This window comes from Polypterus senegalus, chromosome 3 (assembly GCF_016835505.1).
Source record: "Polypterus senegalus isolate Bchr_013 chromosome 3, ASM1683550v1, whole genome shotgun sequence".
Classification (NCBI taxonomy): Eukaryota; Metazoa; Chordata; class Cladistia; order Polypteriformes; family Polypteridae; genus Polypterus; species Polypterus senegalus.
Window position 1 is genome coordinate 304,540,462 of NC_053156.1, and position 119,794 is coordinate 304,660,255.

The 119,794-nt window shown below is 45.3% G+C and overlaps 2 protein-coding genes across 3 annotated transcripts; one reads left to right on the forward strand and one right to left on the reverse strand.

Moving 5' to 3' along the window:
- Nucleotides 1-28,745: 28,745 nt before the first annotated feature.
- Nucleotides 28,746-88,258, forward strand: rbks (ribokinase). Its single transcript, XM_039749879.1, has 8 exons — nt 28,746-28,834; nt 32,595-32,727; nt 34,314-34,377; nt 35,859-35,921; nt 39,125-39,289; nt 63,444-63,535; nt 75,825-76,013; nt 88,054-88,258. Exons 1-8 carry the CDS (start codon nt 28,746-28,748, stop codon nt 88,240-88,242), a joined length of 984 nt encoding a protein of 327 aa, XP_039605813.1. The 3' UTR covers nt 88,243-88,258.
- A 3,461-nt stretch (nt 88,259-91,719) lies between these two features.
- On the reverse strand, nt 91,720-111,264 carry mrpl33 (mitochondrial ribosomal protein L33). Of its 2 annotated transcripts, XM_039749539.1 has the most exons (4): nt 111,149-111,264; nt 95,509-95,527; nt 92,710-92,816; nt 91,720-91,937 (listed from the first exon to the last, which is right to left on the reverse strand). In XM_039749539.1, exons 1-4 carry the CDS (start codon nt 111,168-111,170, stop codon nt 91,888-91,890), a joined length of 198 nt encoding a protein of 65 aa, XP_039605473.1. In that variant the 5' UTR covers nt 111,171-111,264; the 3' UTR covers nt 91,720-91,887. The 2 variants fall into 2 exon arrangements, with proteins under 2 accessions (XP_039605473.1, XP_039605474.1); XM_039749540.1 differs by lacking the exon at nt 111,149-111,264 and having other exon boundaries at nt 95,446-95,527.
- Nucleotides 111,265-119,794: the final 8,530 nt, after the last annotated feature.

Consider the following 119,794-nt stretch of genomic DNA (forward strand, 5'->3'; position numbering starts at 1 on the left):
TAACAAAGAATTTTCTCCCTGTCAGGTAGGATTCAAACCAATTTAAGACCCTGCCAGAGAGGCCCACCCATTGACTAAGGCGATTTCTAAGAATGTTGTGATCAATGGTGTCAAATGCAGCACTCAGATCTAAGAGGATGAGAACAGATAAATGGCCTCTATCTACATTTACCCGCAAGTCATTTCCTACTTTAACGAGTGCCGTTTCTGTGCTGTGATCTGTTCTGAAACCCGACTGAGTCAATAAGCTGGGCTATTTTATTCATGCCTTGTGCCTTTTTCTAACAGGCTTCTGGGATGTCTTGCTAACTAATCTGGGATTTCAGAAGTCAAGGAATCTGATTTAAACTTATTTTTTGAACTGTTGCCATTTTTACCATCTTTTCACGTGGCCTTTTTTGAATGTTGATGGTGTTTTGTCGTGTGAGATGCTGTGGTGACCTTGTTTACTCCTTTATATTCTTTACTGCGTAGGCTTTTAATAAAATACCTCCAATCCCACATACTTAGCATTCTGTGGTCAGGTAGACTACTTCGGTTCAGCACTTCCTTCCCCTTCCCTTCTTTATCTTAATATCAGGCAATTTGATAGATGGAAAGAATAAGCAGAAGAAAGCTTTTAATTAATTATGTATTATGGACTAGATGTCCCCCGCGGATCAGTCCACATAGTAGTGAAACAGGACAAACTTTAAAAATCAATTTAAAAATTTTAATTCTGGCCAAGCAGAAGCATTAAAAAAATGTAATAATTTGTTGAGAATTTATATTGATAGCTTTTGTATCTGTGGGCCTCTTGATATCCAATATTTTTGGTTTTGCTATCAGGGACGAGAATGTAGCTATGAACTCTTTGCCAGAAATGTAAAAAGTTGGCAAGGTATCTCTGGCCAAGCGAAAGGTGGGTACGCTGTAACGTCAAACGCTGGCACTGTAACTGATGGTATTCAGCTCTGACAAGAGAGCGTGGGGAGAAAACCACATGACGCAATATCTCTGGCAAGCAACAGGTACACTCTAAAACACATGTAGCTCTGATCTCTCTCTCAAAAACGTCAAACGTTACTCCTCTCTAGATGATAATGTCTGCTGAACAAACAGGTATCACTAGCTACGAATAGGCAAGATCCACTCCAACATGTGGTGAGTGGTACAGTGACTCAAACACAGGCTGGCACGTGAGAGAAGAGGGCACTGCCACCCTCCCCTCAGCACGCAACCTCTCCGTCAGATTCACACAAATAAATCAGTAATGCAAGGGAACTCTGATACTTAGCGCAATGACAGAAATTGCTAAATCAACCAGAATGTTCAAGCAAATTATAGAAAACAATCCGATCTAAATCCAGTAAGTAGTTCTTTTATGAAACACGGACAGACAGACATTGAATTTTATATATCTATATATATATATATATATATATATATATATATATATATATATATATACAGCATATACAGTCATATGAAAATGTTTGGCAACCGCTCTCATCCTGTATAATAATTGACTCTCCTTTCAACAATAAAGATAACAGTGGTATGTCTTTCATTTCCTAGGAAAATCGGAGTACTGCGGTGTTTTCCGAATGAAGATTTTTAGTGACGCAGTATTTAGTTGTATGAAATTAAATCAAATGTGGAAAACTGGCTGTGCACAAATGTGGCTCCCCTTGTCATTGTGCTGATTTGAATGCCTGTCACTGCTCAATGCTGATTACTTGGTTGGATGAGCTCATTAAGCCTTGAACTTCATAGACAGGAGTGTCCAATCATGAGTGGTCAAAGGTATTTAAGGTGGTCAATTACAAGTTGTGCTTCCTTCCTTTGACTCTCCTCTGAAGAGTGACAGACAGCATGGGATCCTCAAAGAAACTCTCCAAAGATCAGAAAACAAAGATTGTTGAGTCTCCTGGTTTAGGTGAAGGCTACAAAAAGCCATCTCAGCAGTTTAAACTGTCAGTTTCAACTGTAAGGAATGGGATCAGGAAAAGGAAGGCCACAGGCACAGTTACTGTTAAACCAAAGCAGCAGGTCTGGCAGGCCAAGAAAAATACAGGAGGCATATGAGCAGGATTGTGAGAACGGTTACAGACAACCACAGATCACCTCCAAAGACCTCAAGAACATCTCGCTGCAGATGGTGTATCTGTACATCATTCTACAAGTCAGCACATCTGTATAGCAGGGTGATGAGAAAGAAGCCCTTTCTGCACTCACAGCACAAACAGAGTCGCTTGTTGGATCAAATGCTCATTTAGACAAGTCAGATTAATTTTGGAACAAAGTGCTTTCAACTGATGAGACAAAAATTGAGTTATTTGGTCAGAACAAAAAGCTCTTTGCATGGCAGAAGAAGAACACCACATTCCAAGAAAATCACCTGCTGCCTACTGTCAAATGTGGTGGAGGTCCCATCATGCTGCGGGGCTGTGTGGCCAGTTCAGGGACTGGGGCCCTTGATAAAGTCAAGGGTTTGATTAATTCAACTCAATATTAACAAATTCTTCAGAATAATGTTCAAGCATCAGTCACAAAGTTGAAGTTACTCAGGGGTTGGATATTCCAACAAGACAATGACCCAAACACAAAGGCATTCATGCAGAGGGAGAAGTCCAATGTTCTGGAATGGCCGTCACAGTCCCCTGACTTGAATATCATCGAAAATCTATGGGATGATTTGAAGCAGGCTGTCCATCAAATTGAACTGAACTGGAGAGATTTTATATGAAGAATGGTGAGAAATACCTCCATCCAGAATCCAGAGACTCATCAGAGGCTATAGGAGGACAGCATCGAGAGGCTCAAAGGAGCAAAAGGAGGCTCAACTAAGTGTTGATGTCATATCTCTGTTGTGGTGCCCACATTTATGCACCTGTCTAGTTTTGTTATGATGCATATTACATATTTTCTGTTAATCCAATAAACTTAATGTCATAGCTGAAATCCTACTGTTTCCATAAGGCATGTCAGATATTAAAAGGAAGTTGCTACTTTGAAAGCTCAGCCAATGAGAAACAAAAATCCAAAGACTTAAGAGGGGTTCACAAACTTTTTCATATGACTGTATATACTAGCTGTGTAAGCCCGTGCTGTAAAAAGCCCGGGGTCCTAGAAACTATTGAAATCGTCAGAAAAAAAGCTGAAATGTAGAGATGTCATGTAATTGAGAGGAACTACTCTGAGCGTCTCTCTGCTAGGAGGTTTCATTTTGCCGACCTGCTCGCCTCGCATGTGTAATAGCGGCGGGAGGAAAACTAAAAGGGATACCGTTTTGCTCGCCTTGTGTATCCTTGGAGGTGGAGCCCTCACCCCGACTCCACTTCTCACTTCCGGGCCAGACAGACAGACACACACTTCCATGCATAGACATTTTTATTCATATATACAGTATATATATAATATGCCCATTGATTTGATTGATTTTTTGCTACCATGTGGCCTTTGAATGGAGTATTATAACAGGCCTGCATGTCTGTCTCAACATGGCTGTCAAGTTGTCTTCTCTTTGTGGAGGAATGGCCAGAGTGAGAGATGTGGTCTTCTCTTGATGGCAAAATGGTGAGAGAGAAGAGAGTAAGCCTTTGCAGGTCTCCTGGCAGCAGGCTGACCCCTTAACACTTCCCGATGCCATTCACCAATGAAACAGCTCAGGCACGGCCCCCTTCCCACTTCAGCTACTTTACAGTATGGAGGGGTAACGTTCACTGGTGAAACATCTCATACAAGCTCAAAGTGTCCCCCTAGCCCCAGTCTAGTTATTTCTGTAATGCCAAACAAACAGGCAAGAAAGGAAATAATCAAACCGTAAAGCTGGCCCAGATGCTACTTTCCTCCATCAGTAAAACTCTGGGGGTAGTAAAGCTTCCTTACTCTTTCCCATTCCAAATCAAGACGTACCAAATATCTGTTAACTCATCAATCCACCTCAGATGGGCAGCATCAGCTGTAGCCAAGGTAACTTCCAGAGTTTTCTGAAAACATGCATTGAGGTCTTCAGATCGACCCTTAAGTGGTTGTATTATGAACCATTTCGGCATCCCTGTTTGGATGAACAAAAGACTACGCGTGTTTCTCTGTGCCTTTTGATCTCAGTTGTCTGACTTTTTTTTTTTTATGGCTCTGATTCTCGTCTGCGTTTCTGGCTTGACGAAGGATTGCATCGACCCCAGTGTGTAATTATTGTTGATCATGTTACACATCTCGATTGTTTTATTGCAGAACACTAATTGGTCGTTTATTCCCTATGGTTCTATGGATGAAAAAAATTGTGAGAATTCTGACCTTAACTTTCCAGCTGTTCACCCTTGTTCTTGTGGCAGAATTTATTTTAAAGTAACAGCTGAGATCTACTCTAAGTGCCTTTGATAATTTCAAACACTTTGATGAATGTCCCCTCTGTGGACCACCAAAGGGTGCAATGCCACCCAAACCCGACACAAGTTCAGGGCACACCTTTTTATTTTTTATTTTTTTTTTCTCCCGTTTCCAACGTGTACAGCACAGTCACAGCACAAGTCCAACACTAAACCAAACACTGTCTTTTCTTTCCTTCTCTGTCTGCCTCCACTCCTCCTGGTAAGCTTCGTCCTCTTCTACCTGACTCTGGTTCCCAGAGTAGTAGCTGCTGGCTCCTTTTATAAGGCACCCAGAAGTTCTCCAGGTGCTTGTTGGTCTACTTCCAGGTGTGGAGGAAGTGCTGCAAAGAAGGGCTCAGTGGCAACTGGCGGCACCCAACTCCAGCTCCCATGGAGTTCTATGGGAGTCTGAGGCACCTCTGTAACCCAGGGGTGCTGCCACCTAGCGCTCTGGGTGGAGGTAAAAGCCCTGGATACGCTCCCGCCTCTGGTCCTTCCAGCATAGAGGCACCCCGGCCTTATGCCACACCTCTTAATCTCTGTTTGCTTAAACTGAAATGTCTGATCTTCTTCACTCCCTCCTCATAACTCTGACCTCTTAGTCCTGATTCAGCCAGGTTGCTCTTCCCTGGACTAACATGGAGTCCAAAACTGAACGCAGTAGTCCAGGTGAGACCTGACGGATACATTACGAGTATATAACCTCTCTTGACGTTTACTGCACACATTGTGATTTGCCACCTAACATCCTGCTGGCCTTCCTGATAGCCTCTGTCCACAGTCTTAATGTGCGGAGGAGCACCCAGTCCACCGTGACTCCCATTCTTCTCATAAGCTGTACTTTTCGGTTTCAGACCTCCCATTGTGTATTCAGGCCTCACATTTTTACTTCCTGCATGCAGTGAGAAGTCAAGCAAAATGACTCCTCTTACTGGCAAACTGAACCGATTACAATAGGCAACTGAGTTGCCCCGACCTCTTCAGGCAGATGAAGAGGCCTCAGTTGCCCCAAAAGTTTGCATGTTGTAATCGGTTCAGCTCACCAATAAAAGGTCTCATTTCGCTTGACTTCTCACTTCATCCGTAATGGCTAACACCCTACAACACCCTCTTACTACTTCCTACGTGTAACACTTGTCAGAAGAATGGACGACACGGCACACAAAGGTTTGGGGTAGCCACTCCATACAATGAAAGTTTGGTGAGGATGACCAATGAAATTGTTTTCAGCACTGAATTCAAGACATAACTGATTTATATGAAACATAATGGTGGTTTTAAAGTCGGGCAGAGGAAGTGAGGTCATCTGGGCCAGAACCGGGAGTCACGTCATCGGGGCCGGGCGGGATATCCTGTAACTGGTCTGCAGGGGAAAGACAAAAAGGGTTAGTGTACTCCGCCACCCCCTGGTCTGGCATGGAATTGCTCTCATTTAGCTGCCTCCCTTTACATTTACTTACATGCAATTTCATCAGCCACAAATCTGCCCAGGCCTGTCTGCAGTCCAAGTCCCTCTCTGATGATTCAGTAGATTCTCAATCATCTGCACTTCCTCCAAGTTTGGAGTGATCTACAGACTTGAGCAGCTTGCTAATGATGTTCTTGGCAGATCCTTTATGGGTATTAAATAGAGAGGCGGATGCTGCACTGATCTCCGAGGGTCATCTCTTCTAACATCACCTAATTCTGACAAAGTTCCCCTCACCATTACCCTTGGCTTCCTGTGTTTAAATTTGCCTGTCTTGCTTCTGTCCCACATGTTGGGCCATCCTCTTAGAATTGTGCAGGCGAGCGTTGCTGACAAGGAGGAAGAAGATGCCCCCAAGGAGCAGATGATTTACGTAAATCCATGTCACAGAGGGACTTGACTTCCTTTAATTCAGTCAGCTGATTGCTCTTACTGCGGCTGTCGCTATTTATATGGCACTCTGTGTTCTTCTTCTTCGGACATGGAGTTTATTGGTTAATAGGGTCCTCTTATTTGGATGTGTCAATCAACGTGTAACTCGTCAGTGCTACGATTAGTGAGTTCCTTACCTCAGAACTTCTGTGTTCTTGTCCTAAAATATCTCATAACATACTTCATATGCCATTGCAGACACAATATGAGAATTGTGTATTCTCTCTGACACTTTAATATGGTGCAACTGTGCGTAAATGTTGGAGATGTGTTGTAGGTTATAGCAAAAAGCACAAAGTTGTTGTTTTAATCTCCATCAATGACCAACCAGAGCTAACAACTCCCATTGTGACTAAACGCTTTGAGAGGCTGTTGCTGGGACACATTAGACAGAATGTTCCAGATTGTTTGGACCACCTAACATTTGTTTACCACCACAACTGGTCCACAGAGGATGCCTTATTCCTTGCAATTCATCCCATCTTAGCACACCTGAGTACCAAGAACAGCTGTGCCCGAGTCCTGCATATGGACTGCAGCGCCACATCCTCCACGCTAGTCCTGTGCTGAGCCTCCCTGCCATAATTGCACTTCCAGACACGTCTCCGACTCTTATTAGGTAATCAGTTCATTTGTGTTCAGTTGCAGGTTGGGACTGACAGTCACTTCTGAATAAGGGAGCAGGAGATGAAGTGTGAGTTAAAATATGTAGTAGGGCTCAAACCCGGGAAGTCGAAACTATCAGATACCGAGTCTGTAATCATAATAAAAATTATAAGCTTTCAAATTTGTAAACCAAGAAAATCACTAATAACTCAGCAACAACAACAACGATATTTATTTCTATAGCACATTTTCATACAAATGATGGAGCTCAAAGTGCTTTAAGATAGATAGATAGATAGATACTTTATAAATTCTCATACTCCAGCAGCAGCATACTGATAAAGAACAATATTAAATTAAAGAGTGATAACAATGAAGGTATAACAGACAATAACTTTAATGTATAATGTTAACGTTTACCCCCCCGAGTCGCATAGTGTGGGGTCTCCTCAGTCTGTCAGTGGAGCAGGACGGTGACAGCAGTCTGTCTCTGAAGCTGCTCCTCTGTCTGTCTGGAGATGATCCTGTTCAGTGGATTCTCCATGATTGACAGGAGTCTGCTCAGCGCCCGTCACTCTGCCACGGATGTCAAACTGTCCAACTGCGTGCCTAAAATAGAGCCTGCCCTCCTCACCAGTTTATCCCTATTCTTTATGCTGCCTCCCCACTACACCACCGTGTAGAAGAGGGCGCTCACCACAACCGTCTGATAGAACATCTGCAGCATCTTATTACAGATGTTGAAGGACGCCAGTCTTCTAATGAAGTATAGTCGGCTCTGTCCTCTCTTGCACAGATCATCAGTATTGGCAGTCCAGTCCAGTTTATCATCCAGCTGCACTCCCAGGTAATTATAGGTCTGTACCCTCTGCACACAGTCACCTCTGATGATCACGGGGTCCATGAGGGGCCTGGTCCTCCTAAAATCCGCCACCAGCTCCTTGGTTTTGCTGGTGTTCAGGTGTAGGTGGTTTGAGTCGCACCATTTAACAAAGTCCTTGATTAGGTTCCTATACTCCTCCTCCTGCCCACTCCTGATGCAGCCCACCATAGCAGTGTCGTCAGTGAACTTTTGCACGTGGCAGGACTCCGAGTTGTATTGGAAGTCTGATGTATGTTGGCTGAACAGGACCAGAGAAAGTCCAGTCTTGTGGCGCTCCTGTGCTGCTGACCACAATGTCAGACCTGCAGTTCCTGAGACGCACATACTGAGGTCTGTCTGTAAGATAGTCCATGATCCACTGATGCCACCAGGTGTGAATCTACTCCCATCTCTGTCAGCTTGTCTCTAAGGAGCAGAGGTTGGATGGTGTTGAAGGCGCTAGAGAAGTCCAGAAACAGAATTCTTACAGCACCACTGCCTCTGTCCAAGTGGGATAGGGATAGGTGTAGCAGGTAGATGATGAGATGAAGAAAGAGAAAAAAAAGATAAAATATATAAAAAATAAAGTTAGTCAATACTAATTAACATAGAATAAAAGTAAGGTCCGACGGCCAAGGAGGACAAAAAAGCAAACAAAAAAACTCCAGACAAGAATTCATTCACACCGAGGGTCATTGACACTGTGAATGGAGACTGAATGTGATCAGTAAAGACACGAAAAACCCGATGGTTTGTGTTTTACTACTTTAGTTGGATTGGGTCTGTCTACAATTGTGACTTAGATGAAGATCACAACATATTTTTTATTATTTCTTATTATTTGGCTGGTGCATATCTGTTTCGATAGCTTGATAGGTTTCATCTCCCTGGCACTTAATCCTCACTTCGGATCTGTGCCCTTAACGTCCTTTGGCGTGTTGTTCCTCCAATACGGTTTAAGATGGCTCCTTTAGGGGTTGTGATTGTATGGCTACCCGCCAAGCACATTAGTAGGTAAGACACGATTGGTTACATTTCTATTGCTTTTCTCCAGTTGCAGCACAGGCAGGTGAAGTGACTTGCTCACGGTCACCCAGTGTCAGTAACGGGATACGAATACACGACCTCAGGGCATGAAGTTCAAAGCTTTGACCACATAGTCCACACTTAATCAATGCAGAATTCCAAGTAATTCCAAAGGGTAAATAGATGTGCAGACTTCTTAAGTAAATTTAAACCAAATGCGGCACGCCATCACTTCTAATTTGCACCTTTGTTGGAAATTTTCCACTGCCACCCTGACCTGACTGCCCTCCCTCAAGGCTGCCAGTATGTTTTCAAGTTGCAGTCACCACCCCAGGGTGACAAGATGACAACTGTCTGGTGGTGGCAGCCACTCCTTTGGCTTATTCTTCCAGTTTGTCTTCTTATCTTCTAGGCTTTCATTTCAACCAGGAAACGTTTAGCTCTCTTTTTCCATATAAGGAATCGTTTCCCTGTTTCTATTCTTCCTCCCACTGACTGTCGTCATCATCAGCATATGCTGCTTTGAACTGTGAACCCGTTTTTAGCAATCTGTGTGCCAAACTAATTAAAGTCAGCACATTTTTCTAGCAGCAACTGTCAGTCTTCATGTTACAAAGACAGCGGGGCCCACCAGTGCCTTCGATTATTTTGGGAATTCCCCTTTCACCAGGTACCTGGCGGAGAATGTGAGAAGTTTGACTTCCTTGTTTATTCATCCTGAACTCTGCAGTCTAAGAGCTGAATTTCAAGGAAGAAGCTGACAAATTCTTCCAGAAAAGAAAATTGAAAAAAGAGAACAAGGTATGAAACGTACCTCAAGACGTGTCCTCATGTCACAGGTGCATATCCATAGGTTGGTGCCAGAGAACAGCACCCGGCTTTCACCATCTAGTAACCGTACGCTATGAGCAGACTCCATCTTCAGTCCTGCTTAGGTTGTCTAGGCTGCCATCTATCAGCCCATCCGTTTTCTAAAACACTTTCGGTTCAGTTCAGGGTTTTCTGCGTAGTCCCACAGGCCTCGGTGCTCCCAGTAGATGGTAGTGCCATTACCATGGACCTGGAGAGACAAGACATTCAGTAACGTAAATCTGTGTGAGGCTGTCTGTGTTAATGAAGTCTGAAATGAGCAGATGTGTGGGGAAGAGCATTACGGTAACCAGAAGGTCACCACTGAACCGACATAGCATCACTAGAGGAAGACAGCGGAGAAGAGCAGCCGGGCTGATTGGGGGCCGACAAGTCTGAGCTATGAGAAGAGCAAGCAAACAGAGACATGACATTAGGGTTTAAAATCATGAAGGGAATTAGTCCAGTGGATCGAGGCTGTGACTTGAAAATGAATTCATGATGGACAAAGGGAACAACATTGGAAACTTAAGAGCAGATTTTAATAAACTTGAGCACATTTTTCACACAGAGGAGCACAGACACATTGAATAAATAAGCAGCATGGCAGAGAGTGGGGCTTTAGTGACCTTCAGATAATACAATTTTTTTTTTTTTATAGTCGCACAAGAAGTGCCACAATGGGCTTTAACAGGCCCTGCCTTTTGACAGCCCCCCAGTCTTGACTCTCTAAGAAAACTCCCAAAAAAATGGAAGAAACCTCAGAAAGGCAGTTCAAAGAGAGACCCCTTTCCAGGTAGGCTGGGCGTGCAGTGGGTGTCAAAAAGAAAAAGGGGGTCAATACAACACAACACAATACACAGAACAGAACAAACCCTCATTACAGTATAAAAATAAAACTTTTACAAGTACAGAGCAGAATTTAACAGTAGATGATATCCCATAATATGATTTGGATTTGTTCAGAGTCCTGGAGACCTCGGCCATCAAGCTGCCTCCCCCTATTGGCCATTCCATAACTGAGTCAGCACTGGGCCAGCCAATCTGATGAAAGGATCCCTCTACCTGATGATTCCTATGATCCTTCATCAGAGATGACTTTACCTTAGGCAGGCAAAGCAAGTTGGCAGGTGGGAAGTGGGCACCAAGTGCCACATTTGAGTACCAAGAAGAGAAAAAGAATAGGTGAGGATGAGTAACAAATTATAACTATCATGTTACTTATGTTTTAATGCTAATGACTAACAACAGAGATGAAGTCTGTACAGTGTGACACACAGGGGGCGCTGTCGTCCCCTTTAACCCTCAGATCAGACACCAGATGAAAGTCCAATTCTTGACTTTATTCGTACAATAATATGCACAGAGCACCCTCCACTCCACAATACTCTTATAAATCACAATAATCAATCAATACACAATAATCCTCCACTCCCAGACATGTTGTTCCCTTCCTCCCAACTCAGCTCCCCCATCTGGGATCTCCCATAGTCCTTTATAGTCCTTGACCCGGAAGTGCTTCTGATCCCTCAGTCCATGTGATTATCCAGCACTTCTGGGTCAGGTGAAAACTCCTTTTCTTCAACCCAGAAGTACATTGTTTCTTATGTCCCCGTGAGTGTGACGTACTTCTGAGCTGTATTGAAAATATAAGTCTCTGGGCCTCCCTGCAGCGTCCCCTGGCGGTCCAGACATCATCCAGCAGGGCTGTGCATTAAAACACCACATACCATGATGCCTTGCTGGAATTCGGGGCATCTTCACGTCGCAGGGAGGGCTCCATCTGGTGGCTTGGGGGTATTGGCCCGGGATGGACTGCCGGCCATATATCACAACACTTAATCAACAGCTCTAGTCAGGGTGTGCTAAACTGAAGTTCTGAGTCTTCAGCCAGTATTTACAAGCTGAGACCAAAGACTGTTATTTTATTAATCCTTGGAATCCTAAGCAGACCGACATCTTGAGATCTTAAGTCTGGGTTGTCAGTGCAGTCTGGTTTGTAAGTCATGATAAGTTCAGACAAGTAAGCTGGACCTCGGCCATTTAATGCTTTATATGTTAAAAGGAGGATTTTGAAATCTGCCCTAAACTTAACCAGGAGCCAGTGTAAGGATTTAAGAACTGAAGTTACGTGTTCGTATTTTTTTGTTCTTGTAACAATTCTTGCAGCAGCTTTTTGGATTAACTGGAGGCTGAATAAAGAACAGTTTGAACATCCAGTGAAAGCCACATTGCAGTAGTCAATCCTACTAGAAATAAATGCATGAATTAATCTCTCAGAATCCTGCTTATTTAGAAAGATCCCTAATTTCCCAACATTTTTAATTATGGAAGAAACCTGATTTGGACAACTTTGTAATATGCTCTTTAAATTACATGCTAGAGTAAAAGATAACTCCGAGATTGCGGGCTGATTCAGTAAAATTAATGGTGACTCCAGCTGAGTTAAACGATGATCAGTGTCACTCCCTCCAATAATTAACATCTCTGTTTTATCGTTGTGTTTAAAGACAAGTCGTTCTCATCCTTCCACTCCTTTAATTCACTAACACAACTAATTAAAGACAACATCAGAGAAACTTCATTTGTTCTAAAAGAAAAGAATAACTGGGTGTCATCTGCATACAAATGAAAATTAACATTAAGTTTCCTAATGAGAGATCCCAGTGGAACTTTGTAAAGTGAAAACAGTGAAGGTCCGAGTACTGAGCCCTGAGGGACATCATATCTCACTTCTGTGTATAATGATGGAGTCCTGTCAGTATATTTTTGTACGTATTGGAATCGATTTGATAAATAAGAACTAAACCAAGCGAGCACAGTCACTGCCTGTGAGCCCAACGTCATTTTCTAGCCTGCGCAGCAAAACAGAGTGGTCAATGGTGTCAAATGCTGCACTTAAGTCTAACAACGTAATTACAGTGGAGTTTCCTTCATCAGAGGATATCAAAATGTCGTTTATCACACGCATTAGTGCCGTTTCTGTACTATGACCAGTGCTGAAACCAGACTGGAATTCAAGAAGATTGTGATGCGTAAGGTGTGACTGAATCTGATTTTAGAGAGAAAGGGTAAATTTGAAATGGGTCTATAGTTATTAAGAATGTGTGGGTCTAGGTCTGACTTTTTAAGTAATGGTTTGACTGACAGCTTCCATGGCGCAGCGGTTACAGCTGTCGACTTATAATCCAAAGTTCGTGAATTTGAAATCACCTCCCCTGCAAATTTACTGTTTTGTGGCAGCATGGTGGCGCAGTGGGTAGCGCTGCAACCTCACAGTTGGGAGACCCATATTTGCTTCCCGGGTCCTCCCTGCATGGAGTCTGCATGTTCTCCCCGTATCTGCGTAAGTTTCCTCCCACAGTCCAAAGACATGCAGGTTAGGTGCATTGGTGGTCCTAAATTGTCCCTAGTGTGTGTGTGTGCCCTGCGGTGGGCTGGCGCCCTGCCTGGGATTTCTTTCTTGCCTTGTGCCCTGTGTTGGCTGGGATTGGGTCCAGCAGACCCCTGCAACCCTGTAGTTAGGATATAGCGGGTTGGATAATGGATGGTTTGATGACTGACACTTTTAGTGCATCAGGTATTGTGCCATGCAATAATGAACTATTAATTATGCTAAGAATAGGTGCTGCAAGAACATCCATTGCACTTTTTGCTAGATTTTTTGGCACTGAGTCTAGGGAACAAGAGATCAAGATCTCAACTTAATGCTATGATGGACCATCTTTGTGAAGAGGAAGAACAAGCTGCTTGGGCTGAGAGTCCTGTTCTTGTCACAATTGTTCTAAAGGTAAATTAATGGAGATCTGATGATAGTGAAATAGGATTTGTGTTATAGAAACAAGGAGGCTGTGCCCCCTGCTTACTTCGCTCGCCAACCCCCTGGGCCTGCGCTACACGCTAGCCTCTTTGCAGTTCTGCCGCTCACGTGTGGGGATGTGGATGTACAATTTTTATTTTGATGGGAATTGCTACATATGCATCAACGTAACGTATAACCGCCCTTAATTGAATTTAGCTTCTTTCTCTCTATTAAATAAAACGACTTTTTCGAATGGTTTTCCCTGTGATTTGTTTATTGTCCTTGCAAAAGCTATTCTCACGGGGAACTTAATGTTTTAATATGAATGGCATATCAAGACGTGGAAGATGTACTACATTACCTTTCTCCAGTAATTTGTGTGTTGGAAGACCAGACGTTGTTAACGGTTGTAGATATTCTTTGTGATATTGTAAGTTGTTGTTTTCATCTTCCACACCATCACCACCAACTGTTTCAGAAGAGTCTACTGATACGCATTTAACCAATTAGCTGTGTAAACGATTGACATTTTTGCCGTTAATTTGTTTGACTTCCTTGTTTCTCGGTGCTAGAGGACCGTGGTCTTGTTTGAAAATGTTTGAGAGGAGGACGTGACTTGAAAAAATCTCAAGGTAAAAGTCTAGTCTCACGGGACATGAAAAAATCTCTGTTCCAAAAAGTCTCGTCGCGTCAAAGGATTTTTTTATATAATAGAGAGATGTCTAAGTATTGAAACTACCAGGTATGGGCCATTGGGAACTGATGACCAATAGTGACAGATTCTGTTTAGCAAAAAGGTATTCCTGTGTGCCGATTGCTTTGGTGGACACATAGAGTGCCCTCCATAATGTTTGGAATAAAGACACATTTTTCTACTTCAGAGTCTAAAATTGCAAATCATACAATCCCGACGTGATTAAAGTGCATACTGCAGGCTGTCATTGAAGGGGATTTGCATACACTTTCTCTTTACGCCTCCCCCATTTCAGGGCTCCATGGTGTTTGGACACAGCAGTGTGTCCATCCAAGTTGGCACAAATCCTTGGGGTGGTGATCAATGACCAGCTGACCTTCAGGGTCCATATGGTCTCTAAGTCTTGCAGATGCACTGTATACAACATCATCAGGATCAGACCGTATGTAACAGAGGGTGCCACACAACTCCTGGCCCAGTCTTTGGTCCTGTCACATTTTGACTACTACAACCTTCCGCTGGCACACGTCACCAAGCCATCGAGGATGATTCCAAATGCAGTGGCACATGTCTGGTGTTCACTCAGACGAGGTGGGCACATGTCACTCCTTTATTCAGATTGCTACATTATAACAACAAGTATTCAAATTCTGGAAGTTCTGGAGACACTTGTGAGGTCCTGTGGTTCTTCTCAAACACTCAGGTCTGGTATCAAATCTCAATCCATACTCTCAATCCATACTCTCTTCACGTGTGGCTCCTAGCTGGTGAAATGAGTTGCCCACCTCCATTTGGAATTCTGACTCCCTTGGTGTGTTTGAGGACTCTCTGGGTATGGTGAATGACGTTAGATGTTAGTTTTTCTAACCCACAGATTGTAACAAGCTGTCATTTTGATCTCAGCTCTTCACGTGCGGTGATCAGTTTTGTCCTGTCACACTTGTTCCCAAACAGTCCCCAGACCGGTGTGTGCTCGATTATGTTGATCTCTTTTGTAAGTCGCATTGGATAAACGTGTCTGCTAAGCAAATACATGGAAATGTAAGTGAGAGACACAAGGAGAATTCACTGAATGTAAGCAGCCATGGTGACAACAGAAGAAACGCTTCACCTGTCAGTTTGTAAAAGAGGTGGACTGACATGAGCAGAAGTCGAAACTCAGCAGTGGCGTATTTCAAATCAGTCAGTGGATTATTGTACTTCAGCCTCTGGGTGTGTTGCAGTCTAACAAAAGCCCCCCCAACCCAATGGGCTTTTACAAATAGTAAGGGAAGAAGTGAAAGGAGTTAGTTCTAAACCTTTATTGCGGCAGTCACTTCACATGATGACTGACGCTCGCCAGGGTAACTCCAATTGGCAAGAAAACATGGAAATTATAATCAAAAATAAATGACAAGGCCACTTCAATGACAGTAATAACACTAAATGGCAGGCAGCGCCAGTCTAGAAGAGGAAGGTCTTACCAGAGCAATCCGTTAAAAGAAGTAAATGGAGTGGCAAACAACGCAGTTTAGTGTGGCAGCAATCTAACAGAGTTTCGTTTTGAAACAAGAAGACAATGGCGGGACATAAGGTGCTATTTTTAGTTTGGTGTCCTGTAGAACAGGTTTGGGACATCACTTTGTTTGATGAGATTATTATTATAGTCAAGCCATAGTTGCTGCCCTCACTCACTTTTTTCATTCTCTTTCATTGTTTTCCTTTGTTCTGCTCATTTGTTCTTTGTCTAATTTTGTATTATCTGTTATTTTTATTCCAAGTGCTTATTAAGTAGTGTCTATGGGTGTCCTGCCATTCTCTTAAGGCGCTTTTCCACTGCATAGTACGGCACAGCACAGTTCAGTACAGCTCACCTTGGTTCGGCTCAGTTTATCTCGGTTTGCGTTTCGACTGCAGTTTAGTACCGCTTTAGAGTGGGCGGATTATTCACGTGTCGTTATAGTTGCGCCGCCTCTACTGCCGTGACACCATGGAACTTTTACAACAACACGCAGACAACGACAACACTTTAGCTCGACGACGCGCAAGGGTAAGCATCTAAAAAAAGCACATCACTAGCTAACTTTTATCACTGTTGCAAAGCATAAAATGAACTTAACTGCCAGTGTAACATTAAAATGCTGATTCTGTATATTACAGATCTTCAACATTTTGCAAAAAAGTCGCCGCAACAGACCATCTGTTTGGACATTTAACCGTGCCTCAGAGTGGTGGGATGTGATTGTTCCCGGTTTTACAAACACTCACTGGCTGGAGAACTTTCGAATGTCTGAGGAAACATTCATCCACTTATGCAACAAACTGCGTCCAGCGATGGAGAGACGGGACACAAACTTCTGCGTGTGTGTACCTTTAAAGAAAAGAATAGCCAGTGACACAGTAATGACGATTTTCTCCGGCCAATCAGTGACCAGCAGAGTTTACACGTCACGTTTTGGTAACGGTTCGGCACGCTTGGAACCTCGGCTGAGGTGGTACTAAAAAAATGACCAGGTACTGTTCCCAGTGGAAAACCCCCCAAAAGTGAGCTGAACTGAACCGTGTCGTGCCGTACTATGCAGTGGAAAAGCGCCATTATGTTCCTTGTGTTTTGTGGGTGGATCCTCAAGAGGTGGAGCCACCCACCCATCCATCACTCTTAAGGACCCGCCCCCAGCTCCACAAAGGCAGGCTGGGAGTTGAAGTTCTTGGTGGTTGGTTCTGCATGCGCTCTGCTGGATGTTGCTGGTTCTCGTGAAGTCTTGTGGTCCTCTTTGATTTTTGCTGCAGTTTCTTCGACTTTTCTGGAGGATTTCAATTTGAATCTCGTTTGCCTTGGATTGCTTTTTAGGCGCATCCTTTTAGATTATTTTTTTTCTCCAGTGTTGTTCTTGTTGTATATTCCTATTTCTGTCAGTAAATCCTGCTTTTTAAAGATTTTCCTTGGCTTCACTCTGTATCTTCATAGCTCAGAGATATGCAGGTGGGTGAGTATGTGATGTCCTGATGATGGACTATCTTGTCAGGCAGACCACAGCTTGTGAGATTCAAGGACTGTGTGAGCAACACTGGAGTACCACAAGGAACAGGCCTGTCTGCTTTTCTCTTCGCTCTGTATGCCTCCGACTCTACATATAACAGCAGGTCATGTCATCTCTCAGAGGATTCTGCACTTATGGGGGGTGCATTGATAAGGGGGATGAGTCAGAGGCGAGGAGTCGGGGGAGAACTTTGAGAATTGTCTGCAACTGAACTTCAGCAACACCAAAGAACTGCCTATGGACTTTCACCGCACCAAAGGGCCTCCATGTCCGGTCACTAATATGACATGGATGTAGAGGTGGTCCACTCCTACAAGTATTTGGGCGTCCACATTAATGACAGGTTAGACTGGTCTTGGAACACGGAGCCACTGCAGAAGAAAGGGCAGAGCAGCCTCTTCTTCCCCAGGAGACTGCATTCCTTTAATGTGAGCAGTGACATCCTTCACATCTTCTACAACTCAGTGATGGTCAGTGTGGGGGGCTGGGCTGGTAACATCACTTCAAAAGAGGACCACCGAATCAGCAGGCTAATTGAAAGTGCAGGCTCAGTTATGGAACATACTCGGGACCCCCTGTAGGTAGCAGAGGAAGAGAAAATGAAAACAAAACTGAGTGTCATTATGAACAAAGCTGCACATCCTCTCTGTGACACAACAACACTGAGCACTCTCAGACAGAAGAAGTGCGTCAGGAAATGTATATATATATATATATATTCTTCCTTTTTAGTCATTTTGGTGCACTGTATGTTCAGATTATAGTGTGAGTATCTACCTATTCATTTATCTATTTATGTATTTAATTATTTAAAGAGCTTCTTTAAAAAGCCAAAATTCTATCTATCCTTCTAGAAGCCAGAGGTTGATGGTGATCCCCTTCCTTGCTGGGCATTTTGAGAGTGTTCTTGGACTTTACAGAGTGTACAGAATTAAAAACTGAATGTGTGATCCCGACATTGAAATGTGGAGTGACGTTCCTGCCTAGTGAGACTCATCCTGGCTGACTTGGCAACAGAAGCGATTCACTCTGCTACCAGTATGTCAATGATGGATCATTCTGATTGTAGACTGCTGATGACTTCAACCAGGGCACCACAGTTCTATCAGCACGTTCGCTCACGGACATAACATGGTGGGCCTGCTTTATCCAAGTGTCAACCTGTGGCACAAGTGGGCAGATCTGACTTTATCTCACTGCCACCTGTTGAGAGCAGCAGCAGAAGTTCTTCGGTGTGTTTGGGGGTTGTTGTTGTGTCTGTTGTAATATTTGTATTTTTCTTCCTCTAGGGCACAAATAAAGTGCCATCAATTTGACCTCACTTGCCATAGATATATAAATCAAATGCATGTGCGTTGCTTCAGAACCGTTAGTCTATTAATGTAAAACATTGTGCACAAGCTTTTATGCTATTATCTTATATAAATGCTGTTTACAAACCATTTAGGAGAAAATTCATAATTCTGGGAATATCTCTGTCTCTCTCTCTCTCCCTCTCTCCCTCTCTCCTCTCTCTCTCTCTCTCTCTCTATATATATATATATATATATATATATTAAAAAATACAACATCTTTCTGTCTGTCCGCTTTTCACGAGAGAACTACTTCACAGATTTAGATTGGGTTTTTTCCTATAATTTGCTTGAACTTTCCAGTCTCATCGCGCTAAGTGTCATAGTTCACTTATGGTACAGATTTATTTGTGCAAATCTGAGAGAGAGAGATGCAGCAGTGAGGGGGACAGGACCCTCCTCACTCATGCGCCAGCCTCGGGGCGTACCTTACCTCCACTAAACTAGCAAACAAGAGAACTACTTCATGGATTTAGATTTTTTTTTCTATAATTTGCTGGAACATTACAGTTGATTTTGTGATTTCTCTCATCGCGCTAAGAATCAGAGTTGGCTTGCAGGAGTGATGCATTCACACTAATCTGAGGCGGAGGCTGCAGGCATCTCTGTGGTTCACAGCAGGGTGTGACGTGATCTGCTTGAAAAATATCACCATCAGGTCTGAGGTCAATGTCCTCGCCTGGAAGACACTTGCTTATTCTCTTCAGGAAAGGGTTGAGAGCTATCCCAGCTTTAGAAGTTTAAGTACCTTGAGGCCTTGCTCTTAAAGTAGTTGTGGTCATGAGATTGACCGATGGATCTGAGCCCGTCTGTGGTAGTGAAGAAGGAACAAAATCCTTTGATTTTTCTTTGATTTGTGAAAGTGTTTTTTGCCATAATGTATTCAGAGGTTTTTGACTTATTCTTAATTGTACATTTACAATTACATTTTTTTGCTTGGCAGATGCTTTTCTCCATGGCAACTTACAAAAGTGGTCAAAATAATCAAATAAATGTCAGTCAGGGAGACTGTTTGGGAGCAAGAGTTACAGGACAAGGTTACCAGATTGATTATCACAAAATACAGGAGAGTTACAATTAGTAGGTTACAAAATCTAACGGCTAATGTCAGTTCAGCAGATATTCAATAAACAAGAAACGCTTCCTAAACACATTGAGGGAGTCAGAGTTTCAAATGGAGGTGGGCAGCTTGGTCCTCCAGCTAGGAGCTACACGTATATACAGAGTCTGGATTGAGATTTAATGCTGTGCAGATTTACTGGTTGGTTTACATCCACATCCTCACCAGTGGTCTTACATTCTGGGTAGTGATTGAAAAGAATAAAAATCAGGAGTGGTCTCCCCTCGACTTTCTCATGTGCTCAGATATGTGGATGGATATTTGAGGAGTCCATGGCAAGACAATGATTACATTTTTATATTATGTACATTAAAGAACCATCAGCAACAAATCAAATCTCTCTATATATACTGTATATATATAAAATCCAACGTCTGTCTGTATGTCTACGCTTTTCACGAGAGAACTACTTCACAGATTTAGATCGGGTTTTTTCCTATAATTTGCTTGAACATTCTGGTTGATTTTACGACTTCTGTCAATGCACTAAGCATCATAGTTCACTTGTGGTACCGATTTATTCGCGTTCATCCTAGAGACAGGGGCTGCGGGCCGAGGGGAGGAGGAAGTGTGACGTCAGGAGTGGGGAGCCGGGCAGGACCCTCCTCACTGTCCTGTTTCACTAATTAGTGGGCGAGGCGGCCGGAGATGGTTATCATAAACTACTTTAGAGTCCTTGTGCTTCCTGTTCTGTGAGACATGGACGCTACCCAGTGACCTGAGATGAAGACTGGACTCCTATGGTACTGTGTCTTTTTGGAGAATCACTGGGTACTGCTGGTTTGACTTTGTGTTGCTCACGGAGTCCCGAATGAGGCACATGACAGCACTACGCCCATGTGGCGTGTTTCCCTTATGGTGATCCTCATTGTTTAGGACCCGAGCAGCTGGAACAGGCCAAGGGGATGCCCACGTAACACCTGGCTGCGGCAGATGGATGGTCATTTCCAGTATGTGGGACTGGATCGTGTGTCTGCCTGGGATCCCGAGCTGTTTCGTCAGGTGGTGGGGTCATCAACATGCTGTACCTGTGCCTGCTCCCTGTCCTGACCTGACTCTGCCTCATTGCTGATTATGAAGTCTGATCAAAGGTCGCATTCAAGGAAAGTTTCCTAAGAACAAAAGAAATTTGACAAACAAGCAAAGACCATTCAGCCCATCAGGCTCATTTGTTTGCTCATCCAGTGAGTAGACATAAAATAATTAAACGGCCTTTAACATATTTAAGTTGAATTAACAGCCCACCAGAAATTCCCAGTATGCTGAAAATAACTCGTTTTTGGACAGACTCTCATTATTCCCTTCTAAAGTTTGTTTGTATTAGAAAACCTTTGATCTTCTGCCAGACGCTGTCGTAGATGAAGAACGTTTTTAGCACTTTAATAAAGACCTCTTATCCCTCCGCATGCACAATGGCACAATTCTTCCTCAGGGATGCCTGACGCGGATTCTTCAGATTTATTTTCTGACTTGGTGTCGTGGTTTTTCTATGGGTGTCGACCGAGGAGTTTGTTTCATATTTCTTTTGTTTTATGTGCCTTTTCTTTCAGTTAATTTCCATTCCTTTTGTGGTTTCTTTGTGTTTTCTTAATCCCTTTTGTTGTTGTAAATATTTCTCCCCAGTTTCTGTTAATAACCTCACCCAGTGTCTTTAATGGTGGTGGGCAGGGCCCTTCATTAAACTACAAACCCCAGGTGCTGTGATTAGGCCTCTCAGCGATCGTCAGGAATCTCAATAGGTGGGTAGGTAGGTTGGTGGGCTTTATTATTCCAGAGGAAGACTTGTTTGCAGTAGTAGGACAGGTCAAGTCAGGTTGGGGAGCCTGAACTGGTGCAGCGAATTGCTGTCCCCACCACACGATAAAACAGCTTGGGATCCTGGTTGGCAACCCCCACAGGCAAACACACGGTCCAATCCCACCCCCTGGAAATGACCCTCTATCTGCCACAGCCAGGTGTTATGTGGGCGACTCCTTTGCCTGGTCCAGCCATTTGGGTCCTCAGAGTCGGATCACCCTCGGGTATTCGGGCCACATGGCTGTAGTGCCGTAACTGATGCTCCCTCAAATTTAACGTCATGTGCCTCATTTGGGACTCCATGAACAACACAAAATCAAACCAGCAGTGCCCAAGGACCCTCTGAAGAGACACAGGAGTCCAGTCTTCATCTCAGGTCACCGGATAGTGTCCATGTCTCACAACAGGAAGCGCCAGGACTCTAAAGGCTTGGACCTTCGTCCTTTTGCAGAGATATCGGGAGCGCCACACACCCCTATCCAGCGACCTCATGACCCCCTCATGCTCTCCCAATCCATCTTCTGACTTCATAGGAAGAGTCACATGAATGTCACTGACGAGGTAAGTAAACCTCTCGATGAGGTCGACACTCTCCGCAGACAGACACATTGCTGATTGCCGTGCCCAAGAGGTCATTAAAGGCCTGGATGTTGGTTTTTATCAGGACCCTCGCAGACACTCAGACCCCTCGATTAATCTCTGGAGAGCCCCAATCAGAACCTCCAATGACTCCACGAAGATCACAGCATCGTTAGCAAAGTCAAGATCAGTGAATCTGTCTTCACCAACAGATGCCCACAGACGGTGGACCCCACAACTCTGCCCAACACCCAGTCCATACAAGCACTGAATGGAGTAGGAGCAGAACACACACCCCTGAGGAACCCCAGAATCAACTGGGAAAAATACACAGGGTCTGCCTCCACTCTGCGCAGCACTCACAGTACCAGTGTACCGGCCGGCCATGACATCCAGCAACCTTTGGGGGATCCTTCAAAGTCTCAGGATGTCTCACAGGGCAGCACATTCAATTGATTCAAATGCTTTATGAAAATCGACAAAAGGCTGCAAAGAATCTCTGCTGATTTTCACGCTTATGCTCCATGAGAACCCTCAATGCCAGGATGTGGTCGATGGTCGACTTCTTAGGCGTAAAACCCGACTGTTCCGGTCACTGGTAATGGGAGAAATTGATCACGGATCCTATTGAGGATAACCCTAGCAAGTAGTAGTGCAAAAATATAAGACATTGGGTGCGTTCCATGTGCTTCGATAACCTGACAATTCACAGAAAATGGGTTTCTAAATTGCCACGTAAACCTTTAGTCCGAATAGAGAAACTGGGCTATTGGCCTCCGAGAAAGCCAATTAACTGAGGGTTTAATTTCTGAATGAGTAACCCGATTATGTGGCCATGTTAACCCTTAACCAGGTTACTCTCAAGGATCTTGTAGTCTGCACAAGTCCATCAGTCCATGCATGTGTTTGCTTTCAGCAGCCACGGGTCCTCAAAATAAATTATCAGAGGCAGATGTTCAGGTGGTCACATTGTTCCTTCTGCTGGCTAAAATAATCTGTCTCAATATTTCAGAAATCGCTATATTTATGTTGATGAGCTGAACATACAGAGCTAAACTCAGCAACACTATTCATTATATTAAACGTAGGAAGTGAAAATGTGAGGTTTGATTACACAATGGGAGGTCTGAAAATTGAAAGGATTTAGGAGTCACAGTGAACTCTATGCTATAAACTGCCAGACAGTGTTCAGAAGCCATTAAGAAGGCTAACAGAATGTCAGGTTATATAGCGCCTTGACGTGTGGAGTACAAGTCACAGGAGGTTCTGCTCCTCAAGCTTTATAACACACTGGTGAGGCCTCATCTGGAGTCCTGGGTGCAGTTTGGGTCTCCAGGCTACAAAAAGGACATAACAGCACAAGAAAAAGGACCAGAGAAGAGCGATCAGGCTAGGGGTCTCCAACATGTCGCTCGCTAGCTACCAGTAGCTCTCAACCCCTTACCAAGTAGCTCACCTAAGGGTTAATGAATCCTACATAAAGTTGAAAACTTGATTAGTCAGGTTAAGGGTGGGTGATCTTTCCAAAAAATAATATCACGATCCACAATCTGAATTGCAATTTATCTTTTCGATGTGGCATACACTTAAGAGAATATCCGGACTGAAACTCATCAAGACCTAACTAACACTTTATTTTAAATATCAAACAAAGTTGAATTCAGTTGTTCTCTCATTTGCTAGCTAAGCGGAGTTAAGGCACACGCCCCGAAGCTGATGAGTGAGTGAGGAAGGCCCCTCCCCTCGGCCCCCTCATCCCGATCTCAGATTCGCACAAATAAATCGGTACGGCAAGTGAACTGTGATACTTAGCGAAGTGAGAGACGTCGCAAAATCAACCGGAATGTTCAAGCAAATTATAGAAAAAAAAAAATCTAAATCCGTGAAGTAGTTCTTACGTGAAAAGCAGACAGACAGACAGACAGGCATTGGATTTTCTATCTATATATATAATTCAATAAGGCAAGACAACCATGGAAAGTACGCCGGAAGGGGCGTGGATTCACTAAGCTGCCGACAAGTGAGACACCTATGGCGCACGCAGGAAAGAGCCACGCCCACCAACTCCAAGACCATTGGATACGACGACAACTCGCAGGGCCACGCCCACCAACTCGGACGCAACGACACAGAACAAATGGCGTCATTTATGTTCGTCTGTCGTAGAGGCCACATGCAGTGCAGGTCAGGTTAATGTCATGTGCATGTCATGCACCTCCGAGCTACGTTGACTGTTCATAGAGGCGTGTTTCTAATGGAGGTGAAACGCCATATGCAGCGTGTGAAACGGTTTGCGAGGGGTATCCCATGGGATCCTTAAAACAATCCTTTACAACTGAGGTTGAAGCACAATGAAGTAAGCAGTCTTTAAAAACCGACTTTTCGGTTACGACGCACGACGCGGGCACCATAGCAAACTGTTTTACACGCTACATACAGCTATTCGCTTCCGCGACAAACATGCGTCTTCTTAGATGCTCCTGCAGGAACATGGAAGACGCTTTTCCTGCCCACCAACGCTCCTTTTTCACGGCCGGCGTCTACCCTCGCGCTCTAGGCATTCACACTGCCTGCCCATTTGCCCGGACGCAAAAACTCACCGACCACGCAGTTAGTTCCTTTCGTCTGTGGTAAGAGTCCACATGCACGTCTGAGCCACGCCGCGGGTTGACTATTGTGTTGTATTTTGCTCTCTCCAGAGTTCCATCTTTTCATTCACTTACTGTTGTATTCTCACACCAACCCGTTTTAGACATCCGTGTCTTTCCAGAAGTGTTTAGCATTCAATAAATAATTATGCATGACAATGACTGTGTGTCTACTCAGTGCAGAGAGGCGTGGGTAAGCCGTTGAACCCCATTCGGGCTGCAAGCCGTAGAATTCCCACTAAGTGTGACTCATACGCTCCCACTCATTACGTCCCTACACTTTGTGCACACCCCCCTCCTACCGTGGTCGGGTATCTTGGTGGATTATATATAGAAAAGCAGCCAAAACTGAGGGGTATCCCATGGGGTCCTTAAAACATTCCTTTACAACTGAGGTTAAAACACAATGAAGTAGGCAGTCTTTAAAAAAAAAAAGAGTTTTCGTTTACGACGCACGACCGCGTGCACCATAGCAAACTGTTTTACACGCTACATACAGCAATTCGCATCCGCGACAAACCTGCGTCTTCTTAGATGCTCCTGCACTTTGTACACACCGCCCTCCCACCTCGCTACCTCCGTGGTCGGGTGTCTTGGTGAATTATATATAGAAAGGCAGCCAAAACCGCACAGAGCAATGAAAAGTCTAGAGTTCCATCTTTTCATTCACTTTCTGTTGTATCCTCAAATCCTCCCTTTTTAGACAACTCTGTCTTTCCAGAAGTGTTCAACCATCAATAAATAATTATGCGGCGTTTCTTATGCCGCGGGTTCGCTATTGTGTTGTATTTTGCTCTCTCCAGAATTCCATCTTTTCATTTTCTTACTGTTGTATTCTCACACCAAGCCGTTTTAGACAACCGTGTCTTTCCAGAAGTGTTTAGCATTCAATAAATAGTTAGTTATGCATGACGTTGAGCGTGTGTCGACCCGGCGCAATGAAAAGTCTACGTCAGTCACAGTTACATCTGGACTGTGTAAAGACGGTGACTCAAGTGACGAGTTGGAGGTGGGCACATGAGCGGGCAGTGCATACTGAACGAGAAATCAGCAGACTAGCATGACGGACGGAGCTGAGTGGACGTCCTTCTCTTTTCCTGCAGTTCCACACTCCGCTCCGTGCACCCCCATCCCTCCGTCTGGCAGGAGAAGGCGCGAGGACGATGCGCCAGTTTTCAGTCACTTCAGACGATTGTGTGTTGGTTCGTTCCGTGCATTGTTACAATGTTGCTTTTCTTGCTGATTTATTACATTACCGATTTTTCAAATGTTAATTTTCTCCCTCTGCTTAAAAATCATTAAAAAACCAGCCTGATTATGCGGCGTATGGTACACCGCGGGTTGGCTAGTATTCTATATTAGTAAACCTTCAAAATAATGTGCAGTTAAAGCCTCAACAGCATTGTAGCATTTCTGGAGCTTAGTAGAGCGAGATAACTAGAAGAATCGTCACTAAGCAGCTCTGAAAATGTCTGCTGTGTTTGGGTCTCCATACCTCTGTGAGTCTGACATGAATGTCATGAAATCAAAGTTCAGAGCAAGACTGACAGCCGAACATTTCAATGACTCCATAAGAGTGAACCTAAGGAGGCTCCACTCCACCGTACACCTCAGTGCCAGTCATGTGACAAAATGGCAAATGAATAAGGAATATCTGTGGATTTGAAATTGCATTATTCTGTTCTGACAGCATTCATGTTTTAATCCAATAGTGTGAGATACGCGAGAAAATGCAGACAGACGTACAGAATGCACTTGCAGGTGATGTTTTAATCAATCAATCAACATTTATTTATATAGCACATATTCATACAAAAAAATGTAGCTCAAAGTGCTTTACAAAATGAATAGAAAAATAGAAGACACAATAAAAAATAAACATAAGTCAACATTAATTAACATAGAATAAGAGTAAGGTGGTCCGATGGCCAGGGTGGACAGAAAAAACATGCAAAATGTGAGTTGTGGACACCAACATTTTGTAAATGTTCAGGCAAAACAAGCGTATTCAGTTGGTTTGGGTTGAAATATGCGATGAGAATAAACGTGAGGAGCTCTCGGCCATTTTCATTTTGTAACAGGAGCTCTCAGGGGGGAAAAGGGTTGGAGACCCCTGGACTAGGCTGATTCCGGGGTTACAGGGGCTGAGTTATGAGGAAGGATTTGAAGAGCTGAGCCTTTAGAGTGATGAAGAGGAGACCTGACTGAAGTGTTTAAAATGATGAAGTGAATCAGTCCAGTGGATCGAGACGGTGACTTTAAAATGAGTTCATCGAGAACACAGCGACACAGTCGGAAACTTGTTAAGGGGAAATTTCACACAAAAATATTAGGAGATTTTTCTTTACACAGAGAACCACAGACACTTGGAATAGGCGACCAAGTGGTGTGGTAGACAGGAGGTCTTTAGGGACCTTCAAATCACAACTTGATGTTATTTTAGAGGAGTTATGTGGAGAGGACTGGCGAACTTTGGTGGGCTGGATGGCCTGCTCTCGTCCAGGTTGTGAATTACGACCAGTTGTAACTCAAATGTTGTAAGGCACCTTGGATTAAGATGTCAGCCAAGTAAGAATAATCAGAGCTTTGTTGAACTGAATGACCTGTGCTCATCCCTATCGTTCTGTTGAGACTCTCGACGGCAGTAGCATAACCTGGTAAAAGTGACGTGCGTTACATAATCTGATTACTTTTTAAAGTAACGAGTCACCTAACTCAACACATCCTCGTTGAAGTAAAAACCAGCACTTGGGCGTAAGGCAAGATGCACACGTGACGCCCTGTCGCTCCTTACTAGTGTGCAATCTGGTAAAAGAGACCAATTTGACTAAACGTATTTGTAAAAACACAAGAGACCGATCACATTCATCAAGTTTATTGTTAGATTCACGTTGGCTGAGGATGACTTTTTTTTTTTTTGCACCGTTTAATGATGTTGGGGCGTTTTTTTCAAAGGAAAACTCCAGACGATTACTTGCATGACAGAAGGACAACTGGAGTCCCAAAGAAAAGTTGGGGTGCCAACCTGGACACCCCATTTAATGCAATTGTCCCAATAAACTGACCAGAAATAAGCAACAGGTTTCCAATATGCTGTTGTAGCCAACTGGGCTCTGTAGATTAAGGGCCTCTTTTGAGCTTCCTGAAGTGAGGCGACCTCCCCTGAGAACGTTTTACTTTTATGGTGTCCCAGTCCACGAGGACGGGACCTCTGGGATGCTGTGGGTGGAGTTCAGAAAGAAAAAAGAGATGACATGGTCAGCGTCCGTGTGCCCCTCTGATCCCAGGGTGGTATCACGTACCTCAGGAGAGTCCGGAAGGTGATCCTCAGATGCCCATGTGTGACAGCAGACAAGCAGGTTTCTGCCTTTGCCAGGTTACTCACCTGAATCTGGTCAGGAGTGTGTGCGTGTAAACAGGGCTGACGTCAGATCAGACTACTTCAGCAGTTCCGGTTCAGGCATCGAGGCCTGATAGTGTAAATGCTGCGTTTCTCCTTAATTAAGTTCTCTGGTTTGAAAAAAGCACATTTGTGCCCACTAAATGCATACCAAGCTTATGAGAATAAAAAAAGAAGAAAATGTTTACCTAGTGTGTGCTTGGTGTGTGTGTGTGCGCACCCTGTGGTGGGCTGGCGCCCTGCCCGGGGTTTGTTTCCTGCCTTGTGCTCTGTGTTGGCTGGGATTGGCTCCAGCGGACCCCCGTGACCCTGTAGTTAGGATACAGCGGGTTGGATAATGGATGGATGGATGGATGAATGTTTACCAGAACCTGTGATCGTAAATGTTTCTATTCAGCGGCACCAGGTAAAAAGTGAACTTTGGACCACTGTTATGCCAACGATGAAGTGAGCTGCAGATAAGACACTTTATATCAACTGAATTAGCATTACAAAAGTAAAACTGATTTGGTTGAAGTAGAATTCCTCCTAATGGCTCAGGTTCAAAACGTTTAGATCACCCCGTGTGTGTTGTGTAACACGGTCTACAAGAAAAAAGTACAAAATAAAAACCAAACAGCACGGCCTCGGGGAAGGAGCTGTGAGAACTTCATTAACTGGAAAGGCACATGCGGGTGTAAATCTAGAAAGATGCCGCCGGCCTGATTCCTGGCGCCTGTCAAGCGGTGCCAACGAATGCAGGTGTGCATGTGCCGACACCTGCTTGGGACGGCGTCGAAAGCAGAAAGTCAGCTTCATTTACCGAAAGGCAAGCCACAGAAAAGGTGAGGAGCTTAGTACGTGTCAAGCACATCGCCCAAAAAATGTCAATAATAACAATAAAACCTTCATTCTAGGCTGTCATTCCAGATGAATCATAAGCAGCACTGTGAGGTCTTCAGTCCTCGGCCGCTGGGCGGGGGGGTGTGACGAAACCTCCAAGCTGACTGATCATCGGAAGTAGTAGGGGGTCTCGTCCCTGGCTCCTTTGTCCTCTTTTTATTTATTCTCTTGTTTCTCTTTTAGTTTGTTTGGTTGGGATTTCTTTCTGCTTATACAGTAAAAGTATTAATATTAACAGCATTAATATTAAGAGTACAGTATTATGATGTTTAGATATTGCCTTTTATCACTTCAGTGCAGCCATGTGACGATAAGGCCATTGGTACTTACAGCCGAGGGTCAGAGGAAGACAGTAAGATAAGGTAATGTTCTAGAAGCATGTATAATATACGGTGGCGTGCAAAAGTATTCAACCCCTTTAGAAATGATCCTCATTTCCTGCATGACCAAAGATTTGTCCAGATATTTCTCCATTCAGTATTTGGAACTCTTACACTGTAACGTTACGTTTATATTTTCTGTAGATATTTAACTGAAGAAGAAGAAGAACTCCAAGGTTCAGGTCCGTGCTTGAAAGCCATTGGATTTGTGAAGGCTGGAGGAATGGGTTGGGATTCCTCATGGGACACCTGCCAGCTTTGGTAGAAAGTCCAATCGGAGGTCGCTGTCAGTTGTGAGTCAAAAAGGGGACGCCAGTGATTGTTCCTTGTTAGAGGGCTAATTGTTTTGGCCCGGCCATTTTTTTTTGTTTTCCTCAATCTGTTCCAACTCTGCTTTATAGAGAGATGAGGGATTTTTAAGTAATCCGCAGAAGTTGGGACACCCATACAAATTGTATGCTTCAACTTGCAAGGCTTCAATTACTTTCATTGCTGCAGAACATCTGTAGGTTGTAACCTATAAATGTTCCCTGAAGAAGGCCCATTTGAAATATTCTGAAATTTCCTTAAGTTTCAGTTTTTGCTAACCTAAACTTTACATTTAAACCTCTGGTAGTTTACTGCTTGCGTTTTCCCCATTTTAGGTCATTTGTTGCATTTGAATAAAACTGGAAATACTGAGGTGTTCTAAAAGTTGTGAAGCTTTGGTAGAGTATACTGTATGTTTCCTAAATGTGTAGTAGCACTATGTAAATGGACTACAAATCCCAGCAGTCTCAGTAGTATTACACCATTGGGGCAGCTTCACAGTGACATGGGGGTTGCTGGGAAGAAAAATGATTAGACACCATCTTTTAAAGGACCTAACAGACGCTGAAAGGGCATCGTGTTCATCTGTGTCTGTTTGTTCCTATGCTTCACACTCTTGTGATTACAAATACAACAACCGTGGATTGCAGTTTCTTTCTGGAGTTATGTGCTTGTCCTGTGTCTGCTTGTCCATGTGATTTCATCCTGGTTAGATACATCTGCAGCTGGAGTTGCTCTGAAACACGGCAAATCCTCATGCAACATCTGAAATGCGGTAGGACAAAACTCCACATTTCATTTAAAGGGGGTTTCATTTTACTCAGCATCGTCACCCACGCCTGCCGTACCCGAGTGTGTCAGAAATGTTCAATGTTTATCGCGTGGTGCCCAATGATGCGTTCGGTTTTGCTTCTTCAATGTTTATTAAATAATTTTTGCCACCAGGGGAATTTGGGTGGAATATTGCGTGTGTAAGTTTTTGTTTGTTTTCTTCATTTAGTTAATATATCCTTTATCTATTCATTTGGATCCTCTTTATTATGTGTGTCTGTTTGTGAGTGAGTGTGCAAACCACATCAAGGCTGGGTGGATTCCTGGTGTTCCCAATATAAAATAAATAAATCCAGTGAGAATCTGAGCAGCTAATCCCAACCGCCACAAATGTAATAAGTAAGTATTCATGGTGCTGCAACATCATTTTATTTTACAATCGGGCGCCGCCACCAGCACATGGCTCCCACTTGTCATGGAAGTTACGTAGAATGACACCGCCCCTGCTTTGCAATCCTACCATTTCCCTTAAATGCCTTACCTTAAAGCAAGCACTTCACACACTAGAGGAGGCCCCCTTGTGCGTCGCTCGTTTGCTCTTGTAATGTCTAAGATGTGCCAATAGCTCCTCCAGATCCTTATTTTGTTGGTGGATCTGAGTGAAGTACTTGCTGCCTGACCGACCGTCCAATTTAAACACCTTGGCTGGGTTTTCTTCAAATTTGGTATTTCTTCAAGGAGAGAGTTCCATCTTTGATGAGATAACTTGAGGAGGATGGCTGTGATCGCCCGCCACTGAAATGCTGTGAGCGGAAAATTTCTCTTTGTGAAGAACTGCAGGGAGCGTTTGAGAGGCTGCAGTGAAGGTTGAGATATTTTCATTTTTTTAAACACTCTGCTGTAATCCTTTCAAGTAAGCCTCATATTTGGCACAAAGGCTGCAGATACTTTAAGGACTCGTAATGTGCTGTGGTCACTAGGGGGGGCGTCGCTGAGCCCCATACCCTTGACACAATCAGTCCATAGCGGTCCAGGACATGCAAGTGCTCAGTTTAATTTCACACCAGCACCTTCTCACAGGTTCTTCCCAATTTCACGTTCCATAATTCTGTTCTTTTTGTTTTCTTCACGCTCCTCCGCTCTTTCCCAGGTGAGCCTTGTCTTCATCCTCCTCTCTTAACAACTCCCTCTGAAGGTGGAGCAGCTTCTTTAGAACCCGGACCTTGGAGTACAAGATGGCTGCCTGAAAGCACTTCCGGGTCAGACAGGCCTTCTCTCATAGGACATCTCTCTCTAGTGGCAGCCCCACCAGAACTACAATTCCCATGTAGCTCTGCTGGTGTCCAGATGGGAGCTATACCAGAGGGACACTGCCATCTGGCATATTGGGGGGGGGGACATGGCCCTGGGTGGCAGTCTCCCTCAGTCCTTTACCCAGCTAACTTTATTTATATTGTGACCACAGACACAACAATGTAGATACAAGTCCCAGGGTCAAAAGACCAGAATTCCTTGAACCGACCTCAGTCTTCAACTTTACAATTGGCACCATTACAGTCTTCTTCCTCCACTCCATCCCAGTGGCAAGCCTTGTCCACGACCTCCCGACTCCGACTGCCTTTCCTAGGAGGAGCGGCTTCTTTTATAAAGGACCCAGGGTTACTTCCGGTGTCATAGTTTTGGATGGGGGAGGCACTTCTGGGTCAGGCAGAACTCCCCCAGTACTGCACCCTGGTGGCACCCAAGGACCCTGACGGGGATTCCCTTCCAAACGATAAGTCCCAGGTAACCCTGCCAGCGTCCAAACTGGGACCACACCAGACAAATACTGCCACTTCTCAAGTCAGGGGAGACGTCCAGATTCCCTGAGTCCTTCCATTAATGACCTCACCCCAACTGGGATTAAAGCTGGCAACAATCCCGGCTTGGCTGCACCACCATCCATGTGCTCCACCCATTATGGCCTCCCGGCTGGGTAAAGCATTGCACTTCATCCCAGTTGGGACGGCCGTCTGTCCACTGTGCCATTTGCAATGTGGACTGTGTATACTGTGTACACCGTGTTCATGCTGTACGGCCAGAACAGAGAGGACCCACCCGATGAGCTGCCCTTCTGTCATTGAAATGGCAGTGTCTAAAAGTGCACAGCAGAATAAGGACAGAGGAGAAAGGCAGTTGTGCATTCGCTTCAGTAATATTTGCACTCCAGGTTAACAGTCATCTCCTCTTTTCATTTGTGCAGCCAGGCGCCTCGCCTCCCGAAAGCCGGAGAGACCGTCCACGGGCACAAGTTCTTCATTGGCTTTGGTGGAAAAGGAGCCAACCAGTGTGTCCAGGCCAGTCGACTGGGAGCTAAAACAGCAATGGTGTGTAAGGTAAGGTTCAGGCATCTGTAGGCCCATTGCTTCTTTTTTGTCCTGTCAGCCTTCTGATGGTTTCTTCTGAAGCAGTGGGGTAAAGGGTCATCGTCGTTTTGGATCTTTTGTATTTATACAAATTCTCTGTTGATCCGTTATCTTGAGTACAAACTTAAAAAATAGAAAAACATTTGGAAACGTCCTTCACATAGATAGATAGAAGTAACCAAGCCAATCTCATGAGTGCTGATGTCAATACACCCTACTAACACCGCAGAATCCTTTCAGTTTGTTATCCAGAATGTTGAACAAGCAGCAAGTGTGTAGTGCAGACCTTTATGCAACGGTGATGGCGCATGTTGTGACTTCTAGTTTCCCTGTGGTAGCCACGTTACTAAGAGCAGCAGAATGCAAAGAGTTAAAAAGAAAAAAATGGAGTACCAATAAAACAACATGACGGGGCACCAAAATGTGAAAAATTTTAAAATTCCTTAAGACGATCCCAAAACTGAAAACTGGTAAAAGAATGAGATTCCCCACTTCTTCTTCTTCATCATCATCATCTTCTTCTTCTTCTTCTTTCGGCTGCTCATGTTAGGGGTTGCCACAGCGGATCATCTTCTTCCATATCTTGCTGTCCTCGTCATCTTGTTCTGTCACCCCCATCACCTGCATGTCCTCTCTCACCACATCCATAATCCTCCTCTTAGGTCTTCCTCTTTGCCTCTTCCCTGGCAGCTCTATCTTTACCATCCTTTTCCCAATATACCCGTCATCTCTCCTCTGCACATTTCCAAACCAACGCAATCTCACCTCTCTGACTGTGTCTTCCAACCATCCAACTTGAGCTGACCCTCTAATGTCCTCATTTCTAATCCTGTCCATCCTCATCACACCCAATGCAAATCTTAGCATCTTTAACTCTGCCACCTCCAGCTCTGTCTCCTGTGCCACCGTCTCCTGCCCATATAACACAGCTGGTCTCACTACCGTCCTGTAGACCTTCCCTGTCACTCTTGCTGATACCCGTCTGTCACGAATCACTCCTGGCACTCTTCTCCACCCACTCCACCCTGCCTGCACTCTCTTCTTCACTTCTCTTCCACAATCCCCATTACTCTGTACTGTTAATCCCAAATATTTAAACTCATCCACCTTCGCCAACTCTACTCCTTCATCCTCACCATTCCACTGACCTCCATCTCATTCACACACATGTATTCTGTCTTGGTGGTCCTACTGACTTTCATTCCTCTCCTCTTTAGAGCAGATCTCAATGAAAATATATCAGATAACACCGGCGAAAACTTAGCAAATATCCAAAATTGTGACAATAAGAGAGCATCACATGGTTTCCTAGGTAGATGTGGACAAGAACCTCGCTGTGCTGGGTAACCACTTTGTCACCAGGAGTTTTTCGTTGGGGTCTTTTGTGATCCAAAGTCAGCTGACCTGCTGTCTTGTCACATTTTGTGTCAGCCTTTGAACAACAAGGTGAGCAGCTGACTGGGTGGTGCTTCCTAACCTCCACCTCATGGTGGCTTGTCTCTTTAAACTGAACAGTGCGTTCTGCTAAATTAATTCTGCTTGTCTGTCCTCTACAGCTCGGCCAAGATGTCTTTGGAAACAACTACCTCCAGAACTTTAAGGACCAAGGAGTGACCACAGGTGATTATTTAGACCATATTCTTTCTTTTTTTTTTAAATGGACAGCATTTCCATTACCTTTATTGTGTTCGCATCCCACAATAAGAGCTTCAGAGCTGTCAGCTTTACCGAATGACACCCAAGCTTTGCTGCTGGTCCTCAGCTTTTCATTTATATGGATGATGATTCCTGCAATGCAGTACAACGGAGGACCACAACAGAGCAGGCCGTTGTGATGGAGACGTGAAATGACCCTTATCATCCCTAACCAGGGGGTAGGTGACACAAGCACAGACATGTCAACAGCGTGCCAGCCTGTCTTCACTGACAAAACACACGGTCACCATTCATAGCAAAGTAGGTCCCAGCTCTGAGGACTGCAAGGCTAAAGGCGCTGGTCATAATCAACAATAAAAGGCAGACGGATTATGCATGTGTTTGATTACCCAGAATCCAAACCTGCTCATTTTATGATCCCATTACTTTTATTCTTTATTTTTCCAAGACGTTTCCAGTGTGTGTCACGTTTTTGACTCCGTTATGAAGAATTCAGTTCTTTTAGTGACTCTTAACTTCTAGAATGGTTTTCTTAATGTCCATCTGATCAGAACACCATTATTGGGCAGCGCCATGTTTGTGTATGCAGGAATGGACGAGGATGTGCAGCACGTGATGTCGCCATCATGCCTGTTTGTAAGCAGGCTCCATGCAGTTCCTGTTAATCTGAGATTGAAAGAAACAATTCACAATGGCTGGAGTGCGTATTTTCCTTGATTTGTTTTTCTCCATACTGACTTTGCAGTATTTGACTGCGTTTTTGGGTTCAGTGCTGTTTACAGAGGAAAGAGCAGACGCTGATTTGTGCAGCGGGCTTCTAGCTTCAAAGCATCCTGACAAATCTTAAATGCCCGCACGTGTGGCATTTTCAGTGAGCTGTTTGTGACAAATCCCAAGTATGGAACTGAGCTATTTGGATATGCTGTGTATGGACTGTGCTCGGCTAAGACCCCGAACCTGCACACTGCTTCGACTGTTTGTGAACAGGACGTCTGTTGTAATGTGTTGACGTCCCCGCCGGAGTGAATTGTCCTTACTTCAGCTCTGCTAATTAATAATTAGGCTTTCAAATCGCAAACGTCAAATAGTTGTCTTTCATTTCTGGTTGTGGTGAAAGGGAGCTGTCTGGAGGTGGATGTCACAAAAAGTCAATATCGGGCAGGAAGCCAGTGCAGCTCAGCCATCATTGCAGTCATGTGGTTGTGGTTACTGATAGAAGCAGAAAGGAGAAAAGCCGTCAGCATGCGCAGTTGTGATGGCTGCTAGCTTTAAAAGCTCTTTGGCTCCTGTCTTAATACAAAGAGTCTCAGCAACAGAATCCACCATTTATTGGCTCTGTCTGATCGGTGGTGGCTGACTCACCCAGCAAGCTCTAAGCTGTCCAAGCAGACATTTTATCACAAGAACAGTATTTCTGACTTTCTTTCATCTTTGTTTTACTGCAGATTTCGTGAGTCAGACTGGAGAAGCAGCTACTGGCGCAGCCTCCATTATTGTGAATGACCAAGGTAAAGAGCACCCAGCTGTGACCAGGCGTGACTCACTCATGGGCCTCACTTTCATTTGCTCTCTTCCCAGTGTCTCATGCGTAATGGCCCTGTACCGTGTAGATCCTTTAACCAAGTGAAACTGCACTCAGCAATGCCTGTGATGTCATTCGTGTCACTCCTACAAATGTCACTCATGACACACCCACTCAGTCGTGTCATCGTTGACACACCCACACCAAGGCACCACTCGAATACTCTATTCCAACAGATGGCTCAACCAACACTATACTTAATAACCAAAAATTCACATCAAAAAAATATTGTAAATAAAATATACTGGCAGAGGGTGCCAATCCCATTCAAGTCAGACGGAAGTACAGTAGCTGATGATATGATGTCCATTAAGTGGGGATCTCATACTTGGATCCTGGGAGTCCAGCGTGTTAATGGAATTTGTCATTTATTTACCCAGTTTTTCCCTGTTCTCATTTTACCGAGTTAATAAAGGCAGATCACCAAAATGTTTAATGGCCTCAAATGAAATTTGTACTCCCACTATCACTCCTTTTTCTATTTAATTTTAGTTGCAACCATTTTGGCAGCAATGGGTTAGGAACCTCCAGAGCAGGGGTCTCCAACCTTTTTTGTCCGGACAGCTACTTTTACAAAATGAAAATGTCAGAGAGCTCCTCATGTTTTCTAACGTTTATTCTCATCGCTTATTTCAATCCAAACAAACTGAATACACTCGTTTTGCTTGAACATTTACAGAATGTCGGTGTCCACAACTCACATTTTGCATTAAAACATCGGAAAAAAACATTTAGTTCACCTGCAAGTGCATTTTGTAGGTCTGTGTGCATTTTCTCGTGTATCTCACACTATTGGATTAAAATATGAATGCTGTCAGAACAGAACAATGCAATTCCAAATACACAGATGTGACTTATTCATTTGTCATTGTGTTCCACGTCACTGTGTCACTTTATTCACAGGTCCAGTTGCATGTGTGATGTGTTTTTTAGTTAGTCAGGTGACTGGCACTGAGGTGTACGGTGGAGTGGAGCCCCCTTAGGTTCACTCTTATGGAGTCATTTCAATGTTCGTCTGTCAGTCTTGTTCTGAACTTTGACTTCATGGCATTCACGTCAGACTCACAGAGGTATGGAGACCCAAACACAACAGACACTTTCAGAGCTGCTTGGTGAAGATTCTTATAGTCATCTCGCTCTACTAAGCTCCAGAAATGCTGAGAATGCTATTAGGACTTTAACTGCACGTTATTTTGAAGGTTTACTAATATAGAATATAGAAAATCCAATGTCTGTCTGTCTGTCTGCTTTTCACAAGAGAAAGACTTCGCCGATTTAGATCGGGTTTCTTTCTATAATTTGTTTGAACATTCCGGTTGATTTTGGGACGTCTCTCATTTCGCTATGTTTCATAGTTCGACTGCGGTTTTGATTTATTTGCGCAAATCCAAGAAACACGCAGCGGACCGAGGGGAGGGGCCTTCCTCACTCACTTGTCAGCTCCGGGGTGTGTTCCTTAACTCCGCTTAGCTAGCGAATGAGAGAACAATTGAATTAAACTTTGTTTGATATTTAAAATGAAGTGTTACTCAGGTCTTGATGAGTTTCAGTCCGGATATTCTCTTAAGTGTACGTATGCCACATCGAAAAGATAAATTTCAATTCAGATTGTGGATCGTGATTTTGTGTTAAAAGGATCGGGATATGATTTTTTGTAAAGATCGCCCACCCCTAATTGGACTGATTAAGTTTTCAAATTTATGTAGGATCCATTAACACTTTGGTGTGCTACTTGGAAAGGGATTGTGAGATACCGGTAGCTCACAAATGACGTGTTACAAACCCCTGCTCTAGAGCAATGCTATTGTTTGTGATGCACCTTCTGTTGGAATGAAAACTATGTGTTTCACAAAACACATTCCAACAGATGGCTCATAGGAGATGTTAGCACTGAATATGCCTGATTTTGTTCGACCTTGAAAGTTAAATTCTAACTCTTAATAAATCCCTAACTCCATAATGTTCATCATTCTTCTTTACTGAGTAAAAAAGACTTCCATTAATTCTACCGCTGATATTGATCAGCTAATTTCCATTCTGGATTTAGAGTCACCTTGGTGATTTATTTAATTGTTGACCTTCATCTTTCTTCTATGTTTAGCTGTGTTCTTTATATTCCGAGGTTTGTGAAAACATTACAATGCACAGACACTGCACTCCCAACAATGTATGCAAAAGCAAGAACAAACAGCATCTGTCGTAATACCGAGTGTGTGATTCAGAACACGCAAGTGTGTGTATGTAATTCAGTACGTGCACCAACTTTTCAACATAGCTGCACTCAAATGATATTTTGTTTTAGAGGAAAACCAGCGAATCGAGCAGCAGTTGGTCCAGAATGCACTGCTCCCTGGTGGCTTTCTTAATCCAGATTTAAACAATCAGGGCAGAGTACAACTGACTACCGCCCTCCAGTGCTGGTGTTTTACACGTATAGTTTTGCCTAGTTTGATGAGTTATGTCTGGATCATTCCAACAGGTGGCACATCATAAACATTTGTAGTAAAAAATGCATTGCATATGATATGATAAATACTTTATTAATCCCCAAGGGGAAATTCACATAATCCAGCAGCAGCATACTGATACTAAAAACAATATTAAATTAAAGAGTAATAAAAATGCTGGTAAAAACAGACTTCCTTTTAAAAAAATACATCCTTTTACCAATCCTGTTCCAACAAATGGTGCATCCTGGGCCGGCGCCACCATTAAGGCAAATTAGGTGTTCCCCTAGGGTGCAAATCATAAAGGGGGGAGCCCATCTACACTGGTTAGCTACTAAACAATCAGTTGGCGCAGTAATAAGCTTGGCCTAAGGTGCAAAATATCCCAGCACTGGCACTGGGTGCATTACAAACATTAACACTGTTTTTTATGAATTCCATACAATATGGCATATAACAGAGATATATGCATTGAATGGTGTGCTGCAAACATTAAAGCTAAGGTCTTTGTTGATTATTTTGATTTTGAGCCATCTTAGCACAGCTAGTTTTATTTAATATTACAGTGGCATCACAGAATTCTTGATTGGCATCGACCTTTTGTAAAGATATCTACAGTAGTTTCTGTTGTTTTGATGTCCAGCACTGGTAGGACTTACATGTCTTTATTTGTGTCATGCAGGAGAAAATGCTATTGTGATTGTGGCTGGTGCCAACCTGCTGCTAGACATGGAGGATCTGAAGAAGGCGTCACTGGCCATCTCCACAGCACGGGTGCTGGTGTGCCAGCTTGAAATCAGCCCTGCTGTGTCTCTGCAAGCTCTGAAGATGGCACGGAACTCGGGAGGTATGAATTTCACTCATCAGTATTGAGATAAGTAGGCCCGCTGTTTGGCCAGCTGTTTACCACAGAATGTCATGTCACTTAGGGTCACTAATATGCGTTCAATGCATGTAATAAAAAAGACCATACGCTGATGTAAAAGCCATCGGTGCTCCAGTTATTTCAGTTAGCAAAAAGAAGTCAATATTCTCACCTGAACGTGCTTGCAGTTTTTTCGTCCACTTTACTACTGGTGTCAGTCTGACATGAGGAAAAGAGAACATGCGAGGTGGCACATTATAGATGGATATGGAAGGACCTGAGGAATATTGTACTCGGCCACAAACAAGCTGCCTTTTTGAGTACAGCAATCCTAAATTGTCCCTAGTGTGTGCTTGGTGTGTGTGCGTCCTGCGGTAGGCTGGCACCCTGCCTGGGATTTGTTCCTGCCTTGCGCCCTGTGTTGGCTGGGATTGGCTCCAGCAGACCCCCGGGACCCTGTAGTTAGGATATAGCAGGCTGGAAAATGACTGACTGGCATAACTGGCTATATTAAAATAAAGGTGCACGTATTGAATCACATACAGATAGTTTTACTTCACAAGCAAAGTAAGCCAACTGTTTTTTCTTGCTTTTGCATACATTGTCGGGCCTGCGGTGTCTGCACATTGTCATATGAGTACCTAGTACGCAGCCAGCCTCAACGTGACATCGCTCTGTGCACAGTGTGCCATCTCGCATGTTCTCCTAACCCCACATCGGTCAGGTGCTGGCCGTGTACTCCGCATATTGACGGCTTTGCAGCTCTCAGAGACTTGGCAGACTTTGATGCTGGCTCCGTACTTTGTATTCCAACTCGTGAGAAGGCACTACGCACAAGATGGCACATTGTTGCAGAGAAGGACAGGTTTCATTCAAAAACAGAATTTATTATTTGGTGTTTTTGTTCTCTGCTTGAGTTGTTGCTCTTTACATGGCTGTTCAAACGCAATAAAAATAAATCCTGTTTAAAATATGCAGTATTCTCGGGTGGGGGTCGAATTCTGTTTTGTAAAGTTTGACTTGAGTGTTTGTAATGTTATCTTCTTCATTGTATAAGTTAGACTTGATAGTATGGAAGGTTATGTTCTTCAGATAAAATAAAAAACAAAACATTTGGTGCCTCTCCTTCCTCTGCTTTGCCAGTTTATCCTCTTCACTCCTTCTCTCGCTCTTTCTCCCCCAGTCTTCATCCTGCATACTGTATTGTGTGACTCCACTTATCATCCTCACCCCTTAATTTGAACCTCTCCTCCCTCTACCCCTCCTGCCTGGGTGGCTCAGTACCCCATAATGTAAAATGCTATTCTTAAAATCATAATTGTTAACAAACACATAGACTTTACACAAACCTCCAGTAGGTGCTACCTGATGGGTCTTGAACCCGGACACCTTCTTCGATCTTGATAGCCATTAAGTCCCTATCTCGTGTTAAAGCAAGTAGGGGGTCCCGTGTCCCTTTGAAGTTCCCATCATGTCAAACCAATAAAGAGGAGGGGGATTTGTGATGTTCAACTCACATTGAAGCAGAATGTCGAGGGAAGTTTGGGGAGGGTGGGAAATTGGGAGAAAAGCTGGCATTTACTTGTGGTACCAAAAATCCTGAAATGCTGCTTCCGTATAATTTTCAAATTCGGGAATTTCGTAACTTTTTCAGTACCAGTATACATCACAACCCTACATGATGGCCTTGCAAAGCATCATGGGGTTCTGGGGGGAAAAAAAAAGTTTGCCCGAATCGGTTGTGCTGCAGATTTCCAGGGAATATTTTGCCAAACAAGGTTGCCGGTGAACCCAGCAAATGTGCTGCGAATGTCAGCGATCAGCTGTAGTTGTGACTTTAGAAACCAGTAATGCAGGTGAGGAGTGAAATGGAGAAGTCAAAAGCTGGGCCCAGACGGGTCGCTTTTCTGTCACATAATGCTAATAAATCGTAATCTAAATCCTGTTCTGTCCCGTCCCGAAGGTTCAAATCAGTTTACTGCAGGCACTTCTAAGTGACTTTCAACTGCCATCTTCAGCTGAACTTGTGCTTTAACTACACATCCTGCTGACCTTGTTCTGCACTTGCTAAGTCATGTAAAATGAAATAAATAAGGAGCCCGTCAGCGCAGCAGCACATGTGAAACGTTTACAAGGCGATCTGTAAGCGTGACGGAGTTGGAGGAGTCCTCCTGGACTCTTATGTGTTTAAGGCCTTTTATTGGTTTCCCAGTTTCCTTTGTCACATGCGTTGCACAGGTGATTGGTGTGATTAGGGTTAGGGTCTCGGTCGATCAGCAAGTTATGTTGTGAAGCATCTTTGACGTTACTACCAACCCTTAAGGACAGACTGCTTCATCCTAATCAGCTGGTCTTCGACAGGCGCCATTCCACCGAGACTCGTTAAAGCTGCCTGGAGCTACCAACATGTCATCTGTCCTCATTTCTCAAGATCTCTTCACTGCCTTTGATGTGGTCAACCACCAAATCATCCATGCCTCCCTCTCTGACTGGTTTGAGTGATACCTCTTGGGCAGATCCTACTGTGTGTCCTGGCGAGGAGAGATGTCAAGAGTACACTATGAAAGCACAGGGGTGCCACTCAGATTTGTGCTGGACATTCTCCTCTTCTCTCGAAACACCTCCTCGCTAGGCCCTATCATCTGGTCCCATGGCTACTCTTATCAGTGCTATGCCGATGATATGCAGATGTACCTGTCATTCTCTCCAGTGGACCACACGGCATTGGCTACAACCTCTGTAATATCCAATGAAGGAACACCATCTCCATCTCAACCTGGCAAAGATGGACCTTCTCGTTATCTATTTAGCATCCTGGTGTTGCTTAGCTCAGCTCCTTATCACAAAATTACATGCCAGGTCCAGACACAACCTCGAGGTGGTGATTGCTGACTGATTTAGACCTGTCCGCTGCCTTTGACACCATTGATCGTGAAATATTGCTGATGCGGCTCGAACATCTTGTTGGGATTAAAGGGGCTGCTCTTAACCGGTTCAGGTCATATTTAACTGGTAGACATTTTTCAGTGACTTTAAATTCCTCTTTTTCATCTACTGTTCCTCATAAATATGGTGTTCCTCAGGGATCCATTTTAGGTCCTATTTTATTCTCTATATACCTTCACCCTATTGGAGCGATTTTTAGGAAATTTAACATTTCTTTTCACTGCTATGCTGATGATACTCAGGTTTATATTCCTGTCTGCAACTCTGCAATGAATCAACTCCACAACTGTCTGTCTGAACTAAGATCCTGGATGGCCAATAATTTTCTTGATCTGAATCAAAATAAAACGGAGGTGCTTATAGTGGGTCCACCAGCTAAAGCCCAAATTGGTCTTGGACTTCTCGGCTCTTTCTCTGCCTTTTCCAAACCTCAAGTCCGTAATCTTGGTGTTACCTTTGATAGTAACCTCTCTTTTGAGAAACAAGTAAATTCTGTAGTCAAGAGTTGCTTTTTCCAACTTCGTCTATTAGGTAAGATAAAGCCTTTTTTATCTTCTAAAGATCTTGAGAAAGCTACTCATGCTTTTATTTTTTCTCGCCTCGATTATTGCAATTCGCTGTATTCTGGCATTAACAAATCTCTGATACACAGGTTACAGCTGGTCCAAAATGCTGCTGCTCGCTTTCTGGTTGGGGCAAGGACGTCTGACTCTGTTTCTCCTATTTTAGCTTCTTTACACTGACTGCTGCCTGTCAGTTTTCAAATTGATTTTAAAATCTTGCTGCTAGTTTTTAAATCTTTACATGGGCTTGCTCCTGCCTATTTATCTGAACTGTGTGTTTTACACCAGCCATCCAGAGTGCTTAGATCTTCTGGTCAGTTGTCTCTTGTTGTCCCTCGCACCAAATGTAAAACCAAGGGGGACAGACAGGGCCTTTGCAGCTGCTGCCCCTCGCCTGTGGACTCTCTACCTCATCATATTAAGGAGTCGTCTACAACTGAACAGTTCAAAACAAGATTAAAAACTCACTTCTTTTCACTTGCATTTAGTGACCTTCAGTAATACTGATGGTTTCCTCTTTGTGATCATATAACATTATTTCTATTTGTTATCTATCTTATTTTATGTTCATATATTTTATTACTATTTATGTTTTATTGTTTATTGTTTTTTCTTTTTTCTATTATTGTAAAGCACTTTGGCCGCAGCATTACTACAGTATGTTGTTTTAAATGTGCTATATAAATAAATTGACATTGACATTGACAGCTGTCCCTCACTGACCATAATGCATCAGTCTCGCAGTCTTATAGGTTCACTCTATACAACATCTGCAAGATCGCACCATATCTGACGGGGTTGTGCGGCACAACTCCCTGTCCTGTCTTCTCTCGACTGGCATGTGCCACCACAACACTGCAGAAGATTCCAAATGCAGTTACACGTCTGGTGTTCTACATTTCTTATCCCTGTTGTGGCGCATATTAAGCTCAAATCCTTGATGTTTGCCGACAGAGTTGTCAACGCGTCTGCACTTCTGTATATGGAGACACTTATGAGGTCCTCGGCTCCTTCACTCCCACTCAGGTCTGCTGATGAGTGGTGTCTGGTGATGGCACCTCTGCATGGCATTAAATCTCAGTCCAGCCTCTCTTCCTGTGTTACTTGTTGCTGCTGAAACGAGCTCAGTGTGTTGAAGACCCTCTGGTTTGGTGGATTCATGTCTTACTGATATCACTGGATAGGCTTTGTAACCAAGGAATTGTAACTCGCTTCTATTTTGTTTGAGTTCTTCACTTGTGATGATCAATTCTGTCACCTTGTCACACTTGTCCCCAAACAACTCCCCAGACTAACGTTTACTCCAATGTGTTAACCTCTTTTGTAAGTTGCTTTGGATGACACATCTAAATTTAAACTGAGAAAAGAAATTGCTGAAATACAAAACAGCCGATGCAAAGAGGAAGCCCGCAAGTCTGCATCTTCATCAGCTGTGGTTTTGTATGGTTTTAATTGAGCGCTCTTGGAAAGGCGCTATATAAAATAAAGTTTGACTGATTTATTGGTGAGCACAGAGGCTGGTGCTGGTGCCCCGTGTGTCTGGTTACCGTCTGTGTTTACTGACTGCACAGAAGATGGAAGCGAAAATGTCAGAAACTAAAAATAATCAATGCCATCTTACATGAGGGGCAGAAAACGAGTAATTATTTTAATGATCAAACCTAACATGCAAGATGTTAGGTTGAATCCACAAACTTGGACAATGAGCGCTCCGGGCTGATGATGTCACTTGATGTGGGCAACCCATGAGCATGTCCCTAACTATGGGTGCTCAAGACAGCGACACCTACTGTATAACACAAAGCAGATGGCGCTGTGGGAGAACATATTTACCTTTAAACACCATTAAAAATGGCTGATGTTCAAAAACAACGTGACATCCGGAATCCTTGACCTCTAAAACCCTTAAAAAGAAGGTTCAGTTATTTTTAGACGCCAAGCAGAAATTGTAAAATATAACCTGCAGGTCATGACACTGTGTGGACTCTGGCTAGAAGTGGATTTTTATTTTATACTCCATCACCCTCAAATTCCCATGGCCTGTTGGTGACCACTACCGACTTTATAGTCCCCACCCAATAGTCTACTCTTCCCCTACAGTGTCTGTGGCACATCTTCTGTCTGACATGATAGCATCGAGGACGTTTAGCCAGCAAATTAGTCAGTAGAATATTAGAACACTCAAGACGAGAACAGGCCATTCAGCCCAACAAAGCTTGCCAGTCCTCTCCACTGAATTCCTCCAAAATAAATCAAGTCGAGTTCTGAAACTCCCTAAAGTCTTCCTGTCCACCACACTTCTCGGTCGCTTATTCCAAGTGTCTATCGTTCTTAGTGTAAAGAAAAACTTCCGAATGTTTGTGTGAAATTTACCCTTAACTGTGTCCCTGTGTTCCTGATGAACTCATTTTAAAGTCACCGTCTCAATCCACTGGACTAATACCCTTCATCATTTTAAACACTTCAGTCAGGTCTCCTCTTCATCTCCTAAAGGCTCAGCCCTTTTAATCTTCCCTCATAATTCATCCCCTGTAGCCCCCCATAATCAGCCTAGTCGCTCTTCTCTGGACCTTTTCTTGTGCTGTTATGTCCTTTTTGTGGCCTGGAGACCAAAACTGCACACAGGACTCCAGATGAGGCCTCACCAGTGAGTTATAAAGACTGAGGAGCAGAACCTCCTGTGACTTGTACTGCACACATCAAGGCGCTATATAACCTGACAGTCTGTTAGCCTTCTTAATGGCTTCTCAACACTGTCTGGAAGTCGATAGCTTAGAGTCCACTACGACTGCTAAATCCTTCTCCTAAGGTGGACTCTCGATTTTCCAGCCTCCTATTGTGTATTTAAACCTCACATTTTTACTTCCTATGTGTAATTCTATGTGTAATCTTTACATTTACTGACATTAAATTTCATCTGCCACAAATCTGCCCAAGCCTGTCTGCTGTCCAAGTCCTTCTGTGATGATATAATGAATTTCACATTATCTGCAAATCCACCTATCTTGGTATCTTCTGCAAGCTTAACCAGCTTGTTCCTTATATTCCTATCTAAATCATTTCTATAGGGTGGTCCAGATCTAATTATGCAATTTTCATTATGCTATAACTTATTAAGTTTATTACATAGAAAATCACCCAAAAATCCCGGACCATCAAGAAGAACTGACGACATGAAGAATCGTCTTTGCGCCGAACTGGAATCATCCGTGCATAAATAAAAGTCACCCAGATGTTCTTGATCTGCATAATTAGATCTGGACCACCCTGCTATTAAAAATAGCAGCGGCCCCAGCACTACCCTCTGCTGGTCACCACTCTTAACATCGGCCAGTTCTGATGAGGTTCCTCACACCATCACCCTCTGCTTCCTTAGCCAATTCTGCGCCCATCTACACACATCACCCTGAACTCCCACTTCTTATAGTTTGATGCCCACCCTCTCATGTGGCACCTCATCAAATGCTTTCTGAACGTCCACATCAATAATCTCATGTGCTCCTTTCTGGTCGTCTCCTTTTGTTTCCTCCTCATAGAATCCCAGCATGTTAGTAAAACACGACCTCCCTCTTCTGACCCCATGCTGATGTTCCTAATAACTCCTGTCCTTGCCATGTGCTGCTCAATCTTCTCCTTAATAATTCCTTCCATTAATTTTCCTGTGATGCTTGTTAAGCTTACTGGCCTACAGTTGCTCTGATCTGCCCTGTCACCCTTTTTATATAATGGGATGATATTTGCCATTTTCCAGTCCTTCAGAATCTCTCCGGTGCTCAGTGACTTCCTAAAAATATGTGTCAAGGGTTTATATCTGAACTCGCTAGCCTCCTTAAGAACTCGAGGATAAATCTGATCTGGTCCTGGTGATTTGTGTGATTTCATCTTATTTAATCTCAGCAGCTCTTCTCTCTTTACAATTTCCAAATCCCTCAGTACCTCCTTAGTAGTCCCTGTTACTGCTCTGAGGTTATCCACTTCCTCACTTGTGAAGACCTCAGAAATATGAAAGTTTAGGGCGTCCGCTATTTCGTTGTCTGTATCTTTTAATTCCTCTTTACTATTTCTGATGTACTTGACCTCCTTCTTGACTGTTATTTTACTACTAAAATACTGAAAGAATCTCTTAAGGTCTTTTTTCACCTTATCTGTTATTTTCCTCTCCAATTGTCTTTTAGCCTCCCTGATAGCCTTCTTAATGGTTGCCCTCATGTTCAAGCGATGCTACTCGGGTCCTTCATGCATTATTTGACCACAAGGATATGGACAACACCTGCCTGCAAAGTACCAAGTTACCAAATTACCATGTGCATCAAATCAAGAACATGCCATCCATCTCCATTGACAGGCATTGGCTTGTACTGAAGAGCCGTTGTCATAGAATGGCACCTACAGTCAGGTTTATAAGTATTTGGCTCTGTGCACCACCACAATGGATCTGAAACAAAGCAAGCAAGATGTGGTTGAAGTGTAGACTTGCAGCTTTAATTTAAGGGGTTTACCAAAAACATTGTATGAGCCATTTAGAAAAGGCAGCCATTTTTATACATGGTCCCCTATTTTCACGTTCTCATAATCATAAATATAATGATCAATTTCAATATTTGGTTGAAAATCCTTTCCAGTCAATGACTGCCTGAAGTCTGAACCCACGGCCATCTCCAAGTGCTGGGCTTCCACCCTAGTGATGATCTGCCAGGCCTTTACTGCTGCTGTCTTCAAGTGCTTCTTGTTTGTTGGACTTTCTTCTGCAAGTGAACTGCGTGTCCATTTGGGTTGAGCTCAGTTGACTGACTCGGCCATTGAAGAATCTTCCACGTCTTTGCCTTGATAAGCTCTTGGTTTGCTGTCCCAGTATGTTTTGGCTCATCGTACTGTGAGGTGTCATCCTGTCAGTTTTGCAGCATTTCTCTCAATCTAAGCAGACAGTACAGGGTGGTCCAGATCTAATTATTCAGATCCAGATCGTCTGGATGACTTTGATTTATGTGGGGACAATTCCAGTTCATCGCAAAGACGATTCTTCATGCCATCAGTTCTCGATGGTCTGGGATTTGTCAGGTGATTTTCTATGTAATAAACTTAATAAGTTGTAGCGTAATGAAAATTGCATAATTAGATCTGGAGCACCCTATATAGCGCCCTGCACACTTCAGAACTCATCCTGCTACTTCTGCCAGCAGTCACATCATCAACAAACACCATGGACTCACTTCCATTGGCAGCCATGACGGACCAGGCTGTAACACTCCACCTTGCGTCTTTCCTTGAGGAATTCTCTGATTTAATGTCAATTTTAATTACAAACTGTGACGCACTCTTAATAGTTGGCGACTTTAACTTTCATATAGACAATCAGTGTGACCAAAAAGTAAAGGAATTTATGAACCTCCTGGATTCTTTTGATTTGAGACGCTCGTTAATCAGCCTACACATAAAGCAGGTCATATGTTAGACTTAGTGATTACTAAAGGACTTAAAGTTGATATAAAGCAGGTCATTGATATTGGTCTATCAGACCATTTCTTCTACTATTTAATATAGAAATAATGATAGAAAACGCTCATGAGAAGCATATTGTTAAAAAACGCTTCTTTGACTCATCAGCAGCTTTAAAACTTACAAACTATTCTAAGCAATCAGTCCGTTTATAATGCCAACTATAATAGTGAGGATAATGTAAATAGTAAGGTGGAAAGATTTAATACTAAAGTAAGAACTGCTGTTGACAGAGTCACACCTGAAAAGACAGTGAAAAAATCCTCTAGTACTGTTATTCCATGGAAGACCCAAAGAGTGTCTGATTTAAAGAGAACATGCCGTAGAGCTGAGCGTCAATGGAGGAAGACTAAACTTACTATCCACTATGAAATATTAAAAGTAAAATAACAGAATACAATAACACTGTCCGTCTTGAGAGGCGCTGCTATTTCTCTAATATTATAAATAACAATGCTAGTAACCCCAGAGTCTTATTTTCTACAATTGATCGCCTGCTAAATGCAGGTAACACAAAGGAATGCCTCCGAATACTTCCAGTGAAACCTGTGAGAACATTGCTGCATTTTTCAATCAAAAAATTAATGATATTAGAAATAACATAGTATATCCCCCCAACACTAAGGATCCTCCTAAACCCCAGCATCCTGTTATAAACAAATTAAACTCTTTCACTAGGATAGATTTACCTGATTTACAAAAATAATCTCTCAATTAAAACCTCCACCTGCCCTTGACCCAATACCAACAAGGTTTTTCAAAGAAGTATCAGGCGTGCTAATTGATAATGTTCTTGACATAGTAAATTGTCACTAGATACGGGGGTCTTCCCAGACTGTCTTAAGACTGCTGTAGTTAAACCCCTACTTAAGAAACATAATCTTGACCCTCAGCTCTTGATAATTTTATACCCATCTCTAACCTGCCTTCTTCAGTAAAGTTCTAGAGAAGGCAGTCATTATGCAGTTAAATGACCACCTCAATAAACATGCTATTCTTGATAAATTTCAGTCAGGTTTTAGAACAAATCACAGCACAGAAACTGCACTCGTTAAAGTAGTAAATGACTTGCGGTAAATGCAGACAGAGGCCATTTATCTGTTCTCATCCTCTTAGATCTGAGTGCTGCATTTGACACCATTGATCACAATATTCTTAGAAATCGCCTTAGTCAATGGGTGGGCCTCTCTGGCAGTGTCTTAAATTGGTTTGAATCCTACCTGACAGGGAGAAAATTTTTGTTAGTTGTGGTAATTACAACTCAAAGACACATGATATGGTGGTCCACAAGGCTCTATCCTGGGTCCGCTGTTATTCTCAATCTACATGCTTCCGTTAGGTCAGATTATCTCAGGGCACAACGTGAGCTACCACAGCTATGCTGATGACACACAGCTGTACTTATCAATAGCACCTGATGACCCGATTCTCTTGATTCACTAACACAATGTCTGACTGTATCTCAGAATGGATGAATAGTAATTTTCTCAAACTAAATAAAGAGAAAACTGAAATTTTAGTGATCAGCAATAATGGATACAATGAGGCTATTAGAAATAAACTGGATACATTAGGATTAAAAGTCAAGACGGAGGTAAAAAGCTTAGGGGTGATTGTTGACTGTAATCTGAATTTTAAATCACATATTAATCAGATCATTAGGACAGCATTTTTTCACTTAAGAAACATAAGTAAAGTTAAACCTCTTATATCACTGAAAGATGCTGAGAAATTAGTTCACTGCGTTTGTTTTCAGTCGACTAGATTACTGTAACGCACTCCTCTCAGGACTACCCAAAAAGACATAAATCGCTTGCAACGAGTGCAGAATGCAGCTGCTAGAATCCTAACTAGGTAAAGAAAATCAGAACACATCACTCCAGTTTTGATGTCACTACACTGGTTACCTGTGTCATTCAGAATTGACTTTAAAATTCTGCTTATGGTTTATAAAGCCTTAAATAATCTGCCCCATCTTATATATCGGAATGTCTGACACCTTATATTCCAAATCGTAACCTTAGATCCTCAAATGAGTGTCTCCTTAGAATTCCAAGAACAAAACTTAAAAGAAGTGGTGAGGCGGGTGACCTTCTGCTGTTATGCACCTAAAATCTGGAATAGCCTGCCAATAGGAATTCGCCAGGCTGATACAGTAGAGCACTTTAAAACACTGCTGACAACACATTACTTTAACATGGCCTTTCTATAACTTCATTGTAGTTTAATCCTGATACTCTGTATGTTCAATTCATAATAACTATTCATAGTGGCTCTAAAATCCGTACTGACCCCAACTCTCTCTTCTTTTTCCTGCGCCACCACCTCCACCTACTCAAAGCCCCATGATGTACCAACATTGATGGACTAAAAGCCAGAAGTCTACGTGACCATCATCATCTTCAAGTCCTTCTGTGAGAACCCTAAATCCAAAGAGGACTGTTTCATTTATGTTAGGTAGAATGCCCAGAGGGGACTGGGCGGTCTCTGGTCTGGAATCCCTACAGATTTTATTTTTTCTCCAGCCTCTGGAGTTTTTTTTTTGTTTTTTCTGTCCCCCCTGGCCATCGGACCTTACTCTTATTCTATGTTAATTAATGTTGACTTATTTTATTTTTATTGTGTCTTCTATTTCTCTATTCATTTTGTAAAGCACTTTGAGCTACATTTTTTTTGTATGAATATGTGCTCTATAAATAAATGTTGATTGATTGATTGACCTCCACCATAGCGTGGTTTTAATTTTATCAGACTTCAAATACCCCTTGAGTTTCCAAAATGGCACTACTTGCTTTCCATAACGGGTACAATAAAGGAAAGGCACACAGCACACACTACTTGAGTTACATAAGCGGTGCCTCTCGCTGTCCGCAGTGCGCGCCCTTTACCTTGTCTGAGTCTACTGTATGCCAAGCTCAGTTTTGGTCTCATCAGACCATCGAACCTTCTTCCAGCTGAGTTCAGTCTCCCATGTGCCATCTGCTGATATGTCTCACGCGTTTTGTTTTCTTTTTGCCACTTTCACATAAAGCTGTGACCTGTGAAGTACCCGGTCACGATTGTTGTCCACACAGTCTCTCCAATGTCGCCCACTGTAGCTTGTGACTCCTTCAGAGTTCTCGGTGGTCTCATGGTATCCTCCTTCTTCATTAATCTTCATCATATCACGCACCCCTTAACTTTCATAAGCAGCCATCTGTGTCACCTAATGGATTGGGTGGCTCTGGTTTTGGGGCTCTGTTATGCCCCCTACAGGTCACAAAGGCAGGAGTAAGTCACTGCCTTAAATGAACCGCAATGTCTCCCATCGTTTGATGCCTTCTGCCTCCTGATCATTCTTTTCTGCCATCCGGAGCAGAAGGCGAGGAGTGAGGACGGGCAGACGTGACGTCAGTTGGCATTGTGCTGGATTTCCTCTGTCCTAAGAATGGGAGTGCATACCATGATACCATACAGTGCAGCCTCTTGTCCAGTGCGTCCCAGTGCCCCCTCCAGCGATGCCCTCATGCATGACATGTCTGTGTCCACCTGGATTGGATCAAGCAGGTTTGAGAATCTATGGATGCATATTGAATTGGATTCTGGATTTTTCCATTTCTTTTCCTTTTTTTTTCTTTTCTTCCTGCCTAGCTGGTTATTGACATTTTGACAGCGTCACTCTGGCCCTTCCTGATCTGCACCACAGTGTCACCCTCTTAGATGCTCACCCTGTGACAGTAAGCACATGGGAGGTTAAGACTCCACTGCCAGGCTCAGCTGTGTTGGCCATTGAGACCACCGCTTGTGTTGACTCATTAGGTCAGTGAGTGGGTCACATCAGCTCTCCTGGGTGGTCTCCGGCTTCAGGGGAAAACACTCCGGAGAGTCGAGTGTCATGTGAGGCTTGGGGGGGCAGCAGTGGCTACACTGAATGTGAAGAAGCCACAGGAGCGAAGTGAGCAGATAAATAAAGTGATGGTCCAGGGTGCCACAGCACAATGAATGCCCGTCGTGCTGCGTGTGAGCAGATTTATTATTTTGTGAAGTCTCAGGAGGAGATCAAATGCATATGACTAAGACACACTCCACCGAGACATGACTTCATTTCCTCTCTAATTAGCTCGCTGCAGGGAATCCACAAGTCTGTGGAAGAGGCTCACAGCTCCAGATATGTGAAAGTTCCTGAGCACGTGACTGTGGGAACCTAGCGGCCATGGGGGGGCAAAGGCAGCACATGAAGTTACAGAGAAGACGGAGCGCGTGGCAGCAGCAGCAGCGGGAGAGCCGAGCCGCCTGTGAGGTGCTTTCTCATGGTCACCGTTCTCCTCTCTGGCAGGCTTGGAGTGGCCCTGACTGGACAGACGTTGGAGGCCAGTAGAGGACTTTATCATCCGTTACACACAAGCAAGCAGACCTTACTTAGGAATTCAAGGTGGGCAATGCTGACCTATGCATGGTTTCCATGTCTTGGCAGAATTTGATATCAAACCGTTGGAAAATTAGAACCGTTTTGGTGAGAATGAGCCTGACAGCGCCACTTCCATTCACCTTCACCCAAGTCTTTCTGTCCACCTCACCACTTTGTCACTTACTCCATGTGTCTGTGGTTCTTTGTGTGGAGAAAATGTCCTAATGTTATGTTGTGATGCCAGGATTTCTCCCAGCAATGTGGCCCCCTTAATGGCTACAGCAGAATTGTCAAACACAGGGCTGCTTCTTCACCCTCACCACTAAGTGACTGCGTGACTCTGACCAGGCCACCTTTGTGCCAAATGTGAACATCATCTTCAAGGTCACCGAATCGTTGGCCAAAAGGCATTTTGGATGTTAGATTGTTGGAGTTTGCCCAGCCGTGCTGCCCACTGAAAACTGAAACACAAGTATTCAGACCCTTAACTTTGGCTCAGCTGCAGCCCACTCTGTTGATCATCATTGAGATGTTCTTACACCTTGTTTGGTGTCCACCTGTGGTCAGTTCAACGGACTGGATTGAGTAGCACAACTGTCTATCGAAGGCTCTCCCAGGTGGGGAATCGGGAAGTTGAAGGAATTGTCTGGAAACCGGGGTGGATCTGCCATCAGGGCATTCTGGGTTCCCATCCAGAGGCCAGAGATGCCAAGGTGCCTTTTCATCGATTACGTAACCCCACCCTGCTTGATGAAGCGAGCGAATGTCCAGGGAGACCACCCTTCTGGATGACAAAAGTATTGAGTCTCCACCTGCCACAATGACCAGCAACATTTATTTCTGTAGCTCATGTTCATACAAATGATGTAACACAAAGTGCTTTACAAGATGAAGAAAGGAAAGTTTATAAAAAATAGAAATATAAAAATAAGATTAGGCAATACTAAATAATAAAGAATAAAGTGAGGTCTGATGGCCAGGAAGACACAAAAAACAAAACAAAAAAATAACTCCAGAGGGCTGTAGAAAAAAACACCAAAATCTGCAGGGGTTCTGAGGCCACGAGACCTCCCAGCCACCACTGGGCATTCTACCTGAGTCAGTCCTCGTGGTTTTCAGGCTTCACGTGGAAGAATTAGATGGTGATGGTCATGTGGACCTCTGGCCTTCAATCCATTAATGGAGGGACTGTACGGTGCCCTGATCAGGTGGTGGTGGCGCTGATTGCCACCCTAGAAAACTGGAAAGAGAACAGCAGAGAGAGTAGGGATTAGTACGGATTGTGGAGCCTGTGGAAGAAATTAAGTTTAGATATATTAATAAAACGGTATCTTAAAATTAAAACCTCTTACTATCAGAAACCAGGCAGGAGAAGAACTATTCTGTGTGTCTGAAATAGTACAGTACTTCATGAAGAGGGAGCTTTCTCCTCAAGCAGTCTGTTACAGAATGGTCACAATATTGAGAGTAGAGGTCGGTTTTATAAGCTTTGAAAATAATCAGCCTTGACACACAGGAAGAGGTTTGGGGCAGCAACCCGTATACTTAATCGCTGGCTGTAAAAGAGCAAATACAATTTAAAGTTGAGTCCAAAAATGAACTGAATACGTGTGGCGGTCGCCTTGCTTTTAAAGTAGGTCGGCCGAATTGACGTCATCTGGAGGCCGGAACCGGGAAGTGACGCCTTCAGGGCTGGAATTGCACAGACTTTCCCATATTTCATCTGCAGGAATGTCAGAGGAAAAATGAGTGTACCCCGCTGCCCCCCTGGCCTGGCGTGGAATTACGTTTGATTGGTCCCTCTAGCAGTCTTCCATGCGCACGTGTGTGACAAAGCAAATGAATGTACATAACAGGGTCACATTTACTCTGGTTGGGTCACCAGCTTATACCCAAATGACATATAAAATAAAAGTCAATTTTATTATTTTCTTCTTACACCTTTGAGTTGAGCCAGCACCCTTGAAATTTCTGTGCATATCATAATTGTCCATTCTAGTTTATAGGAGGTGGCGCAGTGGGTAGCACTGCTGCCTCGTAGTGAGGAGACGCAGGTTCTCTTCCCAGGTCCTCCCTGCCTGTGTGGAGTTTGCATGTACTCTCCGTGTCTCCCTGGGTTTCCTCCCACAGTCCAAAGACATGCAGGTTAGGTGCATTGGTGATCCTATATTGTCCCCAGTGTGTGCTTGGTGTGTGTGTGCCCTGTGGTGAACTGGCACCCTGCCCGGGGTTTGTTTCCTGCCTTGCGCTCTGGGATTGGCTCCAGCAGACCCCCATGACCCTGTAGTTAGGATATAGCGGGTTGGATAATGGATAGATGGATGGATGGATAGATTATAGGACATCTGCCGAGTTCTTAGTCACCCTTCAGTACATTTTGTATATTACATCAACCTTTCTTCTGGTACATTCTTTATTTACTTAATCATCTCAGTATTTTTCCTAAATCAATTCTTATAATTTAGTGTACACACTGCAAACCAAAATACTTACTGTTACATCTAAATTATTTCCTCTCAAGCCATGATAAAAATGATAATTCAATGCGTATGTAGTTGATCAGGGTTACACTAAAATGTAGCTGTGAGAAAGCCGGGTTTTTAGCAGTTGTTTAAAGTGCTCCACCATATTAGCCTGGCGACTTTCTATCAGTGAACTCGTATTCCAGATTTGAGGTGCCTGACAGCAGAAGGCCGTCTGCCTCACCACTTCTTTTAAGTTCAGCTCTTGGAATTCTAAGCAAACCCTCATTTGAAGACCTAAGGGTCCGATTCAGAGTGTAAATTGACAGACATTACCAAAGTATAGGATGGAACGAGATTTTTGAAGGCTTTGTAAACCATTTGTACACCAAGGGGGACCCCAATCCCGCTTGATGAATTGAGTCAAGATTGCATGAAACCACCGGGTGTCCGTATTCTGCCATTGTTAAAAGGATGGTCAGCTCACTCTCTTTCTTAAGGAGCCAAGTCACCTGGTGGTCTGTGGGGGTTCTACCTGCTGAACTTAGGGACAGCATTATGGGAATGGCTGCTGTACTGAAGGATCCCAAGAGCACAGTGGCCTCCATGATTGTTAAATGAAAGAAGTTTGGAACAGCCACAACTCTTCATAGTGCTGACTCTGTGGTCAAACTGAGCAATTGAGGGCAAAGGACCTCAGTAAGAGGACCAAGAACCCAATGGTCATTCTGGATGAGCTCCAGAGGACCAGTATAGAGATGGGAGAAGGCTTCCAGCAGAGAACTCTGGGCTTTTTGACAGAGGGGCCAGAAGGAAGTCTCTCCTCAGTAACAGACACATAGAATCCCACTTGGAGATAGCAAAAAAAAAAAGGACCCCATAGACGGTGAGAAAAAAAGATTCTCTGGTCTAATGAAAGCAAGATGGAACTGTCTGGACACGTCTGGAGCAAACCAGGCACCACTCATCACCTGCGCCAAACCATTGCAGGGGTGAAGTATGGCGGTGGCAGCATCAGGGCTGAGGGAAAGAAGCACAGAGCATAGCCCAGAGACATCCTTAATGAAAACCCGCTCCAGCTTCACGGTGGACCTCCGACTAGGCCGAAGGCTCACAGACAACACACAAGTGGCTTTGGGACAACTCTGTGAATGTTCTTGAGTGGCCCAGCAAGAGCCCAGACCTCGGATTTCAGCCAAATTGAGCATCTCTGGAGAGACCTGACAATAGCCGTCCACTGATGGTCTCCATCCAGTCTGCAGAACTCGGCAGAATGGCAGCAAATCCTCAGATCCAGGGGCCTCATGTATAACGCCGTGCGTAGAACTCGCACTATAACATGGCGTAAGCACAAAAGCCGAAATGTGTTTACGCACAGAAAAATCCAGATGCAGGAATCTGCGCGTACTCCAACTTCCACATTCTTCCGTTACATAAATCCCGATCAGCGTGAAAACTAACGCTCGTGCACGCGCATTATGTAACGCCCCAAATCCTCCCAGAATTACTCCTCTTTGAATATGCAAATGAATATAAATCGCCCTTAAGCACAGCCTTCTGTGAAAAGACAATGGGAAAAGCACAGGGGGGAAAATATAAGAATTTCAGCGAATACCAAGTGGAGGCAAAGAAAAACATAGTATTTATTCAAATAAACCGTGGAATAATTAACAAAAGGAAGTTGATCGAGTGACATAGCGTGTTGGAGAAACTTGAAAGCTCACATTCACAAAATCGCACAGTGCCGCAAATAAAAAAGAAGTCACATATCAAAGTCGCCGTGAAAAGAAGAGTTGTAGTCCACTGTCTGAGTGTCATATGAAAGATTATTAGGGTACAGAGAAAAAAGGCACACGGTGGGGAAAAAGCACGAAATGTCAACTTCAATCTCGACATTTCCACTTTAATCACGTAGTTTATTTTGTCATTTAGTAGAACATCATAAACTTCATCTTAAAATCGTTTAATTAAGCAGTTTCTCAAAATCACATCGTAATTAAAGTAGCACGTTAAATGCTTTGTTTTGTATTTGATCTTCTATGTGATCTGTGTGTGTGAATCACTACTTGCTTCTTAAACCGGCTCTCTTCCTCCGACTGGACACAGAATCCATGACATTCATGATATTACAGCTCTCTGAATAACTGAAATACTGAGATGTATACGTGATGTCATTTTCATGATGATAGGAGCTAAAGCACGTTATTAAACACATGTTTCATGAGCCTCGTGCTCATGACAAGCATTTATCTTTTGTCGAAATTTGTCGCTGCGTTTTTAGCTGTGTTGTTATTTTCTCTTTCTGTTTTATATTCAGTATATGTTGGCGTGGCCGTCACTGCAGTTCTTGCTTTTCTTTCCCCAAGTAACCGATCGCCACACAATCAGCTCTGTAATAGACGTTAAGCCATCTGTAAGCTTAGCGCCGATTCTTCAAAACGTTTAAAGGACATTGAAATATCTTCATAGTACATGTTTAATTATTCTATCCTTAACGACACTCCCAGTGAAGAATATAGATTATTTAAATGAAGTTAAAGTTTTATGTGTATAATTTAACAAACATATTTTGCTGCATTTCACCTTAAAAATGATATCGCATCATATGTAAATACGCGCTTTATAAAGTGGCTCAGGTTGTGAGATATTATAACTGTAGTGCAAGTTTACAGTGAGGTGATTGTACTTATAAGTCCTAACAGATCTACAAGGAGCAATTTATTGAGTGCATTTAAAGTTCTTGGGATTAAACTGTTTCTGAACCTCGAGGTCCGTACAGGAAAGGCTTTAAAACATTTTGCAGTGGCTGAGACAGCGTGTCCTTGAAGCTGTATACCGATAATTCTCTTTCCGATCAGCTGCTGCTGTGATTGACACTCAGATACAGTGATATAAATACTCTGAGTGGTGCAGTGAGAGTAATATGGAAGAAGATGATCTGCTGTGGCAACTCCTAACGGGAGGAGCTGAAAGAAGAAGAAGAAGAAGAAGGAGGAGAAGTGAGAGCAGTTCTGGTATTTGGAATACTATGGCTGTTCCCTGGACCATTATATTGTTACAAGTTAATTACAATCAGATGCATTACACTAATAAACAATATGCGGTTATTTTCTGTGTATTGATAAAGCCGCGTCATGAAAATAAGGAGTAATCACACAAGAACAGTAGCACTGCTGGGTGCCGCCAGTTTGCAAAACCGAGCGGAGAACTTGCGTACGACAAGGCATGAGGTACCGTGGAAAAGTGCGTGGCTTTACGCCAAGTGTAGGTTTTATACATCGCGATTTGAACGTGGAAAAGTTCTGACGCAACATTTCTGTGCGTACGCACCGTTTATACATGAGGCCCCAGGTGTGTGAAGCTTGTGGTGTCCCAGCTGGAGTCACAACTGAGTCCGGAGCAGAGGGTCTGGAGTCTTGTGTCAAAGGGACATTTCAGCTTTCAGAAGTTCTGTTTTCGTTTTTGTCATTCTGGGGTATTGTGGGCTGCTTGATAAGTAAAAACAGGAATTTCAATGATTTTGGCCCAAGGCTGCAACATAAGGAAAGTGGAGGGTCTGCAGACTTTGTGAAGGCGCTGGATACTCTCAGGTGCTTTCATTGGGCTCACCACCATCAATAAGAGTGGCAAGTGAAGCTGCACCCACCTGAACTGAAGCTGCCATGAGGTCCCCCCCCATTATCTGACATTTTGTAAATCACCTGCCGGTGCAGCACGCAGTCAGTGAGGTCCCTCTGACGCCACCCGTGCGTTCTCAGAAGTTTCACTCTGATGTGCCACACGCTCCCGTATGAACTCTGTGGCGTCAGCCCCGTGGAAGTTCTGCAGAGGCCTGTGCCGCGCGGCACGTCAGGAGACTTCTTTTTTTTTCCTTTCATCTCCGAATCTGCGGTTGTACCTTTTGAGGACACTTTCACTGTTACTCGAAAGAGCTGCTGACCTCAATCAACGACTTCCCGTACCAGGAAAAAAAACAAAAAACAGAGGCCTGCAGCTACGAGATGCAAAGAAGCAAACCAACATGCAGGAAGAAGGCTTTCATGTTGAGTTAGTTAGAAGGCGGCGCTGTCATCGCGTTTGTGACGAGACGTCAGAGTGTGTGAAGAGTTTCACAGCCGTGTAAACAGTCACAGGGGTGCGAATAGCCGTGCGAGTGACTGTGACCCAGGGCCGCCGCTGTGGTGTCTTCTGCGTCAGCTCACCCAGACCGCACTCCCCAGCAATTCACTTTCTGCTCACTTTACCGTGTTTTGAGAGGATACATTTTACCATCAATCTGCCCTCAGTGACCCGGAATGACCAAGTGAGACGTGTTTTCAGAAAAGCTTTGCAAATTTATTAAAAGTCACAAACTGAAACCCCTCATCCACACGAGTAGCAGACTGAGCACCCTGAGGACGATTCGATCCGACCCCGCCGACTTGTTTGTGCCGAGTTTCCTCAGCTCTCGGCTCTCCTTGATCAGCAGAGACGGACAGTCCAGGAATGAAAGGGGGCCGAGACCTCAGGTGGGAGGTCATTGTAGAGGAAGGTCGTGCAGGGTACCGGTGGCAGTCGCGATTCCAGAACCTTCTCAACTTGCACACAGAGGCTAGCGGTGTTGGGTTAGAGAAGGCTGGACTGGCAAAACCTGTTGAGGGATTAACTTTTGTTAAAGTAAACCTTGAACCGCGACTTGTAACCAGTGGGAGGCGGTGCAGCAGCCCAAACTCCAAACTGCACCACACCGACACAAGTCACGGGTTTAAGAACAAGGTGTATTGTAACAAAAGTATCTCCACAGGTTAAGCCCAAATTCTGTCTTCCCTCTCGTTTATTGCGAGTGAAGTGCGGCTCCTCTCCCGACTCTGACTCACCTGGATGAGGTCGAGCGGCTTCTTTTATCTTAGACCCAGTAGTAGATTCGGTGCTAGGGCATCCTGGGTTAAGCGGAAGTCCTCAAAAGCAGGGATCACATATTCCCACGACACCCTCTGGCACCAAACCCCCAGAACCCACCAGGGCTGCCCCATGGGACTACAGTTCCCAGCATGCCTTGTAGGTGACCATTACTGGTAGTGCTGCACAGTGATGTTGCCCCCTAACATGTCAGCGAGGCATGTGACTCTAACCAGTTATCTCCCCCAGGCCTTCCCTCACACTGGGCATTGTGCCTTGGTATAGCCCTGATGGGATGCCAGCATACCCTCTTCCAGACTGTCATCTTCTGCCCGGGGTTTCTTGTTGTGCCTCTGAAGGGCTGGCCTCCCATCCAGGTATGGACCCATCCTTTATAGCATGTAATCCAAGCAAAACGACAGGAAAACAACAGCAAAGACAAAGTGTCATGAGAGCTGCTGTAGCAGGCAACCAAACATGGCAGCAATGGACGTATTTATTGTCTTTACCTCTACAGAGGAAGCAGAAAAAGAGTTAAGAAAACTGATCCTGACACTTTTTTGAAATACGATTGTGAGTGATTTTACCGATGTATCCTTTTCCCTTCTCGACCACTTTTAGTTTATGCTTTAATTACAATTATATGCATATGTGACGCAGTGGGTAGCGCTGCTGCCACGCAGTTAGGAGACCCGTCTGGGTTCGTTTCCCGGGTCTTCCCTGCCTGTGTGGAGTCTGCATGTTCTCCCCGTGTCTGCGTGGTTTCCTCCCACAGTCCAAAGACATGCAGGTGAGGTGCATTGGCGATCCTAAATTGTCCCTAGTGTGTGCTTGGGGTGTGTGTGTGTATGTGTGTGTGTGTGCCCTGTAGTGGGCTGGCGCCCTGCCCGGGGTTTGTTTCCTGCCTTGTGCCCTGTGCTGGCTGGGATTGGCTCCAGCAGACCCCCGTGACCCTGTGTTAGGATATAGCAGGTCGGATAATGGATGGATGGATGCGTATATGTATGTGTATGTGGAAGAAAGCAATGGACGCATTTAACAGACGTGGCTTGCTGTCACCATTTTGCAGTCTCAGCATTGTATGACCGCGTTGCTAGAATGTGCCACACTGTTGCTAAGCGCTGCCTCCCAGAAGGCACTACATGCCACCTCACAGATGCTTGGCTTTATAACCCTGCATGGCATTGAGCGCAGCATCCAAGATTCCGGATCCAACAGTCAAACAACTTCAGTTTGAGCCTTTAGGTGTGAACGCCTCTTGGTTTTTGATTCACATCAAATCTCGTTTCTGTTTCAGTAACCGTCTTGTGTCTACATTTTGATGACAGCTCACCTTCAGCTTATTGTACGGTTTCAAGTCTAGATGTGGGTGGCAGTTTGCCTTTGGCTTATTGTACGGTTTGAATTCTGGATTTTGGCTACAGCTCACCTTCAGGTTGTGGATGCCTTCCTGTCGTTGATTGCTGATAATTGTCATTTCACCATTAATCACAATTTTACATTTTGCTCTGCTCTCCATGAAGAATGTCGTTGCTCGTGTCAGATTTGCAAAGCCAAAAAAAAATAACCTTTTGGAATAATGTTCTATGGAGAGACCGGACCAGTCTTGAAATCTTTGGAAGACGAAGGACCCTCAATGTCTGGCATTCAAAAAGTAAGAAGTTCAGACCTCCAATAAACCATGGTGTTGATGGTGGTGGTGTTGAGCAGACGCTTCAAGACTTGATGGAGCCATGGATTGTGTTAAGGAGAACGTCCACTCGTCCGTCTGTGACCCAAATCTGAAATGTCACTGGGAAAAGCAAGTCAACAACTGAGTGGCTCAGATGTTCTGGAGGGGGACCTACTCGACGTCCTGCTTTGAACCCAATAGAGATGTGGAATCAAGCAGTCCGGAGTCACAAACCCACCAATGTGTCTGAATTAAAGCAGTGCTACAAACAAAGTGGGCAAAAACTCCCCAACAGCGACATCAAACTTTAACAAGTGATTAGCCAAAGGGGCTGAAATCTAATATAGAAGCTACAGTGTGTCAAGCATGTGTGTCAGGAGACCACCTTCCAGGCTCTGAGCAGTACCACCGTGGATCGAGAGGGGGCGCTGACGCCCACCATTTCTTGTCTCTCTGCCGCAGTTCTTAGATGACATCCAAGGACGCCCACAGCCCCTTCTGTCTGAGACGCGGAGGAGGCGTCCATTTTGGATCTGGACCTCAACGACAATGGAGCTCCCACTGAAGTGGCGTAGTTTTACTGGAGTGCCAGGCCTTTCCATTTTCCTTCCTACAATTAAACGGAGTTGCCCGGTTGGTGCCCCAAACTTGCTTCTGGCATCCTGGTCCCTTTTTAAACGTGGAGAGTGTTGGATAACTTTGGTCTGGTGTGTTCCTTTATGTTCTCTTTGTCTAACGTTGTATTCTGTCTGAAGGGCTGAGGCCATTTATTGCGTAAATTATGCAAAATGAGAAAATATTAGGAAGCCCCATAGGCTGTACATGCAGAACTCACCAGCCGTGATGATTTGTGTTCTTCTCTCCTGTCCTCCTTCCTCTGCCTCGGTCGATGAGGATGTCGCGCTGTTTAAACTGGACATTGTGGTTTGTGTTGATTTGGTTTCGGCTGTGAGTCACAGATGGTCTTTTGTGTTAAACAGTTAATATCCACACACACACACACACACACACACCCCTCAGGGGACTTGACGTGCACCGTTTCATTACGCCGTGACCACAGGCAGGTGACACTGGGAGCTGAACCTGCAGTCAGACCCTTTACCGTCTCGGCCACCCTTCACCACCCTGCCTTTGTCTATTGTTCTTTTCCTGGCAGTAGAGCTTGAGGGGTTCTTCATGTTGATCACTCACTCGTTTGTTAACCACGTGTGACTGCACGGGCGGTGAACTTTGATAACGAGCTACCGTCTGCCTGCCAGCGCCACCCCACTCCGTCTTTCCTCTCCTCGTAAATCACAGGAGACGCCGCAGCAAGTTTACCAAAAGTGGCTTCCTCTCCCTTTCACTGTGGGAGAAAGTCGGTGACACCTTGACCGACACGTCGTCTCTCCTTTTGTTTTAATGATCTCTGTGCTTTTCTTCAGCCTTTGGAGCCCCGGGTTACATGTGTCATGTCCGGTATGCGGACCCTCGTGCACATATGTATACACAGGACGGCGGGTTTAGCGTTGACGTCTCCTCTTTCCACATTGCTTCTGAAAGTGAGAATGACCTCTGGTCGGTCAGTCGGTCGATGTCTAACCTGCTTACTCCTGAACAGACTCGTCGGGGTCTGCTGGAGCCTGTCCCAGCAAGTGACATTTGTAATCTAAAACAATTCATGTTTGTGACAGGTGCTCAAGACCATCACACCCCCCTCCCGCTTTGACCAGATTTTGTGTTCTGTTTGCAGTGAGGACCATTTTTAATCCTGCTCCTGCGGCCGCCGAGCTCGACCCGGAATTCTACTCCTCATCAGATGTTTTCTGCTGCAACGAGTCAGAGGTAAGTTAACAGCAGGGACTCTGGGACGATAGAAGAAGATGTGGCGCTGAGCTTACTGGCTGGCTAATCGCATTTACCAGGCGCTAAATGAAGGTCAGCATCACCGAGTCGACATCAGTTGGGCGTCTAATTTGAGACAAGAGTTACAAGACTGATGTAAAGTGGAGTTGAAGTCTTTCATTTTGTTTAGTGTATAAAACATACGTCTGGAGACAACCATAAGTGAATTGTGCTTAAAAATGAGTGGGGACAATTAGAGAGTTTATTTGGAATGTGGCAGCGCTAGCTACTTAGTATGGACTTCAATTCCCAGCAGCCCTTGATGAGCTGTGCTATTGGGCATCATCAGGTTGCTGGTAGGAAGAAACATAATGAGACGCTCCTTTTATAAATCAAGCCATAACACCCTGAAAGGGATTGTAATCGTCTGTGTTTACCCTCAGTAGCCACGGTGGCACAGTGGCAGTGTAGCTGCCTCGCAGTAAGGAGACCAGGATTCGCACCTCAAGGACTTTGCATATTGTCCTGTATCTGTGCGGGTTTCCTGCCACAGTCCAAAGACATGCTGGTTAGGTGGGCTGGCGATCTCGTGTGTGTGCTTGGTGTGTGAGAGTGTGTATGTGTGTCCTGCGATGGACTGGTGCCCTGTCCAGGGTTTGTCCCCTGCTCTATACCCTATGCCCTGCATGTAGGCCCCCCAACCTGCAGAGAAAAACCTGGCGGCAGTATTGGCACTCCAGCCACCGTAAAAAGCCTCCCACCCGTGTGGCGCTGAGGTGTCACCCATCGCATGGCTGCACTAATCTGGCATCCTGAGTTGGTTTGTCATGTGGTGTGTGTGGCAATGCGCTGTCTCAGTGCTGCTCATAACCTCCTCTGTGCCCTATGCTAGCTGGAATAGGGTCCAGCAGACCCCCGCGGGTTTGAAAATGACTGACTGGCCCTCAATCTGATTACAGATACAACCACTTTGGATCAACATATGGACTCACGTGCTTGTTCTGTCTGCTCGCTTGTGTGATTTCGTCTTGGTTGGTTACATCTTCGTCTGTTTATTTGTGTTCTCTCTTGAGAATCACGTCGGACCCACGAGACTACTTCATCAGTCAGTCAGTCAGTCAGTCATTTTCCAACCCGCTATATCCTAACACAGGGTCACGGGATCAATTATCACGTTTTATTTTTGTAACAATTACTGCGTTTCCTTGCCCTCCAATAACCTGGCTAGTCACAGAAACCTGGAAAATAACATGCCATGCAAGCCCGTATTGCCGATTATTGGCCTCTGAGAAACCTGGTTGACACAAACATAGATTTCTCTGTGAATAGTCCGATTATGTCGCCATTGTGGACCACCAGGGGGCGTACCGCTCAGACAGGCTGAGACACAAGTTCTGCACTGCACACATTTTATTCTTCAGTGGGGAAGCGTTTTCTGTTGCTCCCACAGTACAGTTCACAATTAATATGGCACACAGTCCTTTCTTTCTCTTCTTCTGTCGCCTCCACTCCTCCTTGCACGCTTTGTCCTTCAGCTCCTGACTCTGGCTTGCTTGGTGAGGCCGATCCCATCCTTTTATATTTGCCATCTGCTCTTCCGCCCACGTGTTCTGCAAGCACTTCCGGGTCAGGCGGGATCATCATATCGTATGTCTCTTCCACAGCACCCCCTGGTGGCAGCCACGGTACCCAACAGGGCTGAAATGTTGAACTCCAAGTCTCATGGTGCCTTGTGGGAATCCGGGACACCGCTGTAAATCAAGGAGGCTGCCATCCTTTCATCTTTTGGGCATCTTGGCTGGGTTGGGCTGCCAGCCATCCCTTACACCATGTAAACCCTAAACCGGGTTACTGTTAAGGTCTTCACATGTCTGTCGTACTCTGTCAGCCCCTGCGTGTATTTTCTTTGCAAAGCTTTCAGCAGCTACGGGAAGAAGCGTTCATTAAATAAATTCCAGAGGCAAATGTTCAGGTGATCTCATTCATCCTTCTCCTGGCTGAAACATCTGTTGGTGAAGAGAGATTCACTGATCTCGACGATGCTGTGGTCTTCACAGAGTCAATGGAGGCTCTCGAGAGACTGAGTGAGGAGTCCGAGTGTCTGGGCTTGTGAGGGTCCTGATAAAAACCAACATCAGGCCTTTAATGACCTCTTGGGCACGGCCATCAGCAATGTGTCTGTCCGTGGAGAGAGTGTTGACCTCGTCAAGAGGTTTACTTACCTCACCGGTGACATTCATGTGACTCTGGTGACTCTTCCTATGACATCAGTAGATGGATTGGGAGAGCATGGGGGGTCATGAGGTCGCTGGAAAGGGGTGTGTGGCGCTCCTGATGTCTCTGCAAAAGGACGAAGGTCCAAGACTTTAGAGTCCTGGTGTTTCCTGGCTGCGAGACATGGACACCATCTGATGACCCGAGATGAAGACTAGACTCCTGTGTCTCTTTGGAGAATCCTTTGGTATCGCTGGTCTGGTTACATCACTACAGCCATGTGGCGTGATTCCCTGAGGATGACCCTCATTGTTCAGGACCTGAGTGGCTGGACTAGGCCAAGGGGGTCACCCACGTAACACCTGGCTGCAGCAGATAGAGGGTCATTTCTGGAGGGTGGGACTGGACTGTGTGTCTGCCTGCCTGGGGGGTTGCCAACCAGGATCCTGAGCTGTTTCATCGTGTGGTGGGGGTGTCAACGCGCTGTACCAGTGCAGGCTCCCCAACCTGACCTGGTTGAAATAAAGAAATCGCAAAATTTAGCCACACAAAAAAAAAAATAAATTGTTAAACTGAGCAGCACAATCTCGAGAGCAGCAGGGCAACACGGTTAAAGTAACACACATTGTGTAGTCTGAATCATTTAAAGTATCAAGTAACCTGATGTATATCTTATTGAAGTAAAATACCCGCATTACCCAGCAGCACACACACACCGGTATGCCACTCCTTTGCAGGGCTCACTCACACGGCCAATTAGAAAAGAGTGCGCTGCGTGCAATCTGGTAACAGACACCTCTAAGTAAAGCGTCAATATGACTAAACATATTCATAAAATGATCACAGGCAACAGGCTCATTTTCAGATTCACGCTGGCCGATGGTGGCATGTAACTGTTATTTTGCTCAGTTTATTGCCATTTCAGCGTTTTGCCAAAGGAGAATTCCAGAATAATCGCGCATATAAACGTTGTAAAGTTTCTAAACTCTCTTGGGATTCCCCCCAACGGGACGACATGGCCGAAGAGCGTCCTGAAGCGCAATCGCCACATCTGTCGAAGACAGCCTATCCGTTGCCGGGGCAACCACAGGATCGCAGCAAAAGCAAATCCGAGCTGACCGCGTTCACGATATATATGCGCCTGTCATCAATGGGTGATTATTAATGAAGAGAACAGGATTACTTGGCATGAGTGCTGGAGAGCGGCAGATCACGCTACAATAAATAACCGTGCTGTTCCTGTTTCAAGCGACATAAAGCTAAAGTACTGAGACTCAGCCTCGTGTTTTGGGGTGCAAGACAGGGACTCGCACGTCACAAAGTGGATTATTAAAAAAGCAGGATTGTGCCCTTAATGGGATTATCCACCTGAACCTGGTTATGTGTGTGCAGGTAAACACGCTGCTTGAGTCATACTCAAAAATAACAGCAATGAGGCAATGCAAGTGCATACGCTGCTAGGCATCATCAAACACGCACTTTCTAACAGCGCTTTACGATGCTGTGTAATAAAACACGCAGCCCAAACGGGCCCGTCGTAACTCAGTAGCTTTCACGGACAGCAGAGTCCAATTCAAGAGATGGAAAAATGGCTTTGATCGACCTGCCCTTGTTAGCCCTTTGTCGTGTGACGAACATCTGTAACGAATGGGAGTTCAAATTTATTACAAATAACGATTTTGAAAGACATTCTCGATAGAGAAATAAATTCTCTGTTGAGGTGTCAAGCTAAAATTGGCGTCTGCTTCATCCCACGATGGCGAGGCAGTCTGGAGCTTTGGCAGGGAATTCGGAGTCATTAGAATGTGCGGACATTGCAGTCGTGAGGTTGTTTTTAGTGTAACGTAAATCATGTGGACGGATTATGTCCCTCTGTGCTTACCGATTGACACTGATCAACTTCCTGTCCTCCAACGTTCATTTTTAGATAAGTCATTTTCTTTTAGTTTTTCACTTTTACAGTTTACTGCGCTTGAGCGGCACGAGATGTCATCAGCTGTAAAAGCAGCATACGTGTCCATTGTCTCTGCATTTCACTAACTCGTATACATATTGAAGTCAGGAGCGGCAGTTGGATGAGTAAAAGAGGAAAATTTATAAAATATACAAGTTGAAGTGACCTCTCTCTTGAAGTAAACGCATTTGTGGCTGAAGTCAATTGGAACGGTTCTCTGTTTTAAAGGGAGACGACTTCAGAAATTTGCCAATACTGTTCCACTGGAGAAATGTCCGAATTTTGCACAGCATGCCGTATTCAAGACATCACAACAAAAATGAAATTTCATAAATAAATTTCCTTGAAGAACAAGTGTGCCGAGTTTCAACAAGCCTGGTCCACTGGGAGCCGAATTGTTTCATGTGGACAAGCAAACGTGGCAACCACAGTAGGTGCCTTTTTTCATTATATGCGAACACATCTATAAAGTTAGCAATCACTAAACAAATTAAAGACAAGACTAGATACGCTTGTCGTCACCTTTTTGTCACCACACAAGAGCCATTAGCATTTAGGAAGGCGTGAAGAGTTACTTCTCCGCTTTTATATTCAGTCAGGCTCTCTTGTTTGCTGTTTAGGACCTTTTACAGTACAAATACTTAAATCGTCCCATCTACGCATTCCTCTTAAGTTCTGGTTGTCTTTGTTTCATGTCCTTTATGTTCGTTTTAACGTTGGTTCATTATTTGCATTGTTCCTTGTTTTCAGTTTTGCTGTATTACGCTGCTGTCACATTTTGTGTATTTTTTTGTTTAGGACGATGGGCACATCACATTTGCTGATCTCCTCGCTGCACCCTGTCACAGTATACGACTGAAAATCACAGTCCAGGTCACATTTACCAACTGAGTGATGATCTTATAGTGCAGTTGTGCCCACCCCCTTACCTGACAGCCAATAGTGTGCTACCCGACGAAGCCGGCACTGAATTGATTGTTAACAGCTTTAGGAGGTTTAACAGCAATCTCTGCCCTTAATTTCTCTTTTTCCATTCTGTTATGGTACGGTACATGCGAGACATCAGACAGACGAGCTTCACTTCTGTTGTCAAAACACGCGTGCTGCTTGTTCCTCGTCACTACATTTGTATGCCTTGTACCGCCGGCTGAACGCTCTTTGCTGTGGTACTCCAAATTATGATCAGGTGCCTCGCTTTAATTCTCCTGGAGATGTTTCTACAATGTAATTGAAGCCCACCTGTGGCCAGCCGAATTGATTGGACGTCCTTCACAGAGGCAGATGTAGACCATCGATTCACACTGCATGTCCGGACAAAAAAACCAAGCCATGAACTCTCTGTGGACCTCCGTGATGAAGGCACAGATCAGGTCAAGGGGATCAAACCATTTCTGAAGCTTTGAGCACAGTGGTCTCCAGAATTGTGAAATGGAAGAAGTTTGGACTCACCAGGACTCTTGTTAGAGTTGGCCATCTGGTCAAATTGAGCAGCTAGGAAAGGAGGCGACCAAGGAAACCAGTGGTCAGTCTAACAGAGAACTTCAGGGGTCCTCTGAGATGGGAGGACATGTCAGAAGGTGACCCATCTTCATCAATCAGGTGTTTGTGGTAGATTATGGGAGAGCGTGAGGGAATTCGGTGGTCTGATGAGACAAAAACTGAACTCTTTGGTCAGAACTCCAAGCCCTGAGTCTGATGAAGGCCTGGTGCTGCCTAATCCCATCTCTGCAGTGAAGCAGGGTGGTGCCAGCATCATGCCAAGGGGTGACAGAAAGACTGGTCAGAAGTGAGGAGGAGGAGAGAGAGGGGTTGTGAGCATCCACCGATAGCATGTCGCCACACCCACCACATGATGAGCCTCCCGGACTGGGACCCTAGTACAGCAGGTGACACCACAAAGCCACAGTACCAACTCTCACGTTTTCCCTGTAAGTTGTAAAACCTGCTGGCCGGGCTGGATGCAGATGAACGTCATACCCAGGTTGGAGCAAACGCAAGTTACGGGCCCAAACAAGTGGAATCACTTCTGCCATTTACAGGATTCAAAGTGGCAGCCTTCCGATCGCCGGCGCAGATCCCTAACCTCAGAGCCACCACTCCGCCTAAGGAGTAGCAGGAGGAATGCTGCCAAGTCCAGAGTGGTCCTTGAAGAACACCAGCTGCGAAGGGAACACCACCTCAGAATGGGACGACAGTTCAATGGCCAAGACAGCCCTGGAGTGGCTTTGGGGACAAGTGTCCGAGTGTCCTCGACTGGTCCAGCCAAAGCCCTGATTTAAACTCGGGAGAACATCTGTGGAGAGACAGGAAGATGGCGGGTCACGGATGTTTCCCATCCAGTGCAACAGAGCTGGAGAGGTCCTGACTAGAAGAATGGCCAGTGCCAAGCTTGGAGGGACGTAGCCAAGAAGGCTGCCAAAGGGGCTTCTTGAATGGAGGGTCTGACTACTTCTAGGAAGGAGAGATGTCTTCTTTTGGTTTTTCACCAATTTTCAAACCTCTCTGAAGATGTGTTTGTCATTATGGGATGCTGAGCGGGGGGTCCGAGGACTTTGTGAGCCCGCTGTATTTTGAGGGGGGCTGCAGTGCACCAGTACTAGACGGTCCGTCCACCTCGAAGCCCGTAAAGAGTGCGCGGCGGGGTCACCGCAGGTCAGCGCCCTTTGGAGAGCGTGTGAAAACAGAGCCGTCTATTTACCGTAAGCCGCGCGGCCCGTGTGACTGCAGCTGTCAAGGTGGAACAGTTTAAATTGATAACAGAGTCGCGGCCGGCGGCGTACAAAAGAGAAGAATGTAAAACGCCGAGTAATGGAGATGCATCAAGTGTGCGCCGTCGTGCCCGGGGGGCCGTGTGGGGGGTGTGGATTGCTGACAGAAGGTCTTTTTAAAGTGGTCTGGGAATGAGGGGCCATTGAAGCCGGGTGGGGCATCGAGGACATGAAAGACATGCCGTTCGTGCCCACCCAACCCCCCCCACACGCTCATAAACAGCCTTTATTTTGTTTGGATTTCTTTCTTTCTTTTTTTTTTTGGTCGATTTCCAGGAACACATCTGTCTTACAATCTGTTAATCACACCTGGGAAGGGAGCCACACAGTTTGGGGCATCGCATGCCACGGCAGTAACCCTTGGCGAACATCGGGACCGTGAGCGCTGCCAGCCAGCAGGCCCAGCCATTCTGGTGTCGTGAGCTGAATTCCGTGGCGAGGCCACATGCCGGCCGATCAGCTCTTATCAGAGGGGTTGCTGGCCTGAGAGGTGTGCTTGGCGGTCATTCCAGAAGTTGCCTTAGCGTCTGTAGACGTCTCTAACGCTAACCCTTAATTCACAGGACTGATAACGTCTGCCCGTTTTTTGCTAATGAATAGCGAGACATGTAAGTTCACGCAGCCGTTCATGACACCAAAAATCAACCAGACGAGTGGCTGCTGACACCTGGCGTGTCTCGATTGGCATCAGAGTGTTGTTGTCCCCTTGGACATCGTCATCTTCTGACCACCATTGCGATTTAAACACTAAGTAAAGTGAGAGGCTCAGCGCCACCTGCTGCTCAGACTGTGAACTGCCTGAACTGAAACAGCAGGGCCTCACGTTTAACACCAAACAGCTTTGAGGTGACAAAGGACGAGCCACAGTGACAAGCACTGCACGACGCACACAGCACATACGGTGGCACTGTCATCTTCCCTAAATCCTTTGGTCAGCATAAAGCCAGCTGTGGGAGATGTTAAGAAAGATGTCAGGCTTTGGGGGTACCCTGTCTGATAAAAGATGTCACTTTCATGAACAAAAGAGTGGGACCGCCGCCCGTTGTGTGAGTGCCTCACTGTGCTGCTAAGCTCTTGACCGGCGCAGGGCCCACCAGGACAGCTGATGTCCAGTCACCTCTCTTCTTGTTTAGGTCACGGGCTGGAGGGAGCAAGGACAGATTTGGGGGGCTACGAGTCATGTCATCGAGTGTTGTCATTGATAGTCATCCTCCTCCCTGAAGGACTCAAATGGGGGGGTTAGTAAAGGACACTGCTCACGCCCTGATCTGTCCCCATTCGTTCTGTGGCTAGCGTGTGTGACACAGCAAACGACTGAACAAACACGGGCCTGTCCTCTCCACTTCTTATAACACCACATTGTTTAAGGAGCGCATGTAGTGCACCCCAACGTAGGCTTCTTCAAATTTAGTAGCGTGGTCCTCGTCACGCTGCACCACATTGTCTTGTGACTTTGACCTCCTGTCTTTGTTTGCTTGTTTTTTTTTTTATTATCACCGTCAGTCTTTAAAGTAGCAAATGACCCTGGTGGGCTTTTTGTCTGCAAACCTGCATGTGCTGCAAATGAGTGATTACAAAAAAAAATGAATTCAGGAGATGACATTCAAGCCCCGTCTTTAAGCTGGTAGGTTCAAGCTGGGCATACGCACACACAGCCAAGGGTATAGAAACAAGCTGGCAGCACCTGGCACAAAAGCAATTTCACAGACTACAAGAACTTAACCCTCCTTGGCATGAATCCTGAGTGCACCTCAGCTTTGGAGTTCATTGTAAGTACGGTCATCCCCAATTCAGACTCGGGGTGACTTGTAACGATCCACTTTAGGGTGTGAGGACCGAATAACACCCTGGGACAGCCAGCTGCTGCCATCTAGTGGATGAAATAACGTCATACTGCCAAAAAATCAGGAATTGGTCTGTGTGGTGTGCAGAGCACTCTAAGTAACTAACTCATCAACATTCACGAGAGAGACAGACAGATAGCTACATGTGAAAGGCACTATATGATAGATAGATAGATAGATAGATACTTTATTAATCCCAAGATGAAATTCACATAATCCAGCAGCAGTATACTGATACAAAAAAGATAGATAGATAGATGTGAAAGGCACTATATAATAGAGAGATAAGGAAGGCACCATATAATAGATAGAGAGATGTGAAAGGCACTATACAATAAATAGATAGATGATGTGAAAGGCATATAACAGATGGATTGATGGACGGACTTTATTTTTTTCCAGGGGGAAATTAAAACTTTACAGAAACTCAACAAATAATATTTAAGACACAGGAGAGCCTGTGGCTTGACTAAGAGAGCTGCTGCTGTCGACCCCAGGCCTGTAGGTGGCAGTAAGCAGATCTGCCCACTCGTGCCACAATTTTTTTTTTCCTTTAAACGCCTGTGACATTCGCAGGTCCAGCCTGCAAACTGAAGTTTTTTTTGTATTATTATTATTATTATTTCCGATGCCCCTCTGGTTAGGTGGGCAGCATTCAGGCTCAGAATGATCTCCTCACTGAGCGAATCCCCTCGTGCTCCGGCGTTGAAGCGCGTTACTCGGGGTGATGTGCCGTATTTCTCAAGGCGGTAACGTGGGTGAATTCGCTGGTATTTCAGTGACAGGAGAGTTCATTTGAATTGTAACGGTCCCGTGCTCACTTCTTCATCATCATCATCATCACTCTTTTCCGCTCCACTCTCTCAAGTGAACTTGTCGTGTTAAAGTTGGTCGCACCTTTCTCGTTTATGCAGACCGGTCAGTTCGGAGTCCTTTTGTCCTTCTCGTCCGTTTTTAGACACGCTGCTCCCGTGATCAGGTACAACAGGCGCTGAGTGACGAGGACGTTTACTGAGAGTCTGCTGTAAGTTATAGACGTCGGTCGCCCCCCGATTCGTGATCCTCGTCACTCACCCTGTGACAGTCTTCAAGTTCACAGGCTCTTCAAAAGGCAGTTGAGGCGTTGCGAATTTAAAAATTCATTTTCAATCAACAGTATCAAGCCGGAGTCCAAATCTTAGTGATAGTTAAATGCGGAAGCCACTAAGCCTGGTGATGTGGACCCCGAGGGGCGCGTCACTGACATTCTACCATCTTATATGCAAACAACGGAAAAAAAGAGGAAAGCTCGTAACGAAAGTCGCAGCTAACGTCCAGGTTGTGACATCGGGCTGTGCATCGGTGGCTGTCCCCAAACCTGTCACACGTGTCCTAATTGTGCATCAGCACAGCAGTGGGCACCAAACAGACCTTCCCTACTTCATGTATGGTTACTCCTTGGCATTTCCATGCTTCTGTTACACCTTCTTACATTTTCTGCTGCTGAAATTATTTCAGCGTTTTTGAGTCTTTTTTTTTTTCGGAGTAAACACAACGCTAATCGGAGGCTAAGCTGACAAAGCTGAGGGCGGCTCTGAACTCTTTACTGGCGAGTCCAGTAGGCTTATTGTGCCCCCCAGTAGGGCCGACCCTCCTGCCCTTAATATGTAAACGCCTCCGCTTCTCATCGAGTCCTGTGCCAGCAGAACAAACGGGGCGCTTTATTATCTGAGCGCCACCGAAGGTGCTGCCGGCCTTCCCCATCGCAGCCAGAGCCCCAGCGGCGAGTGTCAGTCCCGGAGCTGCCTCGGCCGCCATGAGCCCCGTGGAGCCGCGAGCCCTCAGAGGGCCCTGACATGAGCGGCTTCTCGTTTGGGAAAGAATGTGCGTGGGAGACGCTGCATCGGTCCAACTGCATTCCACAGGACAGGCTCACCGTTTCCTTTCTCATCGTTGCACACTTTAATTACGACTTTAATTACCCCTCTGATGTCAGCAATTCCACAAAGATAAGCTGGGAATGCTGATGTAAGTTGTGAAATAAGTCGGAATGTGTCGGTCCGTAAGGACGAGAAGAAAAAAAAAGACAAGCGAAGGAGAAATCCGTGCCATGTCGGTACACCGAATGCCAGTCACCGGGCGCCTCACTCAGAGGGAGGGCCGGCAACCCGCCAGACAGACGGAGGGTGAAGCCGCCGCTGAACGGGATACTCGAGCTGTGTTATTTATATCTATTTTAAAACGTGTGAACAGGCTGGCTCCTGCCTTGAACCAGTGCTGCTGGAACAGGCTGCTGCCTCCTGCAACTTTAAAATGAATTGAGAGCATGTGAGAATGGAATTGTATGATGGCTGCTGCATCCTACAACAATCTAATCAAATTATTTTTACTTTTCATGGCACTGCAGAGTAGTGACAAGTAGAAAAATCACAGGACTCTCACCATGCATGTGACAAGACATCTAAATACTGCTGTCAACCTGTCTGTCTGTCTGTCTGTCTGCCTGCTTAGAGAGCAGCATTCTCATCTCTGCCTCTCTGTCACATAACGCCTTTCATATCTATCTCTCTCTCTATTATATAGCGCCTTTTATATCTATCTATAGTGCCTTTCATATCTATCTATTATATAGCGCCTTTCATCAATCTGTCTAACTATTATATAGTACCTTTCATATCTACCTATCTATTATATAGCATCTTTCATATCTAGCTATTATATAGTACCTTTCATCTCTCTCTCTCTATTTTTATAGCACCTTTCATATCTATCTATCTATAGTGTCTTTTATATCTTGTCAGGGATGCCAGAGGCGATGACCCGGCCGGGACGCCCTGAAGGACCGGAAGAGGGTCTACGCCCGCCCTGGATCACGTGGGAGCTGCCACCCTGGTTGCTTTGGGGGCCACGGGTAGAGGGCTAGGAAGTCCAACCTTGTAGGGGCCCGTGGTTTATTATATAGCGCCTTTCATCTGTCTATTATATAGCACCTTTCATATCTATCTCTCTATTTTTATAGTGCCTTTCATATCTATCTATCTCTATTTATTATATAGCACCTTTCATATCTTATGTTTCTGTCTATCATCTGTTATATAGCGCCTTTCACTCTGTCCGTCTGAGAGGAAGACGCACTGGGACGGCAGACGTGAACTGAAGGTATCCTGATGTCTGTGTAATCTGATTGTTGGATTTTTCCGATTTTTCTTTATTTATTCTGAGTTTTAGTCTGTTTTGGGCGCCGCTTGTTTTTGTTTTTCTTGCCGATTATTTTTCGGAATTCTTTGTTTATTGAAGCTCCGCACTTTTTAGCAGGTGAGGTTTCAGTTTTGTTGCACTTTATTGACCTTCTGCCCTTTGCACCTTCCTCTTGCTTGCTGTGTGTCCTCATTGCCCAGCCCACCCCAGTTCATGGCTGTCAACGGTCCCGGGTTCAAGGAGTGTGACAGCGGTGCCAGTTGAGTGTTCAGACCACGCTGTGTGTTTCTGTTTCTCGTCAGTTCTTTGACGCTCGTCTCTTGTGTTTTCAGGCCGAACTCCTCACCGGACTCGAGGTTACAGATGAGGACCTCGCTGGGAAGGCTGCTGTGGTCCTCCTGAGCCGAGGGTGCCGCTCCGTCATAGTCACCTTGGGAGTGAAGGGTTGCCTGATGGTGTCGGCGCAGGATGCGACCCCTAAGCACATTCCTGTGGGCGCCGTGCCAGCGGTGGACACCACGGTAAGTTGGCGCGGCTGCCAGTCCGTCTTGATGTCATTTTCTGTTCGGATCGTTTCAACTCACTTTTACCACATCAAGTGACACTCGGCACTCCAGAATGGCAAAGCAATGACAGGATTTTGAGAAATAAAAAACTGAGCTCTCACGCAGACACGAGTGTCCGGACCCTCTGCTCAGCACTGCAGTGAAGCCCCTTTGGCAGCCTGGGGATTTTCTGCCCAAATTGGACGGAGACACCAGCTGATGGACGGCCATTTCCAGGTCTCCATTGGATTCAAGTCACTCAAGGACGTTCCCAGTGTTGTCCCCAAGCCACTTCTTTGGTTTACCTTGGTTCACCACCATCATGCCACACTGCTGGTATTGCTATGGCACAGGTGAGCAGCGGTGTGTGGTTTGCTCCTGACGTGACACTTGGAATTGTGGCCACACAGTTGAGCCCCAGTCTCATCAGACCCCAGAGTCGAGTTCCTCACAGACTTGGTGTCCTTTAGATGCCAACTCTAAGTATTGTAAAGCCCAAATTGGCAGAGTGCTGCAGTGGTGGTTGTGCTTCTGGAAGCTTCTCCCACCTTCATGCAGGTGCCCCAGAGTTGAGCCAGAGTGTGCCATCGGGTTCTTGGTCACCCCTCTTCTCAAGTCCCTTCCTCCCCCCGCTGCTCGGATTGGCCGGACAGAGAGTTCTAGAAAGAGTTCAGAATGACGGAGGCCATCGTGCCCTTCACAGCCATCCCATATCTGCACCTCAACACAGTCGCCACTGTGAGCCCCCCAGGAAGTTCCTTGGACCTCCTCATCACTTGGTTTGTTGTTCAGCTGGCGTGTGATGTGGTGAGCTGACCACAGGTGGACTCCAAAGCAGGTGTAGAAACGTCTCAGCGATGGCCAACAGAATGCCAGGCTCCTGAGCCAATGCCAATGCAGAGGGACATTTCAGATTTTATTTTTAATGCATTTGCTAGCCTTCTAAAGTTTGGTTTTTGCTTTGGCATTCGGGGGTATTGGGGGGTCTCTTTGATGAGCTCATAACAAACTGCAGCAGAAGTGAAGGGTCTGCAGGCTTTGTCAAGGCGCTATATAAACTGAAATGCACATCCTTTAGTCTTCCTTCGTCATTTTGCACAGGGGGGGAAAAATGTAGTGGGGATCCCCCACCTGGGCAGCACCAGGCACCCAGGTTGTGTTCTGCAGTTCCACACCATCCAGCCACATTGTGCCCAGATGCCCCCCATTTGAAGAGGGTCAACTGATTGGCGTTGTTTTATTCCAAAATGTTTCTCGCTTTATTTAGCTGACCGCACTTGTGAGAAGGGACCCCCAGGTGGCATTCTTGGGGCTTGGCTCGGGTACGCAGCGTGTCAAGCACATGGTGGGTGTCGTCAGTCGCCCAGGGATATTTTATTCAGTGGCTCTGCACCTGCACTTTTAACACCCTGGGCACCGCTGGGCACCCTGCTAGTAAAAAAAAATAAAATAAAAAGTCAACGTGGTGACGTCAAATTTAATAAAAATCTCAAACTGCGTAATAACAGATGTGATGGGCACCTTCAGGAGAGTCGAACTCAGGGCGGGCACAGAGATGGTGCTTTGCCCCTTCCGCTACTCGGCACTTTTATTTTGTTGTAGTTGGACTGTGTGGGAGGCCATCTTAAGGCAGAGCCCGCCACCTGTCACTGTCCCCAAAGCTCACCGCTTTCACTTGCGCCCTCTCGGCCCACACGTGCCCACTTCTCATTGTGACTGCCCAGTTTGTCCCTTGTGGGGTCAGTAGTGGGCTACTGAGGGAGGACGGCAGTGGCGGCCAAGCAGTTCAGAGAATACGCGGGTGGTCCTGCGCTCACTCACACAGCCTGCTAGTGGTATGGTGGTCCTCCATGGACCTGACAGGTTTAACGTCTACTTGATTATTATTATTATTATTATTATTATTATTATTATTATTATTATTATTATTATTATTATTATGTCACATTGTTTGCTTTTCTTTTTTAATATACAATCCTGTTTTCTTTATGCATTTTCGGTTTCAGGCTCAGCCAATAGGATTGATGATAAAGTCCTTTGATCTCATGGGTGTCAGTGGTGGGGGTATGAGGGGGCCAGAAATGGGGGCAGTTTGGCAAAGGTTTGAGTGAAGAACTGAGGCTGAGTTACCGGGACAAAGAAGGATTAGGTTCTAAAGAAAAGTGTCACCGTGAATCAATGAGCGAGTGAGCGAGCTGAGGAAGAGTGAGGGAGACAAATAGAGAGAGAGAACAAGTGAGCGAGTGAGTGAGAAAATGTGCAAGAGAAAGACAAAGAGTGAGAGTGAAGTTTGTTTTTGAGTTTTCAGTTGAACTTTATTAATTAATAATCAGCCAGTCACTTTGAGAAATCTGAGAGAGAAAAAGAGTGAAGGAATGAGTGTGAGAGAGAAGGTGAGCGAGTGACAGAGAGGGTCCTCCGTGTCCCTGCCACTCTCACCCTGCGGGTGTTCACTGGGCTCTCTGATTGGTTCTTTTGATTTCCCGTGTGTGTTGTGATTGACTGCTACTGTTGTTGTTGTTTTGTCACCGGCGTGGCTTTGTGTCACCACAGTAAGCTAAATGACTTTCCCACAATGCACTGATCCAGGGCCAGCCTCTGAACCAAACGCCCCCTGCTGGACACCGAGGTCCTGGTGCTCTGATGTCCTGACTGTGTGAGCCGCTGCACCTGACATTGTGAACTCGACGAAGCCCAAGAATTTACAATAACAGAGGCCTCCTTCATGTCCTCCTCCTCCCTCCTCCCCGTATCCCAAAGTGCTGAGCTTGCAGGATGAAATCGTTGACCCGACTCTGCCATGGCGTGACTCAGCTCCTCGAACCGCGTGAGTCAGCGCAGCCGGCCACTTGTGGTTATCGTCCCGCACTCGCTGCAGGCCGGCCTTTTCATGGAAGATGTCAGAGCTGGAAACTCTGTTTACTTTTTACAAAATCTTTCCAGTAAGTGCGTTTGGGCGCATTGAGAGTTCTGTTCATCCAGGAGGGGCCCGAAGAGGAAGAGGAGGAAGAGGAGGAGGAGGACAATAAAAAAAAAAACCAAAAACAAACAGCAGAGCACGTCACCTGTCTGTCTGTCTCATATAGCGCCTTTCACATCTGTCCGTCTATCTATGTATTATACTGTATAGTGCCTTTCACATCTTGTCTTTTATGTTTATTCAGGTTCTCTTTATCTAATATTAAATTATTATCTCTGAAGATCTAAAGCCATTTATTGTGATAGAAGAAATCAGGAAGGAGGCAAATACTTTTTCACAGCACTCTACCTGTCCATTATATAACACCTTCCATATCTATGTGTTAAAGAGTGGCTTCTGACTCTCACTCTGTCTATTATATAGTGCCTTACATCTATCTCTCTATCTATCTATTATATAGTGCCTTTCACATCTCTCTATTATATAGTGCCTTTCATATCTATCTATCTATCTATCTGTTATATAGTGCCTTTCACATCTATCTATCTATCTATTATATAGTGCCTTTCATATCTATCTATCTATCTATCTATCTATCATATAGTGCCTTTCATATCTATCTATCTATTATATAGTGCCTTTCATATCTATCTATCAGTTATATGGGACCTTTTATATTTAGATATCAGTTCTATCGCGTCGATCCTGGAAGTGTTTGGTCGAGTTAGCCCCCTCTAGTTGGTATGGTGGGCTAGCACGTCTTGCCTAGACGTATCTTCTGTTTTTATCTTGTGAATCCAGAAATTCACATAATAATCAAATAGTAAACTACACAAGAGAATTCACCACCACCGTGTGTGCGTTCAGTGAACTGCAAGGGACTGTGGGCTGTCCGTGCCTTCATCAGGCTGAGGGCGGTCCTTTGATGGTGATGGACAGTTGGTCCCGCCTCCAACAGACCTATAGACACTAAATGACCGACAATTTGACGTAAAAGAAAGGAATCAAAAGTGAAGAAAGCGGACATAAAAGCCCAGTGAGGGGAGGAGGCCTGGCTGAAACAGAATTGAACTTTTGGAGGGCCCGCTCCTTGTAACCCAAGGGAAGATGGTTGATTGGCTTTGTTGAGCCCAACAGCAGGTTGGTTTTGCTGATACGATGGCAGATATTTCTCTAATAACTGATGAGCGTGCCAACCTGATTAATTAACGACGAGCAAAGATCACCTGGCATGAGGGCCCGGGCGTAGCGGCTGCTGAACGAGGGGCCTGGTGGCGACCATATGTGACATGTAAAGTCCTAAGATGTCGGTCGGTCCTACAAAGACACCTGAACTGATTTCTCACAGTTGGTCTCCACTCATAGTGTTGGTTTTTGTGTCGTATCAAGAAAAGGAGTCACTATAATAGAAGGGGGGGAAACACACAAAACAATGCAGACGCTGAGACTACAACTCCCATCAGGCAGCAGGGCTGCGCTGGGGCTGATGGGAGGACTTTTTCTTTTTTTTTTCCTTCAGCATTGCAAATTGAAAAAGGCAGACAAGAAGAAGAGCTGGGGCACCGAATCCTAAATCCATAAAGTATGAGGAAGGTGGAATAAAATGACAGCCAGCGCGGTCTGGTGACGTCTTTTCAGATGAATGTCTGAGGTGTCATGGAGGTGACGTCCTGTTTAAGATGGCCCTGTGAGTCACTGGAAGTAGAATGACGTTAGGGGTCTTCACCACGCTGAGGGCAAGGAGAAAGGAGAGGCAGTCAGTGACAGCGCCATCCCTGGATTTGAGGTCGAATTACCAAGTGATAAGCCCTGAGGTGGTCTGCCATTCATGTATAAGACCCGCTCCCATATAATACAATGGTAAGTCACAAACTTACGTTACCCAAAGGTGACAACTCGTGACCCGACCCAAAGTTCCAGAAGCTCTGCTGTCGAGTACTTGAGCGTGATGGTGGCCCTTGCTGTTATTTTTATTATCCTTCTGGTGACGTCTTAGTGTCACTACTGGGAAACGACAAAGCGTCCTCGAGATTTCCAAAGAGACCACAAAACGTCACAATAAATGCCATTCTATGACTTGGGGTGACAGAACATCGTGACGTCATTCATTCTCAAACGTGACCCTCTTAGTCTCGCGGGCTATCGGTGAGGGACGCTTTGTGACAACTCCTCACTGTGGTGGTGGCTTTGTGGCCCTGTCTTATCCTGGTGCCACTTGTAGTGCCATTCATTCCCAGCTGTAAGTTTCCTGGAGCTTCACTTTTTGCTTCTCGGAAGATTTATTGAAACCTTACGTGTGACGGACACGCAGACTGGCGCACAGGTCATCGAGTTGTCTGGTCGTTGTTTGTCACCGAGTCATTTGTTAGGCCACCGGCTCAGGGGAAAGAAAAGGAGACCACACTGGACTCTGAAAGTTGAAAAAAAAAGCCAGGCACTTCAAATTAGGCCAAAAGGTGGCAGCAGTGACGGGGCGCCAGTCAAGCAAGTGGCAGGAATGAACGCCTGCGGCCCTCCTGGGGTCTGACTTTGAGCTCCTGGGTAGTCCAAATGCCACCAGCCGAGGACAATCCCTATTTGTATGGCAGAGGCATTTAACCAAGGTGACTTGCATTTCATTTCACCCCATTGGTGACTTGAGTGACACTCGACAGCCGTGATGCGTCCTTTTCACTTCCTGAGCTTCGAGCAGGTCAGGGGGGCCGAGTTCAACTTCAGATGTGGTCGACAGCCTGTCATCTTTCTTCACGCCCTTCATGTGACGGGCGGCCTTTTAAATTTCCTTCATGAGCTGGCAGCACCCCCGTGCCAACTTGGGTGGCGCCGACTCCACTGCGATCCAAACTCGCAGAATTGAACTTTTGGACGTTTGAGGATTCGAGTCGCCATTTAAACAAAGCGTCACTCAAACACGTCACGGGGCACAAGGTGACGTCATCTCACCACCCTGCCACCTTCCAATGTTTGCAGGGGGCACATCGCACGTCTCTTGGGCTTGCTAGAGTGGATGAACAAGCAACTTTTATGTCATAGGGCACCGGTCCGAGCAGCGAGACCTTTCTGGTGACACGTCTTCACGTCATCGTGAAATGAGCAGCATGCTAAAGTGAGGGGGTCTGCCCAAGGCGTTCTGACCCCCCCACCCTCACCGGTGGCCAACTGAGTCCTTCTCAGCTCTCGTCTGTGTGTCTGGCTTCGGACTCTTGTGATGTGTCACTTGCTCTGAGCCACCAGTTTTCATGAAGGGGTCTCCCTCACCTCTGTCCAATGTCCCAGTCGCCGATGCTGCCACCACCACACCCCACCACTGGGTGATGAGCAAGGCCCGGGGGTCCTCCAGATGCAACACTCGTCACAGTCGCGCTCCTCACAGTCTGAGAGCCCTTTAGGCCCATGCGAGGGTCTCGCGTGTCGACGTCATACCTCAGCAGGGTCAATCGCCCCCCACCAAGGCGGGGCTCCCGATGCTCGTTTCGTGTCTCTGTTGTCCATTTTTTGTGTCATTTGTTTGTGTTGCCGTCTCTTTGGTTTGGTTTACGAATCTGTGGGTTTGGTGGGCGGTCCTTCAAGAGGCGGGGCCACCTACCCTCCCCCCGCCCCATAAATCCCGAGGGTCTCCCACAGTCCCTGGTGGTTCTTATCAAGCGTTCCTGTCTTTCCTACTGGCCTTTGTGAGTTTGTCTCGACTCCTGGCCAGTTTTTTTAGCTTCTCCGGTATGGCAGGCCGTGTTAACATTTAATCCATTTAATTTGATATCATTAGTTTTAACTTTTGAAATTTGATATGACAGCTGAAATGCAAATATATATCTATTTTAAACTGTCACACCATATTTTCTCATTTTGATATGACGTTTATAACATTTAATATCGTGACTTTGAAATTTGATATCGAGCTGCTGAAAGTTGATATCAAATTTCATAAAAAGACAAATGGATTAAATGTTAAAGTGACCTGCCATACTATAGAAGCATTTGAGCTCTCTTTTGAAATGAAGTTTCAAAACTGTGATATCAAATTTTAAAAACTCAGCAAGTTGATATCAAACTTAAGAGCTTTGTAACTGCTGATGTGATCGTGTAAAAGAGATCCAATGATAACACGGCCTGCCACACTCCTGGGGTTGTTCCCCTTTGGATTGGCCTTTGCTGGCAGCTCCTTCTTGCCTTACGTGCTCCATGGAGCTTCATGTACAGACGCAGACCTTTCATTTTATTACGATTCTGTCCTCTGTCTATGTGTATAGCCGGGGTTTCTGACAGGACTTCCCCCACGACTGGGCATTTGTGGAGGTGGTTTTGGGACCTATGGGCTCAGGGAGTCCCAGTCGTACTGAGGAGAGACCTCTGCCCGGATTGGTGGAGTGCTGCTTGTCCTTCTGGAAGTTTCTCTTATGCCCACAGAGGACTGGCCACTGGCTTCTTGGTTGCTTCTCTTACTGGGACCCTTCTCCCTTGATTGGCCAGTCCTGGTTGTTCCAAACATTTAAGAGCTATGGAGGCCGCTGAGCTCTTAGTGACCTGGAGTGCTGTGGACTTCCCCAGACCTGCGCCTTGGAGGTCCACACGCAGCTCCTTCGAACTCCAGCTTTGGCTTACATAGGCGGCTGTGACAGCCGTGCGCCTTTCCCAGTCACTCCAGTCTGTCACAGTGCTAGCGCTGGAAGGACTCCATTTCCCAGCAGCCCCAAAGGGGATTGCCCTCAATTGGGTATCTGAAACGGGCACAGGGGCTGCTGGAGACAAGAAGGGTCAGCGAGAAACTTGGAAAAGGGGGGTCCGGCGAAGCAGCAAGGAGGGAGATCCGTGTGTCCCGTCCAACGTAACCCCTGTGAAGTCCTTTGTACCCGGGACCGTGTGGACTGTCGTGTGAATACCGCTGGATGAGTCGTCGTGCGTCGGCTGCAAATCTGACCCCTCGCCGCTCACGACTACCGGTGGGACTCTCTTTAATTCACTTCTTACAGAAATCCGTTCCTGGGACCGTCATCATCCTCTTTACTCCGTAGCACGAGAAGGTCCTCGACGTGAGCGGTTAAACGTACAGGGGGATTCAAAAAGGTTCACCCGATTTCAAAGTGCCGTGAGGCGCCTGGGGGGGCAGTCACATACCAACTGAAAGAGGGGGCTCGGAGAGTTTGTGACGGTCACCCTTCAGTCTGCGCATTTCGCTCATCGCTGGATTGAATGGCCGTAAACGAGCCCACGATTTGGCCCTCCAGACCACCAGATCTCACGCCATGTGATTTTCTTTTGGGGGGCTATGTTAAAGATTCTGGAGGATTCTACACTGGATGATCGCCGAGCCGCGAGTACAGGGACACCCGACACATACACTCAATCGAGTATGGCGTGAAGTTGGCCATCGCCATGTTGATGTCCGTAGGGCTGGCGGAGGTGACATTGAGCACTTGAGTTAAATGACATCCGCTCACCTGACCACTTACTGCAGTGTTCTGTAGTGATTTACAATGGAGTACGTCATTCTGAAATCGTACCCCCGTATTATTAACTCATTTGTTTGTTTCGTGTCTCTCTGCCTGTGACTTTGTGCGGGTCGGGCCACAGCGGGGTGCCTTCCTGGAATCCCCACCAAAAAAAATAAATAAATCGCTGCTACAAGTCAGTTAACCGGACCACAGGTGGACCCCAAACAAGGCGTCACCCACAGACTGAGACTGAGTGTCCGTGTCGCTGGGACATTTCGCCTTTTTTAATTTTCATAGATGTACACGCGTTACCAAACTCCTGGTTTTGCTTCATCGGCCTGAGATGTCGAGTGTTGCCTGATGACGGGGGGGGAAAAAAAGAATTAAAATAATAAATTGGAATCATTTTTGCCCAAGGCTGCGGCAAAGCAAAACGTGACGGACGTGAAGGATCTGAAGATTTTGCAAATCCACTGTGCATATGCAAACAATAACGGGGGGCGTTTGGTGCTATCAGCCTGCTCTTCTGGGAGAAATTATAAAGATGCTGACATGGCAGATGTTTTGTCACAGACACAGACACTCGGCAGAGAAAGGAATCCAACTCACTCCCGGGTCAAAACACAAGAATTAGCCCAATAAGTGAGACAGGGCAGCAGCCGGCGCTGTGCCCACATGTGTGAGCGTGCCACGCGCCATTCTGTTACCCCCCCACTCCACGGCCTTCACTGCTAACACTCAATCACAGTCACAGATGATCTCTCATTGCACTGCACTGCCCTCTGCTGGTGCTCAGCAGTAACACACCTGTAAGGCTTTCAATGGGCTGCTAGGTGGCGGAGCGCTGTTGCCAGCTCTTGACTGCATTGCCATCTAGTGGTCTTCAGCGGTGCTACAGCTTATCTGCTTTTTTATGCTCTTTGTGTTCTGCTCCCCGGCTTATGTTGTAATGAATTCTTCCTTTCTTTATTGCTTATTATTTTTTTTATGATATCGTTCTGTTCACTTATTTTGTCTAATTACATATTAACTGTTAATTTTATTGTATTTAGTTTGTTTTGGGGTTCTCATGTTGGTCACATTTTGTGGGTGGAGCCACCTGTCCATCACCATTAAGGGTCCGTTTCGGTGGGATTTGCCCCTTTTGCATTTTCTGGGATTTTCAACTGGTTTTCTTGTAGATTTCCTGTCGGGGGGGGCTCGTTTGCCTTGCTTTGCCTATTTTGTTTTCCTGGTCCTCCAGTAAATCCTCTTTTCGTTTCCGTGGTTTTTGAAGTGCGTTTTGGCCCGGCGTAGGCCGAGACCAGGTACTCTAGTGGAAGCCGGGCTGCCTTCTAGTGCACCCCCTGTGGGTAGGCTGGTGGGATTCTGGCCCCGCTTCCTTTCAGGTCTCCCCACCACTTTATGAGATAAATCACAACCCACTTATTGTGATGACAAACTTCCTGATGAACTCCGTGTTGTCTGGCTGGAGCCCCCCTGCTTCATTTCCATGTTATGCTGTGAACGACTGCCATCTTGTTATTTTAAATGTGGTGGGCAGTAGCACACTTGGCCATTTGGTGACTTTGTTAGAGGACTTGACCCTGTTCTGTCCTGCCATGAGGTGTTCTGCAGTGGAGGTTCAAATGACAGCCACCGAGGCTCCAGCTGGGGACTCTCAACAGGCAGCCCTCCCTTTGGAAACACTGCCACCTGCTGGTCTCCAGTGGCAGTGCACACCCAGAGGCTCTGGCCTGAGCAAGTCACGTCACACGCTCCCTCTAATGTCTTTCTGATGTCCCTCTGCTTTGTTGTTTCGTTCTCCTCTTCATCACGAGTGGCTGTGGAAGGAGAGGGGAGAGACGCAGAGGCTGAGGCTGGAAAAATGGCCATTGAGGACAGGGCCGATGGTCAAGGAGAGAAGCTCGGAGATGGAGCTGTGGAGGCCTGTGAGGACAGTCAGGGCAAGGCGAGCGACTGAAGCTCAGCAGTGGTGTACGGCTGCCTGTCGAGGCCAGTGATGAAGGTAACAGCAGGGTGTTGCCACAAGAGCCTGGCGGACGGAGCGGAGGAGCCATAGTGGCCTGTGACGATGGCCATCAAGGACTTGACTACAGTGGCCTGGAGCTGTGGAGCAGTAAAGGTCGATGACGATGGCATGAGAAAGGAGGAGAGTGGGCCTGGGGGACAATGAGGACAGTCAGCAGGTTAACATGACAAAACAGGTGGCCTGTCCTAAAGTCACCGTCATCTGCCACTGTGACTGAGGATGCAATGACGTGGCAGCACCAGGCCTGCTGTCCTCCCAGGTTTGTCGTCCCCTGTTTAGAAGACCCCCAGTTGACACGTTCCTCCCTCAAGGTGTCACAGTCCCATCTCTACGCTCGGCTGGCAGCTCCTTTAAGTCCACAGCTTGGTCTGGAGAGAGCTGGTCAGTCCAGTCAACTGAAGTGACCACAGGTGGACTCCAAACATCTCAGTGTTGACGGGGGGCACCTCACCTAAAGCAAAGGGGTCTGAATGTCTGTCTACATCCGACTTCACTTATTTTTAATACGTTTACAACACATTCCTGCTTTCATTTTCTCATTCTGGGGTACCGAGTGTCATGGAGGACGGAAAAAACGAATTGAGGGGATTTTGGCACAAAGCTGCAATGCTGATTAGCACAGGCAGGTCACAGCGTCTTCATCGAGGGGATGGAACGGCCATTGAGGGTAGGGGGCGCTCATGTGGTGGGCTGTTGCTTCGCCTTACATTTGTAGGCAGTGGGCCAGGCTGGGTAAAGCTGAAGCCCTCAAACCCGGAGGTTCAAATCCCACTGCTGACACCAGCGTGTGACCCCGAGTGAGTCGCTTCACCTGCCTGGGCTCCAAAAACAAAAGAAATGAAACCCGCTGTGTGACATATGGTGCGAGTCACCATGGACGACAGGGGTCAGCCACATACAGTAAGTGAATGGAAGTGTTGTGTAAAGAAGGTGGACACAACATGGACGATATGAAGGGCACTCTACAAAGACAGATGGATCAAAAGGTGCTGTGTAATAAACGTGAAAGGCGCCATATGACAGATAGATGTGAAAGGCGCTAGATGATAGATGGCTAAGAAGTTCGACTTCTAACCCGGAGGTTCAAACCCCACTGCTGACACCAGTATGTGACCCCGAGTGAGTCTCTTCACCCGTCTGCACTCCAATTGGTAAAAGCAACTGAAATGGAACCCGTGGTGCCTCAGCTCTTGTAAGTCGCCTTGGATCAGAGAGGTCGGCTCAAACGTGTGTTGAATAGAAATTTTAAACTGTGGATATTAGCAACGTTTTCCTGCTGTGTGAATTCTATTTGATTGTCTCATGTTGTTTGTTTGTTTGTATGTCCCTTTGTGTTTTGGGACCCCCTTATGCTGGAGCTGTGGCTCCGCCCCCTCGGTGGGTGGGATTTTGTGAAGACCTTCTCCCGTCCCCACGCTGTTCTGTGCTCCTATGAGCGTGTTGCTGTGTGTATCGGCAGCGGGCAGTTCAGGGTTTGACCCCAGCAAAGATGGCACATCATAACGCGGCTTTCGCTAACTTGTTGAATAACTCAGGCTGGCCGTTTGCTTTCGCCCGGGCAGCGAGTTTACACTGTGGACTAACTGGTGACAGACTGGGGTGCCATCTGATGGCCTTCTCTTTGTGTCCTGACAGGGAGCCGGTGACAGCTTTGTGGGGGCCCTGGCATTTTTCATGGCTCAAGTTCCTGACCTACCCCTGGAGGAGATGGCGAGGAGGTCCAATCAGATCGCAACAGTGAGTGTGCAGGCGGTGGGCACTCAGACTTCGTACCCATCGAGAGACGACCTTCCACATGAACTGTTTGAAGCTTGCAGTCAATAAACCAAAACCGATGAGCTGCCTGCCCCTGGTGTGACGTTTGTTCCAGTGCCCTGCAGGGTCTCCTATATAGCGCCTTCATATACAATTGTGACTTGCCATAAGTTCAGTGTGAGCCCAGGCGGGTGAACCATTCTGCTTCCTTGTTCAACTGTTCAGCTCCACTGACTGGCGGTGGCATCTCGTGTTTCAAGGGTCCGGACAGCTGCAGCAGTTCTGCCATCGAAAGGTTGAGCACATCAACAGCAACATACATGTCAATAAATCGTGACATGGGACCCCACGTTAAAGTTCTTGGGCAGCGAGTCACCCACGCTAACCACTAAGCAGACCTCACACCGCTCAGCATCACAAAAGACGCCGTCCACCGAGCTAATCTGAAGAACAAACACAAACCCGCGAGTGTGTAAAATGTGAGGCGCGATATCAGACCCACCACTTCACTTGTGACATCGTAACGACCCTGGCAGCACAGACCCGAGTGGGACGCGTTCTTCACTACACAGTGCCCGCTGTAAAGTCTGGCGCAGGAGGGATCAGGGCAGGGGTTGGGTAAAGTGCCACAGCAGACAAAAGACATTTGAGACAATCGCGTGAGGCCCCCACAGAGGCACTCGAGTGGTCCGACCTCAGCCCCTCTGAACACCTTTGGGATGAGGCGGGCGGCGAGTTGGGTCTTCTCGTCCAACGTCCTCACAAAAGAGCCACACCGTGAAGAGAAGAGCGAAGGGGAGTCTGCAATTAGGGGGCCAACTCCATAGTAAGGCTGTGGTGTTGGAATGGGGGGTCCTGCCAGCTCCTACTGTATACGTGTGTGTGTGTGTGATGGGCAGACATCCTCAAACCTCTGCCCACAGAGTGTACTGTACATCTTATATTGTATATAAACGTCCACACATGGAAGAGTGATAGAGAGAGTGAGTCAGTCAGTCTGTCTGTCCGTCCAGCCCAGAAGTGCGAGGCTACAGCGTGAAGCTGAAAGAAATCGACTCCATCGCCAAAGGCAAACGCACTTAGTCGCTGCTAGACAATGGAGGGGAGCACGACGGTGAAACAACACAGCTGAGGAGAGAGAAACTCGCCGATAGACAAGCGGGCCGAGTACGTCCACAAAACACCGCGGCCGACTCTGCGGTTCAATGGTCTCTAGAAGCCCGGGCTCACACAGCTACTTGGCTCAGAACAGCCTCTCACGTTTCGCCTCCATGAGATTTCTCCCCCACCCCACTAACTTCTAATACCGTTTTGAGTGTTGGAAGTTTCTAGAAAAAATAAAGTAAATAATCATTCTCGGCGTTCAAAACTGACTTTCCTAATTTAAACATTTTTGCAGCAAAATGGGGCGGCACGATGGCGCAGTGGGTAGCGCTGCTGCCCTGCACGAAGGAGACCCGTCTGGATTCGCTTCTTGGGTCCTCCCTGCGTCTGCGTGGGTTTCCTGCCACAGTCCAAAGACATGCAGGTCAGGTGGATTGGCGATTCTAAATTATCCTTAGTGTACACTTGCTGTGTGGCTGTGTGCCCTGTGGTGGGCTGGCGCCCTGCCCGGGGTTTGTTCCTGCCTTGTGCCCTGTGTTGGCTGGGATTGGCTCCAGCAGACCCCCATGACCCTGTAGTTAGGGTAGAGCAGATTGGACAATGACTGACTGACTGACTGTAGCAAAATGATAAAAAAAAGTTAGTGATAGTGCATCATTCAAATGAAGTGCTCTGTAAACGTTTAAAATAAAAACCGTATGCGTACAATCGCATATCACGTGACACGGATTAAATGTGAAGTACGGAGACAGTCACACATATTACTTCCAGTGGATCACATTGATCTGCGAGTCGTATAAGAACACTACCCGAGTGAACGGTTTTTATTTTCAGAAATACCGGGGCAAAATATAGTGGTGACGAGAAATGGGGGGCAACTGATCCGGACGCCGTTTCGAAGTCCCATTTGAGTTCTGGTATTCCATCCTCAGAGCAGACCCCACACTAGTCCCGAGGGTCCCATTTCCTAATCAGCTGGTCCTTTTCACTCACACTGACCTCACTGCTTAGTTAGCTTGGCATTTTTCTCTTCGTTTTCTGCATTTAGAAGACAGCAGGGTGAGATTTACGTGTTTTAAAAGAATTTCAAATCCTCATCTCTCACCTCCAGTGTCGCCTTCTTAACTTTCGTTTCTCATGAACCCTACTGGGCTGTGATGAGCACACAAACAAACAGAGAAATCAACGGGGGTTTAACTGAAGACGTCCAGCCCTGACCCTGTCCGTCTGTCTGTCTGTCTGTATATAGCGCCTTTCACTGATTCAGTCTAAACAGCAGTCCTCCTAATGCGAGTCAAGGTGCGCAATACAACTTGGCTGAGCCAAACCCTAACCTTGAAGTCTCATATAGCGCCTTTCCATCACAACACGTTTCAAAGGACCAATCCAAACATGTCGTGGATTTAACAATCTAAGCGTTCAAGTCTGCCACACAATCAGCTTCATTGATCACACGTTGGCATTCAGAGGCTGAGCTTTTTGCTGGCACTGGAAGGTTTCACGGTAGTTGGTGCCACGTTTCACAGATGCCACCCGTGTTATTTGTGCACTGCTAGGTTAAGATTAACAGTCAATCAGAGATTTTTCATCCGATACAATTTATTTTTATATAGCCCAAAATCACACGGGGGCACAATAGGCTTTAACAGGCCCTGCCTTTTGACAGCCCCCCAGCTTTGACTCTCTAAGAAGACAAGGGGAAAAAGCAATGGAAGAAACCTCAGGAAAGGCAGTTCAGAGAGAGCCCCCTGTCCAGGTAGGTTGGGCGGGCAGTGGGGGGTCAACACGAGACAATGGACAGAACAGAACACAAGTCATCCTCAATACAATATAATTCACGTTCACAGCTCCACTCACCACTGATGAGCAGACAGACGCAAGTAAGACTTTCACTGAACCCCAAGCATGTTACAATAAGGACCCCCATAAGCTCAATGACCCCCCCCCCTTTATTATATAGCACCTTTCAGGACTATCCGAGTTTTGAGGTTCTCCTCACTAATGGCAGTGCCATGTTGCTTGTTTAGTTTCACTGGACCAGTAAACCCGTGACTTGACGTGTGTCGAGTCAATGACCCCAACGCTTTTTAAGTTGCCTTCATTTCCAATACGCTTTGTGGAAACGGCAGAAATGCAGGATTTGCGTGTTTAATAATGTAAGCGCTAGCAGGTGTCACAGTGGATGTTGTTGGTCCACTCTGAACCCCCCGGGCCTTGTTCTTTACAGTGTACCACCTCAGCCACTAGAGTGCCACCCTATTGGAATGCCCTAATGACACGTAACATCCCCGCTCGTTTGCCACTCTCATGTCCGGCTTTCAAGAGAGGAAATCCTCCTGCAGACCCCCCCATGTAAATCCTCACATTACAAACCCGAAACAGAAGGATAGCCATTCATACCTTGCAGATATTTTAGGCAAAAACCCAAAAAGGTGCCGCCTGCCTAGGCCAGTCTTAGAATGATTTATTAAATAGAAAACACAGTCAGTGAGCAGAGACGTGTCAACACAAAATGGCCACCAGTGTGAGCGGCGCTCCAGTCTTCCAACGTGTTATCCGCTGTTGTGCAGGCCGGCTGGACCGGATCAACGGTGACTTCGAGGCCATAAGTCAGATGGAACGAATCTTCTTCTTCTCAAAGAAGAGCACATGTCTGTTAACTGAAAACAGACAAAGAGATCAGTCAAAGAGGAAATCATTTGAAACTGAAGGAGCCTGCAGTGCAGCGTTAGTCATGAAGTTAGTTCAGGAGTAAGCGAGCCTCAATCTGCTCCAAAGGGAACAACTGGACAAGAAGAGGCCATCTGACCCAACAAGCCTCACCAATCCCATTTGCCTAACTTGTCCAAAAATAACATCAAGTTGAGGCGTGAAGGTCTCTGAAGAGCCCCTCACTACCACGCCGCCACCACCACCACCACCTGGTCACTTAGTGCACGTGTCTCTGCTTCTCCGTGTGAAGAAAACCTCGAATGTGTGAGATTGACCCTTAACAAGCTTACATCAGTGTGCGCTTATGTCCCATTTTATACGGCTCGATCCCCCCCCGTACCAACTCCCTCCATGACCTCTTCATCTCCATCATTGCCTTTCCTCTGCTCTCTCTCCAGAGCCGCTTTGTCTTTCTAATAACATGGAGACCAAAGCGCCACTCTTGACTCCAGATGAGGCCTCACTAGTGTGTTGTACAACTTAAGGATGAATTCCCCTTGACGTGTCCTCCACACGCTACATGACCTAACATCCTATTAGCCTTCCTGATCACTCGATGTCGATAGTGTCAGCTGTGTATTGTCAGCATAGCACTGATACGAGAAACCACTGGAGTGGATGAGGGGGCCCAGTGAGGTGCTGCAGAGAGGGTAGAGGACCCAGCACCAACCCCTGGGGCCCCCCGGTGCATGTCTATGATGCGTATGGCGGCTCACTCACCTATCGGGTCGTGTTTGCGCATAACCAGCTTCTCGCTCACTCGGCTCCTCTTGATGTTGAATCTGTAGCCTGTGCCGGCTGCACTCAGCATCTGCACCAAGATGGTCCTGAAGACAGAAAATAAGAAACCTTCAAGACCACTCAAATGCCTGCCTGCCTGCCAGCCCGCCCTTGCTGTCAAAATTTAAAATGGCACACCTTTTAGGTAAATGTGTATGGCTGCCATTTGTTTTTACTTTCTCATCCATCCATTATCCAACCCGCTATATCCTAACATGGGGTCATGGGGGTCTGCTGGAGCCAATCCCAGCCAGCACAGGGCGCAAGGCAAGGAACAAACCCCGGGCAGGTCGCCAGCCCACCGCAGGGCGCAGACACAAACACACCAAGCAGACACCAGGGACAATTTAGAACCGCCAATACACCTAACCTGTACGTCTTTGGACTGTGGGATACCAAGTATAGGGAAGGTACCGGAATCATCCAAAAATTCCATTTAGAGATTCTGAAGAATCTCAACATTTTAGACCTTTTTTATGTTGTGTTTGGTGTGTGTGTATATAAACACTTTCACTTCGGTCAACCATATTTCAGGTACAAAACGCAGATTTCCATCAACTTCTGGGCTATTTCTGCTAACCACAAGTGGTACTTTACCTTTTATTCATGCAGCTGCAGAGTCTGATTTAGTCAACTTTTTTTGATTTGATTTGTTGTTGATGATTCTTTAATGTTCATAATATCTTTATATATATATATAATCTGCGGTGGGTTGGCGCCCTGCCCGGGACTGGTTCCTGCCTTGTGCCCTGTGTTGGCTGGGATTGGCTTCGGATTCAGCGGGTTGGAAAATGGATGGATGGAGATATAGATATATATATATATATATATAGGTGTATGCGTGGAAGTCAGTCTGTATGTCTGTCTGTCCGGCCCAGAAGTGCGAGTCTACAGCGTGAAGCTGAAAGAAAGCGACTCTGTCATCAAAGGGAACCCGCCAACAAAAGACAAACTCGCTTAGCCGCTGACAGACGAGGGGGCCGAGCACGTCCACAAAACCGCCCACTCTGCAGTTCAATTTTTATTTCTGACGATTAGCCATAGTTTCTGGGGGCCCCAGCATTTTTATAGCATGGGCTTACACAGCTAGTAAAATTATAGTTATCTTGCGGTGTCCTCCTTAAATATCCTTCTCCATGTCAGAGTATACGAGAACATCGAGGGGAGGGCACTGCCGATTTTTTGTGTATTAAAGATTCATATCAAAACGTCACCAATGGACGATAGCATCGCCTGTGCGGCAGTCAGGTGGGAGTTTTGGGAAGCTCTTGGGTGCCCTGGAGCCTTCTTCACCTCTCTATTGTATTTCAATTATAATGACAGAGTGTCCACCAGCCTTGTCCTCGTTGTCACTGTCACCTGTGTGAACGAGAGGATCACTGAAATGACGTCAGCTGGTCCTTTGGTGGCAGTGCTGACATGCAGGGGTCTTTCAGGATGAAGTTCATTTTCATGGCAAAAGAGGGACTTTGCAATTAACAATTCATCGGCTCACTCGTCAGAACATTCTGGAGTCGATGCAAACTGCCATCATAAAAACTGAAGTGGCAAACTTTGTGAAGATTCATATTGGTGTCATTCTCAGAACTTTGGGCCACGACTGCTAAGAGTGCAAAGCTTATAAGATGCACTGAATGTTGTTAGCTTTCGCTGCTCTCTTCACTCGTTAAAACCAGAAACTGGGTGGGATGAAAAGCAGCAGCTACAGGGGTCCCCATAAAAGATACCGGCCCTCCAGTTCTTACCTGACTGAGAGACGCTGAACAGCTCGGGTGAAGATGGGCTGGCAGGGGGTTACACATCTTGAGAGGGTCTCTGTGACCTCATTGGGTCTTCAGTCCCAAGAAGTGCTGTTGCTACCCTCAAAGTGACTGACAGCAAGCGAGTCAAGAGGCTGCCACCTTAAACCAAAGCACTCGGAGCCTAAAGAGTGTGTGTGTGTCATGGCGGGCAGCTGTCCAGCAAAGTTAAGTCTGTGATGACAGGGGCACATGGGTACTACAAGTGACAGATGTCACAAGTGCTGTCGTCATCTTCATTGGGAAAGGCGCAGTTCAGCTCAGCGGCAGAGAAAGAGGAAGATGAGAAGCTGCAACATCAACCAATCATAAAGGGTGCCGACTGGTGACTGAGGACGACGGCTCTTCACAACGAGAAACACGTACAGAAACAGCAGCCATGCTGTGAGATGTACGTACATTTATTCAAAAATCGAGAGCGGAAAGAGCATCCAATTAGAGCCCCGGCAAGTGACACATGGAGCCAAAGCTGGCATCTCGTCATTGGTGGTTTGGTCGAAGATCAGACTGAAACAATAACAAATGCAACGATAAGTCGTGCAAATGGCTGCACCCCTTCATATAAGCGATTACATTCAGTTCTTCTTTTTCACTTCATTTCGTGCCATGATTTTCGCATGTAAAACTTATTATTTCATGGGCTGAGCAGGTGCCAACCTAGGATGTGGTGCCTCCAGCGAGGATGGGCAAACAGCAGACATCTCAGGACGGCTTTGTTGTGCCCACTTCAGTTCTGTTTCTCTGTAAAGTGCATTGTGACTGGGCCTTTCTGATTTTATTTCCTAAGCAAAGTTCAGCTTTAAATTAAGTGAGCATTTCATTAACATCCCACCGTGAACTCAATGGACTCTGACATTCTGCTTAGGAATAAGCACACCTGGTGAAGAACTGATCAGTCATTCGACAGACAAGATGATGAAGATGAAGATGCTGTACTCACTTGGATTTGGCCTTGGCCACTGGCTCCACATAGAAGAGAAAAAAGAGAGAGAAAAACAAAAAAGGTTAGTTAGGAATGAGAATCCACAAAGCTCAAACCAAAAACTTCACAACACACTTGACGGTGCAGCCATGGCATCACAAAGTAACTCATAAGAGAAAACTCCAGAAAGGGAGACGCTAAGAAAACACACAGACACCTGCAGAAAGGAGTTCTTCCATAAAACAAGGGCGATGCGTAAACAAGTCACCGTAACGGCAGGACACTGTGGACGACGCACACTCACGCCTTGGGCTGTCACAACCGCTAACATCTGCCATGTCAACATGAGGCACAGAGGCAGGGTGAAATACACCAGCTTGTCTGCTGTACCCACAAGGACCATCAGCAGGTTTAGGTGTGTTAATGTCATCTTGGTAGGTGACACATCTGAGGATGACACTGCGAGGAGCTCCAAACAGACACATGACAATGAAGTCCTGGAGACATCAGTTACCGATCTGGCCCCACCAATGCAGAGCCTGCGTCGGCCATTTTAGCACAGGTGAGTAATGAACTGCATCTTGGAGATCCATGGACTTTATCTTGATGTCCTTAGGGATTTGTTAGTTTCAGAAAAAGACAATCAAAGCCCGGATAAATGGGGAGGGTTACGTCAGATTACGTCAAATTGTCCCAAATTAACATGCGGACAACAATTTTGGATGATCTGCTGTGGCAACCCCTAACAGGATCAGCCGAAAGAAGAAGAAGAAGAAGAAGAACTTGTCTGCAAAAGCCAAAAGGTGCTCAAGAGTTTGAGTCTGGCAGGCGGAGAGCCCAAGACTAACGTGACCACACATTCACAATCTGAGAAGAACTACCAAGACACAACCAGCTCATCACTCATTCACGGCCTCCAGAGCCATGACAGATGGAGTCATCATTCCATCAGGTCACTTTAGTGATGAAGGCCAGAGTGTCACGGACGATGATGTGCACCGTCACTCACATTTAACTCGCCTCTCAGTTTTAGGAGACGAGAGTCGTGTCAGCGCCACTTCAATTACAGACTCGGTTTATCTGAACGTCATCAGGCTAATGTTCCACGACTGGCTCTGCGGTGAAGACCAAGGGGCCACGAGTGGACACTGCTGAGCTGTGGATTTCTAAAAAAGGACAATCTGTGGGTGAGGCTGGCGCTCAACAGCCCCTGTGCTTTAAAAGAGTCCGACTGTAAGATTTCGTGCACTGTGAGCGGGGCGACAGACTCCCAGATGTGCGTCGACGTGCAGAGCCTGACCACCAGCAGTGAAGACCAGCCGGCCATTATGGTTGAAGGTGCATTTCTAGATGTGAACTGTGACTTTCTATTTCTCATCAGTGTTGTAATATGAATAATTCAAGCCGTGCTGTACGATGTCATCTTGGCTGATTTCATCCAAAGGGACTTACAAATCACAAGAATGCAGCAGCACATCGGTTTTCATATTTATATGATGTGTGTGCTGCCCATAAACTAAGAGGGGACAGAACTTAATTCAATAGACGAGTACATGAATCAAAGCCAGAAACGGCTTGTTAACCAAAAAGGACGCTGAATCCGTAACCAAAGGCCAAAGCAGAAGAGCAACGAGAACCATTTCAGAAGTAGGAGAGAAGAAAAAAATGAGAAATTAAATAAAAAAAAAAAATCAAACTAAAATAACTTGGATAATAATTAAAATAGTCATTTAAATAATGATAATAAAAGAAATGTGCAGAAAGCTCCTTGCTTTACCCCCAATCATGGTAAAGGCCGGTCTTGCTGGTATTAACAGGTCTGTCTACACGGAGTACCAGGATGAAACAGAGGACCAAAAAATACAATTTCTAAACAGTATGGCATCACAACTGTAATAATTTCAGTACCAGAAGTAAATGAGTTTTCAAGCACCTCACACTCGGTCATCTATTAACTTGACTGGACACCCAAAAGAACGCCACAACGGTGACATAACATTTAGACAGCGGTTTTGGGGGCCACTTCAACCACCGCCAACGTACAGCATCCACCTGCTCAATGCCAAGGGAGCCATTTTGGTGCCAGTATGCTCATCTAACGTTAACGGTTAGGTGGTGAAGAGATGGGAGACAAGGGGATGATCAGGGGGCAGAAGGAGCAGGCGTAATGAGCGGTTTAGTCTGGACTTCAGCGTGCACCCTGCTCTTTACGACCACAGTTTTATGTCTCATTCAAAGGACTCTGCCATTTTGACAGCGGTGTCCCTGCACTGGTTTAACGGTTCTTGATTCAGTCAGGTAGTAAACATGAAATTCACCTCTCAGTCGCATCTTATAACAGACAGAATGAAATAAAACAGACAAACAGAAACAAGAAATGTTAAGGTGAGGCAGTTAGATAATATATATTTACACAAAAAATAAAAGGTTACAGGATATCGTATCAAAACCTTAATCATTATCTCCGATATTTCCTATTGAAAAGTCGTATGGCACAAGGAAGAAAGAAGTTTCTGGAGCGATTTGTGTGGGTTTTCAAAGCGACCCTCCTTCCTGATTTACTGAACTTTAGTTCTCCATGTAATGGATGTCTGTCCTCAGTTGAGATGATTTCCAGTTTCTCTAACATCGCCTGCCCTCTGACACACTCACTCACACTCACACACACACACTCACACACTCACACACACGCCAGTCAAATCATCTCCATCAGCCCCGAGAACTTTAGCTGTTACTTCATAATCTGCTGGAGCTTTTTTGAGTTTTGGTTTGTCAGACTAATAAACCAGGCCATGAAACTGAAGTGACCACAGACTGCGATGAAAGGACAACACGAGCGCCTCGTCTACTTCAAACAGCTTGACTTTATGGAGGAGACCCATAAACACGAACCACAAGCCGAAATGCCAGAAACGGGACACTAAATCCGTTATGGCAGTCAAAATGTAAACGAAGGCCAAAGTGAAGGAGGAACTCTAAAGATTTCAGAAACCTACGAGAGAAGAAAAAATGAGAAATTAAATTGAAAACAATTAAAACAAGTAATAATTACAACACTAATTTATATAATAATTTGAAATTCAAATAAAAGGGAAATGTGCAGAAAGGTGCTTGCTTTAGCCACAATCAGGGCAAAGACTGGTCTTGCTGGTATTAACAGGCCTACACGGTGTACTGGTAGGAACAAAGTACCACAAACAAGTTTGAAACAGTATGGTATCACAACTTTGTTAATTTCGGCACAGAAGTAAATGGGATTTTCTCCCAGCACTTCGCACTCAGTCACCGACCCAGTACAAGTCTATGACATCACGACCACTTCATCCAGGGGGACTAAACAAGCCTACAAAGACACAGCCAGAAACGTTCTTTGACTTTAAACACCCAGAAATCCACCCAGAAAAAGTGATTTAAACTCTTAATAAACTCAAGAAGAGGCTTCACCCTCAGTGCTAGGCCTCAAAACTGCAGCGCAGCCCAGAAATAAACGAAACCTCAATCCCAGCACAAGAGGCAGCCTGTAGAAAACGCCACATTACTGCACTTTTAATGAAAATGATCTTCATCCACACTCCTGTTTTAAAATCATTTACTAAAGCACCTCCGCCCACACTACCGTGACTGGAAACGCACGCGACGTAGCGACTTGCCAACACTGGGCATGTGCACATCAGCAGGTAGAGGAAGTGCCCTCCGCGGCAGACATTCATTTGCAGCTTGTGTCTAGAACATTAGGACACTCGAGACGAGAACAGGCCATTCGGCCCAACAAACATCGCCAGTCCTGTCCACTTATTTCTTCTAAAATAACAACATCAAGTCGAGATCTGAAAGTCCCTAACGTCTGACTGTCCACCACACTACCTGGTCGCTTATTCCAAGCGTTTATCGTTTTTTGTGTAAAGAAAAACTTCCTAATGCTTGTGTGAAATTTCCCCTTCACAAGTTCCCCACTGTGTCCCCGTGTTATCATTGAACTCATTTTAAAGTCACCATCTCAATCCACAGGACCCTTCATCATTTTGAACACTTCAGTCGGGTCTCCTCTTCATCTCCCGTCAAGGCTCAGCTCTTTTAATCTTCTTTCCTCATCCCCTCAGTCGCTCTTCTCTGGACGTTTCTCTAGTGCTGCTATGTCGGATATGAGCATTGCAAAATATAAAAAGGCATTGTTCTACTTGGATAGACGATGGGGTGGAATTGTTTCGGAGAGTAACGTACCCAATCAGGGAAGGGCTGCCTAATGAGCACAAACCAATGTGAGCCTGATTCGAGTCTGTAAGTAATCGATGACCGATTCCTTACGTTGTCGACGGTTTGAACTGCGTGTTTAAACAGCTCATAAAAGCCATGGCTGAAATGGGTTGGCACTGGCATTATAACTTCATTTCTTTACATTTTCCTTTGTAAAATGCAAATTGTAAAATGCAAATAAGGAAGCTGCCAGCCTCTTCCATTGAGGTGTTCAACATGATAAGCTCGCCTCTCCCTCCCAGAAGGTAAGTGACTGTGTGTGCCAATGCAAATCGACGGCTCGCATACCCCTAGCACTGCCCTCAAATTATAACAAACAAGAGGGATGCCACCAAAGTGAACTCCCAGCTAGGACGCACCATTTTCTGTACAGGTGTGCCGTTTGGTAGGAGCGGACTTAGCCAGACAAGCACTTATTATCCTTTAACATGACATGTAGGACAGAACTTCTTCTCATACAGAATGTGAAACAGCTGTGCTACCAGCATTTCCATCTCAAACTCCCCTGCTTATATACTTTGGGCTTTTCCTAAATCAAGAGGCACCAATAATTAACGGCTGGCAGGATGCGCCCTGCGTAGTCCACTGGACATGCAAGTGACTATGAGAGTTTGCCATTTGTGAGTCTTTTATAATAACAACCTTCCTGCTTAGCAAACCAATTCATTAGCTTTAGTCAAAGTGTTGATCGTCTCCCACACTCATTTACTTTGAGGTGAAAGAGCTGCAAACACACGAGGCTCATTTCTTCTTAGCCAACCATTCTGTATTAAACAAGATTAAAAACTGTCAAAAACTGTTGAATAGAAACCAATGGCCGCTCTGCTCAGACTATATGATGACCTAGTGAGGCCACATCTGTGTGCAGTTCCAGTCACCACACGAAGAGAAAGCTGTGCACAGGAGAGCAGCCAAGTAAATAACAGGGCAAAACGGGCCTGCCAGCCTGTGCCAGGCTCGAGAAGATACAACGATCTCAAGCAAAGGAGGTTGAATGGAGGGCCCTCGCCGAGACGTTCAAAGTTCTCAAACACTTGCAGTCGTGGCCAAAAGTTCTGACAATGGCGCCGGTGTTGATCTTCACAAAGTTTGCTGCCTCATGTCTTTAGATCTTTGTGTCAGATGTTTCTCTGGTGTAGTTCATGAGTTTCAAAGGCTTTTATTGACAGTTACATGAAGTTTATGTAAAGAGTCCATATTTACAGTGCTGGCCCTTCTTTGTTTGTCAAGACCTCTGCAATTCACCCTGGCAGGCTGTCTGTCAATCAACTTCTGGTCCAAATCCTGACTGATGGCAGCCCATTCTTGCAGAATCAGAATTGGTGGGTTTCTGTTTGTCCACCCGTCTCTTGAGGAGTGACCACAAGTTCTCAATGAGGAGTTTCCTGGACATGGACACCAAATTTCGATGTTTTGTTCCTCGAGCCACTTGGTTCTCACTTTTGCCTTATGGCCCGGTGCTCCATCATGTTGGCCACCAAACTGTTGCTGGATGATTGGGAGAAGTTGCTCTCGAAGGATGTTTTGGTCCCATTCTTTATTCATGGCTCGGGATCAGGGGGTACCACCAGGGCAGAGCTTGCTCAGGAATGGCAGCAGGCAGGTTTGAATAAGGTGATGACTTTTGGAGGATGGCCTGGTGGGTGTCAAGAAGGGCAGCAAAGAAGCCAAGGAAAACATCAGGGACAGACTGATATTCTGGGATTGGACTGCTGAGGTCAAGTCATATTCTCTGATGAATCCCCTTTCCAGAAAAAAAGAAAAGCTGAGTGCAACCATCGGTCCTGTGTCAGGCCAACAGTAAAACATCCAGAGACCATTCACGTCATGTGGGGTTGCTTCTCACTCACAATTTGGCCTAAGAACACAGCCATGAATACAGAATGGGACCAAAACACCCTCTGAGAGCAACTTCTACCAACCACCCAAGACCAACAAGATGGAGCACTGGGCCATAATGCAAAAGTGAGAACTGAGTGGCTGGGGGAACAAAACATAGAAATTTGGGGTCCATGGCCAGAAAACCCCCCAGACATTAATGCCATTGAGAACTTGTGGTCAAGAGACGGGTGGACAAACAAAAACCCACTAATTCTGATTATGCAAGAATGGGCTGCCATCAGTCAGGATTGGGCCCAGAAGTGATGGACAGACGGCCTGCCAGGGTGCACTGCAGCGGTCTTGACAAAGAAAGAAGGGCCAACACTGCAAATATGGACTCATTACATAAACTTCATGTCGTTGTCAATAAAAGCCTCTGAAACTTCTGAACTGCTTGTAATTCTACTTCAGTTCACCAGAGAAACATCTGACACAAAGATCTAAAAACTCTGAAGCAGCAAACTTTGTGAACCAACACTGGGGGTCTCCACACTTTTGGCCACAACTTTAGATAAAACAGATACAGCACATCCTCGATCCTCCGGTTGAGCTCTGCTCTCGTTCATAAAGGCCCCTGAGGCTCCAGCGACGTGCTAAAGGTTTTTATTTGACTGTGACGACATTCAGGGACACAACAGGCAGAAATGTCAAAGAAAGCCATCTGCTGTATAGAACTGACAAAGGCTTTTATAAGGTAACAGGAGTTAATTAACATACCTGATAAGCACATGGAAATTAAAGAATACCACAAACAGAACACAGGAAATGTTAAGAAGGCCGAAGGCCCCGTTGTTATGTGATAATCCTTTGGCACTCATTCAAGCACAACAGCAACTGAGCTGCACCCAAAAACTACAACAACTTATACAAGACAAGGACCTTGTGAGCCTAACAGTCCAAACCGCTAAAGTTTTACAGAGTTCTGTCACTGGACACTTGTGAAAAATGAAGGGGATGTGCGTTTAAGAATGAAGCCACGAATCACTTCTTCTTTTTTTGATCTTCTATGAATTTATTAAAAGCACATAACATTCCAAACAATCAAGTTAAACTTAACAAAACTAAAATCAAATCAACTCTCGCCAACTGCCCAAGCAAAACTGTTAAAGAGCAGTAAAGAGAGAAAGGAGTCTCACCCCCCAATATACCATACATACTCACGTATAAGTCAGGTCTTGAAACCCGGAAAAATCAATCATAAAATCAGACCCCCAACTTATACGCCTGTTCAAAAATGCGACACTTCATTTTTATTTTATTTACATCTTCTTGCTTCCTCCAATCTCTCATCATTTTTTCTCAGACGTATTGAATTTTATTGCAGCAGTGCAGTTACCAATTTCTTTCGCCACTTCAATGACTTTTAATTTAAAACCAGCTTCATATTTTCTTCTGATCGAACGCTCCATCGTTGGTAAGGGATGCTCTTACGATGAAGATGTATGAGGGTGTGAGGTACAAAAAACACAAATCAGTGCAAACGTCGCTTCAGAATAGTCTGGGTATTACCCTGTGGTCACTCAGGCACAATACATAGAAAAGAAAAGGCGGTGCGCCCCGTGGGCGGGTGTTAGCGTATCGTAATCTCTTGGACCAATAGCGCAAGTTTTCCAAATTCGACTTGTACGTCCGACATTATAAAATACCAGAAATGATACAGTAAAATCAAGTCCTGACTTATACGCGGGAGAACTGAAACACGAGTATATATGGTAAATGCTTATTCTAAAATGTTGTTGAGCAGATCCTGCCAGCTTTTAAAATAGTTCTGCACAGATCCTCCAAGTGTGAATTTGATTTTTTTCAATTTCAAATAATATAAAACATCAGTGACCCACTGACTTAGAATGGGTGAGTTAGGATTATCCTGTTCAACTGGAAAAATCCTACGTGCTAGTAGTGTAGTAAAGGTTTGTCCTTCTCCACTTTAAGCCCCTCTGTGAGCCCACCACACACAGCTGTTAGTGCGTTATGAGTGATTGGGACACCAAGGCTGTCTGATTGACATTTAAAATAAATGTTGCGAATAAGAGAAGAGATATGAGATTTGTTTTATCTATACAAATAAAAGGCAAAGCCCTCACTGACTCACTCATCACTAATTCTCCAACTTCCCGTGTAGGTAGAAGGCTGACATTTGGCAGCTCATTCCTTACAGCTCACTTACAACAGTTAAGCAGGTTTCATTTCGAAATTCTACACGTAACGGTCATAACGGTCGATAACGTCCGCCATGTTGAACTTTCTTATTTATGGCCCCATCTTCACAAAATTTGGTAGGCGGCTTCCCTGCGCTAACCGAAACCGATGTATGCATACTTATTTTGGTGGTATGATGCCACTGTCGGCCGCCATATTGAACTTTTCAACGGTCTTTGTTACTTATGGGCCCATCTTCAAGAAATTTGGTACGCGGGTTCCCAACGCTAACTGAATCCTACTTACGTACATATATACGTCCATAGCCTGCAGCTCGGTCACCGTGTGAGGCGGCTTTGGGTCCCCCATCTTAACGCCTCCCACGTTGTTGGCTGCCTGCCTATATAAGGCCGTCCGTTGCTCCAGTCTCTAAATTCCCTTCATTGCTTCGCCACGGGATTTACGTCTCCCTGCTGATAACTACAGCCTTTTAATTTAATCCACGGCTTCTACGATGTTTTATTGTTTGTTTATTACGATTATAGTTATTGTGTAGGTATTTTAGACTTACTTTACATTGTTCAGGTCCCCATTTCCTTTATCATTCCAACCGTACCCCCATTAACATGTCTATCGAGGTGATCACCATTGATCAAATTACTGTCACTTACCGAGTGGTTTCCATGCCCAGAGATGGCGCCTGCCTTTTCCATTCTCTGTGTTACATATTGCGCGGCCATATCAGGCTCACTCTTGATATCCATTGTGTCTTATGTATTGACTGACTGGCACAGGTTCAAGGTGTGGACTGATGATGGTACAGGAGATAATTAGACTACACAGGAGCACTAGAAGAGTGAAATGCTTAAGTCCTTCACCTATGGATCTGCATGTGAGTTGATGGCTGCCGCGGAATTGTTCGGTTGTCGCTTTCAAGTGTACCGAAATGGCCAAATATTTTACACCTTTGGACAACCGCCAATGCCTCTTAAACATCTTAGACTCACAGGTGAAGATTTGAGTAGTGGACACTTTGAAGTTTATGAATGTTTAAACTCTAAAAAGCTGGATGTGATTTTATCGATGAAACCGGTTGTGTGCTTACAACGCTTGACAGATGCCGAATGTCACTTCAACACAACAAATCCTGCAAACACTGTCGTCATTGAAACAAACCATGAAACTCAAACCGATTATAACAGCAGCAATCCAAGCTGTGAGATTTGAGACAAGATTACTGTTCACATGGCCGACTGTACGTTACATGCTCAGAGTCAGCTCAGCGCACAGCTTGGTCAGATTACAACCGGAGGGCCGAACTCACAATGTGGTATACAAAGAGATTCTTAAATAATTATTTGCATATTTTCCCTCAGTTTAAAAAGGTTTAATTTTCTTTTTAATAAAAATTTTAAGGCAGTACTTTGCCGTATTTTGCTAGTCTAATATATAAAGCAGAGTCGATGTGTGTATGTATGTTTGTCTACCATACAAATCTGCACCGAGCGTCCGATTGCCACCATACTGGGGATGAGGCTCCTTTGTAACCAGAAGCAGGTCATGCAGTATGTTTGGTGGTGAAGTACAGGGCACCTTTTCACTGACACAACGTTCGGCACACGTCCCTGTACTTATCATCAACAAGATGGCCACACGTTGCAACAGACGTTAACGGCGGCGCCATCTAGCGGCACGTTTGGTCCCTGTGCGTCGCTCTTTACCCATGTTTCTTTAAATTGCCAAGAGATGGCGGAAGTGTCCAAGTATGAGAAGGTCGACTGCTTTGATCGGCTGAAGGGGAATTACCGTATGGATGTAAAACGTGAACGACCCAGTGCGCCTGACACACCCGCGTTTCCGCACGTCACACTCCCACATGCACTGATAGTGCTGTATTTCATTCGCTAAAGTCCGTTATATGAACGCACGTTTGAACAGAGACTTGCCTTAAAAAGACAGCATCCTTCCCCCACCATTTTCCCCAAATGAAGCACCGGTTGTATGTTATTTCTGTGTAGTTCCCATCACCGACGTCTGTTAGATGGCATCACGGTTCAACACAGACACTCCTTAGAAACAGAGCACCCCTCCACACCATTTTTCCCAGTACGGTATTCGAGTTATTCTTTCTCACTGGCTTTCCTTATTTGTGGTGCTATTTGCTCGCTTTCCAACTTACAGTACGATTTCAGTGTTGCTCTTTTTGACTGACTGGTGCTATTTGTTCGCTTTCCGATGTAAGGTATATTCATCTCACTGTGGTGCTTATTCCATGCGTAATACCATGTAACACATTATAATTGTCCTGCTTTTCGCCAATATACTCATGCCACCTAAAAAAAGACGTACATTTGGAAGGTCCACTTCAGATGCCACAAGAAACTCTATTTCAAGTGCGTCTGAAACGCCACAGCACACAGAATCCACAGTGGAGGAACTTAAAATAAAATGTGAATCAGAAAACTGTCTGTTCTATTTCTATGTTCGGTTTCTTTCATTTGGGAAATTCACCGGTTATAGATTTCTGGGCACTGCTAGTTTTTTATAAAATTCAGCAGGGTAGCCATCAGGACCTGCTGCTTTCCCGCTCTGAAGTGCCTTTTTAGTGTCTAGTAATTCTGATAATGTCAGAGGTTTATCCAATTCCTCTGCACTTAAGAGTATATAGCTGTGGTATCCGTAATGTATCAAAAAAACACATTAGATTGTGTCTTGTGTTCTTTAAACTGAGTAGAATATAAGGCCTTATAGTAGCCTCTACATGTCTGCATTATATTTTCAGGGCCAATGATTCCATCTCCATCTGCATTGGTGATTATGGATATTACATTGCGAACTTCCTGCTTATGGATTTTTTAGGAAACAATTCTTTACTCAAAGAGTTACAGGAATCGGATCAGAATACCGAGCCATGGAGATGAAGCAGAAAACTCGACCATCTTCAAGAAGGGTCTGGTGTAAACACTGGGACAGAGTAGCTATTAGCTAAACAAACCAAATGCTTTCCACTTGTTAGGCAAGTTTCTTATTCATGTTTTATCTTGGTAGATGAATTAGAAAAAAAATCAGATGGTGGCTCAGCCATATTGAACACTTTCTTTTATGACACACTAGCCATCCCCGCGTGAAACAGGACAATGAGGAGGCCCCGCCCAGCTCTCTACTCCGGATGTCACTCTTCCCCCTTCCCTCAGCCCACAGCCTCTGTCTCAGATTAGCGTGATTATATATCACTCCTGCAAGTGAACTATGATTCTTAGTGCAATGAGGGAAGTCACAAAATCAACCGGAATGTTCAAGCAAATTATAGAAAAAACAACCCGATCTGAATCCGTGAAGTAGTTCACTCGTTTGCTAGCTAAGCGGAGTCAAGGTTACACCCCGAGGCAGACACTTGAATGAGGAGGGCCCAGCAGCCCAATGAGTCTCTCTCTCGGATTCGAGCTAATAAATCGGTACTGCAAGCGAACTCTGATACTCGATGAGAAAGTCGCAAAAATCACCGGAATTTTCAAGCAAATTCTAGAAAAAAACCTGATCTAAATCCATGAAGTAGTTCTCTCATGAAAAGCGGACAGACATAGTTTTTTTAGAACCGTTTGTATAAGAAATTTCACGCTTGGACTACGAAATTTTTAAAACTGTTTCTTAGCGAGCACCTATGGGTCAAGGGTAACCTACATTCCCTGAAGGTTGCTGGTTCAAATCCCCGTCACTGCCAAAAGAGATGCTAATCTGCTGGGCCCTTAACCTTCAATTGCTCCAGGGGCACTGTCCAATGGCTGATCCTGCACTCTGACCCCAAAGGGTATGCGAAAAAATAAAGTAATGTCCTTCAGGATTAATAAAGTATAATAATAAAAAAAAAAAAATTAAGTTCCAAGTCAGGTTCAGGAGATTTTGTGACAAGTGAATCAGTGGGATTTTAGATTAGATAGATAGATTAGATAGATTAGATAGATTAGATAGATAGATTAGATAGATAGATTAGATTAGATAGATTAGATAGATAGATTAGATAGATAGATTAGATAGATAGATTAGATAGATAGATAGATAAGACCTCAAATGTGGATTCTCATTTGATGGTGAGGAAGGCAGGCTGTATTGTAGGCACGGAGCTGGGCAGTTTGACATCCGTAGCAGAGCGACGGGCACTGAGCAGACTCCTGTCAATCATGGAGAATCAACTGAACAGGATCATCTCCAGACAGAGGAGCAGCTTCAGGGACAGACTGCTGTCACCGTCCTGCTCCACTGACAGACTGAGGAGACCCCACATTATGTGACTCTTCGGTTCCACCCGCGGGGTTCAACGTTAACATTATACAAGATTATAGACTGTGACACCTGCCTTGCACCCTCCACATTGCTTTTTTTTTTTAACTTGCACTGCGCTTTTATTGCTCTTTAATTTAATATTGTTCTTTATCAGTATGCTGCTGCTGGAGTATGGGAATTACCCCTTGGGATTAATAAAGTAAGTATCTATCATGTCATGTCTGTCCCTGTGAGATTACTTAAATACTGTAAGGGATCATCTAAACCTAATCGATCTGCTTTGCTACCTGGAGATTCAATGAGCATCAGCAGGGCTTCTCCATACGCAGATTCAGAAGTAGAGTCAACATATACAGTTTGCTTTTAGCACCTTGATGTGACGCGCTGTCTCTATCTGAAGAGCTGGTACTCCAACCATAATAACAATAGTAATAAGACATTTTATTTATGTGCCACCTTTAACTATACTCTAAACTGCATTGCAACACCCGCCATCCCAACCCAACCCAACCCCATTTTCACATTCAGTCCCCCGCCAGGTGCTATAAATTCTGCTCAAACAGCCACCTACAAACCAATCAACTGAGAAAGCACCTGCCGTTTACAGCATGAAAAGTCAACTTGTGTGTTTGGTGACTACAGAACATGGACGAGGTCACTTAGCATGTCTGAACAACTGTACTTCAGTAACAGCAGTTAAAATTATAAAGCTGTGGCGTCAGTCACTAATGGGGATTATTGTCACAAATTGTAATTATTTGTCACATGTGCAACCGTTTTAGTCACTCTGGAGCCCTGAAATATGCTCTTTTAAGAATTCTCAGGTAAGGATGACAGAAGCGCACAGTTAGCCGCTATATTCTGGAATGATGGTGCTGGACACTACGTAGGCCACGGATGTCGAACTCCAGGCCTGAAGGGCCACAGTGGCTGCAGATTTTCATTCTAAACCCTTTTCCTAATCAGTGACCAGTTTTCAGTGCTCGTTAACTTCTTTTCATCCATCCATCCATTTTCCAACCCGCTGAATCCGAACACAGGGTCATGGGGGTCTGCTGGAGCCAATCCCAGCCAACACAGGGCACAAGGCAGGAACCAGGCAGGGTGCCAACCTACCGCAGGACACACACAAACACACCCACACCCTGTTTTTAAGGATTCAGTCCTCTGCGTTGATTCTTTTCATCATTAAATGGTAGCCAAACAGAAATGAGACGTGAAATGAGCTGAAGATGACCAGCTGAACTGGGGCTTCAAACTCCAACCAGTGTCGCACGTTCTTAATGAGAAGCCGACTCTTGCTGTTAATTACACCTGTTATTTAATTCCACAGCTTGTTGCCGCTCTCATTCTACCACAGCAGACATTTCAAAAACTGCTGATTTTCTGTTTTTTCTCAGAACATCGTCAAACTGTTTTGGTGACCTCAGAGATCAACCGCACCGAGACCTTCATCTTTCTTTATATTTCCACATACTGTGTGATGGGCACAGGTGAGCTGGTCATGTGGTGGCTGGTTTTGTGTCTCATTATTGTTTGGCTGCTAATTAAAGAAAAAGAAACAAGTAAGGAGTGGGCGGAGTCAAGTCATTAAAATAAAACCACAGACGATCATTAGCAGCCAAAACTGGTCACTAATGAAGATGTTGGTTAGAATGAAAACCTGCAGCTACTGCGGCCTTCCAGGACCAGAATTTGATAATGCAGGCAAAAAAAAAAAAAACAGGAAATGTGTATACCAAAAAAAATAATTATAAAAACTGTTGTACCCATCTTATAAATGTGTGCACACGTGAACATTCCTCAAACCCCAACAAGTTCTCACCCTGAAACAGCCACATATGCACTATGCTAATCAATATATAAAAATAAAAGATACATTTACAGATATTCGTATGGAAAAAGACATGCAGGTTAGGATTATTACAATAGCTTTATTAACTTTATCAACTCATATGAATGCCACAGTGCACTCAGGCACAATAAATAAATAATACAATTATAAACTCGGTCTTTCGTGTACTCACAACTGTAAACCTACTTTTGCCCACCCCTTGTATTATTATTCATCTCAAAACGCAAGAAAAGTATGAAATATATTTAAAATTCACATAGGGAAAGGAACCCAATGCATAGAACTTGTGAATTTTGTGCCAGCCTTCACATTTTTTGTGAACGTTACTGATTTTTATTAAATAACACACAACTTACACACCAATGTAAAGTCAACTGCGTTAACGATAAAACAAACATTAGTCCAAAACCGAAGGTCAGTGCTTAATATGCATTTTGCCTTTTACTTCACTCGAAGACCCTTAAAATGACATGAATGTAATCCGGTCATGTTATCATTGGGGTCTCCTTATTTTGAAATGCTTACCTATCGTTTAGGAAGCGAGGCTGTAGCATCAGTCTGAAATCGGTATATGGGGGTGTCTTTCATTTGTCATTTTAAGGGTCTTCGATTGAATAAAAGCACAAAATATGAGCTATAACATGTACATTACGCATTGGCCTTCAACGAAATCGATCTTGGATTTATGTCCGTTTTTAGTTTCTATGGAGTTAACCTTACGTAAGGTGATATTTAGTTAAAACAATCAGTAATGTTCACAAATTGAATGTCGAACGTCAAGCTAACCTCACCTCGGTTTTCGAATCAGGAAAAAAGATGCTTAACGGGATTCTCGTCTAGAGTTTAAGGTTCTTCATCATTCCCACCCGTCGCCCACATTACAACACAGGTGAGCGGACTGCTGGACACGCGCCGGCCCTCAACTGGCACATAACACGAGTCGCTTCTGCTTTCTGGCTGCCTGGCACTTTACTGCCCAGAATAAACTACTGGGATCTGTGGCATTTTTTTTATTTATAAACTGTAGTCTTTACTGAATTTTCTCTAAATGTACAATTTCACTCTTCCTATAAATAAGTATGTTTTGACAGACACCGGCGGATAATTTACCATCATTAACAACACTCCGCTCAGACTACTACGGTAACTGTCGCGGTGTTTTGTCACTCGCCAGTTCGTTTACTTTCACCGACTCGGTAAAACACCCCAACTCCCGATCAAAAAATGTCCAAATCATTAGGTACTCACAGTTAACCGCGGTTAGGAACATCTTAGTGAGGCGCCGCTCTCGCCGTCCTTAAAGCGCCAAGACGACATGAAGGAGAATCTCATGAGAATCACTTCCGGGGTATCGCGGATCCCTTCAATACGCATGAGCACGCAAATCGGGCAGGCGTGCGGATCATAGACGTAGAATTACTAGACGCCGCATGACCAGCAGCATCGTACGTCAACGTCGCCGCCATATTGCGAGTGTCACTGCTGTGGAGTGAAGTAATGGATATAATGTGCTGCTTGGGCTTGTACAAACCGCTGTACGCTCCAAACCAGATCCCGGGGGATTACATTTCATAGGATGAAACCTAAGGCTGAACAATTGTTTTGGTTATATTTGGCCATTAGAAAATCCCGTTTTATAATCTTAACTTTATCTACACCAGGCTAAGCTAGCAAAGCTATGCATTTATGTGCTCAAGTGAGCCTCCAAACAACGTTTTGGCTAAACGTATTTAGTCACTAACTATGTAGATTGTTGTTAGCTGTTAACATTTGTCAAACTTTGAAGGTTTCCCAAAGAAATCCACCTCAGGAAGCAGTGGGAGGTCAGGTAGCCCTTAGACGGATTTTGAGAAAGCTGTCCAGTGATGTGTGCCATGCTAGTTTGGTAACAGATGCTGTACCGGCATCATATGATCAAAGCTACCACTCGCTCACATTAAAGAACAAAGGAGGTCTGATGATTCCTTCTGAGGGTCCAGTCAAGGTGGTCAAAGTAGCTGAGCGTGTTATCCGACAGTCGACATGAGGACAAGCTGTCAGCGTATCTTTGAACAATCAGTTTGTTCGGGCTGAGATTAATTCAGATGATGTGTTTTTTCTCAAGGAGCACGTCGAGGAAAGACAGTTTGAAATTGACTGCCGATATTTTAGGCTCATGTCTTTAGTTGTGTCCGTCTTCTACAATATAGGGCTGTACCATATTGTCAGACTGAATACTCTCAAATTACAGGATCTGAGTGAGCGAGAGGGAGAGTAACTCTGGAGGAGATTAGTGAGGTAGGGGGAGCTTTAAATGTTCAGAGCGGGATTTTGTATCGTATTCTGTAGTGAACAGGGGGCCAGTGAAGTTGAGATAATCAGTGTGAGATGTTCAGTGGATTTACAACAGCAGGTTATCATCCTGGCAGCAGAATTTTGAAGAAGTTGTAAGCGATGGATACGTTTTTGTGGGATGCCACATAGAATAGCATTACAGTAATCTACACGTGAGGTGACTCGGGCATTAACCAATACTTCAGTACTGTGTTGTGTAAGAACAGGACAAAGTCTAGAAATGTTTCGGAGATGGAAAGGCAGTCTGAGAAATGTTACTTATATGGGAGGAATTATTTAATTATTATTATTATTATTTAATAATTGTCATTATTAGTGTATAAATGGATATAAATAATTGCATTTAAATGATTCGCCAAAATCTGTTGTATGTAAACGATACTGTTTTAAACGTTATTGTTTTTTCATCAGAAATCCCGGTTTTCACGTCTACCTGTATTAATTTAAATGGCACTTTTGCCACTCACAATATGGCGGATGCGCAGGCGTATCGTGTCGACTGGGCAACACAGTGAATGCGGCATCTACCTATATATGTCTATGATGCGGATCGGGTAGGGAGGAAGTTCTCGTGAACGTGTCACGTGAAGGAGTTGCAGTGACTTAGAAAAGCTTTTTTTGTTTGTTTATCACTATTTCTAATATTGTACAAACCATCGCTGTCGATGCACGTTAGTCTCCCTCCTGTTACAAGTCACCTGAAGAAGGGGCCTAAACCGCCTCAAAAGCTTGTATATCGTAATCTGTGCAGTTAATCAATAAAAGGTTTCATTTTGCTTGACTTATCATAACAAGAACTGGAGAAGTCAGCAATTCTTATACTCGTAATATCCAAAAGAAATGGTTTAGTGACACTCCAGTACGGTGGATGGATTGCACACCTTAAAATTATTGTTTAAGTTTAATTCTCAAGATCACCGAATCAGTGACTAGGTTATGTTTAATTCTGTGTGGTTCTAAATAATGTTCACAGTAAAGTGTCATCTGTCATTTGTAATGTTGTTTTGTTTTAGTTATGAACTTCCCCAAATTGGCTAAGGATCTATGCTGGTATCCCGAAGGTTGCCGGTTCAAATCCCCATCACTGCCAAAAGAGATCCTATTCTGCTGGGCCCTTGAGCCAAACCCTTAACCTGTAATTGCTCCAGGGGCCCTGCACTGTACAATGGCTGACCCTGCGCTCTGACCCCAAGGGGAACTTGAGGAGCAATCAGAACACCAATTTCTCACAGAACTCAAGTTGAAGTCCACTTTCAAATGAATATAAGCAACAAGCAATGGGCGCTTAGACTCTCTCTCTGTATGTGTAAGGGCACCCGGAGAGTGAAAAGAGCATCTGTTGTGGTAAGCCTGAGTGCCGAGGATGCCGCCTCACCGTCAAGACAAGCTGGGCTCTTCCAAGAAGGACATGAGCCAAGACCTTTCCAGGGACTGAGAACTGGAATATTCTGTCCTGGATTCATTGTCCTTGTACGGAGCAAAAATGATGAGTCCAGCTTGTGGAGGGCAACACTCACTGGTCTCCTGGCACATTTTTAGAGTTCTGGAAGGATGACATCTGGGCCTGCAGCTCAACCATAGTGAAGTTTCCACAATTCCAAGCACACCTCATAGAGACTTGGAGCATATGTGGGCACAGATTGATTGGCAGCAGCTGATACAATAGTGCTGTTCAGTTCCTCGCTTGGCACAGCTGCAGGACAGTTCAGAAGTTTCTCTATTCAAGGAACAAAGTTATCCAACAGCACTGTGTGTGGCTCATAAAGTCACCGTGACACCTCGCTGTCAATAGAGGCTTAAGTCTTACACGAAAGGCCATGAGTGAATGGTCTGAAGCATTCGGTCCTGAGTGTTTCGAGAGTTCTGGAGGGATGCCATCTGGACCTGTAGCTTGACCGTAATGCAGTTTCTGTATTGCCAATCGCACCTCATTAAGACTTGGAGCATCTATGGGCAAAGATACTGATTACAGCAGTGCTGTCCCATTCCTTTCTTGGCTTAGCTGCAGGATGGTCCAAGATGGTAGACAGGTGCTTGCTGGATCACTAATTTGGGTATGCAGTTCCATCAAGGTCCACAATTCATTCAGTCTCTTAGGCTACCTGGTGAGCCTCTTCTTGACAACCAAAAGGTTGGTGTCTGTCAGGCCTTCCTCTGCCTCTCTCCTCAAGAGGTCGATGGGCAAACAAAAACCCACCACTTCGGACAAACTCCAAGCATTTATTATGCAAGAATGGGCTGCCATCAGTCAGGATTGGGCCCAGAAGTTGACTAACAGACACCGTGCCAGGGCGAATTGCAGAGGTTTTGGAAAAGAAAGAAGGGCCAGCACTGCAAATATGAACTGTGCATAAACTTCATGGAATTGTCAATAAAAGCCTTTGAAACTTCTGAACTGCTTGTGATTCTATTTCAGTCTACCAGAGAAACATCTGACAAAAAGACTAAAAACACGGAAGCAGCAAACCAACACTTGGGTCATTCTCACAACCTTTGGCCACAACTGTAGTGCAGGGGTTAACAGGGCCCTCTGCCCATCCCAGCTCTCTGGCCTGCTCTGCTGGACTTGTGTGGCCTGTTTAGAGCTTCATATAGCGCCTTTCTCTGGTGAGTATTACCTTGTGGTGTTTTACACAACAGCATTCACTCCATAGGTTGACAAAGTGAGCCCTGGCAGATGAAGCGTCCCTCTCCTTGTTGGTCACTGAGTCACTAACAGAGACTCGGGTGCAAATGTGTGATATTTTTATAGCGCCTTTCCATCGTGTACACAAGTCTAAGGGACTTTACAGGAGTTTTTTTTTTCACTTTTTGCATAAAGAAAATACAAATGAAATGACTCACTCTGGGTTGGTGGGATTCAAGGGAGGATCAAACCTGTGACTTTAGAAGGTTTCTATAGCAACTTTCTACAGCGGGCACCATTCCAATGCATTTGATAGAAACAGTAGGCTTGTTTCCATGTTTCGTTAATGCGAGTATTGAAGACCACCTGACCAGAGTTTCCCTTGAGGTCCCCAGTCTTCCCTGTATTCCTGTGTAAAACCCTTTGTGTCCCTGACCTCGCCTGATCCTTATAAGTGGGCACCGACTGGGCATACTGTGCTGCCACCCAGTGCATTGGAGAATTTCCTCCAGAACTCTATGAATTCCCTTAATGGACACACTATGCTGCCACCTTATGTTTCAGAAGAGTTTTCATGGGTGTTTAAATGTGCCGCCCCCTAATGGTCTGGAGCCTCTGTGTGTCCTCCTTAAGCTCTGTCTAGTCAGAGACACACACATCCCTGTCAGCTTCTGTGGTGCCTGCCCCCTACAGCCTTGGAGGCACAGCTGCCTTCCAGGACACCCAGCACAACCCACGTGGCATTAATGCCCATATGCCCTAACTTCCCCATCAGCTGTTTGTTTACCCACACTTTCTGTCTCTTTGTTCTTCTTTTTCAAAGATAGGTTTGCCCACGATCTGTCCCTGGCACCACCCTACCAGCCCATCGACTCCTATAAGAAGTCAGGTTTATTTCATATAGTGCCTTTTAGCAGATGCGTCCCCTTTCAGCATCAATGACTGTAGCGCTCACGTGGCAACAGAAGGAGACTCGTGGGCCTGTGGACGTCACCGACACGCACGCCGCTCGACCTCGCCGTCCGCCCTCCTGCTTTCCGTTTTGTGCTCCTGCTATTTTTAGGGGTCCAGATGGTTTCCTGCTGTGCCGCTGATTATTTTCCTTTTATTTTTAAGAGTGGCTCTGAGGTAAAGAGTGACAGCCGTGCGCACCTTCCACCTTGGTGTTGCTGGTTTCCTAGCAACAGTGAGACGGTGGGCCTTTTCAAAGTCTAAAATAAGACGGCCGAGAAAAGATGTTGAACCCTGACTCAAAAGGCCTCTTTCTGCCACCTGGGGGGCTGGCTGGCTGGCTGCTCAGCACGGCTCTCATGTTTCCTGCGCCATCTTGTGGACACATGCAGCAAACACCTCAAAATAGTGTAATGAAGTCGGGGTGGTGGGGGGCATCGTTTAGGTTTTATAGCACCTTTCATAGTCACAAGCATACAAAGCCCAGAACTGATGGAGCGTCCATTGGAGACATACCTGCAGACCCGGGGTGCAAACAGGAATTCATTCAAGGGAGGGGGGTTGAGAAAGTACTTGAATCATCATTCTGTCTATGAAAAGCAGTTTACACACAAAGTTCATGGTCTTCAGGGGCAAACAATGAGGATATCAAAATAATCTGAAATGAATTCAAATTCATCCAATCACTTTAGCCCTCCTTCCTGTAAGCCAATCAGGGGCTCAGCAGACTGCTCACCTCGGAGGGGCCACCACAACAGCAGCAGCAGTGAGACTTGTGTGCTCGCTGATCTCAACAGCCGACGGCGCAGTCCACAGACTAGCAGATAAATCACCAAAGTAGACAGATAGATAGATAGATAGATAGATAGATAGATAGATAGATAGATAGATAGATAAAGTGAAAGGCACTATATAATAGATAGATAGATAGATAGATAGATAGATAGATAGATAGATAGATAGATAGATAGATAGATAGATAGATAGATAGATAGATAGATAAATATGAAAGGCACTATATAATAGATAGATAGATAGATAGATAGATAGATAGATAGATAGATACTTTATTAATCCCAAGGTGAAATTCCCACACTCCAGCAGCAACATACTAATAAAGAACAATATTAAATTAAAGAGTGAGAACAATGCAGGTATAACAGACAATAACTTTGTATAATGTTAACGTTTACCCCCTGAGTCTCATAGTGTGGGGTCTCCTCAGTCTGTCATTGGAGCAGGACGGTGACAGCAGTGTCTGGAGATGATGCTGTTGATTCTCTATGATTGACAGGAGTCTGCTCAGCGCCCGTCGCTCTGCCATGGATGTCAAACTGTCCAGCTCCGTGCCTACAATAGAGCCTGCCTTCCTCACCAGTTTGGCCCTCTTCTTTATGCTGCCTACCCAGTACACCACCGTGTAGAAGAGGGCGCTCACCACAACTGTCTGGTAGAACATCTGCAGCATCTTATTACAGATGTTGAAGGACATCAGTCTTCTAATGAAGTATAGTCGGCTCTGACCTTTCTTACACAGACCATCAGTATTGGCAGTCCAGTCCAGTTTATCATCCAGCTGCACTCCCAGGTATTTATAGGTCTGCACCCCCTGCACAGTCACCTCTGATGATCACGAGGTCCATGAGGGGCCTGGTCCTCCTAAAATCCACCACCAGCTCCTTGGTTTTGCTGGTGTTCAGGTGTAGGTGGTTTGAGTCGCACTATTTAACAAAGTCCTTGATTAGGTTCCTATACTCCTCCTCCTGCCCACTCCTGATGCAGCCCACCATAGCAGTGTCGTCAGTGAACTTTTGCACATGGCAGGACTGCGAGTTGTATTGGAGGTCTGATGTATGTTGGCTGAACAGGACCAGAGAAAGTCCAGTCCCCTGCGGCGCTCCTGTGCTGCTGACCACAATGTCAGACCTGCAGTTCCTGAGACGCACATCCTGAGGTCTGTCTGTAAGATAGTCCACGATCCATGGTACCAGGTGTGAATCTCCTGCCATCTCTGTCAGCTTGTCTCTAAGGAGCAGAGGTTGGATGGTGTTGAAGGCGCTAGAGAAGTCCAGAAACATAATTCTTACAGCCCCATTGCCTCTGTCCAAGTGGAGAGGGATCGGTGGAGCATGTAGATGATGGCATCCTCCGCTCCCACCTTCTCCTGGTATGCGAACTGCAGAGGGTCGAGGGTGTGGCGGACCTGTGGCCTCAGGTGGTGAAGTAGCAGCTGCTCCATGGTCTTCATCACGTGTGACGTCAGAGTGCCCACAAAAACACTCCTTGATTTTAAATGGTTACAAAATCAAAACTTATTGGAATGTGTGTATAATTAAGATGACAGCAAATCCATTAACTCGAAACATTTCTTCTAATCCCCGCAGATTCTTCTGTGCAGTCCTTACACCGCTAGCGGACCATGAAATTCAAGATGGCGTTCACCCTACAGCAATCAGCTGGTGTGTTGTGACTGTGCAGCGTCCTTTCAGAGGCAGATTTCATGTGAATCCGTCTACTAACAAGTCCACTTTAAAGTGGTATAACAGTTTTGTTGAGGAAGGTTACACCTGTGACCAGAGAAAGGGACATTCAAGCCGACAGGAAGTTGTTAAGCGCGTCAGAGAGACCTTCTTGCGGAGCCCGAAAAGTCAACACGCAGAGCTAGCCGAGAGTTACAAGTCCCAAACAGTGCGGTTAACAAGATCTCACACAATCGCTTTCACCTTTATAAGCTGCAATTGGTGCCAAAGTTACGACCTTCAGACAATGCAAGGCGAGTTCAATTCTGCACGGATCTCCAGGCGTTAGTTGAAAATGATGAACACCTGCTGTCAAAGATCATTGTTAGCGATGAGGCGACCTTCCACTTAAATGGAGAGGTCAACGGGCACAATATACGGATACGGGGGAGTGAGAAACCGCATGGCACAGTGAAGGCTGAACGTGACTCTCCAACATGTGACGTGTTTTGTGCCATATCAGAGCAGAGAGTGTAGGCTCCGTTTATTTTCAAGGGTCAAACCGTTACTGGCCAAAGGTACCCGGATATGTTAAGGAACTCATCAGTCAGTCATTTCCCAACCTGCTATATCCTAACACAGGGTCACGGGGGTCTGCTGGATCCAATAAAAGCCAACGCAGGGTGCCTGTCCACCACAGGGCACCCACACAAGGGACAATTTAGGATGGCCAATGCACCCAACCTGCATGTCTTTGGACTGTGGGACGAAACCCACGCAGACACGGGGAGAACATGCAAACTCCACACAGGGAGGACCCGGGAAGTGAACCCAGACGGGTCTCTTAACTGCGAGGCAGCAGCGCTACCCACTGCGCCACTGATTGATTCCACAACTTACTGAGGTAGGTGACTACCTTCTTCAACAAGATGGGGCACCACTGCACTGGCATCTCGCCGTCCCTAATTTTCTGCCAAACAGATGGATTGGTCGCGCTGGACAAAACGACCAGGTGTTCCTCAAGTGGCCCCCGAGATCACCGGTCATTATTGTTTGTGACTTTTCCCTTTGGGGGTACGTGAAAGACAGAGTGTACGTAACTTCACTACCCGCAACTATGGATGATCGGCAGGAACGCACCCCTGAAGCTATAAACGCGATCACGCCAGATATGCTTCGGAGAGTCTGGTCCGAGCTCGATTATCGCATCGATGTTTGCTGAGTAACCAGTGGGGCGCACATCGAGTGTACGTAATCAACAGATACCACATGAAACTTTATGAGTTGATGAAACTGTAGCCTCAAAGGTGAAAGAATATTCCAATAAATGTTGGTTTTGTAACCATTTAAAATCAAGGAGTGTTTTTGTGGGCACCCAGTATTCTTCTGCCCATTTGTCTTCAAAGTTCCAAGCCCCCGCATTCATGTTTCCTTTCTAAGCCATGATGGAAGTCTAACTGTAGGCCTTGTAACCCTAACACTAGTCGCATTCGGCCAGTGAGAAGTTCACCGTACGGGGTGTTC

What these genes read in the sequence shown, in the direction of transcription:
- rbks (XM_039749879.1), top strand. Translation starts at nt 28,746, where the DNA reads ATGCAGGTGTGCATGTGCCGACACCTGCTTGGGACGGCGTCGAAAGCA. An exon ending in AAAGGCAAGCCACAGAAAAG is followed by an intron (nt 28,835 to 32,594) that starts GTGAGGAGCTTA and finishes TCATTTGTGCAG; the next exon opens with CCAGGCGCCTCGCCTCCCGA. An exon ending in TGCCAGCGGTGGACACCACG is followed by an intron (nt 76,014 to 88,053) that starts GTAAGTTGGCGC and finishes GTGTCCTGACAG; the next exon opens with GGAGCCGGTGACAGCTTTGT.
- mrpl33 (XM_039749539.1), bottom strand. Translation starts at nt 111,170, where the DNA reads ATGTTCCTAACCGCGGTTAACT. An exon ending in GCGCAAACACGACCCGATAG is followed by an intron (nt 91,938 to 92,709) that starts GTGAGTGAGCCG and finishes GTCTGTTTTCAG; the next exon opens with TTAACAGACATGTGCTCTTC.